The sequence below is a fragment of the Schistocerca gregaria genome, chromosome 11 (genome assembly GCF_023897955.1).
Source record: "Schistocerca gregaria isolate iqSchGreg1 chromosome 11, iqSchGreg1.2, whole genome shotgun sequence".
In the NCBI taxonomy this organism is placed as follows: Eukaryota; Metazoa; Arthropoda; class Insecta; order Orthoptera; family Acrididae; genus Schistocerca; species Schistocerca gregaria.
The window spans coordinates 153,610,735-153,754,913 of NC_064930.1; positions in this window are offsets into that span (position 1 = coordinate 153,610,735).

Consider the following 144,179-nt stretch of genomic DNA (forward strand, 5'->3'; position numbering starts at 1 on the left):
TCGTCATTTGTTATCGATTTGACTTAAAGCCAGATCGTCACATTGGCCGCTCTTCTCTCTGAAACGGTTGTACTTATCGTCTGCAGAGCTATGTCGCGTGCAGCGGTATGCGGAGACACTAAAAGCACCATAGTAGGACACAGATGAAACTTCTAAGTTGATGTAATAGCCAGTAAGAAGTAGTACAATTCAAGTTTTAGGTATCGATTATTGACTTTTTACCCTTCTCTTGTGCCTTGGACATGAGCTAGGAACTTAAGATTTTGCATGAAAAAAGGACTAGCAGCCGCGTTGCGCGGGAGAAATTGAAATGTGTGCATATGTAGTAAAAACCTGAGAAATCGGTCCGTTTTCGTCATTTGTTATCGAATCGACTTAAAGCCAGATCTACACATTGGCCGCTCTTCTCTCTGAAACGGTTGTACTTATCGTCTGCAAAGCTATGTCGCGTGCTGCGGTATGCGGAGACGCTAAAAACACCATAGTAGAACACAGATGAACTTCTAAGTTGATGTAATAGCCATTCAAAAGTAGTACAATTCAAGTTTTAGGTATCATTTATTGACTTTTTACCCTTCTTTGCTACCTTGGACATGTGCTTTGAACTTAAGATTTTGCATGAAAGGGGGACTATCAGCCGCGTTGCATGGGAGAATGTGAAAAGTTTTCATATGTGGTAAAAACATGAGAAATCCGCCACTTTTCATCATTTGTTATCGAATCGACTTAAAGCCAGATCGTCACATTAGAATCACTTCTGACTGAATCGGTTACATTTATTGTCTGCAAAGCTATGTCGCGTGCTGCAGTATGCGGAGACAGCAAATGCACCATTGTAATACACAGAAGAAGCTTCTAATTTGATGTAATAGCCAGTAAGAAGTAGTACAATTCAAGTTTTAGTTATCGATTATTGAATTTTTAGCTGGCTTTGGTGCCTTGGACATGAGCTAGGACCTTAAGATTCTGCATGAAAGGAGGACTAGCAGCCGCGTTGCAACTGACAATGTGAAAAGTGTTCATATGTACTAAAAACCTGAGAAATCCGTCCGTTTTCGTCATTTGTTATCGAATCGACTTAAAGCCAGATCTTCACATTGGCCGCTCTTCTCTCTGAAACGGTTGTACTTATCGTCTGCAAAGCTATGTCGCGTGCTGCGGTTTGTGGAGACACTAAAATCACCATAGTAGAATACAGATAAAGCTTGCAAGTTGATGTAATAGCCAGTAAGAAGTAGTACAATTAAAGTTTTAGGTATCGATTATTGACTTTTTACCCTTCATTGGTGCCTTGCACATGAACTAGGAATTTAAGATTCTGCACGAAAGGAGGACTAGCAGCCGAGTTGCACGGGAGGATGTGAAAAGTGTTCATATGTAGTAAAAACCTGAAAAATCCGTCAGATTTGGTCATTTGTTATCGAATCGACTTAAAGCCCGATCGTCACATTGGCCGCTCTTCTCTCTAAAATGGTTGTACTTATCGTCTGAAAAGCTATGTCGCGTGCTGCAGTATGCGAAGACACCAAAAGCACCATAGTAGAACACAGATGAAGATTCTAAGTTGATGTATAGCCAGTAAGAAGTAGTACAATTCAAGTTTTAGGTATCGATTATTGACTTTTTACCCTTCTTTGGTACCTTGGACATGAGCTAGGAACTTAAGATTTTGCATGAAAGTGGGACTAGAAGCCGCGTTGCACGGGAGAATGTGCAAAGTGGTGATATGTAGTAAAAACCTGAGAAATCCATCCGTTTTCGTCATTTGTTATCAAATCGACTTAAAGCCAGATCGTCACATTGGCCGCTCTTCTGTCTGAAACAGTTACATTTATCGTGTGCAAAGCTATGTCGCGTGCTGTGGTATGCGGACACACTAAAAGCACAATTGTAGAACACAAACGAAGCTTTTAAGTGGATGTAATAGCCAGTAAGAAATAGTACAAATCAAGTTTTAGGTATGGATTACTGACTTTTTTCCCTTCTCTTGTGCCTTGGACATGAGCTAGGAACTTAATATTTTGCATGAAAAAAGGACTAGCAGCCGCGTTGCGCGGGAGAAATTGAAAAGTGTTCATATGTAGTAAACACCTGAGAAGTCCGTCCTTTTTCGTCATTTGTTATCGAATCGACTTAAAGCCAGATCGTCACATTAGAATCACTTCTGACTGAAACGGTTACATTTATTGTCTGCAAAGCTATGTCGCGTGCTGCAGTATGCGGAGTCAGCAAATGCACCATTGTAATACACAGATGAAGCTTCTAAGTTGATGTAATAGCCAGTAAGAAGTAGTACAATTCAAGTTTTAGTTATCGATTATTGGCTTTTTAGCTGGCTTTGGTGCCTTGGACATGAGCTAGGACCTTAAGATTCTGCATGAAAGGAGGACTAGCAGCCGCGTTGCAAGGGAGAATGTGAAAAGTGTTCATATGTACTAAAAACCTGAGAAATCTGTCCGTTTTGGTCATTTGTTATCGAATCGACTTAAAGCCAGATCTTCACATTGGCCGCTCTTCTCTCTGAAACGGTGGTACTTATCGTCTGCAAAGCTATGTCGCGTGCTGCGGTTTGTGGAGACACTAAAAGCACCATAGTAGAATACAGATAAAGCTTGCAAGTTGATGTAATAGCCAATAAGAAGTAGTGCAATTCAAGTTTTAGGTAACGATTGTTGACTTTTTACCCTTCTTTGGTGCCTTGGACACGAGCTAGGAACTTAAGATTTTGCATGAAAGGAGGACTAGCAGCCGCGTTGCACGGGAGGATGTGAAAAGTTTCCATATGAAGTAAAATCCAGAGAAATCCGTCCGTTTTCGTCATATGTTATCGAATCGGCTTAAAGCCAGATCTTCACATTGGCCGCTCTTCTCTCTGAAACGGTTACATTTATCGTCTGCAGAGCTATGTCGCGTGCTGCGCTATACGGGACACTAAAAGCACAATTGTAGAATACAGATGAAGCTTGTAAGTTGGTGTATTAGCCAGGTATCGATTATTGACTTTTTACCCTTCTTTGGTGCCTTGGACATGAGCTAGGAACTAAAGATTTTGCATGACAGGAAGACTAGCAGGCGCGTTGCGTGGGAGAATGTTAAAGTGTTCATATGTAGTAAAAACCTGTGAAATCCGTCCGTTTTCGTCATTTGTTATCGAATCGACTTAAAGCCAGTACGTCATATTTGCCGCTCTTCTCTCTGAAACGGTTGTACTTATCGTCTGCAAAGCTATGTCGCGTGCTGCGGTATGCGGAGACACTAAAAGCACCATAGTAGAACACAGATGAAGCTTCTAAGTTGTTGTAATAGCCAGTAAGAAGTAGTACAATTCAAGTTTTAGGTATCGATTATTGACTTTTTTACCCTTCTTCGGTGCCTTGGAAATGAGCTAGGAACTTAAGATTTTGCATGAAAGGAGGACTAACAGCCGAGTTGCACGGGAGAATGTGAAAAGTGTTCATATGTAGTAAAAACCTGTGAAATCCGTCCGTTTTCGTCATTTGTTATCGAATCGACTTAAAGCCAACTCGTCACATTGGCCGCTTTTCTCTCTGAAACGGTTGTACTTATCGTCTGCAAAACTATGTAGAGTTCTGCGGTATGCGGAAACACTGAAAGCACCATAGTAGAACGCAGACGAAGCTTCTAAGTTGATGTAATAGCCAGTAAATAGTAGTACAGTTCAAGTTTTAGGTATCGATTATTGACTTTTTAGCATGCTTTGGTTCCTTGGACGTGAGCTAGGACCTTAAGATTCAGCATGAAAGGAGGAATAGCAGCCGCGTTGCAAGGGAGAATGTGAAAAGTGTTCATATGTACTAAAAACCTGAGAAATCCGTCCGTTTTCGTCATTTGTTATCGAATCGACTTAAAGCCAGATCTTCACATTGGCCGCTCTTCTCTCTGAAGCGATTGTACTTTTCGTCTGCAAAGCTATGTCGCGTCCTGCGGTTTGCGGAGACACTAAAAGCACCATAGTAGAATACCGATAAAGCTTGCAAGTTGATGTAATAGCCAGTAAGAAGTAGTACAATTCAAGTTTTAGGTATCGATTATTGACTTTTTACCCTTCTTTGGTGCCTTGGACATGAGCGAGGACCTTAAGATTTTCCATGAAAGGAGGACTCGCAGCCGCGTTGCATGGCAGAATGTGAAAAGGGTTCATATGTAGTAAAAACCTGAGAAATCCGTTCCTTATCGTCATTTGTTATCGAATCGACTTTAAAACAGATCGTCACATTGGCCGCTCTTCTCTCTGAAACAGTTGTACTTATCGTCTGCAAAGCTATGTCGCGTGTTGCGGAATGAGGAGACACTAAAAGCACCATAGTAAAACACGGATGAAGCTTCTAAGTTGATGTAATAGCCAGTAAGAAGTAGTACAATTCAAGTTTTAGTTATCGATTATTGACTTTTTTGCTGGCTTTGGTGCTTTTGACATGAGCTAGGAACTTAAGATTTTGCATGAAAGGAGGACTAGCAGCCGCGTTGCACGGGAGAATGTGAAAAGTGTTCATATGTAGTAAAAACCTGAGAAGTCCGTCCTTTTTCGTCATTTGTTATCGAATCGACTTAAAGCCAGATCTTCACAATGGCCGCTCTTCTCCCTGAAACGGTTGTACTTATAGTCTGCAAAGCTATGTCGCGTTCTGCGGTTTGCGGATACACTAAAAGCACCATAGTAGAATACAGATAAAGCTTGCAAGTTGATGTAATAGCCAGTAAGAAGTAGTACAATTCAAGTTTTAGGTATCGATTATTGACTTTTTACCCTTCATTAGTGCATTGGACATGAGCTAGGAACTTAAGATTTTGCATGAAAGGAGGACTCGCAGCCGCGTTGCATGGCAGAATGTGAAAAGGGTTCATATGTAGTAAAAACCTGAGAAATCCGTTCGTTATCGTCATTTGTTATCGAATCGACTTTAAAACAGATCGTCACATTGGCCGCTCTTCTCTCTGAAACGGTTACATTTATCGTGTTCAAAGCTATGTCGCGTTCTGCGGAATGCGGAGACACTAAAAGCACCATAACAGAACACAGATGAAGCTTCTAAGTTGATGTGATAGCCTGTACGAAGCAGTACAATTCAAGTTTTAGTTATCGATTATTGAATTTTTAGACTATTTTGATGCCTTGGACATGAGGTAGGACCTTACGACCTTGCATGAAGGGAGGTCTAGCAGCCGCGTTGCACGGGGGAATGTGAAAAGTGTTCATATATAGTGAAAACCTGAGAGATCCGCCCGTTTTGTCATTTGCTATCGAATCGACTTTTGCCTGATGGTCATATAGGCCGCCCTTCTCTCTGAAACGCTTACATTTACCGTGTGCAAAGCAAGGTCTCGTGCTGCGGTATGCGGAGACACTAAACGCACCATAATGGATCACAGAAGAAGCTTCTCAGTTAATGTGATAGACAGTACGAAGCAGTACAGTTAAAGTTTTAGGTATCGATTATTGACTTTTTAGACTGTTTTGGTGCCTTGGACATGAGCTAGGACCTCACGATTTTGAATGAAGGGAGGTGTAGCAGCCGCGTTGCACGGGAGAATGTGAAAAGTGCTCATGTGTGGTGAAAACCTGAGAAATCCGCACGTTTTCGTCATTTGCTATCGAATCGACTTAATGCCAGATCGTCATATTGGCCGCTCTTCTCTCTGAAACGGTTAAACTTATCGTGTGCAAAGCTATGTCGCGTGCTGCGGTATGCGGAGACACTAAAAGCACCATAACAGAACACAGAAGAAGCTTCTATGATGACATGATAGCCAGTGCGAAGCCGTACAATTCAAGTTTCAGTTATCGATTACTGACTTTTTACACGGCTTTGGTTCCTTGGACATGAGCTAGGACCTTAAGATTTTCCATGAATGGAGATCTAGCAACCGCGTTGCACGGGGGAATGTGGAAAGTGTTCATATGTAGTGAAAACCTGAGAAATCCGTCCGTTTTCGTCATTTGCTATCGAATCGACTTTTGCCAGATGGTCATATTGGCCGCTCTTCTCTCTGAAACGGTTACATTTATCGTTTTCAAAGTTATGTCGCGTGCTGCGGTATGCGGAGACACTAAAAGCACATTAACAGAACACAGATGAAGCTTCTAAGTTGATGTGATAGCCTGTACGAAGCAGTACAATTCAAGTTTTAGTTATCGATTATTGAATTTTTAGACTATTTTGGTGCCTTGGACATGAGGTAGGACCTTACGACCTCGCATGAAGGGAGGTCTAGCAGCCGCGTTGCACGGGGGAATGTGAAAAGTGTTCATATGTAGTGAAAACCTGAGAGATCTGCCCGTTTTCGTCATTTGCTATCGAATCGACTTTTGCCTGATGGTCATATAGGCCGCCCTTCTCTCTGAAATGGTTACATTTACCGTGTGCAAAGCAAGGTCTCGTGCTGCGGTATGCGGAGACACTAAACGCACCATAATGGATCACAGAAGAAGCATCTCAGTTAATGTGATAGACAGTACGAAGCAGTACAGTTAAAGTTTTAGGTATCGATTATTGACTTTTTAGACTGTTTTCGTGCCTTGAACATGAGCTAGGACCTTACGATTTTAAATGAAGGGAGGTGTAGCAGCCGCGTTGCACGGGAGAATGTGAAAAGTGTTCATGTGTGGTGAAAACCTGAGAAATCCGCCCGATTTCGTCATTTGCTATCGAATCGACTTAATGCCAGATCGTCATATTGGCCGCTCTTCTCTCTGAAACGGTTACACTTATCGTGTGCAAAGCTATGTCGCGTGCTGCGGTATGCGGAGACACTAAAAGCACCATAACAGAACACAGATGAAGCTTCTAAGTTGATGTGATAGCCAGTACGATGCAGTACAATTCAGGTTTTAGTTATCGATTATTGATTTTTTAGACTGCTTTGGTGGCTTGTACATGAGCTAGGACCTTAAGGTTTTCCATGAATGGAGATCTAGCAGCAGCGTTGCACGGGGGAATGTGGAATGTGTTCATATGTAGTGAAAACCTGAGAAATCCGTCCGTTTTCGTCATTTGCTATCGAATCGACTTTTGCCAGATGGTCATATTGGACGCTCTTCTCTCTGAAACGGTTACATTTATCGTGTTCAAAGCTATGTCGCGTGCTGCGGTATGCGGAGACACTAAAAGCACCATAACAGAACACAGATGAAGCTTCTAAGTTGATGTGATAGCCTGTACGAAGCAGTACAATTCAAGTTTTAGTTATCGATTATTGAATTTTTAGACTATTTTGGTGCCTTCGAAATGAGGTAGGACCTTACGACCTTGCATGAAGGGAGGTCTAGCAGCCGCGTTGCACGGGGGAATGTGAAAAATGTTCATATGTAGTGAAAACCTGAGAGATCCGCCCGTTTTCGTCATTTGCTATCGAATCGACTTAATGCCAGATCGTCATATTGGCCGCTCTTCTAACTGAAACGGTTACATTTATCGTGTGCAAAGCTAGGTCTCGTGCTGCAGTATGCGGAGACACTAAAAGCACCATAATACAACACTGATGAAGTTTCTAAGCTGTTGTGATAACCAGTAAGAAGCAGTACAATTCAAGTTTTAGTTATCGATTATTGACTTTTTAGACGGCTTTGGTGCCTTGGACATGAGCTAGGACCTTAAGATTTTGCATGAGGGAGTTCTAGCAGCCGTGTTTTACGGGGGAATGTGAAAAGTGTTCATATGTAGTGAAAACCTGAGAAACCCTCCCGTTTTCGTCATTTGCTATCGATTCGACTTAATGCGAGATCGTCATATTGGCCGCTCTTCTCTCTGAAAAGGATACATTTATCGTGTGCAAAGCTATGTCGTGTGCTGTGGTATGCGGAGACACTAGAAGCACCATAATAGAACACAGAAGAAGCTTCTAGGTCGATGTTATAGCCAGTACGAAGCAGTACAATTCAAGATTTAGTTATCGATTACTGACTTTTTAGACGATTTTGGTGCCATGGAAATGCGCTAGGACTTACGACCTTGCATGAAAGGAGAATAGCAGCCGCGTTGCACGGGGGAGTGTGAAAAGTGATCGTATGTAGTGAATACCTAAGAAATCCGCTCGTTTTCGTCATTTGCTATCGAATCGACTTAATGCCAGATCGTCATATTGGCCACTCTTGTCTCTGAAATGGTTACATTTATCGTGTGCAAAGCTATGTCGCGTGCTGCGGTACGCGGAGACACTAAAAGCTCCATAATAGAACACAGAAGAAACTTCTAAGTTGATGTGATAGCCAGTACGAAGCAGTACAATTCAAGTTTCAGTTATCTGTTATTGACTTTTTAGCCGGCTTTGGTGCCTTGGACATGAGCTAAGAACTGAAAGTTTTGCATGAAGGGAGATCTGGCAGCAGCGTTGCACGGGGGAATGTCAAAAGTGTTCTTATGTAGTGAAAACCTGAGAAATCCGCCCGTTTTCTTCATTTGCTATCGAATCGACTTTTGCCAGATCGTCATATTGGCCGGTATTCTCCCTGAAAAGGTTATATTTATCGTGAGGAAAGGGATGTCGCGTGCTGCGGTATGCGGAGATACTAAAAGCACCATAATAGAACACAGAAGAATCTTCTAAGTTGATGTGATAGCTAGTACGAAGCAGTACAATTCAAATTTTAGATATCGATTATTGAATTTTTAGACGGTTTTATTCCCTTGGACATGAGCTAGGACATTACGATTTTGCATGAAGAGAGGTCTAACAACCGCGTTGCACAGGTGAATGTGAAAAGTGTTCATATGTTGTGAAAACCTGATAAACCCGCCCGTTATGGTCATTTGCTATTGAATCGACTTAATGCCAGATCGTCATATTGGCCGTACTTCTCTCTGAAACGGTTACACTTATCGTCTGCAAAGCTATGTCGCGTGCTGCGGTATGCCGAAATACTAAAAGCACCATAGTAGAACACAGAAGAAGCTTCTAAGTTGATGTGATAGCCAATACGCAGCAGTACAATTCAGGTTTCAGTTGTCGATTATTGACTTTTTAGACGGCTTTGGTTCCTTTGACATGAGCTAGGACCTTAAGATATTGCATAAAGGGATGTCTAAGAGAAGCGATTCACGGGCGAATGTGAAAATTGTTCATATGTAGAGAAAACCTGAGATAACCGAGCGTTTTCGTCATTTGCTATCGAATCGCCTTAATTACAGATTGTCATATTGCCCGCAATTCTCTCTGAAACCATTACATTTAGCGTGTGCCAAGCTATGTCGCGTGCTGCGGTATGAAGAGACACTAAAAGCACCATAATAGATCACAGAAGATGCTTCGTAGTTGATGTGATAGCCAGTAAGAAACAGTGCAATTCAGGTTTTAGTTATCGATTATTGACTTCTTAGACTCCTTTGTTGCCTTGGACATGACCTAGGACCTTAAGATTTTGCATGAAGGGAGGTCTAGCAGCCGCGTTGCACGGGGGAATGTGAAAAGTGTTCATATGTTGTGAAAACCTGAGAAATCCGTCCGTTTTCGTCATTTGCTATCGAATCGACTTTTGCCAGATCGTCATATTGGCCACTCTTTTCTCTGAAACGGTTACATTTATCGTGTGCAAAGCTTCGTCGAGTGCTGCGGTATGCGGAGACACTAAAAGCACGATAATAGAAAGCAGAAGAAGCTTCTAAGTTGGTGTGATAGCCAAAACGAAGCAGTACAATTCAAGTTTTAGTTATCGATTGCTGACCTTTTTGACGGCTTTGGTGCATTGGACATGAGCTAGGACCTTAAGATTTTCCATGAAGGGAGGTCTAGCAGCCGCGTTGCACGGAGGAATGTGAAAAGTGTTCATATGTAGTGGAAACCGGAGAAATCCGCCCGTTTTCGTCATTTGCTATAGAATCGAATTAATGCCAGATCTTCATATTGGCCGCTCATCAATCTGAAACTGTTACATTTATCGTTTGCAAAGCCATATGGCGTGCTGCGGTATGTGGAGACACTAAAAGCACCATAATAGAACACAGATGAAGCTTCTAAGTTAATGTGATAGTCAGTACGATGCAGTACAATTCAAGTTTTAGTTATCGATTATTAACTTTTTAGACGGCTTCGGTGTCTTGGACCTGATCCAGGCACTTAAGATTTTGCATGAACCGAGGTCTAGCAGCCACGTTGCACTCGAGATTGTGAGAAGTGTTCATATGTAGTGAAATACTGAGAAATCCGCTCGTTTTCGTCATTTTCTATCAAGTCGAATTAATGCCAGATCGTTATAATGGCCGCTCTTATCTCAGAAACGGTTACATTTTTCGTGTGCAAAGCTATGTCGCGTGCTGCGGAATGCCTAGACGTTAAAAGCTCCATTATAGAACACAGAAGAAGCTTCTAAGTTGATGTGATAGTTAGTACGAAACAGTACAATTCAAGTCTTAGTTATCGATTATTGAATTTTTAGACGGATTCGGTGTCTTGGACATGAGCTAGGACATTACGATTTTGCATGAAGGGAGGTCTAGCGACCGCGTTGCACGGGGGAATGTGAAAAGTGTTCTTATGTAGTGAAAACCTGAGAAATCCGCCCGTTTTCGTCATTTGCTATCGAATCGACTTAATGCCAGATCGTCATATTGGCCGGTATTCTCCCTGAGAAGGTTACATTTATCGTGAGGAAAGCTATGTCACGTGCTGCAGTATGCGGAGTCACTAAAAGCACCATAATAGATCAAAGAAGAAGCTTCTAAGTTGATGTGATATCCGTTTCGAAGCAGTCCAATTCAAGTTTTAACTATCGCTTATTGACTTTTTGGACGGCTTTCGTGGCTTGGACATGAGGTAGGTCCTTAAGATTTTGCATGAGGGAGGTCTAGCAGCCGCATTTGACGGGGGAATGTGAGAGGTGTTCATATATAGTGAAAACCTGGGAAATCCGCCCGTTCTCCTCATTTGCTATCGAATCGACATTTGCCAGATCGTCATATTGGCGGCTCTTCTCTCTGAAACGGTTACATTTATCGTGTGCAAAGCTATGTCACGTGCTGCGGTATGCGGAGACACTAAAAGCACCACAATAGAACACAGAAGAAGCTTCTAAGTTGACGTGATAGCCAAAACGAAGCAGTACAATTCAAGTTTTAGCTATCGATTATTGACTTTTTAGACGGCTTTGGTGTCTTGGACATGAGCTAGGACATTAAAATTTTGCATGAAGGGAGATCTAGCAGCCGCGTTGCACGGGGGAATGTGAAAAGTGTTCATCTGTAGTGAAAACCTGATAAACCCGCCCGTTTTCTTCATTTGCTATCGAATCGACTTAATGCCAGATCGTCATATTGGCCGTACTTCTCTCTGAAACGGTTACATTTATCATGTGCAAAGCTATGTCGCGTGCTGCGGTATGCGGAGACACTAAAAGCACCATAATGGATCACAGAAGAAGCATCTAAGTTGATGTGATAGCTAGTACGTAGCAATACAATTCAAGTTTTAGATATCGATTATTGAATTTTTAGACGGTTTTGGTGCCTTCGACATGAGCTAGGACATTACGATTTTGCATGAAGGGAGGTCTAGGAGCTGTGTTGCACTGGGGAATGTGAAAAGTGTTCATATGTAGTGAAAACCTGAGAAATCCGCCCGTTTTCGTCATTTGCTATCGTATCAGCTTAATGCCAGATCGTCAAATTGGCCGCTTTTCTCTCTGAAACCGTTAGATTTATCGTGTTCAAAGCTATGTCGCGTGCTTCGGTATGCGGAGACACTAAAATCACCATAGTAGAACACAGAAGAAGCTTCTAAGTTGATGTGATAGCCAGTACGAAGCAGTACAATTTAAGTTTAGCTATCGATTATTGATTTTGTAGACGGCTTTGTTGCGTTGGGCATGAGCTAGGACCTTCAGATTTTGCATGAAGGGAGCTCTAGTAGCCGCATTGCTCGGGGGAATGTGCAAAAGTGTTCATATGTAGTGATAACCTGAGAAACCCGCCAGTTTTTGTCATTTGCTATCGAATCGACTTAATGCCAGATCGTCAGATTAGACGCTCTTCTCTCTGATACGGTTAAATTTATCGTCTGCAAAGCTATGGCGCGTGCTGCGTATGCGGAGATACTAAAAGCACCATAGTAGAACTCAGATGAAGCTTCTAAGTTGATGTAATAGCTAGTAAGAAGTAATACAACACAAGTTTTAGATATCGATTATTGTCTTTTTAGACTTTGGTGCCTTTGACATGAGCTAGGACCTTACGATTTTGCATGATGGGAGGTCTAGCAGCCGCGTTGCACGAGAGAGTGTGAAAAGTGTTCATTCGTAGTAAAAACCAGAGAAATCAGTCCGTTTTCGTCATTTGTTATCGAATCGGCTTTTAGCTAGATCGTCACATTGGCCGGTCTTCTCTCTGAAACGGTTACATTTATCGACTGCAAATCTATGTCGCGTGCTGCGGTATGCGTAGACACTAAAAGCAGCATAGCAGAACACATAAGAGGCTTCTAAGTTGATGTAATAGGCAGTAAGAAGCAGTACAATTCAAGTTTTAGTTATCGATTATTGACTTTTTAGCCTTCTTTGGTGCCTAGGACTTGAGCTAGGACCTTACAATTTTCCATGAAAGAAGAACTAGCACAAGGGAGAATGTGAAAAGTGTTCAAAAGTAGTAAAAACCTGTGAAATCCGTCCGTTTTCGTCATTTGTTATTAAATCGTCTTAAAGTGAGATCGTCACATTGGCCACTCTTCACTCTGAAACGGTTACATTTATCGTCTGCAAAGCTAAGTCGCGTGCTGCGGTATACGGAGACAATAAAAGCACCATAGTAGAACACAGAAGAAGACTCTCAGAAGATGCAATCTTCTAGTAGGAAGCATTACAATTCACATTTTACTTATCTATTATTGACTTATTAACCGGCTTTGGTTATTTGGAGATGAGCTATGACCTTGAGATTGTTCATGAAACGAGGTCTGTCTGCCACGTTGCGCCTGAGAATGTGAAAAGTGTTCATATGTAGTAAAAACCTGAGAAATCCTCCCGTTTTCGTCATTTTCTATTTAATCGATTTACTGCCAGATCGTCATATTGGCCGCTTTTCTCTCTGAAACTGTTACATATATCGTCTGCAAGCTTATGTCGCGTGCTGCGTTATGCGGAGACAGTCAAAGCATCACAGTAGAACACAGATGAAGCTTCTCTGTTGGTGTAATCAGCGAGAAAGAACAAGTAATAAGCAGTACAATTAAAATTTTAGTTATCATTTATTGACTTATTAGCCTGCTTTGGTACCTTGGACATGAGCTAGGGCCTTAAGATTTTGCATGAAACGCGGTCTGGACGCCACGTTGCACGGGATGATGGGAAAAGTGTCCATTTGTAGTAAAAACCTAAGAAATCCGACCGTTTTCTTCATTTGCTGTCGAATCGACTTATTGGCAGATCGTCACATCGGCCGCTTTACGCTCTGAGACGGTTAAATTTATAGTCTGCAAACTTATGTCGCCTGCTGCGGTTTGCGGAGACACTAAAAGCACCACAGTAGAAGACAGAAGAAGGTGTTAAGAAGATGTATTTGGCCAGTAAGAAGCAGTACAATTCAAGTTTTAGTTATCGATTACTGACTTATTAGCCGGCTTTGGTGCCTTGGACATGATCGAGGACCTCAAGCTTTTGCATCAAACGAGGTCTGAACGCCACGTTGCACGGGGAAATGTGAAACGTGTTAATATGTAGTAAAAACCTAAGAAAACCTTTCGCATTTATTTAAGTTCCATTAGTACAATAAGAATCTGTTAAAAAACTGACTACAATAATCATAATCTTGCTGTACAAGGGAAGTAGCTACTATTATTAACAGTATTTATTAACAGCAAATAAAACAAAAGGTAAAACAGAAAGATTATCAAACGTCTAATGGCACAGTAACGAAACTGAAAACAGTTCGCGACAATTTCTTCTGAAATTATTTCACCAGGAAACAACAAGAACAGCGATTGAAGACTACTAAAGTTCCAAAATAAACCACTATACACAAACAACTAATTAGTACTTAGCTTTGGATGTCCCGCTACAGCTGCAACTGGTCAGCGCGGAATGTAAACACAGGTAAGAAGTTAAGTTGCTCGATACGAAACACTCGCAAATATCAGGTCACAACCCAAGAAAGGCGGAGGTGAATGAAGAAACCACTAATAAGTATCTTATATAGTAAATATTATCACAAAAACCGTTAAAATATGTATCTGAAACCTATAAATGTATGAAAACTTAGAGAGCGATTTCACACGCACTCACGCGCCTAATCGTAATGCCAGATCGTCGCAGTGGCAGCTTTGCTCACGGAACTGTTTACATATACATCTGGAAACTTACGTCATGTGCTGTGGTATGCGGTCGCACCACAAACAACAAAATAGGAGCTTCTCATTTGATGCAATCGGCAGGTAAGAAGTAGTACTACTCAAGTTTTAGGTATCGAAAATTCAACTGTAGGCCGGTTCTGGTGTCTTGCAGTTGATAGAGGACCTTGGAACATGTCTGTCTTTTTACCCCCCTCCGCCCTCGTAAGATGACTGTCTACGTACACCCGCCACCCCCCCCCCCCCCCTCGTAATATGTCTGTCTACCTACTCACGCCTTCTGAAAATGTGTGTCTACCCACTTCCCCCTCAGAAGATGACTCTCTACTTATCCCCCCAACCGGAAAACGTCAGTTTTCGCACCCCCTCCCCCCCCCTCAGAAGATGACTGTCTACCTACACACCCTCGGAAGATACCTGTCTACCTAACCCCCCCCCCCCCCCCCTCGTTTGGAACATGTCTGCCTACCTACCAGCCTCTCAAAATATGTCTTTCTATCTACATCCCCCACCCCCCTCAGAAGATCACTCACTACCTACTCCGCACGTGGATGATGTCTGTCTCCCTAACCCACCCTTCAGAAGATGTTTGCCTACCTACTACTCCATGGAAGATGTCTCTATACATACCACCTATCGGGTGATGTTTGTCTACTCGCCCCCCCCCCCCCCCCACCCCATAAGATGCCAATCTAACATCCCCCCCTGTGAAGATGCCTATCTATCGCCTAGCTCGGAAGCTACCCCAACTCAGAAGATTCCTATCTACCTGCACTTGGAAGATGACTATCTCTCCATCACCTTCAGAAGACTCTTATCTACCCCCTCAGAAGATGGCTGTCTACATACCCCACCCTCAGAATATGACTCTCTCTGATCTCCCACCCTATCTGTCTGTCTACCATTCTCACACATCGAGAGAGGTGGTACAGTGGTTAGCACACTGGACTCGCATTCGGGAGGACGACGGTTCAATCCCGTCTCCGGCCATACTGATTTAGGTTTTCCGTGATTACCCTAAATCGTTTCAGGCAAATGCCGGGATGGTTCCTTTGAAAGGGCACGGCCAATTTCTTTCCCAATCCTTCCCTAACCCGAGCTTGCGCTCCGTCTCTAATGACCTCGTTGTCGACGGGACGTTAAACACTAACCACCACCACCACCATTCTCACAATCAGAAACTGTCTGTCTACCTACCTCCCCCCCCCCCCCCCCGAAGATGTTTGCCTATCTGCCTAGGTACCGCCATTTAGATGGTGTCTGCCTACCTACACCCACTTCAAAAGATGTGTAACTGACTACCCCACCTCCGAAGATCTCTGTCAAACCCTCCTCCCATCCCTGGAGGATGTATGTGTGCAGACCCCCCTCTTGGAAGACATTTGACAACCGAAAAAACCGCTTTGGAAGATGTATGACTTCCTACCACTACCCTCGGAAGGTGTATGTCTAGCTAGCACACCCTCGAAGATGCCTGTCTATCTACCGAACCGCGGTATATGCCTGCCTCACCCTGTCAGAATATGTCTGTCTACATACCCCACATGGAAGATGTCTGTCTACTTACCCCCCCCCCCCCCCTTGGAAGATGTTTGTCTACCTAGCCCCTCTTGGAAGATGTCTGCCCACATAAACACACACTCGGAATATGTATGACTAGCCACCACTCCCCTCGGAACATGTGTGTCTACCTACCCCACTTCCGGACATGTCTCTCTACCTACGCCCCCACTCATAAGTTGTGTGTCTACCAACCCGCCATTTGAAGATGTCTGTCAACCTGGCCCTCCCTCAGAAAATGTCTGTCTACCTGCCCACCTTGGAATATTTCTGTCTACCAAAACCCGGAGGATGTCTGTCTACCCAACACTCCCCTCAGAAGATGATTGTCTACCTACCCCCGGAAGATTTCAGTCTACCTGCACCCCCTCACTTCTGAAAGATGCCTGTCAATCAACCCCTCCAACAGAAAATGTCTGTCTACCTACTGCCCCTCGAAAGTTGTATGTCTATCACCCCTCCTCGGGAGATGTCTGTCTACCTACCCCCCTTCAGAAGATGTCTATCTACCTACCCTCCACCCCCTCGGTAAATGCCTGTCTACCCAACCCCCTCTCGGGAAAAGTATGTCTATCTATCCCCACTCGGAAGATGGCTGTCTACCTACCACCTCCCTCGGAATATGTCTGTATATCTAACCCGACCTCGGAATATGATTTTCCACCTACTGCATGGGAGATGTCAGTCCACCTGCACCCCACTTTGTAAAATGCCTGTCTACTTTCCACCCCTTTGGAAGATGTCTATCATCCCACCTCAGAAGATGTCTGTCTACCTACCCCCCTCTGAACATGATTGCCTACTGAACCACAACTCAGAAGATGATTGTCTACTGACCACCCAGAAGATGGAAGCCTACCTGCCCCCTCCCACTACAACAGAAGATGACCATACATCTAACCCCCTTGGTGGATGTCTGTTAATCTCCCCCCCCCCCCCCCTTGGAGGACTTTGTCTTCCTACCCCCTCGGAAGATGTATGTATTCCATTCGCCCCTCAGAAGATGTCTATCTTCCAACCCCCCTCAGACGATTTTTGTCTACCTACCCTGCCTTGGTATATGTATGTCTTCCTACACCCCCTCATACGATGTCTGCATACCTACCCCCCTCGGAAGAAGTTTATCATCCCTCTGTTGGAGATTTTCTGTCTACCTTGCCCCCCCCCCCCTCGGAAGATATATGTCTTCATATCCTCTACCCTTGGTGCCTACATACTCAACCTCAGAAGATGTCTACCAACCTACCCCACCTTATAAGAAATCTTTCTACCTACCCCCCCCCCTCGTAATATCTGTGTCTACCCCTCGTAAAATGTCTATCTTTCCCAGTTGGAAAGATGTCTATCATCCCACTCTTAGAAGGTGTCTGTCTACCTATCCTCCCACTCTGAAGATGTCTGTGTACCTACCCTCCCTCAGGAGATATCGGTCTAATTGCCCACCGGGACTATGTCTATCTATATACTCTCAGCCTTGGAAAATACGTGCCTACTTACTCCACCCCCTGTAAGATATCTGTCTACCTACAACCTGCCCTCGGAAACTGTCTGTCTACATACACCCTCTAATAAGATGTCTGTCTACCTACCCCCACACTGTCTGTCTTCCTACCCCAACCATCCTCGGAAGATGTATGTCTACCTACCCCTCCTTGGAAAATGCCTGTCTACCTAAATCTCGCTTGGAAAATATCTGTCTGCCTACCCCCCATCCTTGGAAGGTGTCTGTCCACCAACTCTCCTGTCGGAAGATGTATGGCTACCTAACCCCCCTCAGAAGATGTCTGTCCATCTATCTGCCTGTGGGATGTGTATGTCTACCTAACTACCTTAGACAATGTCAGTCTACATACCCCCCTCGGAAGATACCTGTCTACCAATACTCCTCTACATGCCAAAACTAATAATAAGATAGCTGCCAACCTAACCCACCTCAGAAGGTCTCTGTTTATGCACCCAAACTGAACATGTATGTCTATCTACCCCCCAGAAGTTGTCTGTCTACCTGCCCCCTCAGAAAATGTCAGTCGACCTACCCCCCCTTGGAAGATTTCTGTCTACCTATAACACCTCACGGAAAATATCTGTCTACCAGCCCCCTCTCAGAAGATGTCTCTCTACCTACCACCCCCCTCAGAAGTAGTATATCTATCTACCCTACCCTTGAAACATGTCTGTCTACCTACCCCCCCCCCCCCCCCAGTCAGCAGATGTCTGTCTACCACCTACATAAGTTGTCTATCTACACCCGCTCGGAAGATGTCTGTCCAATACACCACCCTCAGAAGATATCTGTCCTACCCCTCTCGAAAATGTTAGTCTACCTACACCCCAGATAATGAATGTCTACCAACCCCACCTCGGAAGATGATTGTCTACCTACCCCATAGAAGATGTGTTTACCTACCACCACTCGTAGTATGTGTGTTTACCTACCCCCATTGGAAAATATCGGTCTACCAACCGCCCTTGAAGATGTATGCCTACATACCCAACACCCTCGGAAGACGTCTGGCTACCTAGCTCCCCCTACGAAGATATCTGCCTTCATACCCACTTCTATTGGAAGATGTCTGTCAACATACCCAAATTCAGAAAACGACTGCCTACCTACCCCACCTCAGAAGATGTCTGCCTACCAACCACCCCTCGGAATATGTATGTCTACCTACACTCATTCGGAATATTGCTTTCTACCACCCCTCCCTCTGAACATGTCTATCTCCCTCCCTCCCTCAGAACATGTCTATCTACCAACATCCCCCACCTCCTATGAAGTCTCTCTCACTACCCCCACCCCCTCCCCCCTTCGAAAGTGACACCCTACCTACCATCCTCAGGAAATGTCAGTCTTCCTACTCCCCATACCTCAGAAGGTGTGTCTAACTATCCCCATGGACAATGTCTGTCTACATACCCCTAGCCTCAGAAAATACTTGTCTAACTACACCCCCTCAGATTATTTCTGTCTACCTACAACCCAGCCTCGGATAATGTCTGTCTACCTACCCCCTCACTAATTGTCTCTCTACCTACGCTACCTTAGAAGATGTCTGTCTACATATCCCTCATCCTCTGAAGCTGTATGTCTACTACCCCTGCTCAGAAGATATCTGTCTACTTAAAAAAACCCTCAGAACATGTCTGTCTAACAACCCCCCCCCCCCCCCCCTCAGTTGTCTGTCTACCTACCCCCTTGAAGATGTCTGTCTACCTACCCCCAGTAAAACATCTCTGTACCCATCTTCCCCTCAGAAAATGATTGTCTACCTACCCCTGTATGTAAGATGTCTCACTACCTACCCCACCCCTTCGGGAAATGTCTGTCTATCTACCCCATCCACTCATGGAAGATGCTTATCTAATCACCTTGGAAGATGCCTTTCTACCCCAGCTCAGAAATTGTTTATCTACCCCCTCCTCAGAAGATGTCGGCCAGTGTACCACCCCTTCAGAAAATGTCTATCTACCACCCTTGGAAGATGTATGTCTGTCTACCCCTTCAAAGATATATGTCTACCTGCCCAACTCGGAAAATGTCCGTCAATGTGCCCCCCTTTGGAAAATGTCTAACATCACCAAACTCAGTAGATGTGTGTCTATCTGTCCCACACCCTCGGAAGATGTCTGTATTTCCAGCCCATCTCAGAAGAAGTATGTTTACCAACTTTACATCAGGAGAAGTCTGTCCAACTACCCCCTAGGAAGGTCTCTGTCTCCCTACCCCCTCTTGGAAGATACCTCTCTACCTACAAAACCCCTCAGAAAATGTCTGTCTACCTACCCCCTCAGAAGGTTTCTGTCTACCTACACCTCCTCAGATGATGTCTATCTACCTACCCCCCCCCCCCTCATCCTCAGAAGACGTATGTCTACCTACCATCCTCAGAAGATGTCTGTCTACCTAACCACCCCCCCCAGAAGATTTCTGTCTATCTACTGCCTCCCTTAGAAGAAGTCTGTTACCAACACACCCATCAGAAGATGTCAGTCTACCAATCCCCACCTCAGAAGATGTCAGTCTTACCCCCCCCCCCCCCCTTGGAAAAAGTCTATCAACCTCCCTCATCAGATGTCCATCTACCACCCCCATCAGAAGATGTCTGTCAACATACCCCCAGAAGATGGCACTTTTCCCAACCACAATCAGAAGATGTTTGTCTACCTGCCCTTCTGCTATAGGAAGATTACCTATCAGCCCTCAGAATATGTCTGTCTACCTAAATTCCCTCAGAAGATGTCTTACTACCAACCATCCCCCCTAAGGAAAAGTCTGTCTATCTACCCCCCCCCCCCTCGGAGGAATTTCTATCTAACCCCTAACTAGAAGTCTGTCTACCTATACCCCCTATCTAAGGTGTCTGTCTACATACCCAACCTCCAAAGATGACTGTCTACCTCCCGCCCTCAAAAACGTTGGTGTACCCATCTTCCCCCTCAGAAGATGATTGTCTACCTACTCCCATGTGCTAGATGTCCCTCTACCTGCCTCCCTTTGGAAGATGTCTGTCTAACTGCACGCTCCACCCACAAAGATGCCTTTCTAATACTGGCAGAACATGTCTATCAACCCCCCCTCAGATGATGTCTGTCTACCCACCCCCGGAAGAGGTCTGTGTACCCATCCCCCTCAGAAGATGATTGTCTACCTACCCCCGTACAGAAGATGCCAGTCTACTTACACCCCTTTCCGAAAATGTCTGTCTACCTACCCCATCCACGCACAGAAGATTCCTATCTACCCATCTTGGACGATGTCTTTCTACCCCAACTCAGAAATGTCTATCTACCACCATCTCAGAAGATGTCTGTCTACCTACCCCCCATTGAATATATCTGCCTACCCAACCCATCTTTGGAAGATGATTGGCTACCTACCCCATGGAAGATGTCAGGCAACCTGCCCGCTCACTTAGGAAGATGCCTACCTCCCCCTTGGAAGTGGTCTATTTTCCACCACTCAGAAGATGTCTGTCTAACTACCCCCTCTGAATGTATATGTCTGTCAACTATGTCTGTTTACCTACTCCCATAAGATGTCTATCATCCCCCTCAGAAGGTATCTTCCTATATACTCCCTCCCCTTGGAAGATGTCTGTCTACATACCCAAACTAAGATGACGTCTGCCAACCTACTCCCCCACAGAAGATGTCTGTCTACCTACCACCCTTGGAACATCTATGTCTTTCTACTCCCCGGAAGATGTCTGTCAGTCTGCCCAACTTGGAACATGTCTGTCTACGTGCCCTCCTTCGGAAGATGTCTATCATCCCCAGCCTCAGAAGAATTATGTCTATTTGTCCCGCACCAACAGTAGACGTCTGTGTACCTACCCCCTTAAGAAGAAGTCTGTTTACCAACCCCCCATCAGGAGATTCTCAAACCACCCACCAGGAAAGTCTCTGTCTACCTATCCCCCCCCCCCCTTTGGGAGATATCTGTCTACCTACAACACAACTCGGTAAATGTCTGTCTACCTACCTCTCAGAAGATGTCTGTTTATCCACACCTCCACAGATGATGTCTATCTACCTACCCCCTGCCCCCATCCTCCGAGGATGTCTGTCTACCTACACCCTCCGAAGATTTCTGTCTACCTACCCCCCTTGGAAGATGTTGGTCTACTTACCCCTCTAGATGATGTCTGTCTAAGTACACCCATCAGAAGATGGCTGTCTACCAACCCACCAATGGGAGATGTCTGTCAACAAACCCCCTCGAAAGGTGCCTTTCTGCCTACCCCCTCAGAAGATTGTCTACCTACGAACACTCAGAAAATGTATGTATACCTACCCCCCCCCCCCCTCGGAAGAAGTCTGTCTAATTATTCCCCACCCCTTGGTAATTTCTGTCTACATACCACTCACTTGCAAGATATCTGTCTACCTACTCCCTCTTGAAAGATATCTGTTTACCTACATCTTCTGTGGGGAGGTAGGAAGACACACATCTTCCACGAGGGGTAGGTAGACAGACATATTCCAAAGCAGGGTACATGGTCAGACATCTTCTGAATGGTGGTAGGTAGACAGACATCTTCCAAGAGGGGGGAGAGACAGCTTCTGTGGTGATAATGGTAGACAAACAATTCCAAGGAGGGGTAGTAAGACAGACATCTTCTGAGGGGTTGTTTCTTAGTCATACGTCTTCAAGGGGGAGGCTTGGTAGACCGACATTTTCCAAGGGGGGAGACATTTTTCGATTGGGGCCAGATAGGGGAGGTAGACATTTTCCGGGGGGGGGGAGATATTTTCGAGGGGGAGAGTAGATTGACATCTTCTGGGAGGGGGGAGATAGTATTCTTCCATGGGGGAAGGTGAGTAGTCAGACATCTTCAAAGGTTGGGGGGGGGGGGGGGTCAGTAGACAGACATCTTCCAAGAAATGTCGGTAAGTAGACAGACATCTTCTGTGGGGAGTGATGGTATGTACACTTACGTCTTCTGATGGGTTCGGGTAGATAAACAGGCATCTTTCATGAAGGGGGGATAGAGCTCCTCGAAGATGGGGTGTAGATATCTTTGGCAAGGAGGGTAGATAGACATAATCAGAGAGAGGTTTAGATATATTTCTTCCATAGTGGGGATAGAGAGACTTGTCCGGAGTTTGTGAGGTAGACAGACATACAGACATCTTCCTAGAATTTGGAGGTAGACAAACATATACAGAATGGGCAGTAGACACATTCCAAATGAAGGAAGGCTGTAGAACTCTTCTGAGTCTAGGATAAATGTTCTCTGAGAGGAGGGGCTAGATGGAAATCTTAACAGGGGTGGGGTAGGTAGACATACATATTCTGAGAGGAGGGGGTTGATAGACAGGCATCTTTCATGAGGTGAGTTATAGACATCCGCGTGGGGGATAGACATCTTCTGAGGTGGGGGTAGATACACCTCTTCCGAGGAAGGTATGGATAGATAATCTTATGAGGTGGGTGTTGGTAGGCATCAGCTGAAGGGAGCTAGATTGGCATCTTCCGATGTGGAAGGGTTTAGGTAGGCATTTTTAGAGGGAGGGATTTCATCCCAGGGGTTTAGATAGGCATCTTCCAAGTGGGTGTAGAATGACATCTCAGAGAGGGGGTAGACAAAATCTTCCGAGAGGGGGTAGGTAGAAAGACATCTTTGGATGGGAGAGTAGGTAAGCAGACATCTTTTGAGTGGGGTTGGTAAACTGACATCTTCCAAAGGGGCAAGGTAGACAGATAGTTTCTGAGGGTGGGGCATAGGTAGACTGACACTTTCCGATGTGTGGTAAGTAGAATTACATCTTCTGAAGTGATGGGGTAGGTAGACAGACATTTTCCGAAGGGGTGTAGGTTTACAGACATATACCTAGGGGGAAGGTAGACAGACATGTCCCGAGTGGTGGTAGGTAGACAGCCATCTTCCAGTTGGGTAGGTACACAGACATCATCCAAGGGGGTTAGAATGACAGACATTTTCCATGTGGGGGTTGGTAGACATAAATCATCTGAGGGGGGAGAGACATCTTTTGAGGGGAGGGTACATAGACGGACATCTTCAGAGAGGAGGTAGTCATCCTCCGAGAGGGAGATAGTCATCCTCCGAGAGGGGGAGTAGATGTCTTCCAAGTTGGGAGGCAGTTGTACATCTTCCACTGGTCTTAGCTAGGCAGACATCTTCTGAGGGAGGGTATGTAGACAGACATCTTCTGAGGGGGATAACGTCGACAGTCATCTTCTGATCGGGGTGGGTGGGTAGACAGACATCTTCCGAGTGGTGGTAGGTATGGAGGCATCTTCTGAGGCTGGATTCGGTAGACAGGCATCTTCCAAGGGGGGGGTGTTGGAAGACAGATATCTTTCAAGGGGTGGGAAACATCTTCTAAAGGATGCAGTTTGGTAGACAGTATCCTCCGAGAGGGGCCTAGACATTCTGTGAGGGAGATAACGTCGACAGTCATCTTCTGATGGGGGTGGGTAGGTAGAAAGACATCTTCCGAGGAGTGTTAGGTATGGAGACATCTTCTGAGCCTGGGTGCGGTAGAAAGACATCTTCCAAGGGGGGGAAGGGGGGGTGTTGGAAGACAGACATCTTCCAAGGGGTGGGAAGCACCTTCTAAAGGATGCAGTTTGGTAGACAGACATCCTACGAGAGAGGATGTAGACATTCTCAGATGGGGAGTGTATATCTTCTGAGAGGAGTGGTAGATTGACATATTCCGAGAGGGGGGAGATACTTTTCTTCCATGGCGGCAATAGATACATATCTTCCCAGAGGAGTACATAGATAGACATGTTTAAATGTGTGGTGAATGTAGACAGACAACTTTTGAGAAAGGGGGGGTAGGTATACAGACATCCTCAGAGGGGGTGGGTTGGGAGACAGACATCTTCCGAGATAGGGATAAGATAGAGACAAATCATTCAAGGTGTGGTAGATAAATATACAGATTCTGAGGGGTTTAGGTAAACATTCATATTATGACGGGTTGTGGGTGTAGGTAGACAGAAACCATCCGAGGAGGGGTATTTAGGCAGATAACGTCTGAGAGGGGTTATGAAGACTGACACCTTCTGAGGGGTTGTAGGAGGACAGACGTCTTCCAAGTGGAGGGTTGGTAGACAGACATCTTCAGATGTGGGGTGGGGTAGGTAGCCAGACATCTTCCAATAGGAGGTTGGTAGGCAGACATATCATGTGAGGGGATGGTTGTAGACAGCCTTCTTCTGATGGGTGGGTGGGTAGACTGACATCTTCCATGATGGGGCGTAGGCAGAGAGACATTGTCCGAGGCAGGGTGACTATAGACATTTTTTGAGAGTGGGGGAGTTAGACAGACTTCTTCTGGGGGGTTGTAGGTAAACTGACCTCTTCAGAGGGGTGGTGTAGAATGACATTTGCCAAGAGCGGTAGGTAGAGAGACATTTTCAAATGGTGGAAAGTAGACAACATCTTCTGATGAGTGTAGGTAGACAGACATCTTCTGAGGGGGATGTGTAGATGGACATACATCTTCCGATGGTTGGTGGGTACATAGACAGACATATTCCAATGGGTGCGGTAGGTAGACAAACATCTTCCAAGTGCGGGCGTCATAGATAGATATCATACAAAAGTTCATGTAGGTAGACACACATCTTCTGAGGGGGTGTAGGGAGACAGACATTTTCCGAGGGGTGTACATAGACATACATTTTCCAAGTGGGGTCTAGGTAGACAGACATCTTCAGATGAGGGGGTAATTAGACAATCATCTTCTGGGGTAGGTAGACAGACATATTCAGAAGTATGGGTTGGTAGACAATACTTTATGACTGGAGGGATGTAGAGAGACATCTTCCAAGGGGTGTAAGTAGGTAGACAGACCTCTTCCAAAGCAGGGGTGTTGGTAAACAGACAATTATCATGGACAGGGTTAGGTAGGCAGACATCTTCCCAGTGAAGTTTTGTAGACAGGCATCTTCCGACGAAGGGTTAGGTAAACTGACACCTTCTGAGGCAGGGTAGGTAGATAGTCATCTTCAGAGGGGTGTTTGGTATACAGACATCTTCCGAATGGGTGTAGGTATACAGACATATACCTAAGGGGGAGGTAGACAGACATCATGGGAGTGGGGGTACATAGACAGACAGGTGGGTAGGTATACTGACATCTTCCGAGGGGGATTAGGAGGACAGACATTTTCCATTTGAGGGAGGAGAAATATCTTTCGAGAGGAGGGTATGTAGACAGACATCTTCAGAGAGAGGGTAGACATCATCCGAGAGGGAGGTAGTCATCCTCCAAGACAGGGGTAGATATCTTCCTAGAGGGGTGTAAATAAATATCTTCCAAGATGCGAGGTAGATGGACCTCTTCCGAGGGTTTTAGGTAGGCAGACATGTTCCGAGGCGTGGCATGTAGACATACACCTTCTGAGGTGAATAAGGTCATCTTCTTATGGGAAATGGATAGGTAGACAGACATATTCCAAGGGAGGGGGGGGGGGGTAGGTTAGGAGGAGATATATTCTGAGGGTGAGTTCAGTACACAGACATCTTCTGCGGGGTGTTCATTGTAGACAGACATCTTTCAAAGGGGGTGAGACATCTTCCAAAGTATGCGTTTTGGTATACAGACATCCTCCAAGAGGGGTGTGGACATTCTCTGATGTGGGAGTAGATATCTTCCCAGAGGAGTGGTAGTTTAACAACTTCCGGGAGGGGGGGGGGGTAGGCAGACAGATATCCTCAGAGGTAGGGGTAGGGAGACAGATATCTCCCACAGGAGGGATAAAATCGAATCATTTGAAGGGGGTAGATAGGCATACATCTTCTGAGGGGTTTAGGTAGACATTCATCTTATGACAGGGGAAGGGGGTAGGTAGACAGATCATGCGGGGGGGGGGGGGGGGATATGTAGACAGATATCTTACGAGAGGGGGGTAGGTAGGCAGACATATTCTGAAGAGTTGTAGGAGGACGGACATATTCCAAGGGGGTAGGTAGACAGGCATCTACAGAGGGGGGTTAGGTAGACAGTCGTCATCAGAGGTGTATAGGTAGACAGACATCTTCTAAGGGGTTTGGTAACCGACATTTCCTAAGGAGTGGCAGGTAGACAAACTTTTTCCGAGTGTGGGTGGGTATGTAGACAGACACCTGTAAGGAATTGTAGGCTGACAGACAACCTTTGTGATAGATGGTAGGTAGGCAGAAATATTCTGAAGGGAGGGTTGGAAAACATATATCTTCCAATGGGAGGGGTAGGTAGTCATACATCTTCTGAGGGCTGGGTTTAGGTATACAGAGATCTTTCCAAGGGGGGGCAGGTAAGTAGACAGACATATACTCAGGGTAGGGGGATGAGAGACAGACATTTTCCGAGGGGGAGGGGTAGGTAGACAGACATCTTCTGATGGTTGGGTAGGTAGACAGACATCTTCCGGGATGGATAGCTAATCGGACATGGTTTGAGGGAGCTTAGGTAGACAGACATTTCCGATGGGGAGTGTAGGTAGACAGACATATTCCAAGGGTGGGGAGATGAGAGACAGACATTTTCTGATGTGGAGATAGGTAGACAGACGTCTTCTGAGGGGTTGTAGGTAGACAGACATCTTCCAAGCGGGAGCTGTAGGTAGACAGACATCTTCAGAAGGAGATTGTAGGTTGATGGACATATTTTGTGCAGGTAATGATAGATAAACAAATTCCAAGGGGTGGTAGTTTAACAGATATCTTCCCAGGGGGGCTGAGTAGATAGACAGACATCATCCAACGTGGGTAGACAGACATATTCCAGGTGGAGTAGACATCCTCCAAGGGGTAGACATCTTCGAATGGTGGTGAGGGTAGGTAGACAGACATCCTATTAGAGTGGGGTTAGAGATTCTCTGAGAGGGGGGTGTAGATAGCTACCGAGAGTGGAGGTAGATAGACTTATTCCAAGTGGGGGGGGGGGTTGGATAGAAATCTTCCGGGGGTTGAAATTTGGCAGTTGGTAGACTGGGCTCTTCTGAGACTGTGTTTGGAAGACATTTTCCGAGGTGGGAGGTAGACAGATATATTCCGAGGCAGTTGGTAGGTAGACAGACTAATTCCAGGGTGGTTGGTATGCTGACAGACATCTTCTGAGGGGGGGGGGGGGGTAGACAGACATCGCCTGAGGGGCTGGAAGACACCTTCCAAAGTTTGGGGGTCGCTAGACATCTTCCGAGACAGGGGTAAACAACTTCCGAGTGGGGGGGCTGAGTAGGGGTTGGGATAGGTCGACAGACAAATTCCGAGAGGGCAGGTAGGTAGATAGACATCTCCTTAGTGTGGGGGGGGGGGTTGAGAGACATCTTTCAGGGTGATAGACATCTTACGAGGTGGGGAGAGAGTTTTTGTGGGGGTGTAGATAGACATCTTCACAGGGTGAGGTAGGTGGACAAACATCTTCCTTAGGGGGGTGACGTAGGCAGACATCTGCCGAGGGGGTAGGTAGATAGACATCTCCTGTGGAGAGTTACGTAGACTGACATTTTCTAACGAGGCAAGTAGGTAGAATTACATATTAGGTGGTGGGGCGATGAGAGACAGACAGCTTTCGATGGGGTAGAGGTAGTATGAAATCTTCCGATGTGGGAGGTGTAGGTAGATATCTTCTGGGAGGGGTGGGTACACAGACATCTCCCGAGGGGTGGGGTAGGTAGACATTCATATTCTGTGGGGAGGGGTAGGTAGTCATACATATTCTAAGGGGAGGGGGTTTAGGTAGACAGACATATTCCAAGGGTGTGGGTAGGTATACAGACATCATCTGAGGGGGGAGGGGAGGTGCAGGTTGACAGAGATCTTCCATGGATGGGTAGCTCGGTAGATATCTTCTGAGGGGGATAGATAGGCATATTTCGAAGGTGGGGTAGATAGGCACCTTCCCAAGGGGGGGGGGGGGGGGCAGATCATCATGTGTGTGACGTCACGTGAGCTGCACTGCTGTTGAAATAGCTTGTTAATGTTTTATAAATTTTAGACTTCATTTACGTATTTTAAAGTTTTTTTGTGTTATTATTTTTGCCGTAAAAGCAAATTATTTGTGGATATTCATTTATCTCAGTCTTTCTTCCTGTGGTATTGACTCGAGTGGTCTATTATTTGTGAGTGTGCTTTCATGGTTCGTCTAAGCCTCGCGCCTCATCAGTGTGTTTACATTTTGCGGCGTGCACTGCCTCTGTAGCGGTTATAAGTTAAGTACTGACGAACTTGTTTGTGCTCTGTAATACAGTTATTAAACTGAATAGATTGCAGTGGTGTTGCTTGCCATTTTTGGCGAAATAATGACTTAATAAACTCTTGTAATCGTTCGCTCGCTGTGTTTTATAGAGTTTTCAGTGTGTTGAAGTCGTTTAGTAAATTTCGTGCTTTAGTTTTCAACTGGCGTTTAGTTTAAATTTTTTGGTTTTAGCCAATAATTTTGTGAAGTTTTGCTGGTATTGGTATCGGCTGTGTTGTAGTAGTGTTAATACAAGAAGCTGCTTTCTTAGTAGACAGAGAATTTCGAGACCATAGTTGTTAGTTCTTAAATAGTGCTGCTTTTGTAACTGAACTTTGGTAATGTAGACGTATAGTTTTTTTTAGTAACTGTAAAATTTTATCGTGAGTGAGAAGTGATGGCTATGTCGTAGGTTTGTGAGTAGTGGATTACGCTGTGGGATTTGTTCAAAGTATTTTCATTGGGGGGAATGCAGTGGGGAAGCCAGTGGTCATTTGAGGGTGATCCTGTCCTGGGAATGTAGAATCTGTAGTAGAAACAAGTTAATAGAGGAGCAGGAGCGTAAGATCTGTGCCCTTCAGGTGCAGTTACAATGCGCAAAGGAGGAACTAGATAAGTTGAGGAGGGTGAAGGGTGCTGGGGAATGGGAACTGGCAGGTGACAAGAAGATAGATAGGAAAAGGAGGTAGTCAGACAGTTTTACTTTGCATACATGCAATAGATACGACAAACTGTCAAAGTTGAGCGGAGAGGAGCCTCGTGTAGCTGTATATGGAGGTAACTTGCAGCCGTCCTCAGCAATTAGGAGGCCTAGGTTCTGCTGCTAGGTAGTTACCGGGTAGAGGTGTGGGCCAGCATTTGCAAGAAGTTTTGTGGAGTGAGTACCAGGTCACAAGCATTGTGAAGCCTAATGCAGGGTTGGCTCAGGTGGCTGAAAGCATAGGGGAGTTATGTAAGAATTTTACAAAGGAGGATCAGGTAGTGATAGTGGGTGGTGCTGGGAGCAGTCACAATAGGGACAGGGGGTATGATGTCAGTGGTGACTTGGTTAAGATAGCTACTCAAACTGGTGGCACTAATGTGCTTTTCGTGCAACTGTTTCAGCATAATGATCGGGCACACCTTAATGCGGCTGTTGGGCGCGTAATTGTGGGGCTGGGGAGTGCACTGATGGGAGAGGGCATGCATCACATCTCAGTGGTGCCAGTTGGGTCTATCAGTAGATGGGGTTTCACTAGGCATGGCCTTCCCCTCAATAGGTATGCGAAGGAGAGGCTACCTAAGCTTATAGGTGACAGTGTAGTGGGTGGTGGTGGCGGTAGTGGTGTCACTCATGGAAAAATTCCTGTAGTAGTTGGTGTTAGAGCTGCACCTTTTTAATACTGAAGTCAGCTGATTGGTATACCTGCTTAAAGGAAGTGCTTCTAAGTTTCAAAAATGGTTCTAATGGCTCTGAGCACTATGCAAATTAACATATGGGGTCATCAGTCGCCTAGAACTTAGAACTAATTAAACCTAACTAACCTAAGGACATCACACACATCCATGCCCGAGGCAGGATTCGAACGTGCGACCGTAGCAGTCGCGCGGTTCCGAACTGAGCGCCTAGAACCGCAAGACCACCGCGGCCGAGTGCCTCTAAGGGCTCTCCTCCAGAGGATGTAATGTTTCCAAGTAGAGAAGGAATTGGCATATTTCGTCAGAATATAAGAGTTATTAGGGATAAAGTTAGTGAACTGCTAACAGATGTTAACGCTGAAATTATTTGTATATCAGAGCACCACTTCAATAAATTGATAATTTATAGGCTTCCTTTACCAGGCTACATATTAGCTGGCTGTTTCTCAAGGAGTTTCTTGCGGGGTGGGGAGGTGTCACCGTACATAAAAAACAGTACGTTATTTGAGTCCATAGACTTATCACGACACTGCACTGAACAGATATTTGAAAGTTGTGCAGCATTTGTTGAATTTAGTGAAACTCAACTTCTAATTGCTTGTGTTTATAGGGCCTCTAACTCCAACTTCAGAGCATTTTTGCTTAAGCTAGAGAGGGTTCTTGATTCACTTTGTAGGAAGTACCAGCAAGTAGTTATATGTGGGGGACTTCAATATTAATTTTGTATATGATTGTGCAAGAAAAAGGGGGGTTGGGTTGTTTGGGGAAGGAGACCAGACAGCGATGTCATTGGTCTCATCGGATTAGGGAAGGATGGGGAAGGAAGTCGGCCATGCCCTTTGAGAGGAACTAACCCAGAATTTGCCGGGAGTGATTTAGGGAAATCACGGAAAACCTGAATCAATATGGCTGAACGCGGGACTGAACCGTCGTCCTCCCGAATGTGAGTCCAGTGCCTTAACCACTGCGCCACCTCGCTCGGTCCCAAGAAAAATGATGTTGGTAGATCACCTAAATTCATATGATCTGATGCCAACTGTGTTTTTTTTTCAAACTAGGGTGCAGGCGAATAGTAGCACGGTCATAGACAATATTTTTATTCGTTCCTCAATACTAGATGGGCATCCTGTTAGTAAAAGTGTGAATGGCCTTTCAGACCATAATGCACAAATTTTAACACTAAAAGGTTTTTGTACTCAACTCAATGTCATATTTAGTTACAAAGAACGTAGGAAAGTCAATCCAACAGCAATAGAGTGTTTTTTAAAACTTGTCAAGGAACAAGAGTGGCAAGATGTTTATAGTGCCAATAATACAGATGATAAATACAATGCTTTCCATGGCACATTTCTCATGCTCTTTGAGAGTTGTTTTCCATTAAAACATTCTGAATGGGGTACTAGCAGTAATAGACAGCACAGTTGGCTGACTAGTGGGATAATGATTTCATGTAAAACATAGGGCGAATTATATCAAAATGTTCGAAGTAGTCACAATCAAGCTAAATAAAAATTTAGTTCCAACAGGAAATCATACAAATTTCTTAGCAAATACCTTTCTGAGATTGACGTCTGAAATACTCCTCTGTGATACAAACAAGAGAGAGATTGAGTCAATAACTATATCACTGAAGACTAAGGACTCTCATGGATATGATGGAGTGCCTAGCAGCATGTTAAAGTACTGTGCTGCACATGTTAGCCCTGTATTTAGCCATATTTGCAATTTTTCCTTTAGAACTGGTCAGTTTCCTGACCGATTAAAGTACTATCAGTAAAGCCGCTTTATGAAAAGGGAGAAAGGGATAATGTAGCTAATTTTAGACCTACTTCTATGCCATCAGTGTTTGCAAAAGTTACCGAAAAGGCTGTGCATGTAAGGTTAATTGATCATTTGATATCACACAATTTGCTGTCAAATGAACAGTTCGGTTTTAGAAGCCGTTTGACAACTGAAAATGATGTATTCTGGCGTACAGACGTACTTTTATGCAAAATCGTAAGGTCCTAGCTCTTGTCCAATGCACCAAAGCCGACAAATAAGGGAATAACCGATAACTAAAACTTGAATAGTACTGCTTCTTACTGGCTATTACATCTTCTTAGAAGATATTTCTGTGTTCTAATAGAATGTTTTCATTTTTTTCCGCATACCGCAACACGCGACATAATTTTGCAGACGATAAATGTAACCGTTTCAGAGAGAAAAGCGGCCAATGTGAAGAAGTGGCAATAAAGTCGATTCGATAGCAAATGACGAAAGCGGGCGGATTTCTGAAGTTTTTACTACGTATGAACAGTTTCACATTCTCCCGTGCAACGTGGTTTCCAGACGTCGTTTCATGCTGAATCTTTAGGTCGTCGGTCATGTCCAATGTACCAAAGCCGGCAAATAAGTGAATAACCGATAACTAAAACTTGACTACTACTGCTTGTTACTAGCAAATACATCTTTTTTGAAGCTTTTTCTGTATTCTAATATAATGTTTTCAGTTTTTTCCGCATACCGCTACACGCGACATAATTTTGCATACGATAAATGTAACCGTTTCAGAGAGAAAAGCGGCCAATGTTACGATCTGGCATTAAGTCGATTCGAACGCAAATGACGAAAACTGGCGGATTTCTCATGTTGTTACTATTATGTACACCTTTCTCATTCTCCCGTGCAACGTGGCGTACAGACGTACTTTCATGCAAAATCTTAATGTTATAGCTCACGTCCAATGCACCAAAGCTTGCAAATAAGTGAATAACCGATAGCAAAAACTTGAATAGTACTGCTTCCTACTTTCGATTACGTCTTCTTAGAAGCTTTTTTGTGTTCTGATATGATGTTTTCAGTTTTTTCCGCATATTGCAATACGCGACATAAATTTCCAGACGATAAATGTTACCGTTTCAGAAAGAAAAGCGGCCAATGTGAAAATCTGGCAATTAATTAGATTCGATAGCAAATGACGAAAGCGGGCGGATTTCTGAGGTTTTTACTACATATGAACACTTTCGACATTCTCGCGTGCAACGATGCCTACGGACGTAATATTATGAAAAATCTTAAGGTCCTAGCTCATGCCCATTGCACCAAAGCCGGCAAATAAGTCAATAGTATATTTCTGCTTGGTACTTTCGATTACATCTTCTTAGAAGTTTTTTTGTGATCTAATATGATTTTTTCAGTTTTTTCCTCATATTGCAATACGCGACATAAATTTTCAGACGATAAATGTAATTGTGTCAGAGATAAAAGCGGCCAATGTGAAGATCTGGCAATAAAATAGATTCGGTAGCAAATGACGAAAGCTGGCGGTTTTCTGTAGTTTTTACTACATATGAACAGTTTCCACACTCCCCCGTGCAAAGTGGTTTCCAGACGTCGTTTCATGCAAAACTTTAGGTCGTCGGACATGTCCAATGTACCAAAGGCGGAAAATAAGTGAATAACCGACTACTAAATCTTGAATAGTACTGCTTCTTATTGGCGATTACATCTTCTTAGAATGTGCTTCTGTATTATACTATGTTGCTTTTGTGTCGCCACATACCGCGGCAAGCGACCTATCTTTGCAGACGATGAATGTAACCGTTTCAGAGAGAAGAGCGGCCAATGTGGCGATCTGCCATTAAGTCGATTCGATAGCAAATGACGCAAACGGGGGTATTTCTCAGGTTTTTACTACATATGAACACTTTTCACATTTTCATATGCAACGCGTCTGCTAGACCTCCCCTCATGCAAAATCTTAAGGTACTAACTCATGTACAAGGCACCAAAGTCGGCAAAAAATTCAATTATCGGTAATTAAAACTTGAATTGTATTGCTTCTTGCTGGCTACTACATCAACTTAGAAGCTTCTTCTGTGTTCTACTATGGTGCCTTTAGTGTCTCCGCATACCTCAGAACGCGACATAGCTTTGCACACGATAAATGTAACCGTTTCAGAGAGAAGAGCAGCCAATGTGACGATCTGGCATAAAGTAGATTCGATAGCAAATGACGAAAACGAACGGATTTCTCTGGTTTTTACTACATATGAACACTTTCCACATTGTCCAGTGCAACGCGGCTGCTAGACCTCCTTTCATGCAAAATCTTAACGTCCCAGCTCATGGACAAGGCACCAAAACTAGCTAATAAGTCAATAATCGATAACTAAAACTTGAATTGTACTGCATCTTACTGGCTAATACATCAACTTAGAAGCTTCTTCTGTGTTCTACTATGGTGCTTTTAGTGTCTCCTTTCACCGCAGCACGCGGCACAGCTTTGCACACGCTAAATGTAACCGTTTCAGTGAGAAGAGCGGCCAATGAGACGATCTGACATTAAGTCGATTCGATAACAAATAACGAAAACGGGAGGATTTCTCAGGTTTTTACTACATATGAAAACTTTTCACATTCTCCCGTGCAACGCGGCTGCTAGACCTCCTTTCATGCAAAATCTTAAATTACGAACTCATGTCCAAGTCACCAAACCAGGCTAGTGAGTCAATAAACGGTAACTAAACCTAGAATTGTAGTACTCCTTACTACCCGACTATATCAACTTAGAAGCTTTTTCTGTGTTCGACTATGAAGCTTTTAGTGTCACCGCATACTTCAAAACGCTACATAGTTTGGAAGACGATAAATGAAACCGTTTCAGAGATATAAGCCTCCAATGATTCGATCGTTCAATAAGTCGATTCGATAGCAAATGACGAAAACGGGAGGATTTCTGAGGGTTTTACTACATATGAAGACATTTTGCATTCACCCGTGCAACGCGGCTGCTAGTCCTCCCTTCATGCAAAATCTTAAGGTCTTAGCTCATTTCCAAGGCACCGACGAAGGGAAAAACGTCAGTAATCGATAACTAAAACTTGAATTTTACTGCTTCTTACTGGCTATTACATCAACTTAGAAGCTTCTTCTGTGTTCTACTATGGTGCTTTTAGTGTCTCCGCATTCCGCACCGCGCGACATCGTTTTACACACAATAAATGTAACCGTTTCAGAGAGAAGAGCGGCCAGTGTGACCAACTGACATAAGGTCGATTCGATAGCAAGTGAAGAAAAGGGGCGGATTTCTTAGCTTTTTACTACATATGAACGCTTTTATCATTCTCCCGAGCAACGTGGCTGATATTCCTCCCTTCATGCAAAATTAAAAAGGTCCTAGCTCATGTCCAAGGCATCAAAGGCGGCTAAAAAGTCAAAAATCGATAACTAAACTTGAATTGTACTGCTACTTACTGGCTATTACATTAACTTAGAAGCTTATTCTGTGTTCTAATATGGTGCTTTTAGTGTCTCCGCATTCCGCAGCACGCGACATAGCTTTGCACGCGATAAATGTAACCGTTTCAGGAGAAGAGCGGTCAACGTGACCATATGACACTGAGTCGATTCGATTGCAGATGACGAAAACAGGCGGATTTCTTAGGTTTTTACTACATATGAACACTTTTTATATTTTCACGTGCAACGTGGCAGCTAGGCGTCCCTTCATGCAAAATCTTAAGGTCCTAGCTCATGTCCACGGCACCAAAGCCAGCTCAAAAGTCAAAAATCGATAACTAAACTTGAATTGTACTGCTTCTTACTGGCATTTACATGAAATTAGAAACTTCTTCTGTGTTCTTTTATGGGGATTTTAGTGTCTCCGCATCCGCAGCAGGCGACATAGCTTTGCACATGATAAATGTCACTGTTCTACATCTACATCTACATCTACATGACTACTCTGCAATTCACATTTAAGTGCTTGGCAGAGGGTTCATCGAACAACAATCATACTATCTCTCTACTATTCCACTCTCGAAGAGCGAGCGGGAAAAACGAACACCTAAACCTTTCTGTTCGAGCTCTGATTTCTCTTATTTTATTTTGATGATCATTCCTACCTATGTAGGTTGGGCTCAACAAAATATTTTCGCATTCGGAAGAGTAAGTTGGTGACTGAAATTTCGTAAAAAGGTCTCGCCGCGACGAAAAACGTCTATGCTGTAATGACTTCCATCCCAACTCGTGTATCATATCTGCCCCACTCTCTCCCCTATAACGCGATAATACAAAACGAGCTGCCTTTCTTTGCACCCTCACGATGTCCTCCGTCAATCCCACCTGGTAAGGATCCCACACCGCGCAGCAATATTCTAACAGAGGACGAACGAGTGTAGTGTAAGCTGTCTCTTTAGTGGACTTGTTGCATCTTCTAAGTGTCCTGCCAATGAAACGCAACCTTTGGCTCGCCTTCCCGACAATATTATCTATGTGGTCCTTCCAACTGAAGTTGTTCGTAATTTTAACACCCAGGTACTTAGTTGAATTGACAGCCTTGAGAATTGTACCATTTATCGAGTAATCGAATTCCAACGGATTTCTTTTGGAACTTAAGTGGATCATCTCACACTTTTTTTATTTAGCGTCAACTGCCACCTGACACACCATACAGCAATCTTTTCTAAATCGCTTTGCAGCTGATACTGGTCTTCGGATGACCCTACTAGACGGTAAATTACAGCATCATCTGCGAACAGTCCAAGAGAACTGCTCAGATTGTCACCCAGGTCATTTATATAGATCAGGAACAGTAGAGGTCCCAGGACGCTTCCCTGGGGAACACCTGATATCACTTCAGTTTTACTCGATGATTTGCCGTCTATTACTACGAACTGCGACCTTCCTGACAGGAAATCACGAATCCAGTCGCACAACTGAGACGATACCCCATAGCTCCGCAGCTTGATTAGAAGTCGCTTGTGAGGAACGGTGTCAAAAGCTTTCCGGAAATCTAGAAATACGGAATCAACTTGAGATCCCCTGTCGATAGCGGCAATTACTTCGTGCGAATAAAGAGCTAGCTGCGTTGCACAAGAGCGATGTTTTCTGAAGCCATACTGATTACGTGTCAATAGATCGTTCCCTTCGAGGTGATTCATAATGTTTGAATACAGTATATGCTCCAACACCCTACTGCAAACCGACGTCAATGGTATAGGTCTGTAGTTAAATGGATTACTCCTACTACTCTTCTTGAACACTGGTGCGACCTGCGCAATTTTCCAATCTGTAGGTACAGATCTATCGGTGAGCGAGCGGTTGTATATGAGTGCTAAGTAGGGAGCTATAGTATCAGCGTAATCTGAAAGGAACCTAATCGGTATACAATCTGGACCTGAAGACTTGCCCGCATCAAGCGATTTGAGTTGCTTCGCAACCCCTAAGGTATCTACTTCTAAGAAACTCATGCTAGCAGATGTTCGTGTTTCAAATTCTGGAATATTCCATTCGTCTTCCCTGCTGATGGAATTTCGGAAAACTGCGTTCAATAACTCCACTTTAGCGGCACAGTCGTCGATAACAGTACCATCGGCACTGCGCAGCGAAGGTATTGACTGCGTCTTGCCGCTTGTGTACTTTACATACGACCAGAATTTCTTCGGATTTTCTACCAAATTTCGAGACAATGTTTCGTTGTGGAACCTATTAAAGGCATCTCGCATCGAAGTACGTGCCAAATTTCGCGCGTCTGTAAATTTTAGCCCATCTTCAGGATTTCGCGTTCTTCTGAACTTCGCATGCTTTTTCCGTTGCCTCTTCAACAGCGTTCGGACCTTTTTTTGAGTACCACGGGGGATCCGTTCCATCTCTTACCAATTTATGAGGTATGAATATCTCAATTGCTGTTGCTACTATATCTTTGAATTTGAGCCACATCTCGTCTACATTCGCATAGTCAGTTCGGAAGAAATGGAAATTGTCTTTTAGGAAGGCTTCTAGTGGCACTTTATCCGCTTTTTTAAATAAAATTATTTTGCGTTTGTTTCTGATGGATTTGGAAGAAATGGTATTGAGCCTAGCTACAATGACCTTGTGATCACTAATTCCTGTATCAGTCATGATGCTCTCTATCAGCTCTGGATTGTTTGTGGCCAAGAGGTCAAGTGTGTTTTCGCAACCATTTACAATTCGCGTGGGTTCGTGGACTAACTGCTCGAAATAATTTTCGGAGAATGCATTTAGGACAATCTCGGAAGACGTTTTCTGCCTACCACCGGTTTTGAACAAGTATTTTTGCCAACATACCGAGGGTAGGTTGAGTCCCCACCAACTATAACTGTATGAGTGGGGTATTTATTTGTTACGAGACTCAAACTTTCTCTGAACTGTTCCGCAACTATATCATCGGAGTCTGGGGGTCGGTAGAAGGAGCCAATTATTAACTTAATTCGGCTGTTAAGTATAACCTCCACCCACACCAATTCGCACGGAGTATCTACTTCGACTTCACTACAAGATAAACCACTACTGACAGACACAAACACTCCACCACCAATTCTGCCTAATCTATCTTTCCTGAACACCGTCTGAGACTTCGTAAAAATTTCTGCAGAACTTATTTCAGGCTTTAGCCAGCTTTCTGTACCTATAACTATATCAGCTTCTGTGCTTTCTATTAGCGCTTGAAGCTCAGGGACTTTTCCAGCGCAACTACAACAATTTACAACTAAAATTCCGACTGTTCCTTGATCCAAGCACGTCCTGTAATTGCCAAGCACCCTTTGACATTTCAGCCCATCCCGCACTTTCCCGAGGCCTTCTAACCTAAAAAACCGCCCAGTCCACGCCACACAGCCTCCGCTACCCGTGTAGCCGCCAGCTGAGTGTAGTGAACTCCCGACCTATTCAGCGGAACCCGAAACCCAACCACCCTATGGCGCAAGTCTAGGAATCTGCAGCCAATACAGTCGCAAAACCGTATGAGCCTCTGATTCAGACCCTCCACCCGGCTCTGCACCAAAGATCTGCAGTCGGTTCTGTCAACGATGCTGAAGATGGTGAGCTCTGCCTTCATCTCGTAAGCAAGACCGGCAGCCTTCACCAAATCAGATAGCCGCTGGAATCCAGAGAGAATTTCCTCAGATCCAAAGCGACTCAATTCATTAGTGCCGACATGTGCCACCACCTGCAGCAGGCTGCACCCTGTGCTCTCCATAGCATCCGGAAGGACCCTTTCCACATCAGGAATGACTCCTCCCGGAATGCACACGGAGTGCACACTGGATTTCTTCCCCTCCTTAGCCGCCGTATCCCTAAGGGGCCCCATTACGCGCCTAACATTGGAGCTCCCAACTACCAGTAAGCCCACCCTCTGCGATTGCCTGGACCTTGAAGGCTGAGAATGATCCTCTGAAACAGGGCAGGCAGCTGCATCTGGCTCAGCCAGAGACAGTGCGTGAAACCGGTTTGTCAGACGCACCAGGGAGGCTTTCTGTTCAGCCTCCGGGGACGCCTTTCGCTGCCTGCCACGCCTTGGAACGACCTCCCAATCAACCACAGGCGAGGGCTCAGCCCCATTGCGGGCAGCAACCGGGGCAACCACAGCGGCAGACCGATCTGGGGACAGACGGGACGAGGTTGACATCCCCGTGATACCCGAGTCCGGCTCCCCACAGTGGTGCCCATTGGAAACAGCCTCAAGCTGCGCGACCGAAGTCAGCGCCGATTGCAGCTGTGAGGGAAGGGATGCCAAGTCAGCCCTCATCCGAACACAGCAATCGCAGTCCCTGTCCATTCTAATCGATGTTTAACAACACAAGTCCTTGCCTAGATAACGCAAGCGGAACACGCAAAGAATGTATCAACTAACCTGTACAAATGCCTAACGACTGCGCTACAATCTGCTGATTTTACGATTACAGTAACTAAAACTCGAAATTGCACCTCCTATACGAAACTCACACGCAATTTAAATAAGAATCTACGAAGTAAACACAGGGAAGAGCGGCCAATGTGACGATCTGACATTAAGTCGATTCGATAGCAAATGACGAAAACGGGCGGATTTCTTAGGTTTTTTTTTACATATGAACACTTTTCACATTCTCCCGTGCAACGTGGCTGCTAGTCCTCCCTTCATGCAAAATCGTAAGGACCTAGCTCAAGTCCAAGGCACCGAAGCCGCCCAGAAAGTCAAAAATAGATAACTATACTTGAATTGTACTGCTGGTTACTGGCTATTACATCAACATAGAAGCTTCTTCTGTGTTCTACTGTGGTGCTTTTAGTGCCTCCGCATATCGCAGCACGCAACATAGCTTTGCACACCATAAATGTAACCGTTTCAGAGAGAAGAGCGGCCAATGTGACGATCTGACATTAAGAAAATTCGACAGCAAATGACGAAAACGGACGAATTTCTCAGGTTTTTACTACATATGTACACTTTTCACATTCTCCCGTGAGAGGTGGCTGCTAGTCCTACCTTCATGCAAAATTGTAAGGTCCTAGCTCAGTCCGATGCACCAAAGCCGTCTAAAAATTCAAAATTCGATAACTAAAACTTGAATTGCTATGCTTCTTACTGTTTATTACTTCAACTTAGAAGCTACTTCTGTGTTCTACTATGGTACTTTTAGTGTCTGCGCATTTCGCAGCACGCCACATAGTTTTGCACACGAAAAATGTACCAGTTTCATTGAGAAGAGCGGCCAATGCGACGATCTGACATTAAGTCGATTCGATAGCAAATGACGAAAACGAGCGGATTTCTTAGGTTTTTACTACATTCGATCACTTTACACATTCTCCCGTGCTACGTGGCTGCTAGTCCTTCCTTCATGCAAAATCTTAAGGTCCTAGCTCATGTCCAAGGCACCAAAGCCGGATAAAAAGTCAAAGATTAATAACTATAACTTGAATTGTACTGGTTCTTACTGGTTATTACATCAACTTAGAAGCTCCTTCTGTGTTCTACTATGGTGATTTTTGAGTCTCCGAATTTTGCAGCACGCAACATAGCTTTGCACACGATAAATGTAACCGTTTCAGAGAGAAGAGCGGCCAATGTGACGATATGACATAAAGTCGATTCGATAGCAAAGGAAGAAATCAGGCTGATTTCCTACGTTTTTACGACATATGAACACTTTTCACATTCTCCCGTGCAACGTGGCTGCTAGGCGTCCCTTCATGCAAAATCGTAAGGTCCTAGGTCATGTCCAAGGCACCAAAGCCAGCTAAGAAGTTTACAGTCGATAGCTAAAATTATTGTTTTACTGCTTCATACTGGCTATTCCATCAACTTAGATGCTTCATCTGTGTTCTACTATGGTGCTTTTAGTGTTTCCCCATATCGCAGCACGCGACATAGCTTTGCACACGACAAATGTAACCGTTTCAGAGAGAAGAGCGGCCAATGTGACGATCTGACATTAAGTCGATTCGACAGCAAGTGACGAAAACGGGCGGATTCCTAGGTTTTTACTACATATGAACTCTTTTCACATTCTCCCGTGCAACGTGGCTGCTAGTCCTTACTTCTTGCAAAATCTTAAGGTCCTTGCAAAATGTCCAAAGCAATAAAGCCGGCTAAAAAGTCAAAAATCGATAACTAAACTTGAATTGTAGTGCTTCTTACTGGCTATTACATCAACTTAGTAACTTCTTCTGTGTTCTTTATGAAGCTTTTTGTTTCTCCGCATTACGCAGCACGCGACATAGCTTTGCACACGATAAATGTAACCGTTTCAGAGAGAAGAGCGGACAACGTGACCATATGACATTGAGTCGATTCGATAGCAGATGACGAAAACAGGCGGATTTCTTAGGTTTTTACTACATATGAAAACTTTTTACATTCTCCGGTGCAACGTGGCAGCTAGTCCTCCCTTCATGCAAAATCTTAAGATCCTAGCTCATTTCCAAGGCACCAAAGCCAGCTCAAAAGTCAAAAATCGATAACTAAACTTAAATTGTACTGCTTCTTACTGACATTTGCATCAAATTAGAAACTTCTTCTGTGGTCTACTATGGTGCTTTTAGTGTCTCCGCATTCCGCAGCACGCGACATAGCTTTGCACACAATAAATGTAACCGTTTCAGAGATAAGAGCGGCCTACGTGGCCATCTGACATTAAGTCGATTCGATAGCAAGTGACGAAAACGCTTGGATTTCTTAGGTTTTTGATACATATGAACACTTTTCACATTATTCCGTGCAATGTAGCTAACAGTCCTCCCTTCATGCAAAATCTTAAGGTCCTAGCTCAGTCCAGGGCACCAAAGCCGGCTAAAAAGTCAAAAATCGATAACTAAACTTGAATTGTACAGCTGGTTACTGGCTATTACATCAACTTAGAAACTTCTTCTGTGTTCTACTATGGTGCCTTTAGTGTCTCCGCATATCGCAGCACGCGACATAGCTTTGCACACCATAAATGTAACCGTTTCAGAGAGAAGAGCGGCCAATGTGACGATCTGACATTATGTCGACTCGATAGCAAATGACGAAAACGTGCGAATTTCTTAGGTTTATACTACATTCGATCACTTTCCACTTTCTCACGTGCAACGTGGCTTGTAGTCCTCCCTTCATGCAAAATCTTAAGGTCCTAGCTCACTCCAAGGCACCAAAGCACGCTAAACAGTCAAAAATCGATAAATCAACTTGAATTCTACTGCTTCTTACTGGCTATTACATCAACTTAGAAACTTCTTCTTTGTTCTACTATGGTGCTTTAAGTGTCTCCGCATATCGCAGCACGCAACATAGCTTTGCACACGATAAATGTAACCGTTTCAGAGAGAAGAACGGCCAATGTGACGATCTGACATTAAGTCGATTCGATAGCAAATGACGAATACGGGCGGATCTCTTAGGTTTTTACTACATATGAAAACTTTTCACATTCTCCGGTACAACGTGGCTGATAGTCCTCCCTTCATGCAACATCGTAAGGTCCTAGCTCATGTCCAAGGCATCAAAGCTGACTAAAAAGTCAAAAATCGTTAACTAAAGCTTGAATTGTACTGCTTCTTATTGGCTATTACATCAACTTAGAAGCTTCTTCTGTGGTCTAGTATGGTGCTTTTAGTGTCTCCGCGTTCCGCAGCACGCGACATAGCTTTTCACACGTTAAATATAACCGTTTCAGAGAGAAGAGCAGCCAATGTGACGATTTGATATTAAGTCAATTCGACAGCAAATGACGAAAACTAGCGGATTTCTTAGATTTTTACTACATTTGAACACATTTCACATTCTCCCGTGCACCGTGGCTGCTAGTCCTTCCTTCATGCAAATTCTTAAGGTCCTAGCTCAGTCCAAGGCACAAAAGCCGTTTAAAAAGTCAAAAATCGATAACTAAAACTTGAATTGTTATGCCTCTTAGTGTATTTTTACATCAACTTAGAAGCTACTTCTGTGTTCTACTACGGTACATTTAGTGTCTGCGCATTCCGCAGCACGCCACATAGTTGTACACACGATAAATGTAACCGTTTCATAGAGAAGAGCGGCCAATGTGACGATCTGACATTAATTCGATTCGATAGCAAATGACGAAAACGCTCGGATATCTTAGGTTTTTTTTACATATGAACACTTTTCACATTCTCCCGTACAACGTGGCTGCTAGTCCTCCATGCAAAATCGTAAGTTCCCAGCTCATGTCCAAGGCACCAAAGCCGGCTAAAAAGTCAAAAATCGTTAACTATAACTTGAATTGTACTGCTTCTTATTGGCTATTATATCAACTTAGAAGCTTCTTCTGTGTTCTACTATGGTGCTTGTACAGTCTCCGCATTCCGCAGCACGAGACATAGCTTTGCATAAGATAAATTTAACCGTTTCAGACAGAAGAGCGGCCAGTGTGACGATCTGACATTAAGTCGATTCGATAGCAAATGACGAAAACGGTCGGATTTCTTAGGTTTTTACTACATATGAACAACTTTCACGTTCTCCCGTGCATCGTGGCTGCTAGTCCTCCCTTCATACAAAATAGTAAGGTACTAGCTCATTTCAAAGGCACCAAAGCCAGCTTAAAAGTCAAAAATAGATAAATAAAACTTGAATTGTACTGTTTCTTACTGGTTATTACATCAACTCAGAAGCTCCATCTGTGTTCTACTATGGTGCTTTTAGTGTCTCCGAATTCCGCATCACGCGACATTGCTTTGCACACGATAAATGTCACCGTTTCAGAGGGAAGAGCGGCCAGTGTGACGATCTGACATTAAGACGATTCGATAGCAAATGACGAAAACGGGCAGATTTCTTAGGTTTTTACTACATATGAACACCTTTCACGTTCTCCCGTGCATCGTGGCTGCTAGTCCTCCCTTCATACAAAATAGTAAGGTACTAGCTCATTTCCAAGGCACCAATGCCAGCTTAACAGTCAAAAATAGATAAATAAAACTTGAATTGTACTGTTTCTTACTGGTTATTACATCAACTTAGAAGCTCCTTCTGTGTTCTACTATGGTGCTTTTAGTGTCTCCGCATTCCACAGCACGCGACATAGCTTTGCACACGTTGAATGTAACAGTTCAGGGAAAAGAGCGGCCAATGTGACCATCTGACATTAAGTCGATTCAATAGCAAATAACCAAAGAGGGGCGGATTTATTAGGTTGTTACTACTTACGGAAACTTTTCACATTCGCCCGTTTAACGTGGCTGCTAGTCCTCCCTTCATAGAAAGTCTTAATGTCCTAGCTTATGTCCAAGTAACCAAAGGCGGCTAAAAAGTCAATAACCGATAGCTAAAACTATTACTTTACTGCTTCTTACTGCCTATTACATCAACTTAGAAGCTTCTTCTGTTTTCTACTATGGTGCTTTTAGATTCTCCGCATTCCGCAGCACGCTACATATCTTTGCACACGATAAACGTAACCGTTTCAGAGAGAAGAGCGGTCAACGTGACGATATGATATTGAGTCGATTCGATAGCAGATGACGAAAACAGGCGGATATCTTAGGTTTTTACTACATGTGAACACTTTTTACATTCTCTCGTGCAACGTGGCAGGTAGGCGTCCCTTCATGCAAAATCTTAACGTCCTAGCTCATGTCCAAGGCACCAGAGCCAGCTCAAAAGTCAAAAATCGATAACTATACTTAAATTGTACTGCTTCTTACTGGCATTTACATCAAATTAGAAACTTCTTCTCTGTTCTTTTATGGTGCTTTTGTGTCTCTGCATTCCGCAGCACTCAACATAGCTTTGCACATGATAAATTTAACCGTTTCAGACAGAAGAGCGGCCAATGTGACCATCTGAATTTAATTCGATAGGAAATGACGAAAACGGGCGGATTTCTTACGTTTTTGCTACATATGAACATTTTTCACATGCTCCCGTGCAACATGGCTAATAGTCCTCCCTTCATGCAAAATCGTAAGGTCCTACCTCATGTCCAAGGCACCAAAGCCTGCTAAAAAATCAAAAATCGATAGCTAAATTTGAGTTCTACTGCTTCTTACTGGCTATTACATCAACGTAGAAGCTTCTTCTGTGTTCTACTATGGTGCTTTTAGTGTCTCCGCATATCGCAGCACGCAACATAGCTTTGCACACGATAAATGTAACCGTTTCAGAGAGAGGAGCGGCCAATGTGACGATCTGATATAAAGTCGAATCGATAGCAAATGACGAAAACGAGCGGATTACTTAGTTTTTTACTACATTCGATCACTTTTCACATTCTCCCGTGCAACGTGGTTGCTTGTCCTCTCTTTATAGAAATTCTTAAGGTCCTAGCTCATGTCCAAGTCACGAAAGCCGGCTAAAAAGTTAATAATCGATAACTAAAACGATTATTTTACGGCTTGTTACTGGCTATTACGTCAACTTGGAAGCTTCTTCTGTGTTCTACTATGGTGCTTGTAGTGTCTCCGCATATCACAACACGCGACGTAGCTTTGCACACGATAAATGTAACCGTTTCAGATAGAAGAGCCTCCAATGTGACCATCTGACATTAAGTCGATTCGATAGCAAATGAGGAAAGCGTTCGGATTTCTTAGGTTTTTACTACATATGGACACGTTTCACATTCTCCCGTGCAACGTGGCTGCTAGTCCTCCCTTCATGCAAATTCTTAAGGTCCTAGCTCATGTCCAAGGCACCAAAGCCGGCTAAAAAATCAAAAATCGATAACTAAACTTTAATTGTACTGCTTGTTACTTACTGTTACATCAACTTAGAAGCTTCTTCTGTGTTCTACTATGGTGCTTGTAGTGTCTCCACATGTCGCAGCACGCGACGTAGCTTTGCACACGATATATGTAACCTTTTCAGATAGACGAGCGGCCAATGTGACGGTCTGACATCAAGTCGAGTCGATAGCAAAAGACGAAAACGGGCGGATTTCTAAGGTTTTTACTACATATGAACACGTTTCATATTCTCCCGTACAACGTCGCTGCTAGTCCTTCCTTCATACAAATTGTTAAGGTCCTAGCTCATATCCAAGGCACCAAAGCCGGCTAAAAAGCGAATAATCGATAGCTAAACTATTACTTTACGTCTTCTTACTGGCTATTACGTCAACTTAGAAGCTTCTTCTGTGTTCTACTATGGTGCTTGTAGTGTCTACGCATTCCGCAGCACGCGACATAGCTTTGCACACGATAAATGTAACCGTTTCAGGGAGTAGAGCGGCCAATGTGACGATTTGATATTAAGTCACTTCGACAGCAAATGACGAAAACTAGCGGATTTCTTAGATTTTTACTACATTTGAACACATTTCACATTCTCCCTTGCAAAGTGGCTGCTAGTCCCCCCTTCATAAAAATTCTTAAGGTCCTAGCTCAGTCCAAGGCACCAAAGCCGTCTAAAATGTCAAAAATCGATAACTAAAACCTGAATTGTTATGCCTCTTAGTGTTTTTTATATCAACTTAGAAGCTACTTCTGTGTTCTACTATGGTATTTTTAGTGTCTGCGCATTCCGCAGCACCCCAAATAGTTTTGCACACGATAAATGTAACCGTTTAATAGAGAAGAGCGGCCAATGTGACGATCTGACATTAAGTTGATTCGATAGCAAATGACGAAAACGGGCGAATTTCTTAGGTTTTTTTTTACATATGAACACTTTTCACATTCTCCCGTGCAACGTGGCTGCTAGTCCTCCCTTCATGCATAATCTTAAGGTCCTAGCTCATGTCCAAGGCACCAAATCCGGCTAAAAAGTCAAAAATCTTTAACTAAAACTTGAATTGTACTGCTTCTTATTGGCTATTACATCAACTTAGAAGCTTCTTCTGTGGTCTTCTATGGTGCTTTTAGTGTCTCCGCATTCCGCAGCACGCAACATAGCTTCGCACACGTTAAATGTAACCGTTTTAGAGAGAATAGCGGCCAATGTGAAAATCTGCCATTAAGTCGATTCGATAGCAAAATGACGAAAACGGGCGGATCTATTAGGTTTTTACTATATATGAACAGATTTCACATTCTTTCGTGCAACATGGCTCCTAGTCCTCCCATCATGAAAAATCTTAAGGTCCTAGCTCATGTGCAAGGCACCAAAGCCGCCTAAAAAGTCAATAATCGATAGCTAAAACTATTATTTTACTGCTTCTTACTGGCTATTACATCAACTTATAATCTTCTTCTGTTTTCTACTATGGTGCTTTTAGTGTCTCCGCAATTCGCAGCACGCAACATAGCTTTGCACCCGATAAATGTAACCGTTTCAGACATAAGAGCGGCCAACGTGGCCATCTGACATTAAAACGATTCGATAGCAAGTGACGAAAACGCTAGGATTTCTTAGGTTTTTGCTACATATGAACACTTTTCACATTATACAGTGCAATGTAGCTAGTAGTCCTCCCTTCATGCAAAATCTTAAGGTCCTAGCTTATGTCCAAGGCAACAAAGCTGACTAAAAAGTCAAAAATCGTTAACTAAAGTTTGAATTGTACTGCTTCTTATTGGCTATTACATCAACTTAGAAGCTTCATCTGTGGTCTAGTATGGTGCTTTTAGTGTCTCCCCGTTCCGCAGCACGTGACATAGCTTTTCACACGTTAAATATAACCGTTTCAGAGAGAAGAGCGGCCAATGTGACGATCTGACATTAAGTCGATTCGATAGCAAATGACGAAAACGGGGGAATTTCCTAGGTTTTTACTACATATGAACACTTTTCACATTCTCCCGTGTAACGTGGATGCTAGTCCTCCCTTCATACAAATTCTTAAGGTCGTAGCTCATGTCCAAGGCGCGAAAGCCGGCTAAGAAGTTTATAATCGATAGCTAAAACTATTATTTTACTGCTTCATACTGGCTATTCCATGAACTTAGAAGCTTCATCTGTGTTCTACTATGGTGCTTTTAGTGTTTCTGCATATCGCAGCACGCGACATAGCTTTGCACACGACAAATATAACCATTTCAGAGAGAAGAGCGGCCAATGTGACGATCTGACATTAAGTCGATTCGACAGCAAATGACGAAAACGGGCGGATTCCTAGGTTTTTACTACATATGAACACTTTTCACATTCTCCCGTGCAACGTGGCTGCTAGTCCTTACTTCTTGCAAAATCTTAAGGTCCTAGCAAAATGTCCAAATCACAAGAAGCCGGCTAAAACCCCAAAAATCGATAACTAAACTTGAATTGTAGTGCTTCTTACTGGCTATTACATCAACTTAGTATCTTCTTCTGTGTTCTTTTATGGTGCTTTTAGTTTCTCCGCATTACGCAACACGCGACGTAGCTTTGCACACGATTAATGTAACCGTTTCAGAGATAAGAGCGGACAACGTGACCATATGACATGAAGTCGATTCGATAGCAAATGACGGATGAGGGCGGATTTCTTATGGTTTTCGTACATATGAACACTTTTCACATTCTCCCGTACAACGTGGCTGCTAGTCAGATCTGACATTAAGTTGATTCGATAGCAAATGACGAAAACGGGCGAATTTCTTAGGTTTTTTTTACATATGATCACTTTTCACATTCTCCCGTGCAACGTGGCTGCTAGTCCTCCCTTCATGCAAAATCTTAAGGTCCTAGCTCATGTCCAAGGCACCAAAGCCGGCTAAAAAGTCAAAAATCGTTAACTATAACTTGAATTGTACTGCTTCTTATTGGCTATTACATCAACTTAGAAGCTTCTTCTGTGTTCTACTATGGTGCTTGTACAGTCTCCGCATTCCGCAGCACGAGACATAGCTTTGCACAAGATAAATTTAACCGTTTCAGACAGAAGAGCGGCCAGTGTGACGATCTGACATTAAGTCGATTCGATAGCAAATGACGAAAACGGTCGGATTTCTTAGGTTTTTACTACATATGAACACCTTTCACGTTCTCCCGTGCATCGTGGCTGCTAGTCCTCCCTTCATACAAAATAGTAAGGTACTAGCTCATTTCCAAGGCACCAATGCCAGCTTAACAGTCAAAAATAGATAAATAAAACTTGAATTGTACTGTTTCTTACTGGTTATTACATCAACGTAGAAGCTCCTTCTGTGTTCTACTATGGTGCTTTTAGTGTCTCCGCATTCCACAGCACGCGACATAGCTTTGCACACGTTGAATGTAACAGTTCAGAGAAAAGAGCGGCCAATGTGACCATCTGACATTAAGTCGATTCAATAGCAAATAACCAAAGAGGGGCGGATTTATTAGGTTGTTACTACTTACGAAAATTTTTCACATTCGCCCGTTTAACGTGGCTGCTAGTCCTCCCTTCATAGAAAGTCTTAAGGTCCTAGCTTATGTCCAAGTAACCAAAGGCGGCTAAAAAGTCAATAACCGATAGCTAAAACTATTACTTTACTGCTTCTTACTGCCTATTACATCAACTTAGAAGCTTCTTCTGTTTTCTACTATGGTGCTTTTAGATTCTCCGCATTCCGCAGCACGCTACATATCTTTGCACACGATAAACGTAACCGTTTCAGAGAGAAGAGCGGTCAACGTGACGATATGATATTGAGTCGATTCGATAGCAGATGACGAAAACAGGCGGATATCTTAGGTTTTTACTACATGTGAACACTTTTTACATTCTCCCGTGCAACGTGGCAGGTAGGCGTCCCTTCATGCAAAATCTTAACGTCCTAGCTCATGTCCAAGGCACCAGAGCCAGCTCAAAAGTCAAAAATCGATAACTATACTTAAATTGTACTGCATCTTACTGGCATTTACATCAAATTAGAAACTTCTTCTCTGTTCTTTTATGGTGCTTTTGTGTCTCTGCATTCCGCAGCACTCAACATAGCTTTGCACATGATAAATTTAACCGTTTCAGACAGAAGAGCGGCCAATGTGACCATCTGAATTTAATTCGATAGGAAATGACGAAAACGGGCGGATTTCTTACGTTTTTGCTACATATGAACATTTTTCACATGCTCCCGTGCAACATGGCTAATAGTCCTCCCTTCATGCAAAATCGTAAGGTCCTAGCTCATGTCCAAGGCACCACAGCCGCCTATAAAGTCAACAATCGATAACTAAAACTTGTGTTGTACTGCTTCTTACTGGTTATTACATCAACTTAGAAGCTCCTTCTGTGTTCTACTATGGTGCTTTTAGTGTCTCCGCATATCGCAGCACGCAACATAGCTTTGCACACGATAAATGTAACCGTTTCAGAGAGAGGAGCGGCCAATGTGACGATCTGATATAAAGTCGAATCGATAGCAAATGACGAAAACTAGCGGATTACTTAGTTTTTTACTACATTCGATCACTTTTCACATTCTCCCGTGCAACGTGGTTGCTTGTCCTCCCTTTATAGAAATTCTTAAGGTCCTAGCTCATATCCAAGTCACCAAAGCCGGCTAAAAAGTTAATAATCGATAACTAAAACGATTATTTTACGGCTTCTTACTGGCTATTACGTCAACTTGGAAGCTTCTTCTGTGTTCTACTATGGTGCTTGTAGTGTCTCCGCATATCACAGCACGCGACGTAGCTTTGCACACGATAAATGTAACCGTTTCAGATAGAAGAGCCTCCAATGTGACGATCTGACATTAAGTCGATTCGATAGCAAATGAGGAAAGCGTTCGGATTTCTTAGGTTTTTACTACATATGAACACGTTTCACATTCTCCCGTGCAACGTGGCTGCTAGTCCTCCCTTCATGCAAATTCTTAAGGTCCTAGCTCATGTCCAAGTCACCAAAGCCGGCTAAAAAGTCAAAAATCGATAACTAAAACTTGAATTGTTATGCCTCTTAGTGTTTTTTACATCAACTTAGAAGCTTCTTCTGTGTTCTACTATGGTGCTTGTAGTGTCTCCACATGTCGCAGCACGCGACATAGCTTTGCACACGATAAATGTAACCGTTTCAGGGAGTAGAGCGGCCAATGTGACGATTTGATATTAAGTCACTTCGACAGCAAATGACGAAAACTAGCGGATTTCTTAGATTTTTACTACATTTGAACACATTTCACATTCTCCCTTGCAAAGTGGCTGCTAGTCCCCCCTTCATAAAAATTCTTAAGGTCCTAGCTCAGTCCAAGGCACCAAAGCCGTCTAAAATGTCAAAAATCGATAACTAAAACCTGAATTGTTATGCCTCTTAGTGTTTTTTACATCAACTTAGAAGCTACTTCTGTGTTCTACTATGGTATTTTTAGTGTATGCGCATTCCGCAGCACCCCAAATAGTTTTGCACACGATAAATGTAACCGTTTAATAGAGAAGAGCGGCCAATGTGACGATCTGACATTAAGTTGATTCGATAGCAAATGACGAAAACGGGCGAATTTCTTAGGTTTTTTTTTACATATGAACACTTTTCACATTCTCCCGTGCAACGTGGCTGCTAGTCCTCCCTTCAAGCAAAATCTTAAGGTCCTAGCTCATGTCCAAGGCACCAAATCCGGCTAAAAAGTCAAAAATCGTTAACTAAAACTTGAATTGTACTGCTTCTTATTGGCTATTACATCAACTTAGAAGCTTCTTCTGTGGTCTTCTATGGTGCTTTTAGTGTCTCCGCATTCCGCAGCACGCAACATAGCTTCGCACACGTTAAATGTAACCGTTTTAGAGAGAATAGCGGCCAATGTGAAAATCTGCCATTAAGTCGATTCGATAGCAAAATGACGAAAACGGGCGGATCCATTAGGTTTTTACTATATATGAACAGATTTCACATTCTTTCGTGCAACATGGCTCCTAGTCCTCCCATCATGAAAAATCTTAAGGTCCTAGCTCATGTGCAAGGCACCAAAGCCGCCTAAAAAGTCAATAATCGATAGCTAAAACTATTATTTTACTGCTTCTTACTGGCTATTACATCAACTTATAATCTTCTTCTGTTTTCTACTATGGTGCTTTTAGTGTCTCCGCAATTCGCAGCGGACAACGTGACCATATGACATTGAGTCGATTCGATAGCAAATGACGAAAACGGGCGGATTTCTTAGGTTTTTTTTTACATATGAAAACTTTTCACATTCTCCCGTGCAACGTGGCTGCTAGTCCTCCCTTCATGCAAAATCTTAAGGTTCTCGCTCATGTCCAAGGCACAAAATCCGGCTAAAAAGTCAAAAATCGTTATCTGAAACTTGAATTGTACTGCTTCTTATTGGCTATTACATCAACTTAGAAGCTTCTTCTGTGGTCTAGTATGGTGCTTTTAGTGTCTGCGCATACCGCAGCACGCCACATAGTTTTGCACACGGTAAATGTAACCGTTTCATAAAGAAGAGCGGCCAATGTGACGCTCTGACATTAAGTCGATTCGATAGCAAATGACGAAAACGAGCGGATTTCTTAGGTTTATACTACATTAGATCACTTTTCACATTCTCACGTGCAACGTGGCGGCTAGTCCTCCCTTCATGCAAAATCTTAAGGTCCTAGCTGAGTCCAAGGCACCAAAGCCATCTAAAAACTCAAAAATCGATAACTAAAACTTGAATTGTTACGACTCTTAGTGTTTTTTACAACAACTTAGAAGCTACTTCTGTGTTCTACTATGGTACATTTCGTGTCTGCGCATACTGCAGCACGCCACATAGTTTTGCACACGATAAATGTAACCGTTTCATAAAGAAGAGCGGCCAATGTGACGATCTGACATTAAGTCGATTCGATAGCAAATGACGAAAACGAGCGGATTTTTTAGGTTTTTACTACATCCGATCACTTTTCACGTTCTCCCGTGCAACGTGGCTGATAGTCCACCCTTCATGCAAAATCTGAAGGTCCTAGCTCTGTCCCGTGCACCAAAGCCGGATAAAAAGTCAAAAATCGATAACTAAACTTAAATTTTACTGCTTCTTACTGACATTTACATCAAATTAAATACTTCTTCTGTGTTCTTTTATGGGGATTTCAGTGCCTCCGCATCCGCAGCAGGCGACATAGCTTTGCACATGATAAATGTCACCGTTTCAGAAGAAAGAGCGGCCAATGTGACGATCTGACATTAAGTCGATTCGATAGCAAATGACGAAAACGGGCAGATTTCTTAGGATTTTTTTTACATATGAACACTTTTCACATTCTCCCGTGCAACGGGGCTGCTAGTCTTCCATGCAAAATCTTAAGGTCCTAGCTCATGTCCAAGGCACCTAAGCCGGCTAAAAAGTTAAAATGTCAAAATTAGATAACTAAAACTTGAATTGTTATGCCTCTTAGTGCTTTTTACATCAACTTACAAGCTACTTCTGTGTTCTACTATGGTACTTTTAGTGTCTCCGATTCCGCAGCACGCGACATAGTTTTGCACACGATAAATGTAACCGTTTCAAAGAGAAGAGCGGCCAGTGTGACGATCTGATATGAAGTCGAATCGATAGCAAATGACGAAAACGGGGGGATTACTTAGGTTTTTACTACATATGAACACTTTTCACATCCTCCCGTGCAACGTCGCTGCTAGTCCTCCCTTCATGGAAAATCTTAAGGCCCTAGGTCAGTCCAGGGCACCAAAGCCGTCTAAAAAGTCAAAAATCGATAACTAAAACTTGAATTGTTATGCCTCTTAGTGTTTTTTACATCAACTTAGAAGCTACTTTTGTGTTCTACTATGGTACTTTTCGCGTCTGCGCATTCCGCAGCACGCCACATAGTTTTGCACACGATAATTGTAACCGTTTCATTGAGAAGAGCGGCCAATGTGACGATCAGACATTAAGTCGATTCGATAGCAAATGACGAAAACGAGTGGAATTCTTAGGCTTTTAATACATTCGATCACTTTCCACATTCTCACGTGCAACGTGGCTGCTAGTCTTCCCTTCATGCAAAATCGTAAGGTCCTAGCTAATGTACAAGGCACCAAAGCCGCCTAAAAATTTAAAAATCAATCACTAAAACTTAAATTGTACTGCTCCTTACTGGCAATTACATCAACTTAGAAGCGTCTTCTGTGTTGTACTATGGGGCTTTTGGTGTCTCCGCATTCCTCAGCACGCGACATAGCTTTGCACACGATAAATTTATCAATTTCAGAGAGAAGTGCGGCCGATGTGACGACCTGACATTATGTCGATTCGATAGCAAATGACGAAAACAGGCGGGTTTCTTAGGTTTCTACTACATATGAACTCATTTTACATTCTCCATCGCAACGTGGCTGCTAGTCCTCCCTTCATGCACAATCGTAAGGTCCTGGCTCATGTCCAAGGCACCAAACCCGTATAACATGTCAAAAATCAAAAACTAAACTTGAATTGTACTGCTGGTTACTGGCTATTACATCAACTTAGAAGCTTCTTCTGTGTTCTAATGTGGTGCTTTTAGAGTCTCCGCATATCGCAGCACGTGACATAGCTTTGCACACCATAAATGAAACCGTTTCGGAGAGAAGAGCGGCCAATGTGACGATCTGACAATAAGTCAATTGGATACAAATGACGAAAACGGACGAATATCTCATGTTTTTACTACATATGAACACTTTTCACTTTCTCCCGTGCAACGTGGCTGCTAGTCCTCCCTTCATACAAATTCTTAAGGTCCTAGCTCATGTCCAAGGCACCAAAGCCGGCCAAAAAGTCAAAAGTCGATAAATAAAACTTGAATTGTTATGCTTCTTACTCTTTATTACATCAAATTAGAAGCTACTTCTGTGTTCTACTATGGTACTTTCAGTTTCTGCGCATTCCGCAGCACGCCACATAGTTTTGCACACGGTAAATGTCACCGTTTCATAGAGAAGAGCGGCCAATGTGACGATCTGACATTAAGTCGATTCGATAGCAAACGACGAAAACGAGCGGATTTCTTAGGTTTTTAATACATTCGATCACTTTTCACACTCTCCCGTGCAACGTGGCTGCTAGTCCTCCCTTCATGCAAAATCGTAAGGTCCTAGCTCATGTCCAAGGCACCAAAGCTGTCTAAAATGTCAAAAATCGATAACTAAACTTGAATTGTACTGCTTCTTACTGGCTATTACATCAACTTAGAAGTTTCATCTGTGTTCTACTGCGGCGCTTTTAGTGTATCCGCATATCGCAGCACGCGACATAGCTTTGCATAGATAAATGTAAACATTTCATAGAGAAGAGCAGCCAATGTGACGATTTGATATTAAGTCAATTCAACAGCAAATGACGAAAACTAGCGGATTTCTTAGATTTTATCTACATTTGAACACATTTCACATTCTCCCGTGAAACGTGGCTGCTAGTCCTCCCTTCATACAAATTCTTAAGGTCCTAGCTCATGTCCAAGGCACCAAAGCCGGCTAAAAAGTCAAAAATCGATAACTAAAACTTGAATTGTTATGCCTCTTAGTGTTTTTTACATCAACTTAGAAGCTACTTCTGTGTTCTACTATGGGACTTTTAGTGTCTCCGCATATCGCAGCACGTGACGTAGCTTTGCACACCATAAATGTAAACGTTTCAGAGAGAAGAGCGGCCAATGTGACGATCTGACAATAAGTCAATTCGATAGCAAATGGCGAAAACGGACAAATTTCTCAGGTTTTTGGTACATATGAACACTTTTCACATTCTTCCGTGGAAGGTGGCTGCTAGTCCTCCTTTCATGCAAGATCGTAAGGTCCTAGCTCATGTCCAAGGCACCAAAGCCGCCTATAAAGTCAACAATCGATAACTAAAACTTCTATTGTACTGCTTCTTACTGGATATTACATCAACTTAGAAGCTCCTTCTGTATTCTGCTATGGTGCTTTTAGTGTCTCCGAATTTCACAGCACGCAACATAGCTTTGAACACGATAAATGTAACCGTTTCAGAGAGAAGAGCGGCCAGTGTGACGATCTGACATTAAGTCGGTTCGATAGCAAATGACGAATACGGGCGGGTTTCTTAGGTTTCTACTACATATGAACTCATTTCACATTATCCCGTGCAACGTGGCAGCTAGTCCTCCCTTCATGCAAAATCGTAAGGTCCTAGCTCATGTCCAAGGCACCAAAGCCGTCTAACATGTCAAAAATCGATAAGTAAACTTGAATTGTACTGCCGTTTACTGACTATTACATCAACTTAGAAGCTTCTTCTGTGTTCTACTGTGGTGCTTTTAGTGTCTCCGCATATCGCAGCACGCGACATAGCTTTGCACACCATAAATGTAACCGTTTCAGAGAGAAGAGCGGCCAATGTGACGATCTGACAATAAGAGTATTCTATAGCAAATGACGAAAACGGACGAATTTCTCAGGTTATTGCTACATATGAACACTTTTAACATTCTTCCGTGCAAGGTGGCTGCTAGTCCTCCCTTCATGCAAGATCGTAAGGTCCTAGCTCACGTCCAAGGCACCAAAGCCGCCTATAAAGTAAACAATCGATAACTAAAACTTGTATTGTATTGCTTCTTACTGGTTATTAGATCAACTTAGAAGCTGCTTTTGTGTTCTACTATGGTGCTTTTAGTGTCTCCAAATTTCGCAGCACGCAACATAGCTTTCCACACGATAAATGTAACTGTTTCAGAGTGAAGAGCGGCCAATGTGACGATCTGATATAAAGTCGCATCGATAGCAAATGACGCAAACGGACGGATTTCTTAGGTTTTTACTACATATGAACACTTTTCACATTCTCCCGTGCAACGTGGCTGCTAGTCCTCCCTTCATACAAATTCTTAAGGTCCTAGCTCATGTCCAAGGCACCAAAGCTGTCTAAAACGTCAAAAATCGATAACTAAACTTGAATTGTACTGCTTCTTACTGGCTATTACATCAACTTAGAAGTTTCATCTGTGTTCTACTGCGGCGCTTTTAGTGTATCCGCATATCGCAGCACGCGACATAGCTTTGCATAGATAAATGTAAACATTTCATAGAGAAGAGCAGCCAATGTGACGATTTGATATTAAGTCAATTCAACAGCAAATGACGAAAACTAGCGGATTTCTTAGATTTTAACTACATTTGAACACATTTCACATTCTCCCGTGCAACGTGGCTGCTAGTCCTCCCTTCATACAAATTCTTAAGGTCCTAGATCATGTCCAAGGCACCAAAGCCGGCTAAAAAGTCAAAAATCGATAACTAAAACTTGAATTGTTATGCCTCTTAGTGTTTTATACATCAACTTACAAGCTACTTCTGTGTTCTACTATGGTACTTTTAGTGTCTCCGATTCCGCAGCACGCGACATAGTTTTGCACACGATAAATGTAACCGTTTCAAAGAGAAGAGCGGCCAGTGTGACGATCTGATATGAAGTCGAATCGATAGCAAATGACGAAAACGGGGGGATTACTTAGGTTTTTACTACATATGAACACTTTTCACATTCTCCCGTGCAACGTGGCTGCTAGTCCTCCCTTCATGGAAAATCTTAAGGCCCTAGGTCAGTCCAGGGCACCCAAGCCGTCTAAAAAGTCAAAAATCGATAACTAAAACTTGAATTGTTATGCCTCTTAGTGTTTTTTACATCAACTTAGAAGCTACTTTTGTGTTCTACTATGGTACTTTTAGCGTCTGCGCATTCCGCAGCACGCCACATAGTTTTGCACACGATAATTGTAACCGTTTCATTGAGAAGTGCGGCCAATGTGACGATCTGACATTAAGTCGATTCGATAGCAAATGACGAAAACGAGTGGATTTCTTAGGCTTTTAATACATTCGATCACTTTCCAAAGTCTCCCGTGCAACGTGGCTGCTAGTCCACCCTTCATGCAAATTCTTAAGGTCCTACCTCATGTCCAAGGCACCAAAGCCGGCTAATAATTCAAAAATCGATAACTAAATTTTAGTTCTACTGCTTCTTACTGGCTGTTGCTTCAAATTAGAAGCTTTTTTCTGTGTTCTACTATGGTGCTTTTAGTGTCTCCGCATATCGCAGCACGCAACATAGCTTTGCACACGATAAATGTAACCGTTTCAGAGTGAAGAGCCTCCAATGTGACCATCTGACATTAAGTCGATTCGATAGCAAATGACGAAAACGGGCGGATTTCTTAGGTTTTTACTACATATGAACACTTTTCACATTCTCCCGTGCAACGTGGCTGCTAGTCCTCCCTTCATGCAAAATCGTAAGGTCGTAGCTCATGTCCAAGGCACCAAAGCACGCTAAAAAGTCAACAATAGATAACTAAACTTGAATTGTACTGCTTCTTACTGGCTATTACATCAACATAAAAGCTTCTTCTGTGTTCTACTTTTGTGCATTTAGTGTCTCCGCAGTCCGCAGCACGCGACATAGCATTTCACACGATAAATGTAACCGTTTCAGAGATAAAAGCGGCCAACGTGGCCGTCTGACATTAAGTCGAATCGATAGCAAGTGACGAAAACGGGCGGATTTCTTAGGTTTTTACAACATATGAAAACATTTCACATTCTCCCGTGCAAAGTGGCTGCTAGTCATCCCTTCATGCAAAATCGTAAGGTCCTAGCTCATGTCCAAGGCACCAAAGCCGGCTAAAAAGTCAAAAATCGATAACTAAAACTTGAATGGTAATGCTTCTTACTGGTTATTACATCAACTTAGAAGCTATTTCTGTGTTCTACTATGGTGGTTTGAGTGTCTCCGCATATCGCAGCACGCGACATATCTTTGCAAAGATAAATGTAACCATTTCAGAGAGAAGGGCAGCCAATGTGACGATCTGACATTAAGTCGATTCGATAGCAGATGACGCAAACGGGCGGATTTCTTAGGATTTTACTACATATGAACACTTTTCACATTCTCCCGTGCAACGTTGGTGCTAGTCCTCCCTCATGCAAAATCTTAAGATCCTAGCTCATGTCCAAGGCACCAAAGCAAACTAAAAAGTCAATAATCGATAACTAACCTTGAATTGTACTGCTTCTTACTGACTGTTACATCAACTTAGAAGCTTCATTTGTGTTCTACTTTTGTGAATTTAGTGTCTCCGCATTCCGCAGCACGCGACCGTTTCAGAGATTAGGGTCCAATGTGACCATCTAACATGAAGCCGAATAGATAGCAAATGACGAAAACGGGCTGATTTCTTAGGTTATTACTACATATGCACACCTTTCAAATACTCCCGTGCAACGGGGTTCGCTAGTCCTCCGTTTATGCAATATCTTAAGGTCCTAGCTCATGTCCAAGGCACCGAACCCGGCTAAATATTCTATAACCTGTAACTTAAACTTGAATTGTACTGCTTCTTACTGTCTATTACATTAACTTAGAAGATTCTTCTGTGTTCTACTATGGTGCTTTTAGTGTCTCCGCATTTCGCAGCACGCGACATAACTTTGCACACGTTAAATGTAACCGTTTCAGAGAGAAGAGCGGTCAATGTGACGATCTGACATTAAGTCGACTCGATAGCAAATGACGATAACGGGCTGATTTCTTAGGTTTTTACTACATCTGAACTCTTTTCAGATTCTCCCGTGCAACGTGGCTGCTAGTCCTCCCTTCATGCAAAATCTTAAGGCCCTTGCTCAAGTCCAACGCACCAAAGCCGGCTAAAAAGTCAAATATCGGTAAGTAAACTTGAATGGTACTGCTTCTTACTGGCTATTACATCAACTTAGAAGCTTCTTCTGTGTTCTACTATGGTGCTTTTAGTGTCTCCGCATTCCGAAGCACGCGACAAAGATTTGCACACGATAATTGTAACTGTTTCAGAGAGAAAAGCGGCCATTTTGACGATCTGACATTAAGTCGATTCGATAGCAAATGACGAAAACGGGCAGATTTCTCAGGTTTTTCCTACATATGAACAGTTTTCACATTCTGCTGTGCAACGTGGCTGCTAGTCCTCCCTTCATGCAAAATCGTAAGGTCCTAGCTCATGTCCAAGGCACCGAAGCCGGCTAAAAAGTCAAAAATCGAAAACTAAACTTTAATTGTACTGCTTTATACTGGCTATTACTTCAACTTAGAAGCTTCTTCTCTGTTCTACTATGGTTCTTTTAGTGTCTCCGCATTTCGCAGTTCGCGACATAGCTTTGCACAAGATAAATGTAACCGTTTCAGAGCGAAGAGCGGCCAATGTGACTATCTGACTTTAAGTCGATTCGATAGCAAATTTATTTATTTATTTATTTATTTATTTAACCTGACAAGATTAGGGCCATCAGTCCCTCTCTTACATCTAACCAGGCATTCTACTTATTTTACAGTCATATGTTGTAGTAGGCATGTTAAACTACATCTAATACAAAAAGTGAGATAAACAATTAGAAAGGTACACCTCCAAAAATACATTATTGAAGAGAAAGATTTCAGATAGGAGTGCTGGCAGCAGGGAGTGTGGGGGGAAATCATGGTGAAGGGAGGAGAAGAATAGAGGGACATGATGAAACATAATTAAGGAAAATATAAAGGAAAATAAGACTGCGTGGCTAATAGAGATAGATGAAGAAGAAGGCATCTCAGAAGCAAGATAGGAGACGCTAGCTTTGCTATTTGACATATGAGAGGATTGGCCTTGCACATTAATTTTGTGGAGAATTTTATGCGGATGATAGTAGGAAATGCTTCAACTTCTTCTTAAAATCAACAGGAGATTGAATTTTCCTCAAGGTAAGGGGCAGTTTGTTCCAGAGGCGGACAGCGGCAACTGAGAAGGAGTTTGCAAAAGTTTTTGTTTTGTGAGTGGGCACAGCTAGGATACCAGATAAGAGCGACCTCGTGTTTCGATTATGATGGCATTACACGTTTTTAATCTCTGAAGCTAGGTACTGGGGTGCTTGCGCGACGAGGAGTCGGTGAAGTAGACATATAGTGTGGTAGTCAGGCAGTTTGTCCGGCGGCAGCCACCCTAGCTCGGAGTATGAAGCACTAACATGATCATATCGGCGAATGTGCAGGTGTAACGCACACAGGCATTCATGGTTAGCTCTAGCCGTCTTTTGTTTTCACTACTCATGCCTTGTTGAATCACATCACAATAGTGGAGGTTCGGTAGAACGAGTGCTTGCACGAGCTGGCGTTTCAAGTTCTGTGGGAATATGTTCCGAAACTTTTTGAGAGCATAGAGACAAGCAGACGTCTTTCGGCACACTGCGACTGTATTCTCCGCCCAGTTGAGATGCTCGTCCAAAGTTACACCCAAGTTCTTCACTGTTTTCTGATATGGTATTGGAGTACCTTCGAGCAGAATAGGAGGTAGCCGTTCGCGGAAATCTGAACTTATTAATTTCTGATGGGCTATTAAGATTACTTGCGTCTTTTTTGCGTTTAATTTAAGCCCCTGGTTTTTCGCCCATGTCACTACTGAAGACAGATCATCATTCATCAGAGCGATTGCAGTGTTTACGTCTTCAGGTCTGACGCTTAGGTAGAGCTGGAGGTCGTCGGCATATGTTTACAGGAGGACAAAACCGACGAAATATCGTTGACATATAAAGAAAACAACAGTGGTCCTAAGACTGATCCTTGTGGCACTCCCGAAGAAATATGTTTCAAGGAAGATTTTTCATTTGCGCAGACAACACATTGCTGTCTGTCTTTTAAGTAGCTTTCAAACCATCTCATTGCACTATCAGAGAAATTAAGCTGTTGCATTTTTCTGAGTAATATGTCAAAGTTAACAATGTCAAAAGCTTTGCTAAAGTCCAGTACCGTCAATATTGTTGCCTTTCGATTGTCGATGGCATATTTCAGGTCATCAGTTACTTTAATTAGAGCAGTGTTTGTGCTGTGATGTTTATGGAAACCAGATTGAAATTTGTCATATAGACTGAATTCATGCAAGTGTTCAGTGATTTGGTCATGAACAATATATTCAAGGGCTTTGGAAATAGCTGGCTGTATGCTAATTGGTCGGTAATCACTAGGCAGTTGCGGGTTTTCGATCTTAGGGATGGGTCGAATTATGCTTCTTTTCCATGCAGTGGGGTATATTCCGTTCACGAGGGAAAAATTAAATATGTCAGTTAAGACAGGTACTAAGATATCGGCAACATTCTTAATCATGGTTATACCGATAATGTCGTTGCCTATTGCATCAGAAGAGATTCTCATTATTGCTTTTCTTGCCGTATTTGTTGTTACATGTTTTAGATGGAAGGTATCGTTGTTAGTTATCCTGTTTGGGGATTCTTGTGGACGGTAATTATCAGCCGTGCTGGTAATCAGAGGTGCAGAGAAGAATTCATTTAATTCGTTAGCTGACACATGAAAAGTAGTTTCCGATTTTGCCTTTCCGACCCCCAAGCTACGGAGATTCTTCCATAGAGTCGTGGGTGTCAGATCGCTGCATACAAGGGAGCGAGCGTGCCTGATTTTGGCATTGCGAATGCATTGTTTCACTCTGTTCCGTAGCTTTCTATATTCTTCGAAACTCTCGGTTTTCGGATCTGCCTTGAAACGCCTGTGGGCAGCATCCCTATTAGTCATCCTTTGACGTAATTCAGCTGTCAGCGATGGAGCAGGAGATTTTCTTACACGGACTGTGCGCACAGGTGCATGTTTGTCAAAGAGGGCAGTGAGTTTATCACCAAGTTCATTAATTTTGCCGTCGCTTGTAGGTTCTCTGATTATTTGATGCCATGAGATTTCTGAGCAATCGGCTGTTAGAGCGTCAAGGTCAATACGTTTCATGTTCCTACAAGTTATGTAACGCGATTTGATCCTTGGGGGCTGCACAGAGTAGGCCAGGAATATTACATAATGTGCTGAGAGGCCAGGGGCTGCTGATTGACCAACATCTCTTACTTTGTCTGTTTCGTTGCGATCACGTCTATAAGAGTATGACTGTGCGCCATATGGTGTGTAGGTTGTAATGGAAGAATGTTCATGCTATTGCAACTAAACAATCTTCTTAGGTTTATTGCGGAGGAAGTGTCTCTTAGCAGGTCTATGTTCAAATCACCCATTACGATGACATGTTCGTATTGACACTGAAGTGAATGTAATTCCGACTGGAAGGAACTCATTGAGCTTACTTTTGGCGCATTGTACACGACGCCAGTCAAGAATCTCCGATTTTGTATATTTATCTCAATGAACATGAATTCAGCCTCTTTTTCTTCAGCAGGATTTGACGTACTTAAAACTTTCGCTTTGAGATCTGTTCGTATATTTGCGCCGACCCCGCCACCTCGCTTTTTTGATCTGTCTGCCCTAAGAAATTTGTACCCTGGGAGATGGATAGATGCAGAGGATACGTGTGGTTTCAACCACGTTTCGGATAAGAGGATTACGTGGTAGTTTAGTTGGTTGAAGAGGAGGCTAAGTTCTTCGTAATGCGCAGGTAAAGACTGAATGTTGCAGTGAGCTGCTAAAAGCTCGCTGAGCAGCCTGGAGTAGGGTGGCAGACTGGTTGTCCCTTTCTTAGGGACTACCTGCCGCGAGGGGCACTGGCCGGTGTTTCCGCCAATTGACATCATACAGGGGTGTCCGAGATTTTGCGCGCCCTGTTTGTGACTCCGCGAGTGTCAAAAGAAACGCGACTGCAAGAGATTTCCTGAGGTTGCGGGAGTATAGAAAATGGATTAGTGGTATTCGGTGCAGGGAGAATATGACCAAAATGGAGACGGCTGTGTGTCACTGAGTATCCTATGTCGTAAGAGGAGAAATGTAATTAGAGTTGAAACGTCCCCTAGGAACAATTATACTAGACTGTGCTTAAACTGACACACAATATTTTTTAACGCAACGCAATCTGACTTTCAATAATCCCTACAAAAGAATGGCCCTGACTAACATTAACCTATACCTTTCACAAATCACTTACCTCACCAAAAATCTTCGTTACTCGAACTACTGCAATACAGCGAGCACCACTACTGCCAGCTAAATAAAAGATTCAAACTACGGAAGTCACTAACTACTGATAGGCAGGCATAGTTAGCAAATGAAAGATTTTAATTGAGAACAAACAATGTATTTACCTTAAGAGTCATTATATATATATATATATATATCAGTTCATGACACCAATTCTTACAAATTTCAAAACTCCGCCATCTCTCTCCGCACATCCACCACTGCTGGCGGCTCACCTCCAACTGCACAACGCTACGCGCTGTTAACATCCAGCCGCCCAACACTACAATGGCGAGTATTACAACAATGCCAACCTGCCACTGACTGCACACAGCACAGCCAGTGATTTTTCATACAGAGCGCTATGTGGCGTTACCAATAAAAAAATCTAAACAGCCTACTTACATAGCCCCCATGCTCACCACAAAAAATTTTACAAATTATTTTGGGCAGTGGCCAATACAGATTTGAAAAAAATTTTTCATAATTACAATAACAAAGAAATGAAATGCACACACTTATCACTACAATGTTGGTCAAAAGCTAAAATTTTCTCACTGTCCATAATGACAGTCCTGATCATTCATCACAGTAAAATTGCAGAATTTTTTTTTTCTCAAAGTCGGAGCAGTAAAAGAAAATGCACATGCAAGTAGTGTATTTCCATGCAGTCTTCAAGAAGTAGTGGTGTCCTTCCAACGGAAAGACATGCTGACAGGTAATGGGCCACAACGGAGCAAACCCACAGCAGAGTCAGTCGAAGTTTTGAAGAATATTGGAAGGTTGGTCATCACAGAGCAGACCTACTATAGTCCTAGTAGAGATTATGGTATTGGTGGGCCACCAGAGGTGCAGACCCACAGCAGTCCTTGTACAGATAATGGTATTGGTGAGTCATCAACGGTGTAGACCCACTGTAGTCCTTGTAGAGATGGCTAGCAGGCAACTGTTGCGACTGTGCAGGTGCACAATCACCATCGAAGAGTCTTGCGGAGAATATAGCAAATCCATCAACCAATTTTCCTTAGAACCAACAATGCTGTTAACCAGTCCCTTGCTGAATCATTAACACACGTGCAAACACTATCAGTCCCTGCTTCTCACATATTGTCTGTATACTATGGCCAACAGAAACGTGTGCAGTGAAATGTAACTTACAAGTTACTTAATTTGATGAACTGGTGTCAATTACAATTTTATAACATAAGAATACAATAACAAAGGTACAAAATACATCATTAAAACGTAATAATACAGATAACATTTGTAGTAAAACAGACATTACAAAAGAATAGAAATAAACATGCACATCAGAGTTACAAAAATTATGACATAAGTACATACATAAAAGATCAGAATAACTTTTGAAACATCAACTTCACACATGAGCATTAGAATAAAACAGAATAAATAATGTGTAAACATCTTTACGAAGTAAATAACATGTTATTAATGCAAATTATATTTGAGGATAACGGTATTCCTCATCATAGTGAATGTAGCTTAGTATTAGAAGAGAAAAAATTCTATGAAACAGTACATAGAGACAGGAAGAAAACAAATACACAAGGGTACACAAACACATAGTGGGATAACACAAAAGGAAAGGACAGGGTTTTTTTTCAATGTAACATTTGGTATTGCAGTGCAACCCAAAACTTCATTCCATAGATCGTCCCTCTTATTTCAACATTTGCTCCAGCCAAAAAAAATCCTATCCAAGCATGCTTTCTGTTTTCTGTTCACATCCTCTTTCAAAAATAGTTTTTCTCCACTGTACACTACTTTTTTGGCCAAACCATTTTCTTATAGCTTCTCAATGCTTTTCTTCCAATTCATCATAGTTAGTTTCTTATAAAGTCTACCCCCTCTTAAGCTAACTTCAACCTACTGAGCTCAGATGCTTAACTAAGGGACGAGGCAATGCAGCAGCACAAAACAATTTACACGAACAGCAATGATAAAAAAATGGAAATTGCCAAAAAAGGCAGCAATATTACAACTATATAAGGCAATGCGCACCAAACAAGAAAAATAAATCAGTAATAAAATTGGCTTAACCTAGTAACACAAAGTGACATTCAGTAGCACTATGAATGGCAAACAGCCGCAGAAAATGCTATAACTTATACCTAAACATGACAAAGCTCAAGCAGAAAAAAATGTACACTAAAGACAACAATGCAGATATGGACAATGTCCATTCACATCTTATAGTCTATGTAATTAAAGTGGTGCACCACGAAAACTTATTGTAAAAAAATATTACTGTGTACTTGAAAAGAAAATTTTGTATTCAGTTACTGTGATTAATCCCTTCATATTGTTCTTTCTATTCAAAGTGCTCCTTTTTCGAATAATATGGATCATAAAATTATTATTTAATAGGTCTGTTGGCAGAAAGTGTTCATATTAGCAAATGCATTTAATTTTATTTTATAAAATCAGTGATGCAACACAGCTGGAAAACAGATATCAAATGAAATAAGCAACTATGGACAAAGCATAAAAATATCATTCAATAGTCATGTGACATTTCATAAGTTAGTAGAATTCTCTCAACTCTAGTAGAAAGACGTTTGTTATAATCAGGTGTCAGATGTAAGTATCTTTCTCAGTAATGAGCGTATTTGCGGTGCTTTCTACAAAGGAATGTCAATAGCGAAGATAATGGCCTCCCTTTTTTTTTACCTGTGCCTCTGAAAGGCACACACTAATGGCTTTCTTTTGTCAGGTGGTTGTCGCGCAGCTGGGTGCCCACGACACATTACGTGCAGGTGGTCACTTAACTGTCTTATCGAAATATTTACGACACCAGTTTCCCCTACAGTGGCAGTCTCATATAAAAAAAATTCACAGATGAAGAATTTGCGTTACAAATCTGTAGAAATAAAATCTTTTAAAAATAATAGTGTTCAAAAATTTTCGACAGCATAGTGATACATTCACGCATATACATAGTTTTCATAACACTTAAAGTACGATTCCTGGTTTCCAACAACATTTTTCACAAACCAGAGTCCCTAACCACTACTCATTATTCCTTACCTTATTCGTCTACACTTCTTCAATATTTCATCATAACAGATACGTAGCATAACCAAATAACTCATATAGCATCAGCTTAAACATACCTCAGCAGCATAATTCACATCGTCGTCGTAATAATAACATTGTAACACCTCAGTCAAATCTCAAAAATGTCATAGCTTTCTGCAATAATTTCAAAGCCTAAAAAAAATTCTCTGCTCACGACAAAAGTGTCATCTACCTCAAACGTACTTTAAAAATCATGATCCCATACCAAATATATCATTCAAAGCGCTCATAGTGTCACAATGGTTCCGAAAAAATATGAACTGTTCACAAAGTACAGACAAAATACAATTTCATAAGTGTGAAGTAATCCACCCGTATAATTACGTAAACATTTGTCACTGATGTAGTAAAAATATGTTTGTCTCTCAGTTAAATCATCAGATAGCTGTGTAATTAATGTGCTAGAGAAATATGGTACCGATGTGTAAAGTTGTATAAGCAAATACTATATTAACTAGGCCTCCTTGAGCTTGCCATACACATGGTACACAAAGTAAGCGTGTAGCCCCCTGAGGATTAATGTAATTATATCCTCAGGTGTTACAGATTACAGCAAAGGAATGAAATGTATCACGGAAAACCTTTGTATCATTGTACTTCAAATATCTTTAAAAATAAATGTTTTAAGTACAAAATTAATCACTCAAATACGTGTACTGTAGCGCTAAAATGTGCGTCTTGTTGTAAGATAATCTCTGTGGAAGTGTCGTAGTTATCGTCCTCCGAAAGCTACGTTTTGCATAAGTCAATGTACTTACCTCATGATAAACAAAAGTGAAATGCTTTGCGTGTAGATATCGTAGTTACTACGCTTATTGCCGTGATGAAGTAAGTACTGTACTGTAGCGTATTGTTGTGCTACAGGAAAGGCTGTCTCATTGTAGCTATACCACAAAGTTACTACTAAAACATGTTTTCCTTTCCAGAAGAATTCAGAAAAACTGTGCAGATATAAAACAGATACACAATAAAAGCACAATGTAAGTTGTGTCACACATTAGTAGCGTCGTGATATAATCGTGTAGCTATCAAAGAAACGAAATGCAAAGTCATCTTTAATCTCACAAAACTGCAAAGCAATTATCATGTTGTATAAGTCGATAAAAAATGTAAAAATTTTCTCAAAGTTTGCGTCTATGTTATTTTTCTCGGAGCCAACGTAGCTGCTAGTCGTCCCTTCTTGCAAAATCTTAAGGTCCTAGCTCACGTCCAAGGCACCAAACCCTGCTAAAACGTCCAAAATCGATAACTAAACTTGAATTGTAATGTTTCTTACTGGCTATTACATCAACTTAGAAGGTTCTTCTGTGTTCTACTATGGTGCTTTTAGTGTCTCCGCATTCCGCAGCTCCCGACATAGCTTTCCACACGATAAATGTAACGGTTTCAGGGAGAAGAGCGGGCAATGTGACGATCTGACATTAAGTCGATTCGATAGCAAATGACGCAGACGGTCAGATTTCTTAGGTTTTTACTACATATGGACACGTTTCACATTCTCCCGCCCAACTTGGCTCCTAGTCCTCCCTTCCTGCAAAATCTTAAGGTCCTAGCTCATCTCCAAGGCACCAAACGCGGTTATAAAGTCAAAATTCGATAACTAAACTTGAAATGTAATGTTTCTTACTGGCTATTACATCAACTTAGAAGCTTCTTCTGTGTTCAACTATGGTGCTTTTAGTATCTCCGCATTCCGCAGCACGCGACATCGCTTTGCACACGATAAATGTAACCGTTTCAGAGAGAAGAGCGTACAATATTACGATCTGATATTTAAGTTGATTCAATAGAAAATGACGAAAACGGGCGGATTTGTTAGCTTTTAACTACATATGAGCACTTTTCACTTCCTGCCGTGCAACGTTGGTGCAAGTCCTCTCTTCATGCTAAATCTTAAGGTCCTAGCTCATCTCCAACGCACCAAATCCGGCTAAAAAGTCAAAAATCGAGAACTAAACTTGAATTGTAATGTTTCTTACTGGCTATTACATCAACTTAGAAGTTTCTTCTGTGCTCTACTATAGTGCTTTCAGTGTCTCCGCATTCCGCAGCACCCGCCATAGCTTTGCACACAATAAATACAACCGTTTCAGAGAGAACAGCGGCCAATGTGACCACCTGACATTAAGTCGATTCGATAGCAAATGACGAAAACGGGCGGATTTCTTAGGTTGTTACTACATATGAACACTTTTCATATACTCCTGTGCAACGTGGATGCTACTCCTCCCTGCATGCAAAATCTTAAGTTCCTAGCTCATGTCCAATGCACCAAAGCCGGCTAAACAGCCAAAAATCGATAACTAAACTTGAATTGAACTGCTTCTTACTGTCCATTACATCAACATAGAAGCTTCTTCTGCGTTCTACTAAGGGGCCTTTAGTTTCTCCGCATTCCGCAGCACGCGACATTGCTTTTCTCACGATAAATGTACCGTTTCAGAGAGAAGAGCGGCCAATTTGACGATCTGACATTGAGTCGGTTCGAAAGCAAATGACGAAAACTGCTGGAAGTCTTAGGTTTTTACTACATATCAACAATTTTCACATCATCTCCTGCACCGTTGGGGCTAGACCACCAATCGTGCAAAATCTTAAGGTCCCAGCTCATGTCCAAGACACCAAAGCTTGCTAAAAAGTCAAAATCTATATCTAAAACTAGAATTGTACTGATTCTTATTGGCTATTACAGCAACTCAGAAGCTTCTTCTGTTTCTACTATGGTGCATGTAGTATCCCCGCATATCGCAGCATGCGACATAGTCTTTGCACTCGATAAATGAAACCGTTTCAGAGAGAAAAGTGGCCAATGTGACGATCTGACACTAAGTCGATTCGATAGCAAATGACGAGAACAGGAGGATTTCTTTGGTTTTTACTACATATGAACATTTTTCACATTCTCCCGTGCAACGTGGCTGCTAGACCTCCCTGCATGCAAAATCTTAAGGTCCTAGCTCTTGTCCAAGGCACCAAACACGGCTAAGAAGTCAAAAATCGATAACTAAACTTGAGTTGTACTGCTTCTTACTGGATATTACAACAACTTAGAAGCTTCTTCTGTGTTCTACTATGGTGCTTTTAATGTCTCAGCACATCGCAGCACGCGATATAGCTTTGCAAACGATAAATGTAACCGTTTCAGAGAGAAGAGCGGCCAATGTGACGATCTGACATTAAGTTGATTCCATAGCTAATGACGAAATCTGGCGGACTTCTTAGGTTTTTACTACATATGAACACTTTTCACATCCTCCCGTGCAACGTGGCTGCTGGTCCTCCCAGCATGCAAAATCTTAAGGTCCTAGCTCATGTCCAAGGCATCAAAGCCGGCTAAAAAATCAACAACGATAACTAAACATGAATTGTACTGCTTCTTACTATCTATTAAATCAACTTAGAATCTTCTTCTGTGTTCAATTATAGTACGTTTAGTATCTCCGCATATCAGAGCACGCGACATAGCTTTGCCCACGATAAATGTAACCGTTTCAGAGAGAAGAGCGGCCAATGTGACGCGTTATAGGGGAGAGAGTGTGGCAGATATGATACACGAGTTGGGATGGAAGTCATTACAGCATAGACGTTTTTCGTCGCGGCGAGACCTTTTTACGAAATTTCAGTCACCAACTTTCTCTTCCGAATGCGAAAATATTTTGTTGAGCCCAACCTACATAGGTAGGAATGATCATCAAAATAAAATAAGAGAAATCAGAGCTCGAACAGAAAGGTTTAGGTGTTCGTTTTTCCCGCTCGCTGTTCGGGAGTGGAATAGTAGAGAGATAGTATGATTGTGGTTCGATGAACCCTCTGCCAAGCACTTAAATGTGAATTGCAGAGTAGTCATGTAGATTTAGATGTAGATCTGACATTAAGTCGATTTGATAGCAAATGACGAAAACGGGCGGATTTGTTAGGTTTTTACTACATATGTACACTTTTCACATTCTCCCGTGCAACGTGGCTGATAGTCCTCCCTGCATGCAAAATCTTTAGGTCCTAGCTCATGTCCAAGTCACCAACGCCGGCTGAAAAGTCAATAATCGATAACTAAATCTTAAATTATACTGCTTATTACTGGCTGTTATGTCAAATTAAAAGCTTCTTCTGTGTTCTACTATGGTGCTTTTAGTGTCTCCGCATATCGTAGCACACGATAAATGTAACCGTTTCAGAGAGAAGAGCGGCGAATGGGACGATCTGGCATTAAGTCGATTTGATAGTAAATGACGAAAACGGGCGGATTTCTTAGGTTTTAACTACATTTTAACACTTTTCACATTCTCCCGTTCAACGTGGCTGCTAGACCTCCCTTCATGCCAAATCGTAAGGTCGTAGCTCATGTCCAAGGCACCAAAGCCGGCTAAAAAGTCAATAATCGATAACTAAACTTGAATTGTACTGTTCCTTACTGGTCGATTACATCAACTTACAAGCTTCTTCTGTGTTCTGCTATGTTGTAATTAGTGCTTCCGCATACCGCAGCAAGCGACGTAAGTTTGCAGACGATAAATTTTATCGTTTCAGAGAGAAAAGCGGCCATTGTGGCGATCTGGTATTTCGTCGATCCGATAGCAGATGCCGAAAACGGGCGGATTTCTTAAGTTTTTACTACATATGATCAGTTTTCACATATTCTCGTGTAACGTGGTTCCCAGACCTCGTTTCATGCAAAATCGTAACGTCGTCAGTCACATCCCTGGCGCCAAAGGCGGCTAGTAAGTCCATAATCGATAGTAAAACTTGAATTGTACTGCTTCTTACTGGCAGATTACATAAACTTAGAGCCGGCCGCGGTGGTCTAGAAGTTCTGGCACTCAGTCCGGAACCGCGGGGCTGCTATGCTCGCAGGTTGGAATCCTGCCTCGGGCATGGATGTGTTTGATGTCCTTAGGTTAGTTAGGTTTAAGGAGTTCTACGCTCTAGGGGACTGCTGACAACAGATGTTAAGTCCCATAGTGCTCAGAGCCATTTGAACCAATAACTTAGAAGCTTCTTCTGTGTTCTCTGGTGTTGCTATTAGTGCCTCCGCATGCCGCAGCCCGCGACACAAGTTTCCAGACGATAAATGTAACTGTTTTATACAGAAAAGCATCCAATGTGACGATCTGTCATTACGTCGATTCGACGGCAATTGACGAAAACGGGACGATTTCTTAGGTTTTTACAACACATGAACACTTTTCCAATTCTCTCGTGTAACGTGTCTTCCAGACTTCGTTTCATGCCAAATCTTAAGGTCGTCGGACATGTCTGAGGCACCAAAGCCGGATAATAAGTCAATAATCGATTACTAAAACTTGAATTTTACTGCTTCTTACTGGATGATTACATCAACTTATAAGCTTCTTCTGTGTTTTACTGTGTTGCTATTAGTGCCTCCGCATACCGCAGCACACAACATAAGTTTGCTGATGATGAAGGTAACCGCTTCACAGAGATATTTCAAACTCTGTGTCTGTGTCTATTGCCTGCTCATATTGTTTAAAGCAGGTTGCTCTAAATGCCCAGTGGATCTGATTCCCTTGATACCTATTCTAAACAATCTCGGATTGGTAAAGACCAAGCTCTGCTTATACTTATAGTCTGGGAAGTTGACATATCTTAGACAGTAAAATATGATGGTTAAAGATGTCCACTGAGTATTCCCATATACACTGAAGTTAGCTTTGAACAACAAATTATTAATTGGCCACCTACTCTTGACTCAATAGCTACTAAGATCTTTCACTAGTGAAGGAGGTGACGACGTTGTTATGTCCATTAGAGGCTTCTGTAGTTTGCTGAAAATGATGTGATATAATTGTGACTTGTGATTTTCTGTGGAGTTCCAGAGTAAGTTCTATACTGGTGCAGGACATTCATTCCTGCTGTTCTCATTCGAGGCAATCCTGGATTCTGAATCTCAAGCACCAGAGGATTATAAACAGCAATGATACCTCTGTCTTCCTGGCAGTGCACTATTTCAAAGTGCTCTGGTTGACAGTCTCTTCTCATTGTGCAGTGCTTGTAGATTATTGTAAATGGATTATCTGTAATATTTAGAACATCTCATTCTAAACTTTCTAAAGAACGAGACTTTTCTGTCATGACCACTTTTTGTGTGAGGTGATAAATACCAGGAATTTGATTGCATTTTGAGAACCTAATGGTAACTGACATGATTGTCTATGTAAATTAATGGAACTGGATTTTTCCTGAGGTCAGCAGTTTTCCGAAGGTCGTCGTTTTTCCCGAGGTCGTCGTTTTTCCCAAGGTCGGCGTTTTTCCCCGAGGTCGGCGTTTTTCCCCGAGGTCGGCGTTTTTCCCCGAGGTCGGCGTTTTTCCCCGAGGTCGGCGTTTTTCCCCGAGGTCGGCGTTTTTCCCCGAGGTCGGCGTTTTTCCCCGAGGTCGGCGTTTTTCCCCGAGGTCGGCGTTTTTCCCCGAGGTCTGCGTTTTTCCCCGAGGTCTGCGTTTTTCCCCGAGGTCGGTGTTTTTCCCCGAGGTCGGCGTTTTTTCCCAACAGCGGCGTTTTTCCCCGATGTCGGCGTTTTTCCCCGATGTCGGCGTTTTTCCACGATGTCGTCGTTTTTCCCCCAGGTCGGCGTTTTTCCCCGAGATCGGCGTTTTTCCCCGAGGTCGGTGTTTTTGCCCCGAGGTCGGCGTTTTTCCCCGAGGTCGGCGTTTTTCCCCGAGGTCGGCGTTTTTTCCCGTGGTCTGCATTTTTGCCCCGAGGTCGGATCAAAGATTTTTTTCCCGAGGTCTACAAATCTATCGATATATTGAAAATCCAAAGTATTTTCATGTATGTAGACTATACTGTTATGTCATGTCATCTTGAAACATTTATCCGACCACTAGATAACGGTATTTATCAAGATAGCGATATATTTCGTTATATCTATTTATTTCGATATTCGTTTTCTTAGGGGTACAGATTTATTTTGAGACGTCCATACTTTTCCCATTATCGATTCAATTCGATATATCGACATACGTAGATGCACACTTTATATCATGATATCGATTTATTTCGAGATATCTACCTATATTGAGGAGTCTATTTATTTCGAGGTATCGATTGATTTCGAGTATCCGATTATATCGAGATAACGATTTATTTTGATATACCGACACAATACAGGTTGTCTATATATTTCAAAGTATCGATATATTTCCATGTATTGGTGTACTACAGATATCGATTCTTCTCGAGATTTCGATATATTTCAAGGTACCTCTATATCTCTAGTAATCCATAAATTTCTAGATATCGCTATTTTTAGAGATATCTTTATATTACGTGGTACCAATATATTTCGAGATATCGATATAATTCTATACCTCGATTTATCTCGATATGTCGACTAACATCGAGATTTCGGTCTATATGGTAAGCCGAAATGCGTCTAGATGTCGATATATTTCGGGATATCGACTCATTTCGATGTAGCGGTTTTTTGGAGGTGATTTATTTCGAGGTTTCGAATTATTTCACGGTGTCGATTTATTTCGAGGTTGCGATTTATTTCGAGGTTGCGATTTATTTCGAGGTGGCGATTTATTTCGAGGTGTGGATTTATTTCAAGGTGTCGATGTATTTCCTGGTAACGATATATTTCGATGTTACTTGTCGACTGCATCAGCTTAGAACCTATTTCGTACAGAGTGGTGCGACTGCATACCTCAGCAGGCGAGATTGATATCCAGACGATGAATTTTACCGTTTCCTAGAGAAAAGCGTGCGATGTGACGAATTGTCATTATGAAAACAAATGACGAAAACGTGAGGTTTTCTTTGGTTTTTCTGCCACTGCTGCCAACTTTCAGCCCACCCCCTCCTCCCCTTCCCCAGTCGTGGCGATCAGCTGGTGTGATGGAAATGGACACAGGAAAGTAATAACGTTCCATGAAATCCCATTCTAGGGACGTTCAAGGGTAAATGTTCCAGACGGTTTAATTGCATTAAGACACGCATACTGGGCATCTACAATGTCACATCTGCCAGATCGTTTCTATTATCAACAGTAGAAAACAAAACAGCGTACTGAAGAAGCCATAGTGAGACGCGGTTTTTGGTAGAATACTCTAGCCATTGATAATGATGATCTAATGAGAATTCTGTTATTGTTTTGAAAGATGCATTTAAATATGCATTGAACGTAGCTCCAAATTATTTTGTGAATTATAATTGTGGTATTATGAATCTACATTGGAGATTTTGTAATGCAAAACATTTCGATCTGAGAATACTTTACGTGATAGTACGTCATTGACCTTGTGTGTCATTACGGTAAAGTTAATTTGCCGCGATTAACAAAAAATTTATCCGCCATTAAGGCTGAGTGCAACCCGAAAAATGCCAACAGCGCATAGCGGCCCATATGGTCACCCATCCAAGTGCCGACCACGCCCGAAAGTGCTACACTTCAGTGATCTGACGGGAACCGGTGTATACACTGCGGCAAGGCCATTGCCCCTACCACTTTTACATGATATTTTTGATCGTAGTTCAGGTCTGATGGCTGGAAAGAATGGACCTTTACCATGTTATGCACATTTATATTTTCACTACGTCGATACAGCTGGACCAATTACGACCACAGGTGATGGTAGCCATAATGATCGTGCCAAGCATCCCGTGTACATTAGTTACACCCAAGTGTGTGGGCATCACAGCATTCGTGACATTTAAGTTTGTTACTTCTTTGCTACTATATTCGCAATAAATTTTGCAGACAGTATCCGCTTATGACGCTGAATGTACCTATAAAATTATATCATTGTACGACACATGTTTCAGGAGATACGTCATAAAAACTCAGGACAAGGCCAGACGCTGCATAGTACGGACGTGGACGCACAGCTGTAAATAAATGCCTGGTCAACACCAAGCTTTCCCGCTAGTCATCTATAAAGATAAAAAATCCCCAATATTGTCTACCAGCGTATTTTTGAAAAACCTTCATTTTGTCATCCATTTTTTTCCTGTAAAAATCGTAAAAGCCGTGCATCATTGTGTTTTTAAAAATCGTTTCTTATTGTCATCTCTTTTTATGTATTTTAAACCATCTATCGCTTGTGTAACCTGTGGCTACAAGTCCATTCCCTTTATGGGGTAATCGAAATAATAAACAACGGAAAAAAGTGTGGCTCAATTTCTTCCTCATTTTTCGGAACTTCTGATAATAGTAAATCGTTGGCTCTTTGAGGGCGTGGTAGGTTCATACAAGAGATTAGTGTAAGATTAGAATTTGGGTTAGATGCAGTGCCAGGAGGTTCTGTTTCTATCTGGCTAGCTTCAGAGTACTTCACCATCTACCAAGTGATGCGTTTCATTGGGAATGGTGTGTTCTGTGCTAGGTCTACCCTTTACTGCACAATTCTCTTACTTCAATGCTATTAAAACCAGGATGTTATCAAAATATATGCACAGTGGCAGACTGGAGTCTGCAGAAATATTTCCAGTGGTGGGGAGGGGGGAAGGCGCGTCGGGGCTGGAGTGCATGATTCTGAAACTGGCACTCTGTGTACAAATCAGCTGGTCAGTTACGAGGTGCATCAAGCTACAAGACCCTAACTCTATGAGCGCTACAACTGGTCAAAGCTAAGGTTTATCAGTATTGTGGAGAATTCTTATCTGGAAGAGTATACTGTAACGAATAAAAACTCTTTACTCCAGATTCCAGGGAGGGTTGGGGGCGATGGGTGAAAGTGCCCTTTTGCCTATCCTCCCCTCCCCACCTCCTCCCCTCCCCACCCTCTCCCCCTCCCCCTCCCCTCCCCCTCCCCTTCCCCCTCGCGGACGCCAATGGCTGGCCCGTTCATTTTGAGAACATCAGAGCTGCAGTAACCTTTCTGAGAAACTGTTCTTGATGTCCTTGTGCGTCAATCTTACCACTCAGAACACCAGTGGGAATGTTGGTTATCGCTGAAACAACTGGTTTTCAGCTCTTATCAGTTTCCCAACCCTTCTTTAAGCTAATTGTTAAAACCCGTCACAATACCAGTTCTTGTAATAACCGATTTTCAGTCTTTTATTTACATTATTTCCTCTAGTAAACGTAGAAATCAAACAAATATTAAACAATTTTTACTTTCTCAGTTTCTTGATAAATGTAATCAAAATGTCAAATTAAATACCCTTATGATGACCTGCAGCCGTTCAGAACGAAATTAGAATTATATTAATACCGTCAGCTGCTCACGGGTGTCGATGTATATCAACGGGGACAGGTGACAATGTGTGCACGTCTGGGACTCGAACCCGGGATCTCCTGCTTACATGGCAGGTGCTCTGCCCATCTGAGCCACCGAGGGCACAGACGATAGTGTGACTGCAGGTATTATCTCGCGCCCGCCTCCCGCGAGACTCACATTCTCACCTTGCACGTCCACACACTACATTCGTAGTGTCCCACACCGACACACTCATTACTCGTGGAACACATTCTTACCAAGTCCCGTAACAGTTCGCGGAATACGTGTGCATCTTCACAGAAGAAGGTCATGGCTGGTATTGCCAGAACCATATACTTATATGGATATGGACATGTCTTCCACGAGGAATGAGTGTGTTGGAGTGGGACTCTACGACTGTAGTGTATGGACATTCAAGGTGAGAATGTGAGTCTCGCAGGAGGCGTGCGCGAGATAGTCCCTGCAGTCGAACCATACACTGTGTCCTCTGTGCCTCAGATGGATAGAGCGTCTGTCATTTTAGCAAGAGATCCCGGGTTCGAGTCCCGGTCGCGGCACACATTTTCACTTGTCCACGTTGATATTTATCAACGCCCGCGAGCAACTGACGGTATTAATATAATTCTAATTTCTTTCAATTAAATAGTCCAATAAAACTTTGTCCGATGTTCGCTGCTTCTCTCAAAATATAGCGAGTGCTTCTATACTACAGAAAACTGCCAGTATTATCCTACTGATTTTAGTTTTTAGAACTCTGCTCAAAAATTATATTGAAATCGGTTATCACAGCACTATGCGGGCATTACGTATAGTCCAGCGATAAAGAGTGAAAACTGCGGCAGGAGAACTCTCTTTTTCGTTTTAATTTCTCTGTTTTTAAGGGCTAAAAGCAGATAACGGCATACTACGTAGACACAGCAGCAGATGAGGCACTTTCTACTTTTATCCCGAACTATGAATGATTTGTTAAATTTTAACTTCTTTCCTTGTATGATGTCGCAAGTCGACCAAATCTAACTTTGTTCTTCACTCGTACCGCATATCGTAAAATACTTCCAGACTTCCAGATGGTGCCATTCTATGTTACAACTGACGTTCGACAACAGCGAGAAACTGTGTCCAGTCTCGCGCACTGCTTGTGTAACAGGGACAATATTGTCTCGGCAATGTTGGACCAATCCATTTGTTGCTCGTTTCTATCAGCAGTGTTATTAAAGTGGCATACATAACTTTTCCCATTTTTTTCTGTAATAACGCCGTGTTTCAGTGCTATGAAAATCTTACGAATAAAAATAACTCGTCTTTTTTAAAAAAGGTTTATTTGAAAACAAAAAATTTTACTACCACATCTGTGGCTAATTGATATATCTGTTTTTAGGTGGTTATCAGAAAAAAATAAAAAGGTACTTGTTATAACCGAGAGCAAACAAATACCGAAAGACATCGGTTATTCAGAACTAAAATACCCATATCGTTTTAACTGATCGGTTTTTCTATCTCTAAACTGCAGTGTCGCCATAGAAAAGTGTGTCGCTCCATCAATGTCCATAGCAACTTTGAGATATGTGTTTATGCGCAATATCGGCAAATGGAAACACGAAGAGGTAATAAGCACCTGAGCGATAGAATTTATTTCACAGTCAGAAAAGTCGAGTGACAGACAAGACTGAATCACTGTAATAGAAATTATATGGAAAGCTGTGTAAAGGAAAATTTCCAGTTCTTTCGTGGATTCCAAAATTGAAGCAAATTCCGGGACACCAAGGTGACATAGTCTTATACGGATAGTATTCCATGACTAACGTAATTGGCCCATATACTGTACTGGTATACGGATTATATTACACGACTAACGTACTTTACGTGAAATAATTTACAAACATGTTACTGTAACATTCGCTACTACTCATTACGCTAATTCACCTTCAGCCATTCAGCGCAAATCTCAGTTATGATACGTGCGCCAAACAAAAATTTATCAACGTAGTAACTCAAGACAACTACAAACGATCATTGTGTGCAAAATAAATAGAACACTTCATAAGAAGAACATGACGGGTTTGAATCATTCTCACCGCAAAGGATGAAAAATTCAGGCTCGCACACAAGACCACTTGATAACTAACCAGAAATTCAGATTAGTTGTAGCTTCGGTGACAATCGCCTTTTTTACATTTTCCCCGTAAACTAGATAATTATGAAACGTAAGCAACTACTCTGAAATATCTGCGGCAACGGCCTTGCCGCGGAGGTTGCATCGGTTCACGTGAGATCACCGAAGTCGCTGATTTCACAACGAACTGTTCGTTGTCTACTGAGTATACTGTCTGTTGCACGACACTATCCCTCCCACGCTGCTAAATGTAGGTCGTCGGCAAAATATGACTGTAGTGGAACAAGGGCGTCTGCAGAAATTTCCCCAGGAGGTGGTGGTGGCATTGGTAGTGGTGTGTGTGTGTGTGCGTGTGTGTGTGTGTGTGTGTGTGTGTGTGTGTGTGTGTGTGTTTGTGTGTGTGTAGGACTATTACTATGAAACTCACACAGTCCAGACCGCCAAGGAAAATAAACCTTGACATTTGGAAAGGGTGTTGATCTTATACAGCTTATACTGCATATTTCGAAATTTCACCTCTAAGGGGGAGACGCAGGACATGAAAGGATTTCTGAATCATGTAGCTATTAAGGTAATTTTGAAGCTAGGCATACGAACATTTGTATCTGGTTTCTAGGTCAGAAATAAAGAAATATGTGTTCCAGTATCATTGGGAATTTAACCTCTATGAAGTGAAATAGTGGATGAACATTTTATTTTGAGATAAATAATTATGGAAGAACTATGAAAGTATTTTTAAGGCTACATCTAAGAAAATTGGTATTTGACTTCAAGGCTACAAATAAGAAAATACGTGTTTCGGTGTTTTTGGAAGTTCAACCCCTAAGGGGATGAAATAGAGTGAGCTGGTGCGTTTCTGGTGCCAGTTTCCGTCGACCGTTGTTTCGGTCTTTGAGTCGCAGTCTAGAGGACACTGTTCCTAAGTGACTGTAGTAGTTCTCTGTGCGGCCCCACATCGGGCTTACCGCGCTTACACTGGACACAGTTGCCAAGAAATCGCCTGCCATCGCGATATAGGTTGGGCCAAAACATGTATTCCCGAACTCGGTTCAAGGTCTTGAAGAACCCCAAATGACCCCCGTCCGCCAAATCGTGGAAATATCTGAGTGCCATGCTAACTCGTTCCTGTGGAATACAGACCTTCACTTGGCCACGGTTGGCTCCCCCTTTACACAAGAGGCCCGCACGAAGGCAACAGCCAGTGACGACGTCGCCATCCACCAACTGCTGCCTATTCGGTCCCCACCCGTCGTCCTCGGCCTGTTTGCCGGCTAAGTCGAAGAAGAAGCCGGGTGTCTCGGAGAGAAGGAAATTCACCCCCAGATCTGGCTCCACGTTTCTGAAAATGGTTCATTATGAAAGCATTATGAAAGCATATCTGACAATTCGTATTCGGCTAATCTGTTACAATTTTTAAAAACTACGTGTTTCACTGGTTTTTAACTTCGAGCATAAGGGGATGAGAATTTTAATGAAATATTTATTGCGTTATATTAAAATATTTTAAATCTGCATCTACGATAACCGGTATTTCACTTCTCAATTAGATATAAAGAAATATGCGTTAGGGAATGAAAGACTCTGCGGAGATATCACCACAAGAATACAAACGGCTTGATTAACAAAAACCTTGGACTCCAGCTGTCAGCATTGCTTTTTGGTCATTCAGCAAAAGACCATACTTCAACGGCATTAAGTTTAGAAAAGTTTAGAAAGTGTTGCAGTTTATAAAAGACATAAAAAAACGATTAAAGAAAAAAATGCTTTGCAGACCATGAACGGTCTAAGTAAGTAAAGAAGCGGATGATAAGCTAGCTCTTTATGCAAATAAGTTGGTCAGTTTAAGTTCCGAGACATGTCATGCAGCAGGAACGGAATCCTATAGTTGCTACGATTGGCTAAAGGAAAAGTTTTGCAGAATCACGCGAAATCACTTCTGCAAGTGGCTGAGAATCTCGTAATGAATAAAAATTCTGTACTAAGAATTCCAAGGTTGGAGATGCAAGATTCCTCCCCCCCCCCCTTTCCCCCTCCTCACAATCCTATCCTTCTTTACCTACAGCAAAAAATAAATAAATAAATAAAACTAGAGAAATTTCTACTGTGAAACTATTTGCATACAAGAGAACGGCCATTAAAATTTAACTCTTCAAAGTTTTAAGCCCTGCCCCGTTCGAAAAATTTAATTTCTTTGTAGTTGCATTTTTTAAAGGTGTACTTGTCTAGACTCCTGGAACGGAAAGGTTTTTTTTTTTTAATCCGTGCTTTACAAAAGTTTCTACAGCCCAGTGTTTGAAGCAGTGTCACGGCTGCCATGAGCCGCGCGGGGTACCCGCCATGTCTCCAACGCCTTGTCAGGGTTCGCGCGGCTCCCCCCGTTGGAGGTTCGAGTCCTCCTTCGGGCATGGTTGTGTGTGTGTTGTCCTTAGCATAAGTTACTGTAAGTAGTGTGCAAACATACGGACTGATGGTTCAAATGGCTATGAGCACTTTGGGACTTAAGATCTGAGGTCATCAGTTTCCTAGAACTTAGAACGACTTAAACCTAACTAACCTAAGGACATCACACACATCCATGCTCGAGGCAGGATTTGAACCTGCGACCGTAGCGGTCGCGTGGCTCCCGACTGAAGTGCCTAGAACCGCTCGGCCACATCGGCCGGTCTATCATGTATTCTAGAAGTGCTGCACGGTCGTCAGTGGCGCCTGTTCTTTCGAGAACAGTTACTTCATATCTATGGTTAAACGTTACCCAGCCATTGACCTTCGTCTGTGCGAATGCGCACAGGTTGCCCGAACTCTTACGGGAATCGTCACATTAGTGTGAGCCAGTAATGAGTGGATAGGCAAATACCTATTACGTACATTACGTATGCGGATTGTGGACGGTTGGGGATGTGTCTCACGGGAAGCGTGCAAGGGATAAATTCCTGCAGTCGTGCTGTTCATTTGTGCCCTCGATGGCTCAGATGGATTGAGCGTCTGCCATGTAAGCAGGAGATCGTGGGTTCGAGTCCCAGTAGGGGCACACTTTTCAGCTGTCCCCATCGAAGTATATCAACAACACCTGTCGGCAGCTGAGGGTTTCAATTAATTATCAGTTGTGAAGGTGATTCGATGAACCATTTGCCAGGCACTTAAATGTGTTTTGCAGGGTATCCATATAGATGTAGATGATAACTCGTCCCGTGTCGCACGTGCTCAAAATGATTTATACTGCACAATGCATGCAAACATACTCACCGAACATAAGGACGATTATCAAGTGCAGGCTGCCGAGTGCTGCAAATCCAGCTTAGACAGATCGGCTTTTCCTGCCAAGAAGAACAGGAAGTTGCTGTCTAGGAACAATCAGAGGTAGAGGAAGGGTTGATAAATACTCCTTGAATTGCAGACTAAACGTAAATAACGAAAATACAATTTTGGTAAAAATTGGTCAAAACATAATCGTTTGCCCTCCGTATTGGATTAGCTGTTTTGAATATTGAAAATCTGACTTCAGATTCGTTTTCAGCGACATTAAAAATATATATGTAACACTCAGTTCATGCAAATCGAAGTAATAATATAACTAAATGTTTTCCCTAAACATTGAACACATTTTTTTCGGGTAACTATTTTCTCAGAACGGCATGCAGCATAAATTGAAAGTGGTTCGATCTCTTAACTTCTACCTCTGACCCCTAAAAGTAAACACTTTTCTTAGGAACTTATAGCTATAATATGACATTTGTTAATATTAACTAATTTTTGTGTAGGCATAAGGAGTGAAACAAACCCCCAAAAATCGAACTCAAAGTTCGAATTAGCACTGTATCGTTAAATTTAAGGTTGTTTCATTGCGGTTAGGTATGCGCTCGCATAAATTTTATGTTTTATCGACTGATGTTATCCATTTTCAATTTCAGAGGAATAATGTAGTATCAACTGATGTTACCCATTTTTGAATTCAGGTAACATCTGTGGTGCCACACTGCACGCACTCTGCGTACTCCAGTCTCGCAGGCCCTTGATCAAATCATAATTACGGGCGCCATTTTTTATTGAAAATCTAAAATTAAGCTCATAGTATTATCACTCGTAATTCCCAAACACATCCTTCGAATGTATTGTCATTGTCTCAAAAAAAAAATTTCAAATGTACCCTTTGTTGCTCATTTGTATGAGAACCTGGCCGTAACGCCGGAATATAGTCACGAGATTTTTTTTTTTTCAGAGACGCTGTACGATCGCGAGAAGACTTTCGTTCTGCGCGTGTCGAAGGACATTCCTCAGATATTACTGTGTGTGTGCTACTCAGTCGTGCCATTTAAGTGTACATCTTTGCATAGTTTTCCTTTCACGATGTAAACAGTGTTCCGCTCAATTGCTAACTGGCCAGTGAGTGGTTCCGAAGGTGTCGGATGTGCGGTGCGTTCGGTATGCTAGGACAACAGCAGACTGGCGTGGTGCGATGGCAGAAGCAGACACTGAGGGAGCTAGCTGCTGGGACGCCAGCGAACAATTTATGCCAAGTAAGACGAAGAAGACTATTCTAAAATTACTAGCCGTCTCAAAAGTGTTTACCATTGGTAAATCTTGCTGTTGAGTCTGACAAAACTGGCAGTTGGGCCTAGAGATACATTAGAGAGAGATACAGGAAATCCCCCCACCCCCCTCAATGAATTTTTGGTTGTGATGACAGGCCGATTGGTAGTGTAGCCCGAGATCTAAGTTAGGTTGGAAGGTGGTAATTTGATTGAGAGTTGTTTACGCCAACGATTATGAATGCCGACTAAACGTTGTGCGAGCAGATTGCCCTGTAGCGTAGCCTAGTGTTTCCGTCCGCGCCACATTTAACACACTTTCTCTAACTGTGTACAAAAGTCTCACAACAGCCACGATAACTACGTTTCTGGTGGGGGGAGGGTAGAGTCCACTATGTAACTTTCACTGCAAATTTTAGTAACCGCCGAAACTAACCGAAATAGAAGCGTAATTTTAACTATATTTCCTTTTGTGGGAAAATAATGGTTCTCCTCTTTCGGCAGCAACTGTAATATGTAGGCGACTTATTAGTTTTCTTTAAACTATGAATCATGATCTCAATAGACGCAGTGCTTTTTTTACGTTACTTGATTTGTGGTCTATAGTAAACAATGCAACGAATTGGTAAATTCTTTGAAGTTTGACGTGTGTTACATAGACGACGTCTGCAATGTTCGTAAGGCCAAGTTTGCATATATTCGGTGTCTGTTTTTTTGGCCATGTACTGTATAATTAAGGGGAGGAGGATTATGTTCAAGGAGCAGTGTATTAGCAGTCTATGGAGAAATTGAGAATTTCGATCTAACGAACGGCATGCTCGGGCAGTTCGTGCTATTCTGTTGACCACTGTGTAATTCGGACACAGTGATCATTGCCTCTCCCTAGTAACCAGGGGACTCGGGTGCTAATCCTGGTCTGGCACAAATTTTCAACAGTGCCCATTGACTAAAGTCTGTGCCCATTGTCAACTAATGTCATTGTTTCGGTGTTCAATTGTATTTTGTTCACGATACGTCGTTTAGCTTTTTCATGGATAACAGCTTTGAAAAGCGTACAGGTTATATTGATATTCGCTCGTCGTTAGTCCAAGGCAACTATAGCGATTTATGAACACAGTTGTAGTTCGTATTAAACCTACATACGTAATTGTGTCCTGTGTTTCTTTACCAAGAACTGCTTCGTAAGTAATTCCCCGGTAGTGGTATTTTGTTTCAGTATTTTGTTTAAATATTTATAGACTGCAGGCTTGGATGAAATATGAAACACATGTCCGAAGTTCCTGTTGATACTGCAGATACTGTTTCATCCGTACTAGGGGCCAAAACATTTAATCTAATACAAAAGGACACAATTTGTCTCGAGATTTAGCTATTTTTCGTAATAGAGGCCTTGCTTCGATATGTTTTTCTCTAATTCTTGTTTGGATATAATCTTAAAACACACTAACTCTTCCACCAGTTATTCGATATGTTGTTTCATCCCTTTCGTAGCCTAGAGTTCCTAAACGGTCGATAATATTAATGATTTCCTTTCTCAATTTTATTTTCTGTAAAATCTCCTGTTTATGGTTAATTCTAACATGTTTCACGTTCTCACTTTTATTATTTTTATTTTTCTAGTTTTTGGCTGGTAGCCAAATTTTCTTTGAATCTGGTTTTTAATTCTGAAATAGTAACAGTTGAAGGTCAAGAGAAGATGGCGATCTATTTGAGGAGAGTGGCTTGGAGATTTTTTATAATAGACGTACACAGGTCATGGGGATCCTTACCTATATAAATTTACTTCGAGTGTGATGTAGCCCATTCTCTTGTCATGATCTCGGCTGTATCGTAGCACATTGTCTCGGTTAGGTTGGAGATTTCTGTTGAGAGTTGCCGAAGTCAACGAAAGTGATTACAAAGTGAGGACTTTGCTAACAGAACGATCTGTAGCGTAGTCCAACACGTTCTTTCTGTCCTTTTAAAGCCTCTTTTAATTAAAAATAACTAAAGCTGCAAGATACAATCACAAAAACTGTTACGTAATAGAGTAATCCCAGACTATTGTTGTGTAAGTTGTGTGCGTACACTTTTTTTTGTCAGTGAATATACATTTTTTTACTCATTTGCTGGGTTTCAGTTTTCCCCGTTTTCCGGCGAAAAACCTTTTCCTGTGAAGGGCCCATTAGCTTGTCGGTTATATTTGTGACTTTCTCGACGGTCAGTAATTTCGTGATAGTCCATCCACCGGCGTCATTGTTAACATCGAATATAGATTTAAGTATTAGGAAGGCTAATATGAAGCTAATGCATGAGTAGGTCTAATAATTAATAAAAATAGGAATGCGGGTAAGCCACTACAAACAGCATAGTGAAAGCATTGTTGTGGCCAATATAGCCACGAATCCCACGCCTACCACAGTCGTAAAAGTAGTCCGCAGATGATGAAGAAATTGATGGAATGTGTGATGAGATAAAAGAAATCATTCAGATAGTGATGGGAGATGAAAATTTAATATTAGTGGGTGACTGGAATTCGACGGTAGGAAATGGAATAAAAGGAAACGCAGTAGGTGAATATGGAATGTGGGTAAAAAATGAAAGAGGAAGCCGCCTGGTAGGTTTTTGCCCAGAGCATAATTTAATCATAGCTAACACTTGATTCAAAAATCATGAAAGAAGGTTGTATACGTGGAAGAGACCTGGAGATACTGCAATATTTCATATAGATTATATAATGGTAAGACAGAGATTTAGGAACCAGATTTTAAATTGTATGACATTTCCAGGGGCAAATGTGGTCTCTGATAACAATATATTGATTATGAACTGTAGATAAAAACTGAAGAAACTGGAAAAACGTGGGAATTTAAGGATATGGGACCTGAAAGAACTGACAGAATCAGAAGTTGTAGAGTGTTTCAGGAAGTGCATTAGGGAACGATCTACAGGAATGGGGCAAAGTAATACAGTGTGATGGGGGATCTGAGTGGTATACTGTCAAGGGGGAGGGGGTTCCTCAGGGATCAGTGTTGTGGCCGCTCTAGTTGCTTATTTATATAAATGATATGCCCTCAAGTATTATGGGTAACTCTAAAATATTTCTGATTGCTGATGACACTAGCTTGGTAGTAAAGGATGTTGTGTGCAACATTGACTCCGTTTCAAGTAGTGCAGTACATGACCTCAGTCAATGGCTTGTAGAAAATAAACTAACGTTAAATCACAGTAAGATTCAGTTTTTACAGTTTCTAACACACAATTCAACAAAACCTGACGTTTTAATCTCACAGCATGGGCAAATGATTGGTGAAGCTGAGCGGCTCAAATTCCTAGGTGTTCAAATAAATAGTAAGGTGTCATGGAAAGCCCACATTCAGGATCTTGTTCAAAGACTTAATACTGCCATTTTCACTATTCGAACGGTACCGAAAGTGAGTGATACTTCGCCAAGTAAATTAGTCTACTTTGCTTATTTCCATTCACTTATGTCGTATGGTATTATGTTTTTGGATAACTCTTCCCATTCTAGAAGGATATTTTTGGCTCAGAAACGGGAGGTTCGGGCAAAAAGTGGTGTGAGTTCACGGACCTCTTGTCGACCTCTGTTCAGGGAGTCTGGGTATTTTGACATTGGCCTCTCAATATGTATATTCCTTATAGTCGTTTCTTGTTACCAATATTAGTTTATTTCCAACAATAAGCAGCTTTCACTCGGTTAATACTCGGGAGAAATCAAACCTCCATTTGGATCGGACTTCCTTAACTCTTGTGCAAAAATGTGTGCAGTATACTGCTACATCCATTTTCAATAAGCTGCTACTCGAATTCAAAAATCTTAGCAGTAATCCACGCGCTTTCAAATCGAAACTGGAGTGTTTCCTCATGGGTCACTCCTTCTATTCTGTCGAGGAGTTAATTGAAAAATTAAGCTGATTCTCATTGTACTGCTGATAGCGTTTGCTTAAACTTATGGACTGATTTTCTCTCTGGTTCATGAACATGTATTTTTATCTGTTATTACTTTTATGTTGTAAGTTCATGTGTCGCCCAAACCGCCGTCTGCTTCACGTCTGCTGTGCAGCGAGCTACCTTGATTGAAGTATTAACTGTAGTTTTCTTACTTGTCACTACTTCTTCCGTGTGTTTTTGCTTTTAGGAAGCTTTAATTGTCGAGTGCTAGTAATAGAGTTAAATAGATTTCATGTTTGTTTTGAATACAGTCAGAGAGAGTCCTTGTAGTCAGCCATAGTGCTAGTAGTGCTAGTGTTTGTTTTCAATACAGTCCAGAGACAGGTAGTGCTATTTTCATTGTTTTCTACAAGAAGTGGTTAGCAATCACAGTTTAGTCAGTAATCAGCCGCCTTTAGTGAATTAGCAGTCTACTTAAAAGTTGATTAAGTCTCTTCAGTATATTGATTCCTTAGGATGGATAGGATGTGTGACTGCTGTGTACGGACGCTGGCCACTCTTCGCGAACAGCTGAGCGTGTTGATGGCCGCGGTCAGCCGTCTTCAGGCTGCTGCCTCGGAGGGTAGCGGCAGTGTGGAGTCTGGTGCGTCGCATGGTGCACCCCAGGTGTTAGATGCTTCACCCACTGTCCCTGCTGTCGAGACATTTTCGCGGGTACCGGGCGCGGTTGGGCCACCCTCTCCCCAAGGGGAGTGGCGGGTTCAGCGGCGTTCGCGGCGCACGAGGCAGAGGGTCAATGTGGAGGCTGGCCGTGTGGCATCGTCCGCTCTGCCTGTGAATGGACATGTGGCTGCTCATTCAGCAAGGTCCGAGCAGGCACACGGGGGGAGGGGTTTATTAGTTATTGGGAGCTCCAACGTTAAGCTGGTGATGGAGCCCCTTAGGGAAATAGTGGAAAGGTCGGGGAAGTAGGCCAGTGTTCACTCTGTCTGCTTGCCGGGGGGTCTCATCCGAGATGTGGAGGCGGCCCTACCGGCGGTGATAGAGAGCACTGGGTGCACCCGACTGCAAATTGTTGCTGATGTCGGCACCAATGACTCCTGCCGTGTGGATTCAGAGGTCATCCTCAGTTCGTACAAGCGGTTGTCGGAGTTGGTGAAGGCGGAAAGCCTCGCTCGCGGGGTGGAATCAGACCTAACTATTTGTAGTATCGTTCCCAGAACCGATCGCGGTCCTCTGGTTTGGATCCGAGTGGAAGGCTTAAACCAGAGGCTCAGACGATTCTGCGGAGAGCTGGGGTGCAAATTTCTCGACCTCCGCAATGGGGTGGAGAAATGTAGGGTCCCCTGAATATGTCAGTCGTGCACTACACGCCGGAAGCGGCTACGAGGGTAGCGGAGTACGTGTGGAGTGCACATGGTTTTTTTTTTTTTTTTAGGTTAGAGAATTCCCTCCCTAGACCCGACAAAACGCCTCCTGAGACGCGGCAAGGCAGGAGTAGGCAAAATGCAACAGGGAATAACAATATTAATGTGCTAATAGTAAACTGCAGGAGCGTCTATAGAAAGGTCCCAGAACTGCTCTCATTAATAAACGGTCACAACGCCCATATAGTTCGCAGACAAAGGCTGGACAGTAAAGGGGGAGGCGTGTTTATAGCGATAATAAGTGCAATAGTATCGAAGGAAATTGACGGAGATTCTAATTGTGAAATGATTTGGGTGAAGGTCACGGTTAAAGCAGGCTCAGACATGGTAATTGGATGTCTCTATAGGCCCCCAGGCTCAGCAGCGGTTGTGGCTCTGCACCAGAAGAATAATTTGGAAAATATTTCGAGTAGATTTCCCCACCATGTTATAGTTCTGGGTGGAGATTTTAATTTGCTGGATATAGACTGGGAGACTCAAACGTTCATAACGGGTGGCAGGGACAAAGAATCCAGTGAAATATTTTTAAGTGCTTTATCTGAAAACTACCTTGAGCAGTTAAACAGAGAACCGACTCGTGGCGATAATATATTAGACCTTCTGGTGACAAACAGACCCGAACTATTAGAATCAGTTAATGCAGAACAGGGAATCAGCGATCATAAAGCGGTTACTGCATCTACGATTTCAGCCGTAAATAGAAATATTAATAGAGGTAATAAGATTTTTCTGTTTAGCAAAAGTGACAAAAAGCAGATTACAGAGTACCTGACGGCTCAACACAAAAGTTATGTCTCAAGTACAGATAGTGTTGAGAATCAGTGGACAAATTTCAAAACCATCGTACAATATGCGTTAGATGAGTATGTGCCAAGCAAGATCGTAAGAAATGGAAAAGAGCCACCGTGGTACAACAACCGAGTTAGAAAACTGCTGCGGAAGCAAAGGGAACTTCACAGCCAACATAAACATAACCAAAGCCTTGCAGACAAACAAAAATTACGCGAAGCGAAATGTAGTGTGAGGTGGTCTATGCGAGAGGCTTTCAATGAATTCGAAAGTAAAGTTCTATGTACTGACTTGGCAGAAAATCGTAAGAAATTTTGGTCCTATGTCAAAGCGGTAGGTGGATCAAAACAAAATGTCCAGACACTCTGTGACCAAAATGGTACTGAAACAGAGTATGACAGACTAAAGGCCGAAATACTAAATGTCTTCTTCCAAAGCTGTTTCACAGAGTAAGACTGCACTGTGCTTCCTTCTCTTGAAGTCGCACAGTTGACAAAATGGTAGATATCGAAATAGACGACAGAGGGATAGAGAAGCAATTAAAATCGCTCAATAGAGGAAAGGCCTCTGGTACTGATGGGATACCAGTTCGATTTTACACAGAGTACGCGAAGGAACTTGCCCCACTTCTTGCAGCGGTGTACCGTAGGTCTCTAGAAGAGCGAAGCGTTCCAAAGGATTGGAAAAGGGCACAGGTCATCCCCGTTTTCAAGAAGGGACGTCGAACAGATGTGCAGAACTATAGACCTATATCTCTAACGTCAATCAGTTGTAGAGTTTTGGAACACGTATTATGTTCGAGTATAATGAATTTTCTGGAGACTAGAAATCTACTCTGTAGGAATCAGCATGGATTTCGAAAAAGACGGCCGTGTGAAACCCAGCTCGCGCTATTCGTCCACGAGACTCAGAGGGCCTTAGACACGGGTTCACAGGTAGAAGCCGTGTTTCTTGACTTCCGCAAGGCGTTTGACACAGTTCCCCACAGTCGTTTAATGATCAAAGTAAGAGCATACGGACTATCAGATCAGTTGTGTGCTTGGATCGAGGAGTTCCTAGATAACAGAACGCAGCATGTCATTCTCAATGGAGAGAAGTCTTCCGAAGTAAGAGTGATTTCAGGTGTGCCGCAAGGGAGTGTCATAGGACCGTTGCTATTCACAATATTCATAAATGACCTGGTGGGTGACATCGGAAAGTCTCTGAGGCTTTTTGCAGATGATGCTGTGGTGTATCGAGAGGTTGCAACAATGGAAAATTGTACTGAAATGCAGGAGGATCTGCAGCGAATTGACGCATGGTGCACGGAATGGCAATAGAATCTCAATGTAGACAAGTGTAATGGGATGCGAATACATAGACTGATAGGTCCTTATCATTTAGCTACAAAATAGCAGGTCAGCAAATGGAAGCAGTTAAATCCATAAATTATCTGGGAGTACGCGTTAGGAGTGATTTAAAATGGAATGATCGTATAAAGTTGATCGTTGGTAAAGCAGATGCCAGACTGAGATTCATTGGAAGAATCCTAAGGAAATGCAATCCGACAACGAAGGAAGTAGGTTACAGTACGCTTGTTCGCCCACTGCTTGAATACTGCTCAGCAGTGTGGGATCCGCACCAGATAGGGTTGATAGAAGAGATAGAGAAGATCCAACAAAGAGCAGCGCGCTTCGTTGCAGGATCATTTAGTAATCGCGAAAGCGTTACGGAGATGATAGATAACCTCCAGTGGAAGACTCTGCAGGAGAGACGCTCCGTAGCTCTGTATGGGCTTTTGTTGAAGTTTCGAGAACATACCTTCACCGAAGAGTCAAACAGTGTATTGCTCCCTCCTACTTATATTTCGCGAAGAGACCACGAGGATAAAATTAGAGAGATTAGAGCCCACACAGAAGCATACCGAGAATCCTTCTTTCCACGTACAATACGAGACTGGAATAGAAGGGAGAACCGATAGAGGTACTCAGGGTACCCTCCGCCACACACCGTCAGGTGGCTTGCGGAGTACGGATGTAGATGTAGATACTGACACGTTCCATGACCTAGAAGATTTGCTCCTCAATTTGGGCCTACGGAACTTGACATGCGCAAAGAAAGAGGGTAACAGAAGATATATTGAATTTAATTTATGAAAGGAGAAAATACAAAAATGCAGTAAATTAACCCGACAAAAAGAAATACAAACGTCTCAAAAATGAGATCGACAGGAAGTGCAAAATGGCTAAGCAGGGATATCTAGAGGACAAACGTAAGGATATAGATGCGCTTATCACTAGGGGCATGATAGATAGTGCCTAAAGAAAAACTAAAGAGACTTTTAGAGAAAAGAGATTCACTTGTATGCATATCAAGAGCTCAGATGGAAACCCTGTTATCAGCAAAGAAGATATTGCAGAAAGGTGGAAGGTGTATATAGAGGATCTATACAAGGGCAATGTACTTGAGGACAATATAATGGAAACGGAAGAGAATGTAGATGAAGATGAAATGGGAGATGACATACTGCGTGAAGAGTTTGACAGGGCACTGAAAGACCTTAGTGGAAATAAGGTTCCGGGAGTAGGCAACATTCCATTAGAACTACTGACAGGCTTGGGAGACCCAGCTCTGACAGAACGTGACCGTCTGATGAGCAAGATGCATGAGACAGCCGAAATACCGTCAGACTTCAAGAAGAATGAAATAATTCCAATTTCAAAGAAATCAGGTGTTGACAGGTGTGAAAATTAGCTAACTATCAGTTTAATAAGTCACAGCTGCAAAATACTAACGCAAATTCTTTACAGACGAATGGAAAAAATGGTAGAAGCCGACCTCAGGGAAGACCAGTTTGGATTCCGTGGAAATACTGGGACATGTGAGGCAATACTGACCCTACGACTTACCTTATAAAGTAGATTAAGAAAAGGCAAACCTACGTTTCTAACATTTGTAGACTTAGAGAAATCCTTTGACAATGTTGACTGGAATACTCTCTTTCAAATTCTGAAGGTGGCAGGGGTAAATTACAGGGAGCGAAAGGCAATTTACAATTTGTACAGAAAGCAGGTGGTAGTTATAAGAGTCGAGGGATATGAAACGGAAGCAGTGGTTGGGAAGGGAATGAGACAGGGTTGTAGACTATCCCCAATGTTATTCAATCTGTTTATTGAGCAAGTAGTAAAGGATACAAAAGAAAAATTCTGAGTAGAAATTAAAATCCATGGATAAGAAACTAAAACCTTGAGGTTTGCCGATGACGTTCTAATTCAGAGACAGCAAAGAACCTAGAAGAGTAGCTGAACAGAATGAAGTGTCCTGAAAGGATGATATAAGATCAGCATCAATAAAAGCAAAACGAGGATAATGGAATGTAGTCGAATTAAGGTGGGTGATGCTGAGGGAATTAGATTAGGAAATGAGACATTTAAAGTAGTAATGGAGTTTCGCTATTTAGGGAGCAAAATAACTGATGACGGTCGAAGTAGAGAGGATATAAAATGTCGACTGTCAATGGTAAGAAAAGTGTTTCTAAAGAAGAAAAATTTGTTAACATCGAGTATAGCTTTAGGTATCAGGAAGTCCTTTCTCCGAGTATTTGTATGGAGTGTAGCCACGTATGGAAGTGAATAATGGACAATATATAGTTTGAACAAGAATAGAATAGAAGCTTTCGAAATGTGGTGCTACGGAAGAATGCTGAAGATTAAGTGGGTAGATTACATAACTAATGTGGAGGTATTGAATAGGATACTGGAGAAGAGAACTTTGTGGCAAAACTTGACTAGAAGATGGGGTCGGATGGTAGGACACGTTCTGAGGCATTAAGGGATCACCAATTTAATATTGGAGGGCAGCGTGGAGGGTAAAAATCGAGGTGGTAGACCAGGAGATGAATACACTAAGCAGATTCACAAGGATATAGGTTTGCAATGGGTACTGGGAGATGAAGCTTCCACACGATACAGTAGCATGGAGAGCTGCATCAAACCAGTCTGTGGACTGAAGACAAGAGCAACAACAACAACAACAACAACAACAACAACAACAACAACAAGGTATTTGTCTGATGTGTAACCTTCAACAGAAGTGGGGCAGACAAGAGGGTTAATTCATTAATGGTGTCGGAAGAGATGGTTAGCAAGAAATCCTTTAGGCGTGGTGCGTGATGCGGCGCTCCCCATCCCCATATACCGATCAAATCAGTCACGACTTGAACCGAGCGTGCCCGAACATTGTCCTACAAAATGATGGCCGCCTTCTGCAGAAACCGACGCCGCTTCTTTCTCTCAGTTGCTTTTCTACTTTGTAACACAGTCTGTTTCGTTTTCGAGTGCAAACCGCTTAACATATATTGTTCAAATTTGGCATGGAGACAGTTTGAACCCTGAGAAAGAACATAGCCCACTTTAAAAAGCAAGAAAAATTTTTTTGCATCAGTGAACGTAAACTACATTAAAACTTACTTATTTTGCTTGTACAACTTAAGAATTCTATAATGTATAAGTACTTCAGTAGTCGCCGCGCGGGATAGTCTCTCAAACGAAATTGCTCCCACGTCCGAGGCCTTTCAATATCACGTCTTCCATTCCGCTTGTAGTTCAGAATATTTTGGGGAAGTCTGGGACGTAGCATTCTCACCAGTCTTCACGATATTTTTGAATTTTTTAGTTTCTGTTGAAAATACTTAATTTTTCTCTAGTATCTTCATTCCTAATCATTTCTTGTTGTGCAGCTCTTCGAATTTCTTAGGAACCTCATCTCTGCCGTGTGATTTATTTTTCGTTTTTTTTAACCATGTTTTCGCTTTCATAGCATAATACAGGAACCGCGACCACGTTATAGAATTTCGGGACAACCTTTTTGTACTTTATTGCCCAATGTTCAGATAATAGTGTCACAGACAGCTTAGAATTTGTGTAATTTATTTTAAGTATCAGAGTAAAAATCAGATCTTACAGCGTAGCCTAAATGAAAGATTAAGAGACCAGTTCTAAAGTAGGATTATCCAAAACTAGTTTTAAACTGACTGAGTATTTTCCTCGGAGTGCACTTATTTTCGTTTTATTACTAGAAATTTTAAAGTTGTATTCATTGCATATTTCGTTCAGGTGGTATATAGATCTTTGGAGGTCATTTCGTGAACTTGAATCATGTCATCTACAAACAGAAGCACAATCAGGTATTTCTCATTCGTTATCCCAATTCCTTGGTCTTGTCGTAGTTCCTGCTTTCATTTATGAAGAACGAAGTCAATGTAAATACTAAAAATGCTGACTTAATCTGCTCATTTAAATGTATACCAAGCGAGCTGCCGCAGTGGTTAGTACATGGTATGATGATGATGATGATGATGATGATGATGATGATGATGATGATGATGTTTGGTTTGTGGGGCGCTCAACTGCACGGTTATCAGCGCCTGTACAAAGCCCCAACCTTTACACAGTCCAGTTTCGCCACCATCACGAATGATGAAGAAATGATGACACCACAGACACCTACTTCCCGGGCGGAGAAAGCAACCCAGCCGTGAATCGAACCCGGAATCCCATCACCAGCAACGCTTGCTACACGACGAGCTGTCAACTAGTACACTAGACTCGCATTCGGGAGGATGACGTTTAAATCCGCATCCGGCCATCCTGATACGTATTCCGTAACTTTTCTGAATCGCTCCAAGCAAATGCTGGGATGGTTCCTTTGAAAGGGAACGGCGGACTACTTTTACCCTTCCCTGACGCAGTGCCAACTCCTGCTCCGTTTCTAATGACCTCAACATCGATAGCACATTAAATGCAATCCTCCTTCCGTCCTTCATTTAAAGGCATAGGTTTACGCAATAAGTCGGGCGTTAAAAGTTAAAAACTGCGTACTCGTCTAAGGCAGCATAATTTCATGGCGCGCAAATTATCGAGACTATATTCACCGAGCATTTGTGAAAGGCAGCACGTGGCGACTTCCAACAAACTTCACACATAATTTCGAAACTTTTTTTCCCTCTGACATCCCTGGCAGAATGATGAAAGGAAAAAGACTTTTATCACTTCTACGTTTTCGCTGTTCGTGTAGTAAGGTGTCAGCATCAGGCTTGATGTTTCACTTTATTACTTCTTTACTACTCACTTTATTCGCAACACATTTGTCAGACAGTATCCACATACGTCGCCGAATGTACCTGAAAATTATAGAATTGTACAACACCTAGTTCAGTACATAAATATTGAGACTTGTCAAAAAACTAGCTTCTCTTACAACAGAGCGTCTTCAACTGCAAAGGGTCATGTTTCTTCAGGTCAAGTTTTTAACACATTAACTGATACGGAAAGTGAACGAACTTCTGAAGGTGGTTTACATATGGGACTTCCAGTTTTCAGACAGCAATTTGGAGGGGAGAAGGGGGGGTGCTTACGCGGTCTATTTGGAACTTCAGTGTTTCCGTAAATGATGCAGTTGCCTGTAATAAAGTTCTGTTTGAAAGAAGCCACGCCCTCATAAGATTTCAGTGTAGTGCAAAGCATGACAACTTAGTTTAAATGTTCCCGAAATGTAGAATTGTTCGGTTCACAAAACGATATAACCTTATCCTACGAGTATAGTGCAGCGAGTCAAATTCGCAATCGCTCAACCCACATGAATACCTGGGTGTAAAAATTTCTAGAGATTTGAAATGGAACCGTCACATAGTCGCAGTCTTAGGGAAATACGGTGGCTGGCTGCAATTCGTTGGTAGAATTCTAGGAAAATACAATCAGTGTACAAAAGAAATTGCTTACAAATCACGCTTGCGACTTATCCCCCAATATTGGTCGAGATTCTTGGATCCTAATCAGATACAACTGCCAGGCGAAACTGAATGTATACAGAGAAGGGCGGCACGAATGGTCACAGGTTTTTTGACCCGTTGGAGAATGTCACACAGTTTCTGCTCAAATTGAACAGGCAGGCGCTTGGAAACAAACGTACAATATCCAGAGTAAGTCTACTTGGAATATTTCCGGAGGAATCCTTAACTGTTGAATATAGGCGAATGGTAGTCAATGGAGGGAATGACTGTGAATGCTCGTTCGATTTGCGTTCTCTTCCGTAGGCTGCGATGCAAACTAATCCTGGTAATATTCCCGGTGTGAGATGTAGTTGGCAGCTCTGTAAATGCTGACCGGTGAGTCGCTTAAAGCCCAGGTGAAATTAATCTCGGAGGGACACATCACGCTCCCAACCGATGAAGCATATCCCCTAAGGATCGCCGAGAGCCTGTGACTAGTGCATTGAATTTAAATACGGAAAACTGCAAAAACTCACTTTTTGAACTATTTGTAATTCCATTAACTAGTTTTGTAACCTTTACAGACTCATCTTCAAATGTGGCACACAGAATTTCCGTCTCTCTGACGTGGAGACAGAGCGACAGTTACATGGCGACATGTGTCGGAAAACCAGTTATTCCACTTACTGACTAACGGACAGTTCATGGTAGACACAGACTATCCCGTGGAAGAGCAAAGTATCGCGAGGAGACCTAATTAGAAAGTTTCTAGAACTGACGTTACATGATGAATGTAGGAATGGAATATACTGAAACCGCCTACGTATTGTAACTGTAGGAAGCGTGATGACCAGAAGAGACTAAGCACAGCACGCACAGAGGCTTTTAAGCAGCCACAGTACGCACGCTCCATACGTCAGTGGAGTGGGAATAAGTCCTAATAACTGGTATACTGGCAAGTTCCATCTGTCACGCAATTCACGGTCGTTTATAGACTACAAATTATAAGCTGCCTATGTTTTGTTTAAATTTGGATTACAAGAAAATGGGCGTTTTGCAAAATATCCTACATAAGTCTCCTCTTCATCAACACCACCACCATGAGTGTTCTGCCCTAGGGCAGGTCTTCACATGTAGCTCTCCATGCAGTCCCATCATTTGTTACCCTCTTATTTTCTCACAACTATTTTCTGTTCTTACGCTGTCCACCACCTGGTATGTTCTGAGTCTTCTTCTTCTTCTTCTTCTTCTTCTTCTTCTTCTTATTGCATTCACCATTTCCTCCATACCATCAATAAACAATCTCTTCTCATTCAGTGTCCATGCCAATTGTGTTTGCTCATCCTGCTACCTTTAAAATTTCTCTCTGTTCTCCCACTCAACACCACCTCATTTCTCACTGTGCTTGCCTATTTTATCACCTATCAACGCACCCACATAAAAGCCTCCTGTTATGAAACGTCTCGTTGGCAATTGCTATACGTATTTTCACCTCCTTATTACTTCCAATGTCGTCCATAATAGCACGTCGCAGTTATCTAAAAATACTAAATTGTTGTGTGTCTTCCTGCCTAACATTATAGTTGTTCTTGATTTTCTTGCACCTATCACCGGACATTTTGCGTTTTTCTTATTATTTCTCATTCCAATTTACTCACGACTCTTGTTCAATTCTTTTAACATTTCAGTCATACTTCTTTCGCTCTCTGTCAATAACACCACATGATCCGCGAGTCTAATACATTCTGCTCTCCTAACAACAACCCGCTCCCGTCTATGTCATTTCAAACGTTTTTGAATGACATGCTCCAAATATATTTACACACTAAGGAGAACAAACGTATCCCGAAGGACTTACCCCAGCGCGATGGAAATCGATACACGTGATGTCTATTCATGCCCAATAGTATCCGAACGACCTGAATTGAATTTCGCCTGATTCACATGCAACCCACATAGCGCAACTGTCTAGCAGGTCTCCTTATCGCTCCTTGGTACAGTCGTTTGACTATTGAAAGTGGTTCCAACAAGTCACCACGAGAAAAAACTGTTCTGTATCGCAATAACTCAAAATGTAAAGTAATACCACGATACTACAAATATCACGGAACACCTTATCACAGATAAGACTGCCCTTAAGGCTTGTAGCTCACATTTATTACAATAAATGACATATCTGACATTTTACCACTCTCATTATTACGTCAGATAGGTAATGCACGTAGTAAATTTGTCGTATTCTTCATTTACTCTTCAAAGTAACATACCGTACTAATTAAACACAAAATAAGATTAAAAATTAAAGGTATTCACGAGCAGCTAATTGAGAATATTTATGAACTTCAAATGACACGACGAACCGTCTCGTTCTGCATATGGGTGCAAACTCAGGTCATGCAGACTAAGCAATGATTTCGTGCCTGACGGATACTAACAGTCACTCGTGATTAGGCATATAGAGAGTGATATACCTCGATTTTAGACAGAGCCAGTTTGCAAATTCCAACTTTAAATTTCATAGCGCAAGCATTTTTGCCGGACGCGAATTCCTACCCAGCACCTGTTGTCCCTGTTAACGAACGACGAGAGATGTTGAATCTTGGTTCCTAACAAGTAACTTACTTGAATTGCCGTGAGGTAAGGCTTTGTATTTGGCAGGGATTCGAACTCAGAACTTAATCGGATAGATATCGACGCACAATCAACTGTGACATTTCGGATTTTCTCGGCAGTAGCTAGATGTTTTAACTGAAATGACGAGACGAAACATTATTTTTTTTTCCTTCCCAAGACTCCAACCTGGCACAAATCGCTGTTATATTCTACAGAAAACGAACGTTAAATATGGGTTTGTTGCACCAGCAGCGACATGTGAGCGTGTTTGAACTAGAAATAATATGACGAAGAGTTCAGTGCTCACTGGGAATACAGCTCCACACATCATATCGCTTTTGACTACACACAAAGATGCGTCAGCTTCCGAATTTTTGTCCAGCTCGGACTAACATCTTGAACTTACAGTGATCTCGCAAATAGTTCTGTCTCTCACTGGGTGTCAAAACGTCACATATCGTTAGTGTTGACAAGGAATGAAAATACATTAAACATTAAAATAATTATCCACCAGCAGATAGGTGTTCTCATGCTAGAGCTTGATAATACATAATGAAATCTATAGTGCCAGGCCAGGATTCGAACCCATTCACGCGCAGTATGTGGAGATGTTGAGGAATCTGCAGTTCTGAACAAACAACAAATTGTAGCCGTGCTGTATTCTCACGAAGGGATCAAATTCAGCCTTAAGTACGGTCTAAGTTGCATTCCCAGTTCAGAACCGATTTTATCGACATACAGAAGCTCAGATAAAATATGGACTAAATGTCCTGTGAGCCTACATAGCGTTTGTTTCGTCACTAGAAATAAATAATAAGTATAAGAAAGGTTTCTACGTGTCGCCGCCCCAGTCTTTATTGTGATTCATCCTAACGTCTACTTTGTAGAAAAGGAATATCATTTTTCATGTTAATTTCAGACCACAATGTCATTATATCTTCTTCACTTGGTGTAGCCAGAAGAGAATGGAATCTGTCTCACCTTATCTAAAATCATTGACAGAAGTTGGAATCGAACCAAGTCTATAGATATACAAGCATATCATAAGTATGTGGCTCATTTTTCTATCGTAACGCCGTTGCACCACACTGGATGAGAATTCTGACACACAGGCTTCCTGTAGTAATTTGCAGCAGGTTCAGTAAATTCATTTACTTGGTTGGCCGAATCACAATGAACTAGCTGCCTCGACTACCCAGTGCATACATTCGACTTTATTTTGTAATCACCGAAATAAAATCACGTACCTGCCACCTACACAGAACAGCCAACAGTCTAGGATGCGCAAATTTAAATAGGAAGTGTTTCTTTCCACTTGGTCTACTGTATTGCGCCATCTCTTTGTTGAAAACGTCGTGCAGTGCAAATGTCGCATTTCGTAAGTAAAGTTTTGTATTCCTAGAAACCCAAAATTTGCTTGTCATCGGCGGGAAGAGGAGTTACCTGTTGTGCAGCATTGTAAGTTTTCACCATTGCACTATGAGCCGAAAGTATTTTTTTGCGATTTCCTTATCGATGTTTTATCTGACTGCTTGTAGCTCTTTCACAGAAGGGATAAAAACGTTACAGTTAGTGAGACTGGAAGTGCGAACCATAACAGATGCTTTTTCTCAGGTCAGCGCATTACCATAGAGCTGGGGTAGAAATACGTGTCTTAGCTCACTCTTACGAGATCGATAATGTCTAGCACTCGTAAACCGCTATTTAAAGGACGAGATTAGTTGCGATTTCCACGTGCAACGACTTTCCTGGGCTGAAAACCGTAAATTTACAATCTTTTGTTACACCTAACGTGATAATAAATCAGATTATTCAATGGAAATGACAGGTAAAATCAAGTGAACTTTGAGGATAAATTCCGTGCGCACCAGGAAGGAACTCGTCGATCACAGAGTTGCCAAACATACGTTGCCTTGTTGTCAAATCTCAGTTACAGTACCAGCAGAAAGAAGACGAACCGATGTGATCGTACAGCGGTCTGGGAAGTGACCATAGCTGGTGTCTCCAAGTCGCGGTTGCTACGGCCTGGAATACGTAATGCGTCTGATTCGCATTTCTGTAACTAGGTTTAGGGACTGGAGCGTGGTTACTAACAATACTCCGAACTGACTGAAAACTAAGCATCATATATCAGTAACTCTCACAGTTGTTTTTATATTTATTTCGTAAGTGTACTAAAAAGTAAGAAGCTCATTCAGAGACGTTTTGATGCCTCGCCGATAGTCGAGCAAAACAAACAAATAAAGAAAAAAAGAATGTGTGTGTGTGTATGATAGAGAGAGAGAGAGAGAGAGAGAGAAAGAGAGAGAGAGAGAGAGAGAGAGAGAGAGAGAGAGATCAAAAAGAATGAGAGAGAGTAAGAAATTGTTGTAAAGAAATTGAATCATGGTATGTAAAGAAACCTTTCATTAAAATGACATGTTACACATCATTACGAAATATCGTTTTCATGATCTATGCATTAGGAGGTGTCTGCTTCGTGCAAAAGGTCTTGAGTTCATATTGACGACAACAAGTAATTCTTCATTATAGACGTTTATTTACAAACAGAACTGACAGACTCAACAACAGACTCTCCCAGCCAACCGCACTGCACATCCGAACTGCCCACTGACAACTCCTAGGTGTACTAATATCCTTCCAAACAATGAGAGTCTTTGACAATGCTTTGTTCACAATACGATAGCAATTCACGACTTAAAACCAAATCAGACATTACAGAACTTTAGCACAGATTAAAGCAAGTAAAAGGATGAGCACATATAAATTCTTACAAGCATAATTTCAAAATAGAGTTTATAACATTTTTCTACCAGCCTTCGGATAACCTTCACCAGACTTGCACCGACGTTTCCAGAAATATCTTGACATTTGATTCTGGATATTTCTTGGGTGATTTAGAACAATTATTTATATGTAAAATGATTTAAATCCTGTTTCAAAACGTAAATAAATCTTTTTAGCAATATTTCTTGATACTAATCGTCTTTCGAAATTAGGTTATGAAACAGTTTTCACAAGTTTTCGTATTTTTGGGATGATAATATAGAATTTCTCCATAGAAAATTCCAGAAGTGTGCATTAAACGTTCATTTACAGACTTTCTCTTTAGCTGGTGAGTTTTTTAAAAGTATTTTGTCCATATTATACGAAATAATTTAGCTCAAAACTGATAATTTATACAATTAATCAGAGCTACAGCAAACAGTGAGTCTTTCTTTTACAAAATGAAATATAATTACAAAATTGAATGAAAATAGGTTACTAACACTAATATATACTTATATTAATTCTATTTTTGTTCTTTCTGTGCAAAATGTCCTAATATTGACACAGTACAATATTTAAACATCACCAAAGTTTCCCTTTACATTTTGCATATCTGTATCGACATCCCCTAAAAGTCTACAGTATCGAATACTTCAATATGTCCCAATATGTCCTGTAATGTTACAACATGAATATACATTAAAAGCGCACGTTGGTTTTCACTAGCGGGACGGTGTGCACGTTATAGGGCTTGAACTGAAACTATGAATGTTTTTGTATTGGATCAGGATGCGGACCCACATACTTACATTTGGAGGAGACCTAGAGAAGGTTGCAGTCTTGCGAAAAGGAACGAAATGGTTGAACTATAATGTTCCGAGTGATTCAGATCCTCGAAAGAGGAGAAACGAATTCGAATCACAGTCCAGCACCAAATTTTTCAACGTCTCTAGTTCAATCAATTACAAGTAAAATAAGAGCCCCATCCTTTAAATGGCTATCGCTTCATAAAATAAAATAAAATTTTCTAATGTAAGTAAGTTTACTGGCGACTGTATTTCTGTTTACGATGACTTCCGCTATGTCGTTTCCCAACGTAACCTGGCTCTGCCCAGTTTGTAATGATGGAACGTGATTTGTATTGCGAAATCTGGATTATAACGTCTTTCTCTTGAGGTTACCAGAGGCAAAGTAAATCTGTTTGTGCTTCTTAAAAGTAAATGTCTGACCCACGCATTGCTCCTGTGATAGTTCCACCAGACCATTGTGCCCACATTTCCCAGCCCCAGGAGTGAGCTGCAACGGATGATGTGCTGAGCTTACAAAAGTAGTCACGGTGGATAAAACGCGAGTCTATTAAATGGTTAAGTAGAAACAAGCTTCTGACGCGGAGATTATGTTATTCTCATGTCAGCAGGATGTAAAGACCCTTGTAGGCATCATAGGCTCGATGTGAAGCTATTTTGAAATGTTCACAAATTCAGAAATTTTCTTAGTTCGTGAAGATCCACTGGGAAGTGTGAAGTTACCGGATAATTGGATTATTACCGTCATTATTACTATCATTTTCTTCATGCCGCTGCTGGAACACTGTACTTGAATATCAGTTCGTTCCTTTTGGTCACTATACAAGTAGTTTCCCAAGAAGAGGTTTTTTCACTGTCAACAGAATTCTTTCCATGTTAAAATCAAACACCAGCAATTACTCATAGATTACATTAAAACTAAAGTAATCGATGAAGACGTTACTTGATAACAAAAACGCTCTGCCTTTCTTCTATTACTTGCGCCTAGAAATGGCTGTCGAGTACTGCCAAACCAAAAGCCAAGAGATCTTACTGCCTGCCGATATACGTCGCTGTCAATTTTTCCATAAGATTTGGTCGACGTGACCTGTTTCAAGTTGTGTATGACAGAGAATGTTTTAGAAAATCAATTGTTTTCCTTTGCAATAAAGAAAAAGATATTCATTCTAAGCTATCCAAGTTCAAAATTTTTGGAATATTAGTTCCAGTTTAATATTCGCTTCTATAATGTAGAAAAGTATTTCGCACTTGCAAAACTCGGATCCGGCCCACTGACCTTGCACTCAGCTGCTGGCCATAAATTCTGGCTCAGAGTGACACCAGATTAATTAAACTAATATACCGAAGACTATTTGCCAGTGCTCTCTCTCACCGGAAAATATGCAGTTCACTCATTAATTGGGCTCCATTAGTACACTGTAACAGTAATTTCTGTGTGTCTGCAATGCATTCGGATTGTAGAATTTAGCGGTGCTCTCTCTCCCACTTCTGTATACAATATGACTGACCTAAACGGGCCCTTTATCGTTACAGGCCCTGGGCAGTGCTACATCATACTGACAACAGTAATGTTCTTATACTGACAATCTGACTGGTCGTTTTACCTGATTTTGTAATCATTTAAATAAGACAACATGACCTTCCAGTGGGAGACATTTCTTTCTCCCTTTTCCTTCTGTGACATTTTTCCGTAAGCTATTTGCCTTACAATCAGAGAAATGCGGCAGAGTACGGCCGGTAAACGATTTACAAACCACGATTTAGTCCCGTTAAGACGATTTCTTCAAACATTGTCGTTGCTGAAGGAATTTACTTTCGTCTTAAATCGTCTCAAGCAGCAACGTTCACAGACATCCCAAATACGTAAAAGCTCATTATCCTGGTACGAAGTTTGTAAAACAAACTTCCCACAGTTTGTGTCAGGTTGATCTTTTCGTCTGATAGTACTGCCTAAGTATCACAAGTAGTGTCCCTGTAGCTGTGGGAATCATTGGTTAATAACGAGTTTAACACCAATGAGTATAGTATTGCTAAATATTCAAATTAATTATCAACCTAAGTGTGAGTTCATCCGCAGACTGTAGCGAATTTATTATACTGAAGCTAGACTTTGCATCCTTGTCCTCCTTGAGTGGGCATTGGAAGGCGTTTGCACACACGAACACAACACTATGAATACTTCTAACGCCATAGTTAACGTTGCTCTCATAAACTACTTTTGTTTTCTTAATTCTTCTAGGTGTTCAGGGTGCAATATGTGTTGTAGATACAGCCTTAGAGCAAAACATTGACCGCCGAGCCGTCCACATAAGGTGGACAACACAGTCGTGCTCCTCTCAGGATCCTGTGTCCGGCAGTATGCTCGATCAGCAACATTGTAGACTGCAGCACTTCCCAGAGGAAGTCTTGAGTTCAGTCTTAGTACATTATTCTTGACTAAGGCTGTAGTCTTGAGGTAAAACGCGAGACTAGCTAATATGAAATCTGGCGACCGGAAGCAGACAACGACAAAATTTTTATCGCCCCTTTCGTCTCGGTGCTGAAGCTATGCGTGTAATTCAAGCGAATCTACAATATATTTCGCTTTGTGTCACACTGGTAATAATAGTTTGGTTCAACAATGTTTTAGCGAAAGATTTCTTTACCGAGCATCTGCCTCTGAACACCGTTTTCTGCCTACCGGCGGGGGCTGAGGCACTGCGCTGCCTTCTGCCGACAACATCTGCTCCACTCCACACTCTCAACCATGTACAATGCTTTAATGTTGTTGAGTAGTGACCCATAAAATCTGTCTACGATTTGTGTTTCACTCCTGATAGCAAAGGAGGCACAAAACCGTTTTTATTTGATGATTACTTTATTACATTAGAATGCAGTACATCAATGTGACACAAAATTAATTTCATTGTTTCAGATCCAGTGCGCTATAATTAAAGCGTCACATTCTGTTCTTTTCCTTGCACAAGAGATTCTTCAAATAATTTATTATTGTCGTGGATTCATATGTATTACTCAATGTACAGGGAGTAAATGCAATGTAATGTGTTTGGTTTCTTTCTTTGATTTTCTATGGTAAATGGATGAAAATGATTGCGTCAATACCTATCAGAACCTGCTCTATAGCTACTAAGGCAAATTGCTTGTTTTGAGGTCCATAAATTTAATTAATGTAGAAGTGAACGCTTTTCACAAATGATATTTAGATTATTCAATTGGATTTAAGGCGACAAAACTGCCCATATTTGAAGCTACCCAGAGAAAAAGTAAGTTGCTAGAGACACTGTCAGCACATGTCTGCAGGGAAGTTTAGCATAGAGTAATCAAGAGGCTCATTTCCTTCATACTTATCACCCTGGAATGTGAGTTAAGTGAAGAACAATACTGAAATTCGTATCGTTGATGGTCGATTCGAATTTCTTCAGAGACGCTGGTATTGCGAAGCAGCTTGGCAGTCAGAACGCCATGATCTATGACGATTAACACAACTTACTGAGTCGAGCTACCAAGAAGATTTGATGTGTAAAGGTTTTCTTCCGATTTCGATACAGAATTTTTTCTGGAAATTCGCAGCTCCATAAAAAAAAAGCTCGCACACGATGGTCCCTACCTCAGTTGGAACTGACGACTGATTGAGCCGTTCTGACACGAGACATGGGCGGCACCACCGGGTTACAGACACACTGCTACCTTTACACCACTCTCATCATGGTATTGGTCGCTCAGCCTCATAACGCATCGTGAAAAATAATAAAAGTTGCCACTTATGTGGAGAATAGCATTTCTTTAGCCAAAAAATTGAATTTTCTGCCTCAGTATCTTAGTTTACGTAAGGATTATACAGCATGAGCCATTCAAATGGAAAGGTACTATCAAGTAAATTTAGTGAGCCAATTCAGTACCATAGGCGGAAGTGATTGCACTGTCACAGTGTTGCCTAATGTTTGTGACGATGTTGCCAAATCTCAGGTATGCTAGGAACAGCTATGTAGCGGTATGCGTGGAGAATCCCCTGCTCGTGTCTTACGGGGATATGGAGAGGAACCGCGGGGTTTGGTTAGGATGCAGCGTTTTCTCCTAGCAGTTTTGTCAAACATTAAGGTGTATAATCTTCCATTACGATTACAGTTTCCTACAAAATATATACGAATAAAACACTTACCTTGTTTCTTTCCGACAAAAGATTATTTCAGTACGATAAAAAGTTTTTGGAAATCTCTTATGCCCACCTGTCACCAAAGTAAGATAAACACTTTGCACCTCGAAATCGATTGCATGTATGTGCAGTCTTGTGATGCTTAAATAACGCTCAAAGGACATTTAGTCCATATTTTATCTGAGCTTCTGTATGTCGATAAAATCGGTTCTGATCTGGAAATGCAACTTAGACCGTACTTAACGCTCAATTTGATCCCTTCGTGAGAATACAGCACGGCTACAATTTGTTGTTTGTTCAGAACTGCAGATTCCTCAACATCTCCACATACTGCGCGTGAATGGGTTCGAATACTGGCCCGGCACTATAGATTTCATTATGTATTATCAAGCTCTAGCATGAGAACACCTATCTGCTGGTGGATAATTATTTTAATGTTTAATGTATTTTCATTCGTTGTCAACACTAACGATATGTGACGTTTTTGACACCCAGTGAGACACAGGACTATTTGCGAGATCACTGTAAGTTCAAGATGTTAGTCCGAGCTGGACAAAAATTCGGAAGCTGACGTATCTTTGTGTGTAGTCAAAAGCGATATGATGTGTGGAGCTGTATTCCCAGTGAGCACTGAACTCTTCGTCATATTATTTCTAGTTCAAATACGCTCACATGTCGCTGCTGGTGCAACAAACCCATATTTAACGTTCGTTTTATCTAGAATATAACAGCGATAGATGCCGGGTTGGAGTCTTGGGAAGGAAAAAAATTAATGTTTGGTCTTATCATTTCAGTTAAAACATCTAGCTACTGCCGAGAAAATCCGAAATGTCACAGTTGATTGTGCGTCGATATCTATCCGATTAAGTTCTGAGTTCGAATCCCTGCCCAATACAAAGCCTTTCCTCACGGCAATTCAAGTAAGTTACTTGTTAAGAACCAAGATTCAACATCTCTCGTCGTTCGTTAACAGGGACAACAGGTGCTGGGTAGGAATTCGCGTCCGGCAAAAATACTTGCGCTATGTAATTTAAAATTGGTATTTGCAAACTGGCTCTGTCTAAAATCGAGGTATATCACTCTCTGTATGCCTAATCACGAGTGACTGTTAGTTTCCGTCAGGCACGAAATCTTTGCTTAGTCTGCATGACCTGAGTTTGCATCCATATGCAGAACGAGACGGTTCGTCATGTAATTTGAAGTTCATAAATATTCTCAATCAGCTGCTCGTGAATACCTTTAATTTTTAATCTTATTTTGTGTTTAATAAGTACGGTATGTTACTTTGAAGAGTATATAATGATTTCGACGAATTTACTATGTGCATTACCTATCTGACGTAATAATGAGAGTGGTAAAATGTCAGATATGTCATTAATTGTAATAAATGTGAGCTACAAGCCTTAAGGGCAGTCTTATCTGTGATAAGGTGTTCCGTGATATTTGTAGTATCGTGGTATTACTTTACATCTTGAGTTATTGCGATACAGAACAGTGTTTTCTCGTGGTGACTTGTTGGAACAACTTTCAATAGTCAAACGACTGTACCAAGGAGCGATAAGGGGACCTGCTAGACAGTTGCGTTATGTGGGTTGCATGTGAATCAGGCGAAATTCAATTCGTTCGTTAGGATAGTTTTGAGCATGACTGTACGTGTAGGGGCAAATGAATGATTAGAGTTGAAGAAAAACTGGATGATTAATTCAAGACAAAGAGCTTCACAAATTGATAAGTCGATAACGTGTTGGGCCACCTCTGGCAGTTACTAGGCTTGACATTGACTGATAGGGTTAGTGGATACCCTCCTGATGGATATGGTACCAAATTCAGTTCAGTTGGTTCATTACATCGCCAAAATCGCGACCTTCTTTACAGAACCTGTCCATTTTGCTCCAAATGTTCAAAATTGGCGAGAGATATGGCTATCTTGCTGAGAAATGTATTGCCTTGCATGTACAAACACGTAGATACGATCTCTGTGTGTGGTGCGTAAATTGTCGGCAGGCACCTCACTTAGTGTCCCGAGCAGAGTTCAAGCCGCCATAGAGACAAAGGTTGGACACACTGCATATTAATGTCCACTAATAGGTGTCTGTACATTCATTGATAGGATAGTGTATTTCGAAATGTTAGCAGATAAAGCTTACGTGGGGCGAGTCGTAGAATCTCTAAAAAGAGACACCTCTGGCAACACTAGTTGAAAGTTGCTTTCAAACTAGCCGTGCTGCGCTCTCTACCTCCGGCTATTCTCGTGGCCGTCAGAGCTCCCGTAGCCGAGACGCCCCCTGGGTAAACGCGCCTCGCGATCTGTCACGAATTATGGAATGTATTCGCAGATACCAATTGTAATACGACAACGGCTATACAGTTTGCTGGAAACGTACAGGATGTTCTGAAATTCCCGTCACTACCTGCTAGAACTTGTAGAGGGGACTGAGTACATAATACTCATATTTTAAATTGTAACCTGTCTCCCGAGACGTACCGTATACTAGAACCATTTGAAAACATGTTGGTAACGCTGTCACATTGACAAGTAATTTGTTACACTGTGGAGCCAAAGAAATATCGTTTATGGCCCCCGCGAGAAATCCCTCAACACGCCGTGGCATGGACTCTATTGATGGCTGAAGTCGCGCAGCAGGGAACTGACACCATGAAACCTGCAGAGCTGCCCATAAATCCGTAACAGTAAGAGGGAGCAGAGATCTCTTCTGATCAACACGTTGCAAGGCATTCCAGATATGCTAGTTAATGCTATAAAATTTACTAGAAACGTACAGTATATTTGGGGAGTTTGGTGGCCAGCGAAAGTGTTTAAGCTCGGAAGAGTGTTCCTGCAGCCACTCTTTAGCAACTGTGGTTTTGTGGGCCGCTCCTTTGTCCTGCTGGAATTAACCACTTCCGTCGGAATCCACAATGGACTCGAATGGATGCAGGTGATTAGACAGGATGTATCTAGACGTATCAGGGATCCCACATCACTCCGAATGCGCACGCTCTACAACGTCACAGAGCCTCCACCAGATTGAACAGTCCGCAGTTGACATGCGGGGTCCATGGAGTCATGATGTCGTATTCATACCCATACTCTTCCATACTGTATATACATTTTGAAATGAGACACGTCCAACCAGGCAATATGTTTCGAGTCATCAACAGTCCAATGTTCGTACCGATGGGCCCAAATGAGGCGTAAAGCTTTGTACTGTGCAGCCAGCAAGGGTACACGAGTGGGCCTTCGGCTCTGAAAGCCCATGTAGATATATTGAATATTTCGCATGCTGAAACTTGTTGATGGTCAAGCATTGAAATTTTCAGTAATTTGTGGAAGGGTTGCACTTTCGCCACGCTGAACGGTTCTCTTCAGATTCCATTCTTGCAGGATATTTTTCCGGCCGCAGAGATGTCGGAGATTTGTTGTTTTACTGGATTGCTAATATTCACGGTGCCCTCGTGGAATGGTCGTAGAGGAAAATCCCCACTTCATCGCTACCTCGTAGATGCTGTGTCCCATCGGCCTTGCGCCCAGTATAAAACCACGTTCAAAGTCATTTAAATCTTGATAACCTGCCATTGTAGCAGCAGTAACCGATCTAACAACTGCGCCAGACACACGTCATACACAGGCGTTGCCGGCCGCAGCACCATATTAAACCTGTTTACATACCTCTCCGTTTGAATATGCATTATTATACTAGTTTCATTGGCATTTCAGTGTAAATGTGATCTAGTACATCTATTGTATTACACTTTCACTCGTTAATAATCAAGAAACAAAGAAATCGGTCTTCAGAGACACTGTTTTTACAGGAGGGCCTTTTCCAATTTGAAATTAGAATGATATTATTTCCTTCAGCTACTGACGGGCGTTGATATATATCAACGAAGACAGGTGAAAATGTGTGCCCCGACCGGAACTTGAACCATGGATCTCCTGCTTACATGGCAGTCGATCTGTCCATTTGAGCCACCGACGGCACAGAGGATAGTGAGACTACAGGGACTCTCTCGCGCACGCCTCCCGCGAGACCCACTTTCTCACCTTTGTATGACCACACACTACATTCGTAGAGTCCTTTCGGACATGTCCGAAAGAACAGACACCATATCCATATAAATATATTTTCCAATTCTCGTGCGCTGTTTCTCCACGGGGCACCTCAGACGCACCTGCTAAACGGTGAAGGCACCCTTACTCGAAGACGTTGCGCAATGGTAACGAAAAGCGTGTGGGGAGGAGTCAGACGTTGTGGAAAACGATCTTGATAAAGGCGACCAGCAGCTCTCCCAGTACTGTGCGCTTTGGCCACACAATACTCGTGTCGGTGTATTCGGCAAAAGTGTACTCAGCAATGTTCCTCTAACACTCACAGAAACATGAACGAGACTCGAACCAGGTCAGAGAGGAGACAGCTGTCAAATGACATCATACGATCCGACGTAAGTAACCCCCCCCCCCCCCGCTCCAGTGATTATAACCCTGTTGCATACCACATTAGCGAAAGTGTATTCATACGGCTGTAGCACGGTTATACCTTTCCATACATGGGCTCCTCTTCAGAATATCATTACTCAGTTCCCTAGAAGTTTTAACGTGATTTTGGAACATCCTGTATCTCTCCAGTAACTATACAGCTGTTTCCAGAATTAGTTCCCTCTGGAGCGGAGTGTGCGCCGATATGAAACTTCGTGGCAGATTAAAACTCTGTGCGGGACCAAGATTCGAACTCGGTACCTCTGCCTTTCATGGGCAAGTGCTCTACCATCTGAGATACCCAAACACGACTCACGCCCCGTCTAAACAGCTTTACTTCTGCAGTACCTCGTCTCCTACCTACAGCTGTTGTACCACATTCGAAATATACGGATGTATTTCAGAATTTCGGCGTAATGCTACTTCGCAGAAACATGGCTGAATTTTCCTGTATATTGTTATCATTAAAACCAAGCACCGTCTCTGTCTCCATATCAAAAAGTATTAGGTATTATTTTCATCATTTCTAGCACTATTAAAGTTGGTAGGTGTAGGAAAAAATACTACTATCATTCTGAAAATATCGTTGAGAAGCGATAGAATTCCTACAAACAAATTTAAGAAAATCATTTTGGGTACTAGGCCATTTCATTATGCAACAGTGAAACAACTAAAATAACGACATTTCGACCATCGTTTCAACGATCCTCTTCAGAGCGAATAAATGCCACGAAATTTCAAATCAGCAGCAGCGAAATGAAAGGTCGATTTGGAAACAATTTCTATTTCTTCTTTCTTATCTTCGATTAATTTCCCAAATATCTCGTTCGTTTCGTATGTTGCTTTCTTTATACAAGGTGTTTCACATTTCTAGAGCTTGCAATTTTACCTAGTAACTCATGCATGCAAACGTCATCTAACGAGGCTACAGAGCATCAAAATACAGGCGCCAGCTCCGGCAAATGTATGTAAGTAGAGTGTGATCCCGTGATTATGTATCAATTTGATCATGTATCATGTTCCGGAAGTTACAAGGGAATATCGTTATCATACCTCTGACGGCGGAATACAAGTACTGGTACTGTTGTTGCTAACTTTCATAGGTGGTAGTATGGATCAAAGTAAGAAAAAAATGTCCGGTAAACATGGGATACAAAATGCATACCTGAGGCGCTATGAGCACTTGTTCAACAGTGGAGATATGTTTTATGCTAGCGAAGATGAACAAGTCCTCACAGCTCTTAAGGTATGCATTTTACAGCCCATGTGTACTGGACATTCGGTCCATACTACCACCTCTGAAAGTTTCCTGCCCTACATCTTAGCTGCAACACTACCGGTACATACTGTCACACGTAACAGGAATGTCTTCTCTTCCAATTTTCCGTTATAGGGACATAACCTCAAATTTATACATTTATCCATCTCCATCATCATAGAAAATTGCTAACATCTTCATTGGATCTCCCTGTGTACACATATTTTACAGACTCCAGTGCCTGTAACTTTGTTACTCTGTAGCGTCGCTGGATGACGTTTCCAGACATCGATTCCCAGGTAGGTCCCCTCTACAAACGCGATAAGTGTGTCGCACGACGTGTGAAACTTTCTGTATGCAAACTCTCTCTCTCTCTCTCTCTCTCTCTCCCTCCTCAACTATCAACTACCGGCTTCCTTATAAGTCTTACATCTGCTGGCTGATTTTTGGCAGAGCTCTAGATAACATGCCGCTCACTGTATTTTATTGCTGGTTGCATCTTAAATTCAAACTGTATATTTTGGTCAAAACTGTGAAAAGTTATTTTCTACATCTATAGATGTTATAAATATGGGTTGAATTTCTTCAACCGATCTCTAGCGGCTAGTGTGTTCGATTTTCCTCTAGATCGTCTCCTCTAATGTGTTCCATTCCTCTGCGAATATTTTGGATCTGTATTTTCAGCCAGGACGTATGAAAGAGATGGTTCGGTAGTATTCACAATTATCACTATTTGCCATATGTGGTGTTGGTGTTGTTTTTTTCGTTTATTCTGAAGATTTAGCAGCATATCAGCGAGCATAGATGTTGAGCAGTGAAGCAGCAAACGCCGACAGAGTGAGTCCTCGCCGATGCTGATAGAGCCCTCTGGTAGCGAAGCTCTGCACTACAGGCAACGAAGTGTGTGAGGTACTAGTAGCGACACGTAGCAGCGAAGTGATGAACCGCAAAATGGCCGCGAATATTGAGTGACTTAAATGTCTAGTTGCTGTTTATTTCTTCCTTTACACTATTATTACAAAACAGACTACGGCATCACTGCTCGGTTTGTCTGTTACCGTATTTTTGTGTATTTCACACATTACAAAATAATTCTGTTCTCTTAACATATAATGCAAACTACATCTCGAGCGACATTAATGTACGCAGAATGTTACATTCATCATTCCCTCTTCGTAATTTAGTATTACTAATAGTTTTGTCCACTCTTTTAAGCATTAAAAATGGATTTGTGGCTCAGAACAGGGCTACTGTTATATTAAATGTTAACAAAATAATCGCACGGTATAGTGAGTTAAAGAATATTGAACAGCAACGAGAACTGTAAGTAAGTTTATGCAATGCAACGCTAGTGATATAATAGTACAACAGTAATAGACTTTTTTCATCTCTTTTTCCTATTTTACAGTTTCACTCATTACCGATGGCAAATGCCTTGCAGAGAAGGTAACATTCAGCATCTTCGGCTGAGGCCATTACAATCTCTTTCATTCAACCAGACTTAACGCGTAGAAGTAGTAATATAATTTCTCTTCTGATCCAAACGATACTTTTACATAAAGTAGAGGCAGAGAGGTTGTCATATAACTATTAATCGAAATATTATATCAAATATATGGGCGTGTTAGTGAAATCGCCAAGAAATTCCTCTTGTTAACGTTAAGTCTTATCTGTTTGATACAGCATTCAGCTCACATAAAACCACGAGAAACAACGTTTTTCATACAAAAAAGAGTTTATCTCTTTAGTGACCTGTGTCACATCAAACATCCCATTTTGATACTAGAATAATTTGAGAAAAAAGAAGGCCTTTGTTCGTTTTTGAAAATGCAATTATACAGGATTTATTTATCACATAGTCAATCATGATACTAAAAATAACACAGCATTGGCTTGTGATTTGCTATTGATGTAATATTTTGCATTTTCTTATGATGTTGAAATAATTACTGCTTTTTCAGCACTGAGAACGTGTGAAATACAGTATGTAATATATGAATCAGTATGATAACCTTTTTTTTTCGAATATTGACTGTTAACTACAGGAAAATGGCACATGTTTGGGTATTTACCTCAGCAGTATTCAGTACACGAAGGAAAACAAAATCTTTTTTTTGGTAAGGGTTTTATTTGATAGTTGTAATCCTACAAATATACCAAGCAGTTTCTTTTGATAGTGAGACATATTAAATACCTTAAAATATATATAGATGTAGTCTGGTGAAGAAAGTGTGTGAATTAAAATTTTAAATGTTTGTAGCAGCATAATCAGGTACAGTTTGTAGTGTGGGAGTGAGCTCCACGTGGGATCCAAAGCACGGACCCCACGGGGGTGCCTGACATGCGCCACATGCCAAGGCAGAGGTGGAGGCTAGTGTTCGGAAGTCTGAAAATTCCAGCGCCGGCCGGGGATTGAACCCCGGCCCGGCTGGGGCGAATAGCCCCAGCCGAGGTGCTGGAACGTTTCAGACCCCCTTACCACTAGACCACCGGGGACCCCGGCTGTTTCCTGCTCTGGAGTCCAGCTAGTGGTCGTAGTGCACTTCCTGCTGTCCTCCGTGTTTACACCGAGGCAGCAGTGGCGTGGTGTAACAGGAAGTGTTTACCTGCGTCCGCTGGATGTCCACTTAGTGTGGGACTTATTTACCCGGCTGACGTTCGTGTCGCTATAAAGTCCTTAGTTGAGTTACAATTATTTCCAGGGACCGAAATCTGCCTATGCAGTTCCACACAGTCGCGTCTCACTATTTGAACCTCTGTAATTCGGTCGTGTTGTCAAGACCCATGTAAGAACTTCTGTTTACCGAAGAAACCTCCTGTGTTCGGTACATTCCATAAACGGATGCGACTGTCATAACAGATAGCCCCGTAAACATTTCGTAATGAAGTGCCAGCCGGTACATATTACTCGATATCTGGAATTGTTTTATCGGTTATTAAGATAATCGTTTCATCCCTAAACACTTTGAAAAATTCCCGTGTTTTCTCAATAAAGCATAAGCACAGTACATAGATCCGCCGTGAAAATGACATCGAAGAAGTACAAGTGTTCGAGTGCCACAGAAAAGAAGTTCGTCCTTGAAGGTGTGGAACGAAGAGCAGTACAAAAGTAAGATGTCACGTTTCGGGATTCCCTCATACTCGCTGTAGACACTCCAGAAGCAGGAAAATAAGTTTGATGATGTCTCATGAGGAGCGAGGAATAAATTCACTCTCATATAACTACTGTACGAGATGCCTCGCCGCCTCTTAAAGGGTGTCATGGGCTTCTGCGGCCGTGGACTCGGCGACCCGTGAGTCAACGTGGTGTTTCTGGCCACATACATTTTAGCTGCGGTTTCTGCGACCTGCAAGGGAAGCCGCGACAATGGGGAGGCTGTGCCTGTTGTTTTGTAATAAGATCGCCCCTCCACATTTTATCTAGGCTTAAGGCTGTCTATGCACATAGTGCATAGCCGTGTTTAAAAAAATATTTTTTTTACATTTTCCGTTCTACAACATTACTTCTGTCTTATTTTACGAACTTTTCGTACGAATGACGTACATTTTAAACTCCTTAAATCCACCAAGTCATTATGTATTCTTAAAATATCTTTAACTCCTTTTCAACACGGATTTATTTTTAATCTCTTTCACTGAATAGGCTAACCGACGGATTACTTTTTTTTTTAATTTCAGGTATTGATTTTATTACATTCTCCTTTAGCATATTGATCAGAAATTGTAGGTTCAGATACCTTTGCCTGATTGAGTATCGTTTGCTATGCCAAACTTCGACAGTATTCATGGTCCTGTGCATCGAATTGATGACGGTAGATAGCTGACCGAAATCACTTCGAAATAAATTCTCTGAACGCAGATGTGTTAGCTATCGAGGTGTTACCTAACGCAACTGAAGACAAGTTAAGCATGAATTTATTTCGATATAATTTCGGTCGACTGTCTGTCTTCACCAATTCCACATTTCAGATGGTGTACTAGGATTTTCCATCTATTGACTGACTATATAGTCAACGAATTCATGACCTTTTCGCCACCGGGCATTTGCTACGCTGTTTCCATCCATGCATCATCAAGGCAGTCCGGTGGAAGATGTGCTCTACAGCATGCATGCGGCAAGACAATCGAACTACTTCTTCATCCCTGTATTTCTCCACTAATCCATTGCAGTTAATATCCATCTGACAACTTGGTTTTAGTTGTATATTGGCCACTGGTCAATCTCTCTTCATTGTAAATATAAATACGCATTGTCACCATATATCACCAGCATAACGTTTAATACAGATGTACATTACAAAGATCTTCACTTAAAAATACAGCATACTTTGTTTCAGAGCAATTTTTTGGATTTTTGTGCTTATAACACGACGGCGTGCTGAGAAGATAATGACTCGGTCTGTTTTATTTGATGAAGTCAGTAACATTCTACATCTTTACTTTGGATTCCTACAGCCCTCTGATTTTGCGTAAGGAGCGTTTTGTAACAAGTGTTTATCCTTATTTTGGATAGTTACCTCTCTTATCTGAGTGACTATGTTGGTGGGTGAGAAAGAGCTCACAAAACTAAAAGAACGAATTCGAAGACTTCGTCCGCATGTGGAGCACACTCTCCTTGAGCACGGCAGTGCCAAACTACACTCGATCGCTGCGGCATCTGCAGCAAGCCGACGTCCTTGGTTCACTGCCGTCGGTCATCCTACACACAGTCTCGATTTTCGTCTATCGCAAAACTAAGAAAACCTTTGAGCACTTCAGTTGTGTCAAGCGGTGCAAGCAGGGGTAAGGTTGTGGCTCTGTTAACATAGTCAAACAATACACTGTGACGGTGTCAACAAAATAGTATCTAGTTGGGGAAATTTTGCTGGTTCCGAGGGTGAGTGTCTTGAGAAATAAATTTATAGACGTGAAGAATACAATGTAGAATGTTAATGAAGTTTCCAGTTTGGAAGGTAGGAGACGGATACTGGCAGAAGTAAAGCTGTGAGTACCGGGCGTGAGTCGTGCTTCGGTAGCTCAGTTGGTAGAGCACTTGCCCGCGAAAGGCAAAGGTCCCGAGTTCGAGTCTCGGTCGGGCACACAGTTTTAATCTGCCAGGAAGTTTCTTAATGAAGTTTGTTTTATTTAAAAAGCTTTGCGAGTTTTCACGTAAAACATCTGTCGACATTACTTTTCAGTGCGTCCTCGTACGGTGGATGTCTGAGAAAATACGTACATTGATTAAAATAAGTGGTGACATGAGTGCTGTTAAGAGCACTAGGTTCAAAAAATTTTAACTGTATGCCAATTGCAGATTAATTGTAATGGCAGCTAGCGCGATTATATGAGTGGAGTATTAGATTTAATGGTGAGCATTTATGTAATTTTTAAGCATTGTCATTCTTCCTCTCTTAAGTACCTCGTCCTCCAGTAACACTGCCGATCGATAGCATGATCTGTTGTCCGTCCATGGTTTTTCAGAACATTGATTCAGTGCTGAACCCAAACTGCTGGTTTGAGTTATTTAGCCAGGTTAATCCTGTGCGTCGTGGATCACATATTCCATTAATCTTTCAAAAAATGGTTCATATGGCTCTGAGCACTATTGGACTTAACATCGGAGCTCATCAGTCCCCTAGAACCTACAACTACTTAAATCTAACTAACCTAAGGACATCACACACACCCATTTCCCGGGCAGGATTCGAACCTGCGACCGTAGCGGTCGCACGGTTCCAGACTGAAGCGCCTAGAAACGCTCGTCCAGACTGCCGGCCATTAATGTTTCCTTTAATTATTAATTTCAACAGGTTTTATTTGTTGTTGCGGAATTGCGCTACCAAAACAATCGAGTTTTGCTCTCTGGATGCTGTTGAGAATTTCTACATTTTCGTACCGCCGTACTTTTGACTAAATCTGTCGATGGTATCCTTAATATTTTTCCATACGATCGCATTTCAAATGCCTAATACAGTCCATGACTCAGCTCCATAGAGTAGGACACCGAACGTGTAACATCGAAGTAGTAGAGTGCGAATCCTAATGACTGCTCTGAAGGTTCTCAACAGTCGCTACGGACTAAATGACTTCAGGGGACTCGGTTCATTGGCTACAAGTCTTCTAGTAATTCTGGAGATTTTCCATTGGACTAAGTGCGAGGTAGTCCCTCGTTGCTTAGATCGTGCAGTTTTCAGACCGTTTGTGTTACTATGGCTACACTACTAACTGTGTGTCCACCACCGTATCAGTAGATATAATGAAACGGCGGCACTCTTTCGTTATGTCTTACAAGGAGATTTCTCCAGGGGTAGGATCGACTTTCTGTAACCATCTATATGGTTATGTAGGTTAAGCACCCAAGTATCACACAGTGCAGCCATTCATCCTGGTGGGTAGACGTTTTCGAGGAACTGACGAGAAAAGAAATTCTGAATTTTGTGTGAGACTCAATAACGTGAAGAAAGCCGAATGACCTAAGTTGGTTGTGAGGGTATTGGAAAGGATACTAGCTTCACATGCATGAGGTTGTGGGTTCGAATCTCACCAGAGGAAGAAATCTATGCTAGGTGTTTATCGAAGTGATATTGATAATCATTTTCATTCAACTGATGTAAATATATTTTTTTTTATTTCCGCTCCTCGGTCACGTGATTCAATAGTGATATGAACTTCTTCATTTGCTCTAATTTTTCTTCTTATCATCCATTTTCCACTGGAAATATTTGTTCGTGAACTTTTAATTATCTTCATGTATTAATTCCGATTTAATTTCTCCTATTTTTATGGCCCTGTGTTTTCGTTATTGTGTTCATTATATCGATTTCTCACATTGCTTGAATTGTGTTTTACTTAGAAAACTTTCTCTCATTCATATCCTCATCTACCATACATTTCCATAGTACACAAAGAATTTAGGTTATGTTTTAAATATTTGTATGTCGATTACCATGCAAAAAAAGGCACGTCTTGTAACGAAAAATACGTTTTTCACGTTAATGCACAGTCAATATAAATAGATTATTTCGTCTTTTGTTTTTTTAATTAATTTATCGGAGTTTTGAAGTAATTGAATAGTCAAACAGATAGGTACAATAAAATACACATTCACAAAAATTCCGATTGGAAGAAGAATGATGTAAAGAAAAATGAAACAAATGGAAAAGTTCATACGGTGATTAAAACGATGTGACAGAGGAATAGAACGAAAGAAATTACATTTAAAACAATAAATTGAGTAAAAATAGGCACCAAAGTCATTTCGATAAGGATTTAAAAAAAAATTTACTGCACCTGACGAGGCATGGTTAAGCTTCTGTCCTAACCATTATGACACGCAACCAGACTATGGAATAAGACTTCCTTAACGCTATATAGCATGACGCAAAATTCCAAACTCTTCTGCGTCAGTTACTTGCAAACGGAGGCCCACCTGGATGCAGGGTCTGATACTGGGGGGTCTTGAGTTACACTACCGCTTATTTGGTTTCAAAAAGTCGACCCCACCGCTGGGGAGCTCTCCATGTTGGTTTTAAGAGTAACAAACGGCACATTTCGAAAGAACAGTAATGTCGCAATCCAATAGAAGCAACTAGCGGTGGCTCCTGCAAACTTAAAAGACGGCTCTAGCAAAGGCAAAAAAAAAAAAAAAAGAAATTACTGTAGCAAGTAACCTGGCAACGCTACACACACGTTAACCAACAGAACAACAACGAAATAATAATAATAACAAGCAACAAACCTAGCAACCAATACAACTGGATACAGATCACAAGTATACACAACATTTACTACCAGATGCCCAGAATTAAAATTTTTAACAGAACAACGACTAGCTGATCAGATCTGTGTAATAATCAGAATTAGAAAACATCAAACAACGAGTACAACAAATACTGGAACAAAATAATGCCCAATCAGAAGAAGAAGAAAATAATACAGTAATGGACTCACACATCCCAGAGCAAACAAACGAAGAACAACACGCATCAATTAAACAATCAAAGGGAAACGAAATCTTAAGACTGCCACCAGAACAAGTACAAATAGAACACGAAGTGACACACATGTTAGATATAAAAGAAAAATTTCAGCTGACATATATAGAATACAAAGACACAAATACAGACATTAGACCATTCTTGCATACACCGCCAAATAACCCACAAGTCGAAACAACAATAAAAACTATCAACACAATCATACACAACAAAATAAATGAAAAAACAACTATGGGAGAGTTACAACTACTGGTTTAAATAGGAGCACTCTCTACACTAAATTTACACACTAGACAGACATCAGAACCAACCAACACACAGAAGAAACCCACAAAACCTGCATGGCAACACAGGCTACAGATCGGAATAGAAAAACTGAGAGAAGACATCAGACAGCTAACACAATTTCTAAGAAAAGAAATATCATATAAAAAACGAAAAAGGTTAGGTAAAATCTCACAACAAGAAGCGATAGAGCAATTAGATGAAAAGAAGCAGAAATTAGAAGCATTGGCCAAACGACTTAGAACATACAAAAAAAGTGAAAATAGAAGGAAACAAAACCAAACATTCAACACAAACCAAAAGAAATTTTACCAGACAATAGATAACACACGCATTAAAATAGACAATCCACCAAACATAACACACATGGAACACTTCTGAAGCAACATATGGTCAAACCTGATACAACATTAAAGACATGCACGGTGGATACAAGCGGAAACAGAGACATAAAAGATGATACCACAAATGCCTGAAGTGATAATTTTGCAACATGAAGCGACCAAAGCAATTAATTCTACACACAATTGGAAAACCACTGGAAAAGATAAAATAGCAAATTTCTGCCTAAAGAAGTTCACGTCAACACATTCACATCTAACTAAATTATTTAACAGTTACATTGCAGACCCATACACATTCCCTGATACACATACACAAGGAATAACGTGTCTAAAACCTAAAGATCAAGCACACACAGCAAACCCAGCAAATTATTGCCCCATGACATGCCTACCAACAGTATACTAAATATTAACTTCAGTCATTACACAGAAAATAACGATACATACAACACAGAACAAAATTACAAATGAAGAACAAAAAGGCTGTTGCAAAGGAGCACGAGGATGTAAAGAGCACCTGATAATAGATGCAGAGGTAACATATCAAGCTAAAACTAAACAAAGGTCGCTACAGTACACATACATTGATTACCGAAAAGGTTTTGATAGTGTACCCCACTCATGGTTACTATAAATATTGGAAATATACAAAGTAGATCCTAAATTGATACAGTTCCTAAACATAGTAATGAAAAACGACACTTAATATCCAAACAAATTCAAATAATATCACATCACAGCCAATACAGATTAAGCGTCGAATATACTAAGGAGACTCATTAAGTCCTTTCTGGTTCTGCCTTGCTCTGAACCCACTATCCAACATGCTAAATTATACAAATTATGGATACAATATTACTGGAACATACCCACACATGGATGATCTAAAACTACTGGCAGCAACAAATCAACAACTCAACCAATTACTGAAGATAACATAAGTATTCAGCAATTATATAAATATGGCTTTTGGAACAGACAAATGTAAGAAAAATAGCATAGGCAAGGGAAAACACACTAAACAAGATGATTACATATTGGATAACCACAGCGACTGCATAGAAGCGCTGGAATAATCAGATGCCTATAAATATCTAGGATGCAGACAAAAAATAGGAATACATAATACAAATATTAAATTTAGGAGAGTATATTTTATGTTGTACAACTTCTTGTGGTTGTCCCGTACCTCATATTGTCACATTATGACAGTTCACCTCTCCGTGTAAATGGAGTGTTGCCTCGTCACTAAACACTAACTGTGGGAGAAAACAGCAATGCTCCACCTTGCCAAGAGTGAAATTACGGAACTTCACACGATGTTAGCACCCTCACGAACAGCTCGCAGTAGCTGAATTTAATGTTGTTTGATGCAGAAACGTCGACGCATAGACGCCAGACGGACATCGGGGGCGTGCTGAGCTGTCGAGCTGCACGGCGAACGGATTTCTGCGGACCCCTCGTGAAACTGTGGCGGATGCGTTCGACGTCTGTATCATTCACTCGGGGACAGCCCGGCGGTTTGCCTTTATGCAAACATTCTGTTTCTCTTAACGCTAGGATGCATGGTGCCGAAAACACACGTGAATGCATATGCAGGGCCTCCAAGGCCCTGACCTAATTTAAAATTTTCCTCTTTCCACATATTCATTCTTTGGAGTTAAATTTCGTTCTGTCAAATTTTTTGTCATATTGCAAGATTCCTAAGATACAGTGACAGGATCTGGTGGGCCTGATTAAAATTTTTTATATAAAACTCTAAGAGTGAATTTTTATTAGTTACTTTCCTTTACAAACAACATATACAAATTATTTTATTAATTCACTTATAACTTGCAGTTTACATTTTAAAACACTTATTACAACCAATTTCTTCAATTAAAACATGCTCATTATTCACAGTATTATGTATATTATATATATTTTTATAAAAAGTTATTATTCATTGTTCACATAAAATTGCGTCTTTCTTAGTTTCCAACATGTGACAAACAAGAAGCACAAAGAACGCCACTATGTTCCTTACAAATGTTGGGTTTGCACTTAATGCATGTCATAGCACTTTTCCTGTGTTTCTTATATGGACAATAATTGCATCTTCTTCTTTTTCCTGAAACATGTAGTTGGTTCGGCAATATGACATCTTCGCAAATCATCAACGATTTTCTTTGGAAGATTAGGGATCTGAATATGAAGTTCCATTAGAGGTCTTACCATTTCCTCTGCTAAACCTCTTAGGAACAAACGCCTTTTATTGCTTCTTCCACTATGGTATGTCAGATGTTGGGCGGAAAATAAAATTTCAGTGGTCATTGCTGCGATGTCCATCATATTCATCCATAATGCAAATGGACATCTTCTCGTTTGTCTCTTGCAAGTGTAATAACGAATATTCTGGTCCATTTATCTACTCCACCCTTCGTAGAGTTATAGAAGTTTATTGCATCTGGTTTCTTTTTTTGCATGAGTTTCATCAATGTTTCTGTCGTATTGCATTGTGCTAATGAGAACTATAGACTTCTTCTTATTGGGAAGATAACTCACCATTGTAATGACACCTATAAATGCAAACAAAGAGGAATGAATTGCTCTTGAGACAGATGGTTTCATCTCATTAGGAATTTCTGGTTTATTTTGTTTGATTGTTCCCACCACTGTAATTTGCTTCTGAAGCACACTAGTAAAGAAGTTGTCAACGGTAATATTTTTTGATGATCATTGAATGCTTTTAGCAAGATCTTTCACTACATTCAATCCAAGATTTTTCTGAATAAATTCATGGGGCTTCCTTCTCGTGTAAACAGTTCCCTCTAAAGCATATGATCACATAACAAAAATATTTTTATGCCACACTTGGCTGGTTCAGAGGGCATATACTGGGTGAAGCTGCATCTTCCACGGATTAGGACTAGCTGTTCGTCAACTGTGAGCGAATGATTGGGATTCATTCTATTTCTACACTTATCAAGAAATAGTTCACATACATAGCGAACTGCTGCATCATCTGCAGATCGAGCTTCACGGGTACGCCTGTCATCAAATCTAATCATTCTCCTTATATCCTCGAATCTATTTACTGACAAGGTAGCCTTCTATGTAGGATTTTCCTTTTCATCCTAGAATAATTCTCTAATAAGGACATCCCAAGTCTTCTCATCACCAGAAAGCAGTAAAAGACCAAGAAAACCCACCATTCCAACAAGCAAAACGTTTTTCCACGTAAAGCAGCCACTCTTCTGCCTTCAATATTTGTGCAGATGATCATTTCCTTGGAGATGAAATAGTCCCAGGCATCCTTAGGTTTACAGGTATTCAAACCAAGGGCTGGACTAGATGCCTTCTTTACGATGTTATGGACAGGCGTACGAAAAGTTGCAGGAGGATCTAATTTCCAAATCGCTCCATTCCGACTAATGTATGTGTGGTCTTCTATACTTTTTTGTGGTGGTGCTCCATTTTCAGACTCTGATGAAGTAATATTATCGGAAGGACTGCTATCTGCCTCAATATTCACATCTGCAGGTTCATTGGCTAATTCGTCACTACTTGCATCTTCAAATATATTTCCTTCCTCGCAAGAATCATCTTCTTCAGACCACTGAGCCACAACACTTCTAGAGCTTGCAGTTTTACGTAGAAACTCATGCCTGCAAACGTCACCCACCGACGCTGTGGAGCATCAAAGTCACAGGCGCCAGCTCCAGTAAATGTATGTATATGCAAGATGATCCGTGATTGTGTTACAAACTTCCTAGTATGATGGAAACAGACAAATGTATCGATTTGAGGTAAGGGCCCCTGTACCGGAAACAAACGTGTCGAAAGTTGTAAGTGAAAATCGTTATCCTGCCTCTGACAGTGGAATACATGTACTGGTACTGTTGTTGCTAGGATTGTAGGGTAGGCAAAGTTCAGAGGCGGCAGTATAGACCGAAACAAGAAAAAAAGTGCAGTAAACATGGACTCTAAACTGCATAATTCTGGAGCTGTAAGCACTTGTTCAATAGTGGAGATGGCTTTCACGCAAGCGATGATGAACAAGTGCTCATGGTTCATGATGTATGCATCTTACAGCCTAGGTGTACTGCACATTGTTTTCTTCTTTCGTTCCATACCACCGCCTCTGCAAGTTTCCTGTCCTACATCCTAGCAACAACGATAACGCTACATACTGTCAGAGGTAACAGAAAGGTTTTCTGTTATAATTTTCCGGTGCAAGGACAAAATCACAAATGTACGCATTTATCCATCTGCATCATCTTAGAAAGTTTGTAACATCTTCATGGGATCCATCTATTTTTGTAGTTGCCGGTTCCTATAACTTTGACGTTCTGTAGCATGGCAAGATGACGTTTTCAGAAGTAGATTCCTATGTAAAACTTGATCAGTTAAATCCCCTGTATAGTCACGAGTAGTGTGAAACACCGTGCATATAGAATGAATAACATCAGGCAATGGACTAGAACGCTGTCTCACTCACTTCTCACGTATTGCCTTACTTTTATGTCCTTCGACTTGTACAGCCTCTGTCTCATTTCTGGTGGAGTTCTAAGTAATGTTTCTCTCGCTATATTTTATTCCTGGTTACATCTTAAATTCAAACTGTATATTCTGGTCAACATCGTCAAAAGTTTTTTCTGTATCGAAAGATGTTATAAATATAGGTGCTGTTCCCTCCAAATTGATTTTCCTCTAAATCAGCTTCTGAAAGGTGCTCCATTCCTCTGCAAATAGTTTGTATCAGTATTTTCAGCTAGGAGTTATCATAGTGGTGGTTTGAAAATATTCGCACTGACCACGAGTTGCCTTATTTGGTATTGGTGCTATTACGCTTCTCGTTTAGTGTGAGGATTTAGCGGGTATCTCAGCTGGCGTACTCGTTCAGGAGTGAAGCAGCAAATCCCGGCAGAGTGAGTCGTCGCCAGCTCCGCTAGAGCCCTCTGGTAGCGAAGCCCTGCGCTACAGACAACTGACTGTATGAGGGACCAGTAGCGACACCTAGCAGCGATGTGGTGAAAAGGAAATAGTATTGCTAAAAGTTTTATCCACGCCTTTTAGCATTTAGAATGGAGATATGGCACGGAATTTAATAGCAAAAGAAAACAGCTATAGTAGCAGTCTCTCTCTCGCAATGCAACAATAGTACAACAACAATAGACCAACTGAATCTGTAGAGGTAGTAATAAAATTTCTTTTCTGACCTGCAAGGTACTTTTATATAAAGCTGAGCCTTAGAGGTTGTCATGAAACTACCAACAGAAATATTATATGAGACATGTAGACCTGTCAGTAAAATTCATTTTTTTAAATGTTAACTGTTTAATTTAGCATTCAGCTGACATAAGACCAGGAGATTTATCCTGTATCATACAAACAAAGAGTTTATCTCATTAGTGACCTGTATCCTATCTTAATCTCATTTTGACACTTGAATAATTTGAAAAAAAGGCCTGTGTTCGTTTTGAAACTACAATTACTGACAATATTCACTTATAAATGGCACTGAGTGTGAACTGTTACGAAACGATTTCTGATACAGAATTTATTTATTATCGTATAATCAATCAGGATACTAAAAAGAAAAGGCAGACTGAGACACCTGAAAATATCTTGTGTGATGGTATTGATATAATATTTTGCATTTCTTTGACATTGAGATAATTTATTCAGTATTATAGCCAAACTTACTTTCATAATTACCTACAAGAAAATGAAAGCTGTTTTGGTATTTATCTTAGCAGCATTTAGCACAAAAAGGAAAATAAAACTTATTAGTTTTTTTAGTGAGGATTTCATTTCATTGTTGCAATCCTACAAATGTTCATGATACTATGCAGTTTCTTGCGACAGTGAGATGTCTTATGTAGAAAGTACCTGGAAAATATATGTGGATGTGGTCTGGTGAAGAAAGTGTGCGTATTAAAATTTAAAATAAGTGATTGCAGCAGCATAATGAGGTATATTTTGTAGTGTGGGAGTGAGCTCCACGTGGGATCCGAAGCACGGACCCCACGGGGGTGCCCGGCATGCGCCACATGCCAGGGCAGAGGTGGAGGCTAGTGTTCGGAAATCTGAAAATTCCAGCGCCGGCCGGGGATTGAACCCCGGCCCGGCTGGGGCGAATAGCCCCAGCCGAGGCGCTGGAACGTTCCAGACCCCCTTACCACTAGACCACCGGGGACCCCGGCCGTTTCCTGCTCTGAACTCGGTCTGGTAGACCTGTCACACTTCCTGTTGCCGGCTGTGTTTACATCGGACGCTGAGTGGCATAGTGTAGCCGGCAACATTAGAACGCTGTGAGGGGGAAGTGTTTACCTCCGACTAGTAGCTGTCCCCCCTACCCAGGTGAAGTAGCTTTACAGTTACCAAAGACATTTGAAATCAGCCTTTGCGACTGTATGCAGTCGACGGTTGTTAATCGTTTGTTTCAACCTGTTCCCAAATGCCTCGAGAAAACCGAAGCAACTTCTTCACTAATCGAGGCGACTGTCATATCAAAACGACCCGCAGACATTCTATAATTACAAGTCAACGCCTAGCTTACACCAGATAATTCTGTCTGTTTCATCAGTTGTTTTAACAATGCACGAAATACCACAGCATATTATTAATCCGTTGCAAATAAATTTCTGTGTGTGCAGTTCAGGTCTGCGCCGTAGATTTTTCGTGAAAACGTCGGGATAAAATCGTAACATGTGTTTCATATTAATATGAAATTAAGTTATCAATATCTTTATTACAGTGTTCACACTCACAATTTTGGACTTTTCAGTGGCTGGGGTACGATATAGCCTTTGAGTACGTTATCGCGTTGCGCAATTTCTTCCTTTTTTTCCGACTCTGAGGGAGCTGACGCCTTCTCTCAGCGCTGCCCTATTTAGGCTTCTGGGAGGGCTTTTCTCGCGTTTTCTGTAATTTAGAGCATATTTACAAGTCCTGAGACGAACTCTCCCTTTGTGTCGTAGGTTTAAACTCAATATAGATTTTCGTTTATATTCCGACGAATATTTTTATTTTCTGTTACTCCTAGCGGCGCTCCCTAAGCTGTTCATCGCAATGACACACAAATGAGAATCCTAGCTTACAGCTACACCAGTTTATAACTTTACATAAAGATGATTCCTAACAATGACCCGCATATGCCAATACAGGCAATAAGTGACAACCACGTGGACTTAACCTTTGTTTTTCGCACTGTCAGTCTCGTAATTAATAGTGATTCAAATCTGACGCCATTTTGTCACACAAGGAACTTCTACCACGGAGAAAGTAGACGTTTTTCACTTTAGGATATTTTTCAGGAAGTTTTCGACATTCGTAAAACAGAAACGAGTTTCGACGCTGTGGAATGCAACGAGAAGTAGCAGGTAACGAATTGTTTCGGGATTCCACCATCCAAGCTGCAAACGATCATCGAGCGGAAAGATAATGTTGCTCATAAGTATTAAAAAGCGGGAGCAAGCAGACCGGGCGAGGCGAAAGTTTATGGTATTGCCTTACTCAATGGAGGGTACAAAAGGTATATGTCGGAGGTTATAGCTTTACGGAACGCTAAGACATTTACGGTTAGTCTGGGAACAGAAGTCTCAGATACAAATAAGGAGTGACAAGCTAGCTCCAAAGACATAAGGTCCTTTATGAGAAACTTAATTGACAAAAAGCAACCATTCGTGACAGTTGATTCAGCATTGAAAAATGAATGAAGCTGAATTTATGTATTTTCGAACATTTGTGTGTACCTTCCGTTTCAAATACTAAAGCAAAAAACATGTAAGAAAACTGGAAATACGTTAGTAAAAAGAATATAAAAATTTTATTTCGATTTTTCCTGATTTCATCTAGAGTAAAGTCGAGTTAAATAGAATTAATTATTCGAACTTCGAATTGTGCAGACTCGATTGTAACGGTCCTTTGCGCTTCGAATTTTCTAGTCAGGAGTAATGTCTAAAAAGTAAAAACAAATCTTTTCGTACTACTATCCACGTTGCAGTAGATGCTGGTTTGTTTGTCCTTTTTAGTATATCAGTATGATCATAGAGTCATAATCAACGTACACAACGCTGTTACGGTATAAAAGTACTTTTATTTTTACCAAAGTCGCGTAAGAATGCGCTTTTGCCATGCATCCCAACTCCCTAAATCCGCCATGAGGCAAAAGAAAATGAATACTCTTTCCTTTGCTTTCACCCTTCATCAATGACAATTGATAATGACTTGGCAGCAGAGACCTGTTTAGCTTGAGTGAGCTTAAACGGAAGGCATTGACGAATAAAAATACAAAACAGATATATACGTAACGTCACGTAACCATGAAGAAAAGCAGACTTGGTTCATTTTACCATATAAGTTCATTCTTTCAAAACATCGTAAGTAGAATTAACAATTTCGGTCGCTTTCAACATCTAGGAATGTTCTTTATAATAAATAAGTTTCTGATATTTACTTACAGCAATCTTGTGTCTTTTCCCCTTGCATTTGGAGTTGTCTTCTCTGACTGCAGATCTTCGAGCAGCAGTGATGTCATTATCCTACATTTATGTTGGTCTGCTGCGCTGAGATTGATCCCTCACCTGTGGTCGAGTGAGAGATCATTCCAAAGTATGGCAGGCAGCGAAAGACTTTGCGAGGGGCCGATCGTAGGGCCTCCAGAGGAAGCTTCTTGGAACGCAAATTCTGTGTGTTCACAGAAGGTGAGTTTGCTGGTAGTTCGGAACTCCAATAATAGGCACGTAATTGGCCGCCTTAGTAACATGGCTGCCAAGGAGGGGAACGACGGCAGTGTGCACAAGGTTGGGGAGTCAGTCCTGATTTGTAAAGAGTGCTTCCGGATGCCATGAAGAGTACAGGGTGCACCCAACTGCAGGTGGTGGCCCAACTCGGTGCCAATGGCGTGTGTCGCTTTGGATTGTTGGAGATTCTCTCTCCTTTTGTTTAGCGGATATGGTTAAGCGAGTTTAAGGCGGAGCTCATAATCTGCACCATCATCGACAGAACCGACTGTGGTCCTTCGGTGCAGAGCCGAGTGGAAGGTATGAATAATAGGCTCAGGCAGTTACGTGACTGTGTAGGCCTCAGATTCCTTGACTTGAGCCATAGTGTGGTGGGTTTCATGATTCCGCTTAATACGTCAGGAGTCCACTACACGGGTAGTGGGGGCGGCTGGGGTGCATTTTTAGGTTAGAGGGTCTCAGGAAAACATAGAAATGGCGTCTGTCTGAAAGGGGGCAGGTAACACACAGTAAGGTGGTTGTAGAAACGGTCGGTGTTGTAAATTATCGTAGCTGTGTTGGGAAAGAACCAGAGCTCCAGGCCCTAATAGAAAGCACTGAAGCTCAAACAGTTATAGGTACGGAAAGCTGGCTAAAGCCGGAAATAAGTTAAGCCGAAATTTTTTCAAACGACCTAACAACGTTCAGAAGGGATAGATTAAACATAGTTGGTGCTGGAGTATTTATTGCTGTCAGAAGTAGTTTACCTTGTAGTGAAACTGAAGTAGATAGTTCCTGCGAAACAGTATGGGTAGAGGCTATACTTGTCATTCGGACTAAACTGGATCGTTTTACCGACCCCGACTGAGAGGATATAGTTGCTGAACAGTTCAAAGAAAACGTGAGTCTCATTTCAAATCGGTACCCCACTCCCACAATTATAGTCGGTGTTGATTTCGATCTATCCTCGATATGCTGGAAAATTTATACCTTTAAAGGCGGCGGTACGCATAAAACGTCAGCCGAAATTGTACTGAATGCTTTCTAAAAACATTATTTTGAACAATTAGTTCGTGAGCCCACTCGAAGCATAAATGATTGCGAAGGCGTACTTGACCTCTTAGCAGCAAATATTCCTGGATGAATAGGTAGTATCATGACGAATACAGGGATTAGCGACCACAAGTCAGTTGCCTGTACACTGAATACTGTAACACCTACAACCATCAAAAAGAAACTTAAAGTACATCTGTTTAAAAAAAGGTGACAATGCTCTTAACGATTTTTAAGGAAACAGCCTCCACTCCTTCCGATCTGATCATGTAAGCGTAGAAAAGATGTGGAATGATTTCAGAGAAATAGTATCGATTGCAATTGAGAGATATATATACCACATAAATTAATAAGTGATGGTACTGATCCCCCATGGACAAAACGGGTGAAATCGCTGTTGCAGAAGTAACGAAAAAGCATGCCAAATCTAAAAGAATCCAAAATCCGCAAGACTGGCAATGTTTTGCAGAAGTTCTAAATATAGCGGTTACTACAGTGTGAGATGCTCTTGATAATTTCCGCAACAAAACTCTGTTTCGAAATCTGGCGCCGGCCGCGGTGGTCTCGCGGTTCTAGGCGCGCAGTCCGGAACCGTGCGACTGCTACGGTCGCAGGTTCGAATCCTGCCTCGGGCATGGATATGTGTGATGTCCTTAGGTTAGTTAGGTTTAAGTAGTTCTAAGTTCTAGGGGACTAATGACCACAGCAGTTGAGTCCCATAGTGCTCAGAGCCATTTTTTTCGAAATCTGGCGAAAAACCCAAAGAGATTCTGGTCATGCATAGAGTACACCAGTGTCAAGACGCAATCAGTACCTTCACTGGGCGAAAGTAACAGTGGAGTCACTGATGACAGTGCCACTAAAGTAGAGTTAAGAAACGTGGTTTTCCGAAACTCCTTCAGCAAAGAATACGAAGTAAGCATTCCCGAAGCCCAGTCAACAGAAAGTGCCAAAATGAGAAGCATAGAAGTGTATATCCTCGGTGTAGCAAAGCACCTTAAATCACTTTGGAACGGAAGCCTTGCCTTTAATGATTGTATACCAGTCAAGTTCCTCTGAGTGTGCTGATACAATAGCTCCATGTTTAGTAATTATATACAACCGCTCACAGAAAGATCCGTACCTAAAGACTGGAAAATTGCTCAGGTCACACCAATTTCTTACAGTACTGCCTTTTGTGATGTTTAACAAAACTGTTGGCAAGCGTACTTGTTATACAAATGGGCACGGCAAAGGCTTAAGGTCGTAAAAAAAATTTCAGCGTTAAACTGGAAATAGTTGTAGGAGAGTATCAGAAGTAATAACCTAACGACATCTTTAATTTCTTGTACATTAGGTTTTTGTGTTGGAGAAGATTCTCATCAGTAATTTTAATAGTCTCATAAATGTGAATGTTAGCAAGTAAATTAATTACGTTAAAGGATACGGAATTACCATCATCAGAAATGGAAAAGTTTTTAATTTTAGCTGTTAGTTAAAGGGAATTTTTGACAGTGTTGTTTTCATCAAAAACATAATATTCTTTAAATGGTGTATCTAATTTTTTGCCGATTTCGTAGAAGCGCCGTCTGTATAGTTAACACTGTGGACAGGAAGCGAAGGCGGCGTGCAGTCGGAGGCGATGCTGGGCACCAATTGTCGGCTACGACGGGACTGCCCGGGAGGCACACTTACACTCCAGTGGATGCAGCGAAAGGTCCGCAGCAGCACTGATACTGTCGCGCTTGTGTGCACCACCTGTTCTAGTGTCTCGTGTGCACGAAGGACCTCTGCAGACCAAGTTGCAACTTTCTTAGCTCGCTGGACTGTGCATTTGCTGATTTACAGGGGCTGTGCTCGATGCAGCCCGCCTGGCAGTGGTGTGTTGCAGCGTGGCGTCAGCGCCTGACAGCTTCCGCAACTGGACAAATGAACTGGCGGTAAAAAAAAGTCACAACAACTTTCGTTTTCTGACAAAGGCTGCAGCCAAAAATTTAGTTATAGAGTTTGATGGTCTTTTCTATGTGCCTGAAAGATCATCCTTACGGTGAGTTGCTGACTACGCTCAGAGTATTTGCTCGAGTTACCCGTTGCGTGTGTTATCGCCGCGGTCTCATTTCATCGACGTGGTGACTGTGACATGTGAATGGCTGGTCACATGAATGGACTTTCGTGGCGGGCAAAAATTGCAGGCCATTTCTGTGGGTCTCTCTAACGGATCGGGCCTGCCGATCCAAAGCCCATAGTTTGCCACTAATGTGCGGGTACTACCATGGACCTAGGACTGTGGTGCCCCTCCTCGGCCCCAGGCGATGTATTTCGGGAATCGTGACTGTCTCACAGCAAGTATATTGTACAGTGCGGCGTTTGATACAAAATTTATTTATTATAGTATATTTTGGCACTTCGAAAGTAGTTTATATATTTGAAAGAATGGACGATAAGAAAAAAAAATTGTGGCAATCGCAGGCAGTTTGTACACTATGAAGTCATGTATTTATTGAAAGAAAAAAAAATCACACAATACCTGTAGATAATAGACATAACTCAGTGGGTAATAACCGACAATTACGAACATAGTAGAAGCATAATTTTATTTGCAGTCACCTACAGTGTTGATTGACACAACTCTTCCCCACCTTGTACATTTCTTTCGAGAGGCCTACTTTTTTCTGAGATTATTTTAAATACCATCACTGCTTTCAGGAATGTGTCTCGCAACTCCAAGAAAATGCATATTTCCGTCACCAAATGGGTTTCGCTTTATGAAAATAAAATCAGTGATCTTAATTAAACATATCTACCATTGGGCTTCCTTTCTCCATCTACAAGCAGTTCATTACACAACATTTTGATGTTAGTACTTAAGATTTTTGTTCACACGTTCAGAAACACAGAGGTCATTACATTTTATTTTTTTTTTCAATTTAGGTCTTTCACTTGGGGGAAAGTTGTGGCAACCCTGTAATAGGTTTCATTTTTCAGTCTCATTGCAGCATTGTTATTTAAGACAAGGCATAAGAATGTAATGGGTTTGAATCATTGCATGTCAGTCATCCATGAACTGCAAAATCTTACACGTCATTAAGACACATTTTCAAAAGAGAAAAAAGGTACATTGCATAATATACAAAAAATGGACTCGCTCGCTGAGGATGTTATACAAACTTAATTATGTACGTAGACAGTTCATACGTTCCGGGAATAGAGAATCTCGACTATTTTCACCCGTTATCGACATTGATCCTGGCAAGATACCGATCCCACGGATTAAAAGATTTTCGAGAATGTTTTCATTTTAATAGTATAAATGTGACAAAGTCATGCAGGAAGCAGGCGACCAGTATTATTATTTTAATAATGAACAGCCTCTGTTGCATCGCTTACCTAGAATTTACCCAGGTTTCAGTAGGGATAACTCAACCTTCTTCAGAATAACAATGTTTACTGTGTGTTCATAGTGGAGATCCAGTACAGCACTCGTGGCTGCCGTATCGCGGTCGCGAAGTGGGGCCGATGCAGTGCCAGATAAGTTTTACAGTCTGGCGATAGCTTATGAATTAGTAGTATTAACTTGGCGATGTCCACTATGGACAGACAGTAGATACTGTTATTGTGAAGAAGGTTGGGTTATCCCGACTGAAACACAGGTAAATTCTAGATAAACGGTGCAACTGAGACTGTTCATTATTAAAATTAATGTTTATACAGTTGGTGACAGGACCGCGAAATGTTGCAGATATTTAAGTATTACTGTTATTAGAGTAATTAGAAGTTCTGCATTGAGGCTAACTGTGTCTGTTCTGCTTCACATGCAACTTTGAACGACATATGCAGATGCAGTAATCGCATATGGATATCTGATGACGGCTACATTCCGAAACACAATACTGCCATTCCTTGCGCGATATTTGACGTTTAGTATTGGGAACCAGTCAACATGAACGCAGAACTACTGATGTTGTAATTTGAAGTTCGATGTTGGATAACAATTTCCGTGTGATATAATAACAAATTCCCAGTTTTCGGATTTTTCCTTTACGTGTACTGTAAAACCTTGCTCCTTGCTAATTTTCATTAGTGTAGGTCAACAGAAAGTGCCCTCTAGGTCTGTATATTTTACACCGTGAAGGGAACACGACCTCAGTATGTGAAAAAAATTTCAACTTGATACATCTCCCCGTTCCTGAAGCAAAGGATCTGCAACAGACAGACGAAAACAAGGGTAAAAGATTAAGTGGTATATTTAGCCAAAAACATGGCACACTGCACTTAAAAATACAAAAAAAAAGGCACCGAGATTCGAACTCACGACTTCTACTGTTCCTGCACGCTCATTATCGCTAGACTACCAAGCCCGACATTTGCTTTTTTATGCTTATGGGGGGGGGGGGGATTTATTTTAATTGGTTGTGATGCCCAGATAACATACACGTAAACGCGATCCTGTTGCCAGTTACAGAGCAGTAAAACGCCCAACTCACATCAGTATATTGCTTTATTTGTATCACATATTCGAGCACAATTTCCATCTGTACTTGTGTAAACTTTTAAGAAGCTAATCGCCATAACTACGCTTACGTCTTTGGTCACGAGATATTTTTTGTACGCCTACTGTCAAACTCTGTGTTACCTTTTGCGTCGGTAATCACGTGCTGATTATCCAAGTAGCAGCCGACTGTTAATAAATGTTTTACTTTTTATCAGCGCACCTTGTATTCACGCATACGACTGTGTACAGTTCTCAGAGATTATCAGCATTAACTTCCAAGCCATCCACAAGGAATCAAGAGTGGCATTAGAGCCACCCTGAAGTCTAGGCTGGTCTTCACGGTGGCACGAAATCTTGGTCAAGCAGAAAATTTATAATTCTGAACTCAGGCGTAACGAGTTACCTCAGACTGAATGAGCTCCCCCCTGCTAAGCAGCATGGATTCCGAAAACATCGACTACGTGCAACCCGACTCGAACGACAGTCTGAATACCAGAGATCAAGGCAGACAGGGGAAAACGGTGTTTACTGATTTCCGAAACGCATTTCACTCACCAGGACAACTGTGCTTTTTAAGTGAATTGGGTTTCGCATGATCTATATTCTCAAAATTCATGCTGGCTCGCGTTGAGGTCGTTCTGTTTGACCTCAGAATATGTTCTAAGGTACTACAGCAAATCGATAGCGAAAAATAAAACTGTGCAGTTAAACAGGCGAAAAAATACCGTACCCTATTACCGTGATGCCAAAGAGTCGCAGTTGTAACAGCTGAAATCATACAAATACATTGTTGCAACACTTAATAGGTATAAGAAATGTCACGACCACAATAGTCTGAGTTGTAGGTAAAGCAGCAAAACAGTGCAGCTGACTATCCCCGCGAATTTCCGCTAGCCCCTTGTAACTCAGGGCAGGCTGCCGCTTCTTGTGGTCGAACAGCCAACCCCTTACTGCATTCCACGGTTACGCCGATGGCGATGGCTGTGGTACTGAGATGAGAAGAATTTAGTGCACGAAGGCTGAGGGCTTACACATCCACACTATGTTCGTTTAGGACTTAAGCTCACGTTCTCTAAACACTTCCATAGTGGAAAATGATGAAAGGTTTCTGTTCCAGTAGTGTGCTGCAGCGTTGGCTCTTGCTATACCGTGCCCAGTTGGCTGTGTTTTGCCTTGCAATGCATAACACACTCATCCACTCGCAACTTTTATTTATCATCATCCCATTGAACCATGAACCATGGTAGAACGAGGAGCAGGAAATGTGCAGCACACTTCAACCGAGGCCAAGAAGCCTAGGAATGTACAAAGTGTTAGGAAGAAGAAAGTGCTGCTGCTAGGTAGTAGCCATGGGCGAGGTGTAGGCCCTCAGTTACAGGAAAGTTTAGGGGCAGCGTACCAGGCCACCAGTATCTTCAAACCAAATGCAGGGCTAAGTCATGTGATAGAGGACCTAGGGTCTTTATGTAAGGATTTTACAAAAGAGGACCATGTAGTGATAGTGGGTGGGGCGGGAAACAGTTTGGACAGGGATGGGGCATATGAAATAGGTGGTGACCTGGACAAGATAGCTTCCCTGACTCATGGCACCAATGTACACTTTGTTGAGCTGTTCCGGCGTCATGATCAGCCACGCCTTGATGGAGCTGTGAGGCGAATCAATGTGGGGCTGGGGATGGCTCTGAGGACGGCCAACTTTGCTCATGTTTCTCTGGTGCCCGTTGGGACTATCAACAGATGGGGTTTCACTAGGCATGGCCTACACCTAAACAGGACTGGGAAGGGAAGATTGGTACAGCTGATTCATGAAAGTATAGGGGGTGGATCTCGGGCCACACATGGTCAAATACCTGTTGTCATAGGTAGGAAAAGTAGGTCTTTTTTAGGATAAATCCAGACAACAGGTTCCCCTGCCTAAAGAGTATCTCTAGCAGTTCAAAAAATACTGAAACAATCACTCACAAGACAGATTATAACACTCCAAAAATCACACATACCAGATGTCACAAAGAAAAACAAACCATCGGAAAGAGTAACATGGGGCATTTCACAGACTTAACAATCCTCCATCAAAACATGCAATCAATAAAAAATAAAATACAAGCATTAGAAGTTGAGCTCCAATCTTTGAACTGCACAGTAGTTTGTATTACTGAGCACTGGTGTAGAGACACAGAAATCCAACATGTAGTATTATCATTGTATGAAAGGGCAAACTCTTACTGCAGAACTACTTCAAGGGGTGGAGGATCATGCATTTATATCAGAAAAGGAACACAGTTCAAATCTAGACATGACCTCAGTACAGTAAGTGAAGACAAACACATTGAAATATCAGCTATTGAATTATCAGGGCTCGATATCACCAAGAAATTAATTATTTTGTGTGTGTATAGATCTCCCAGTGGTAGTGTGGACACTTTTTTCAATAAATTAACAGAAGTTCTAGATAAAGTCTCAAGTACAAAGGTCAACATAATTCTGTGTGGGGACATAAACATCAACACTAATATCATAAATGAATCCAGCAGCACCTTCATAAATATCCTTCAAAGTTTTGGCATGTCCCTATTGGTCAATAGTGCAACAAGGGTTACTACAATGACTGCATCAGTAATTGACCATGTGGCCACAAATATAGACAGGGAAAAATGTGATGTAGCTGTAAAAGATCTCGGACTATCAGACCATCTCTGTCAAATAACAACAGTAAAATCAGGCATCGAATCATTCACTAAACTACAAGCCTATAAACGACATCTATCAGAAATCAAAATAAAATATTTTTCAAAAGAACTAGAAAAACAAAGCTGGGATGAAGTGTATAAGGAAACCAATGTGAATATGAAATTCTCCAAATTCTCCACATTGTTTAAATTGAACTTTGAAACAGCATTTCCAAAAGTATGCATGACTGTATCAACATCTCACAAAAACAGATGGATAACAGCAGGTATTAAGAAGTCCTCCCAAACACTTAAACACCTCAGTTCCATGAAAAAGATTCACAATGATCCAGAATTCTTAAATTTCTATCATAGATACAAAAAGATTTATAGGAAGGTGCTGATCGCTGCAAAAAAGTCATTTAATGACAAAATAATATATAATGCAGAGAATAAAAGCAAAGCAGTCTGGGATGTTATAAAAAAGGAAACGGGGAGAGGCAAACAAACGCAGAATAACATACTGCTAAGGGAGGGGGATAAGGTAATAAATGATCCACAACACTTAGCAAACTATGTAAACGAGCATTTTTCAAGTATTGCAGAGAAGTTACAGCAAAAATTCCCCAAAACAAATATAACACCTGCAAAAATTGTTGCACTAGATACAATGATGTTACTTCCAACCACAGAGAATGAAGTCAATAAAACTGTTCAAAAGCTAAAAAATAAAAAGTCAGAAGGCTTAGATGATGTACCAATGTGTGTACTGAAACGATGCATAGGGATTATACAAGGCCCTTTAACAAATATAATAAATGAATCCTTCACATCAGGGACATTTCCAGAGCAGCTAAAACAGGCAAGAGTTGTACCTTTGCTTAAGAAAGGTAATGCAGAAGACATAGAAAATTACCGGCCCATTTCCCTGCTGTCAGCATTCTCAAAAATAATAGAAGCAATTATGAAAGACAGATTAATGAATTATCTGAATAAATACAATCTTTTAAGCAAATCACAGTTTGGTTTTCGAAGTGGCAAAAATACGGAGTCAGCCATAGTAGAATTCACAAAAGTTGTACTTAATGCTCTTGATAAAGATGAGTGTGTCACAGGCATATTTTTGGATCTTTCTAAGGCTTTTGATACAGTTGACCACAAGATTCTATTAAATAAATTAGAAGCATTAGGAATAAGAGGGGTAGCTAATGACTGGTTTCGATCATACCTAACAGATAGGGTACAAAGAGTAGAGATAACACATACTTCAAATAGATCTAAACATTTAGTAAAATACTTATCAGAACCAAAACATATTAATATAGGGGTTCCACAAGGTAGCATATTAGGACCAATACTATTCCTGATATACATCAATGACTTTCCCAGTAGTGTTACTCATGGTGAGAAAATTCTCTTCGCTGATGACAGCAATATTATAGTCACTGAGAGAACAAGAGAACTCCTTTCCGAGAAAGCAAATGAAACTCTCAAGGAAGTTTACGATTGGTCAATAAGCAACAAATTGACATTAAACATAAAGAAAACTAATGCCATGAACTTCAGTTTGAAGAGGAAAAATGACAATGTTAAATTAAATGTAGATGGCACCTCTATAGACTGTGTAACAAATGCAAAATTTCTAGGAATGAATATTGACTCTCAGCTGAAGTGGTGCGAACACACAAAGGTACTTGCAAACAGAATGTCATCAGCATGTTATGCCCTTAGAATTCTATCATCTGTGTGTAACATGCAGTGTCTTTTAGTTACATATTATTCATATGTACACTCAATTCTTAGCTATGGCATTCTTTTTTGGGGAACAAATCCACAAAATATGAACACAATTTTCAAACTCCAGAAAAGAGCCATAAGAATAATAACCAGAAATAGTAGTCGAGCTCATTGTAAAGATCTGTTCAAAACACTGGGAATTTTAACTGCTCCATGTGAACACATTTACCAGTCAGTTGTACACATCAAAAGCAACATTGGCAATTACTGCACAAACAGCTCTGTCCATGACCATGCAACAAGAGATAGACTCAACTTACATTTACCAAGAAAAAATAAACATAAAACTCAAAACAGCATTTTCTACCAAGGAATAAAACTGTACAATAAATTACCAAAAGAGATTAAAGAAATTTCAAAAATACACTTATTTAAGAAGGCAGCTAAAAAGTACCTGTTATGCAATACATTTTATACATTGAAGGATTACTTAGATAAAGCAGAGTAGGGGTTTGATAAAAAAATGTTATACAAACAAATAATAATAATAATGATGATTATAAAACATCCAATATTCCACATAACACCTTCACTTTATTATTTTTCTTCTTTTTTCCTTTCTAGAGACACTCTCCCCTCAAGCTATGCATAGCACAATACTAACACCTCTTCCTCTTTCTGAGCTCAACATCTCACTCATTATGAAGGGATGCTGACTCAGTTTTTCAGGATAGCAAATGGGAACTTGCAGTACAGAAAATGGCCCAAGGATCACCTGTGTGTGTGTGTGTGTGTGTGTGTGTGTGTGTGTGTGTGTGTGTAGTGAGTGAAGTGTTATGAAACAATGTGTGTATAGTGTGTGCAGTGACTGATAGGGAAATATGAGTGAATAGTGTGGCATTACATTATTTAATGAGTTATTTGTAAATAAATTATTGTATACCAGGAGTAAAATCTAATGATTGTCTCTAACTAGAAGTCTGTAAATATATGTGTATATGAATTAGCTTATTGTAAATTGATCTAAGCTTGTAAATACTTTGACATGTCCTATATCCTTGTAAAAAGAGATCTACGGATGAATAAAACTACTACTACTACTACTACTACCTTGCCGTTGGTGGGGAGGCTTGCTTGCCTCAGTGATACAGATAGACGTACCATAGGGCAACCAAAACGGAGGAGTATCTGTTGAGAGGCCAGACAAACGTGTGGTTCCTAAAGAGGGGCAGCAGCCTTTTTAGTAGTTGCAGGGCAACATTATGGATGATTGACTGATCTGGCCTTGTAACACGAACCGAAACGGCCCTGCTGTGCTGGTACTGCGAATGGCTGAAAGCGAGGGGAAACTATGGTAGAAATTTTTCCCGAGGGCATGCACATTTACTGTATGGTTAAATGAGATGGCGTCCACTTCGGTAAAACATTTCGGGGGTAAAATAATCCCCCATTCGGATCTCTGGGCGAGCTCTACTCAGTAGGATGTCGTTATCAGGAGAAAGAAAACTGACGTTCTACGGAACGGAGCGTGGAATTTCATATCCCTTAATCGGGCAGGTAGGTTAGAAAATTTAAAAAGGGAAATGGATAAGTTAAAGTAAGATATAGTGGGAATTGGTGAAGTTCGGTGGCAGGAGGAACAAGACTTTTGGTCAGGTGACTACAGGGTTATAAACACAAAATCAATTAGGGGTAACCAGGAGTAGGTTAAATAATGAATAAAAAAATAGGAGTGTGGGTAAGCTACTACAAACAGCATAGTAAACGCATTATTGTGGCCAAGATAGACACGAAGCCCACGCCTACCACAGTAGTAGAACTTTATATGCCAACTAGCTCTGCAGATGACGAAGAAATGTTTGATGAAGTAAAAGAAATTATTCAGATAGTGAAAGAAAACGAAAATTTAATAGTCATTGGTGACTGCAATTCGGTAGTAGGAAAAGGGAAATAAGGAAACGTGGTAGGTGAATATGGATTGGGGGGGAAGAAATGAAAGAGGAAGCCATCTGGTAGAATTTTGCACAGATCATAACTTAGCTATGATTAACACTGGGTTCAAGAATCATGAAAGAAGGTTGTATATGTGGAAGAGACCTGGAGATACTGCAATATTTCACATTATATAATGGTAAGACAGAGATTTAGAAAACAGGTTTTAAATTGTAAGACATTTCCAGGGGCAAATGTGGACTCTGGACACAATCTCTTGGTTATGACCTGTAGATTAAAACTGAAGAAACTGCAAAAAGGTGGGAATTTAAGGAGATGGGACCTGGATAAACTGAAAGAACCAGTGGTTGTACAGAGCTTCAAGGAGACCATAAGGGAACAAATGACAGGAATGGGGGGAAGTAATACAGTAGAAGAAGAATGGGTAGCTTTGAGGAACGAAGTAGTGAAGGCAGCAGAGGATAAAGTAGGAAAAAAGATGAGGGCTGCTAGAAATCCTTGGGTAACAGAAGAGATATTGAACCTAACTGATGAAAGGAGAAAATATAAAAATGCAGTAAATGAAGCAGGCAAAAGGGTATACAAATGTCTCAAAAATGAGAACGACAGGACGTGCAAAATGGCTAAGCAGGGATGGGTAAAGGACAAATGTAAGGATGTAGAGGCTTGTCTCACCAGAGGTAATATAGATACTGCCTACAGGAAAATTAAAGAGAACCACTTGTATGAATATCAAGAGCTCAGATGGAAACTCAGTTCTAAGCAAAGAAGGGAAAGCTGAAAGTTGGAAGGAGTATATAGAGGGTCTATACAAGGGTGATGTACTTGAGGACAATATTGTGGAAATGGAAGAGGATGTAGATGAAGATGAAATGGGAGATATGATACTGCATGAAGAGTTTGATAGAGCAGTGAAAGACCTGAGTCGAAAACCTTCCATTAGAACTACTGACAGCCTTGGGAGAGCCAGTCCTGACAAACCTCTACCATCTGGTGAGCAAGTTGTATGAGACAGGCGAAATACCCTCAGACCTCAAGAAGAGTATAATAATTCCAATCCCAAAGAGAGCAAGCGTTGACAGATGAGAAAATTACCAAACTATAAGTTTAATAAGTCACAGCTGCAAATTCTTTACAGATGAATGGAAAAAATGGTAGAAGCCAACCTCGGGGAAGATCAGTTTGGATTCCGTAGAAATATTGGAACACATGAGGCAATACTGACCCTACGACTTACCTTATAAAGTAGATTAAGGAAAGGCAAACCTACGTTTCTAACATTTGTAGACTTAGAGAAATCTTTTGACAATGTTGACTGGAATACTCTCTTTCAAATTCTAAAGGTGGCAGGGGTAAAATACAGTGAGCGAAAGGCTATTTACAGTTTGTACAGAAACAAGATGGCAGTTATAAGAGTCAAGGGACATGAAAAGGAAGCAGTGGTTGGGAAGGGAATGAGACAGGGTTGTAGCCTCTCCCCGATGTTATTCAATCTGTATATTGTGCAAGCAGTAATAGAAACAAAAGAAAAGTTCGGAGTAGGTATTAAAATCCACGGAGAAGAAATAAAAAGTTTGAGGTTCACCAGTGACGTGGTAATTCTGTCAGAGACAGCAAAGGACCTGGAAGAGCAGTTGAACGGAATGAATAGTGTCTTGAAAGGAGGATATAAGGTGAACGTCAACAAAAGCAAAACAAGGATAATGGAATGTAGTCGAATTAAGTCAGGTGATACTGAGGGAATTATATTAGGAAATGAGACACTTAAAGTAGTAAATGAGTTTTGCTATTTGGGGAGCAAAATAACTGATGAGAAGTAGAGAGGATATAAAATGTAGACTGGCAATGGCAAGGAAAGCGTTTCTGAAGAAGAGAAATTTGTTCACATCGAGTATAGATTTATGTGTCAGGAAGTCGTTTCTGAAAGTATTTGTATGGAGTGTAGCCTGGTATGGAAGTGAAACATGGACAATAAGAGAATAGAAGGTTTCGAAATGTGGTGCTACAGAAGAATGCTGAAGATTAGATGGGTAGATCATATAACTAATGAGGAGGTATTGGATACGATTCGGGAGAAGGCGAGTTTGTGGCACAACTTGAGTAGAAGAAGGGATCGGTTGGTAGGACATGTTCTCAGACATCACCAATTTAGTATTGGAGGGCAGCAGGGAAGGTAAAAACGTAGAGGAAGACCAAGAGATGAATACAGTAAACAGATTCAGCAGGATGTAGGTTGCAGTAGGTACTAGGAGATGAAGCAGCTTGCACAGGATAGAGTAGCAT